At 44.1% G+C, this 144179-nt stretch overlaps 3 protein-coding genes across 3 annotated transcripts; 2 read left to right on the top strand and 1 right to left on the bottom strand.

Annotated features, from left to right (window-relative positions):
- The first annotated feature begins 13578 nt into the window (after positions 1 to 13578).
- Positions 13579 to 14523, top strand: LOC115081391 (olfactory receptor 1468-like). Its single transcript, XM_029585846.1, has one exon. It carries the CDS (start codon positions 13579 to 13581, stop codon positions 14521 to 14523), a length of 945 nt encoding a protein of 314 aa, XP_029441706.1.
- A 44991-nt stretch (positions 14524 to 59514) lies between these two features.
- LOC115098830 (olfactory receptor-like protein DTMT) lies at positions 59515 to 110234 on the top strand. The gene is made up of 3 exons (XM_029615825.1): positions 59515 to 59953; positions 65420 to 65446; positions 109264 to 110234. Exons 1-3 carry the CDS (start codon positions 59515 to 59517, stop codon positions 110232 to 110234), a joined length of 1437 nt encoding a protein of 478 aa, XP_029471685.1.
- A 17547-nt stretch (positions 110235 to 127781) lies between these two features.
- On the bottom strand, positions 127782 to 129553 carry LOC115098824 (olfactory receptor 1-like). Its single transcript, XM_029615812.1, has 2 exons — positions 129530 to 129553; positions 127782 to 128699 (listed from the first exon to the last, which is right to left on the bottom strand). The coding sequence occupies exon 2, from the start codon at positions 128607 to 128609 to the stop codon at positions 127782 to 127784; it is 828 nt and encodes a 275-aa protein (XP_029471672.1). The 5' UTR covers positions 128610 to 128699; positions 129530 to 129553.
- Between the last annotated feature and the right edge of the window lie 14626 nt (positions 129554 to 144179).

Below are 144179 nucleotides of genomic sequence, written 5' to 3'. Positions count from 1 at the left end.
TTTATTCTCTATAAAAGGTGAATTTTTAAAGAGATTATTCATGCAAAAATGGCCACATACTTGTGCATGTCCCCATGCACGTACACTATGAGGTACATTTTAAAAAAGTACGCCGGATTTTATAAGATACAAGCGTAGCCGCGTGTATCTTATAAAATCAGAGGTCGGCACACGCAAGGGGGTGCACATTTGTGCAACTTGCGGGCTTCCCGTTCCCTCCACCCCCCCACCCCCCGCACCTTCCCCTCCCTTCCCCTCCCTTCCACTACCTAACCCACCCTCCCGGCCCTATCTACACCCCCCCTACCTTTATTCCAAAAGTTACTACTGCTTCCAGGCAGTAGTAACTTATGCGCGCTGGCGGTCTTCTGGCATGGCAGGCCCTGACACAGGCCGCTGTGTCGGGGCACTCGGCCACGCTCCCGGATCGCCCACACGCCCCCAAACTGATGCCACGCCCCCTAGCCATGCCCCCAACTGCCCCTTTTTGCAAGCCCCGGGACTTACGTGTGTCCCGGGGCTTGTGTGCGCCGCCGAGCCTATGCAAAATAGGCTCGGCACGCGCAGGGCGGTTTTAAAAGGGTTACGTGCGTACCTTATGCGCGTAACCCTTTTAAAATCCGGCCCTATGTATTTTATTAAGGGTTCACATATGTCTCCAACATGTGTGCACAATTACAATTGTGCATGTCAAAAAGGGTTGGTCCAGGGGTGTTCCCTGGTATATGTTTTAAACATATCCCCTCTATCTTATAGGATATGGATTATTGGTTCAATATCAGGATAATTTTTAAAATGATGTAAAAAAATGGATCTTCAATGTTACCAATTCAAGGATTGTTATTATTCTGGGTATAGAGGGCATGGGGGTGAGAAGTAATAAGAGAGCAGGTTAAATGTAGAACACATGAAAGATGAATAAATATCAGTAATTCTTAAGATAAGTGAAATGATATGAGATGAAGAATGTTGGAATGGACAGTTTTTATATTGTATTATCAGGTAGATTTTCAAAAAGTTGCACTCATCTGCATACTGCTCCCAGCATCCCCTGGGAGAGGACTCCATAGGTCACAGCAAGTGATCCAAGGATTGAACGCCACAGCCCCATCTTCTAGAGACCCCGCACCCTTTGCAGTAGAAGAAGACCAGAAGCGTGCGCCTAACTCAAACCCTTCAACTCCTTGAGAGAAGATCAATTTAATGGTAATTAAAGAGGATTGCTAAGTACAGCTTTGGCAAATCTTTGGATTTAAAAAGTTTGGGGAAAGGTGAAATAGTGGGATATATTCTTTAGAGTTTGTGTGTGTCTGAGATAATAAGTAAGCCAGAGGTAGTTAATTCTAGTGTCTCTTTCCTACCCACTCAATCCTTGATTTTTTAACACGAGATACTTTCTCATTAAAAATCAATCAGGCTCTTATCTAAATCATACTATTGTACCAGCCCTTATTGAAAGTTTAATTATCCCTTTGTAGGACACTAGCTGAATAATTAGTAAATTCACCTGTAAATTTAAAGTACTCTAATTCCAACTCCCTTAGTATGCTAAACTTAACTAGGAACTCAACAAAATTAAGATGAAGGCAGCAGTCCAGCAGCAAGGGGGGGGGGGGTGGCTTTCCAGTCTTTTGCATTGAGTGTTACATGTATGATTTTGTACTCGCCGGTGACAGATTATATGTGTGCACTCAGTGCAGAGTTCCTGGTGCTCAGAGCATGAGTCCAGTCTCTGTAGGCTAAAGTGGCAGACTTGGAGTTGAGGCAGACAGAGAGATACATCGATGAGACCTTCAGGAACATAGTAGCCAAGTCCCAAAATTAGTCTGGCAGCTGCAGTACTGCCTTGGATCAAAAGGTCTCCAAGTTGGAGATCATCATACCAGTATAGCAGGAAGTGATCCTATAGCAAGGACCTGCTCTCCAGGTGAAATATTGTCCTTTTGTACTGCTCAGGAGAGAAGGGTTAGGCTGGCCATCATAGCTGGTGATTCAATTATTAGAAATGTAGATAGCAGGGTGGCTGGTGGATGTGAGGACTGCTTGGTAACTTGCCTGCCTAGTGCGAAGGTGGAAGACTTCATGCATCACCTAGAGAGGATTATAGGTAGTGCTGGGGAGGAGTCAGCTGGTACATGTGGGCACCAATGACACAGGAAAATGAGGGAGAGAGGTTCTGGAAGCCAAATTTAGGATTTTAGATAGAAATTTTAGGATTTTAGATAGAAAGCTGAAATCCAGAACCTCCAGAGTGGCAATCTCTGAAATGCTTCCTGTTCCACACGCAGGTCCCCAGAGGAAGGCAGAGCTCCAGAGTTTCAATGCATAGATGAAATGATGGTGCAGGGAAGAGGGATTCAGTTTTGAAAGGAGCTGGGAAAACATTTGGGCAAGGGAGAGACTTTTCTGAAAGGATAGGCTCCACTTTAACCAGAGGAGAATGAAGTTGCTGGCACTAACTTTTAAAAAGGAGATAGAGCAGCTTTTAAACTAGAACAAGGGGGAAAGCCGACAGTCACTCAGCAGTACATGGTTCAGAGGAATGTATCTTTGAAGGATACTAATGAAACAGGAGAGTTAGGCATCCCAACAGAGAGGTTCCAATAAAAGCAAACGTAGTCCATGTGCCTATATGTAAAAAATCACTTGAGCTAAAGGTTTTTAAACAACTTAAAAGCAGGCTGTTAATACAAACAAAATCACACTTTGAAATGTCTGTATGCCAATGCTAGAAGTCTAAGAAGTAAGATGGGAGAGTTAGAGAGTATAGCAGCAAATGATGAGATTGACATAATTGGCATCACAGAGACTTGGTGGAAGGAGGATAACCAGTGGGACAATTCTGGGTACAAATTATATCACAGTGATAGGGAGGATCAACTTGGTGGGGGAGTGGCACTTTATGTCTGGGAGGGTATAGAGTCCAACAGGATAAAGATCATACAAGAGACTAAATGCTCAGTAGAATCTTTATGGGTAGAAATCCCATGTGTGTTGGGTAAGAGTACCATGATAGTAATATACTACTATCCACCTGGATAAAATGGTCAGACAGATGATGAAATGTTAAGAGAAATCAGGGAAGCTAACCAATTTGGCAGTGCAGTAATAATGGAAGATTTCAATTACCAGAAAATTAATATCAAGGAGAGTCAATATGGTAACCCAAATAGTAAACTAAACATGAAGAAGACAGCAGAGACTTTGAGTCCATTTTGAAACGCAAAGATTCTTGTGATAACATCTTCATATGCCCCTGAGGAAGCAGTTACCACGAAACACCAGCCGTGTAGGGCTGTGTTTATTATTTTGACAAAGAGACTGCTGGCTATATTCCTCTTATGGACGAGAATTGATGGTTTATTACAATTTTAATGAAAAGATACAAATATACAAAAAAAATGTTTTTGAAGTAAATACAATTTTTGACAATGATGGTGAATGATTGAAAAGACCGGTAGGGTTTTCTTTGCTATAAACTACAACGACAGGCTTGCTGACACCGACATTTAGACTTTTGTTTACATGTATATTTTTGGTTCCCCTTTTTTTGTTTAGATTTCAATTACCCCAAAATTGACTGGGTAAATGTAGTATCAGGACATGCTATAGACATAAAGTTCCTGGGACAATAAGTAAATCTACAGCTCTAACACTAAATTTTCAAAAGGGAAACCTTGATAAAATGAGGAAAATAGAAAAAAATCTGAAAGGTGCAGCTAGAAAGGTTAAAAGTGTTCAACAGGCATGGACATTGTTTAAAAATGCAATCCTAGATGTGCAGTCCTGATGTATTTCACGTATTAAGAAAGGTGGAAGGAAGGCAAAATGATTACCGGCATGTTAAAAGTTGAGGAGAAAGAGGCTATTTTTTATTTTAGCCAAAAACACATCCTTCAAAAATTGGAAGAAGGATCCATCTGAAGAAAGCATAAGCATTGTGAAGTTAAGTGTAAAAAATTCATAAGACAGGCGAAGAGAAAATTTGAAATGAAGTTGGCCATAGAGGCAAAAACTCATAATAAAATCTTTTTTAAATATATCCAAAGCAAGAAACCTGTGAGGGAGTCGGTTGGACCATTAGATGGCTGAGGGACTAAAGGGGCTCTTAGGGAAGATAAGGCCATTGCAGAAAGACTAAATGAATTATTTGCTTCTGTGTTTACTAATGAGGATGCTGGGGAGATACCAGTTCCGGAAATGGTTTTCAAGGGTGAAGGGTCAGATGAACTGAACCAAATCACTGTGAATCTGGAAGATATAGTAGGCCAGATTGACAAACTAAAGAGTAGCAAATCACCTGGACCAATCGATATGCATCCTAGGGTTCTGAAGGAAATAAAAAATGAAATTTCAGATCTATTAGTTAAAATTTTTAACCTATCATTAAAATCATCCATTGTACTTTTTTTATTTTATTTTATTTATTATTTTTACTATACCGGCTTTCATGATAAGGATCACATCAAACCGGTTTACAATTAACAAAGTGTGCAAGATAAGAGATAACTCAAACAACTGTAACAAGATTATTGTAAGGATAGTGACAGTTACAATAAAACAGGGAAATAAATAACTGGGAATTGGTTGTGAGAAGAGGGGGGATTTAACTTGAAGACTGGAGGCTGGCCAATGTAACACCAACATTTAAAAATGGTTCCAGGGGCGATCTGGGAAACTATAGACCAGTGAGCATGACTTCAGTGCCGGGAAAAATATTAGAAAATATTCTAAAGATCAAAATCACAGAGTATATAGAAAGACATGGTTTAATGGAACACAGTCAACATGGATTTACCCAAGGGAAGTCTTGCCTCACAAATATGCTTCATTTTTTTGAAGGATTAATAAACCTGTGAATAAAGGTAAACCAGTAGATGTGGTGTATTTGGATTTTCAGAAGGCATTTGACAAAGTCCCTCATGAGAGGCTTCTAAGAAAACTAAAAAGGATAGGAGGAGATGTCCTTTCGTATTTTACAAACTGATTAAAAGTGGATGGAACAGCTCCCCTATGAGGAAAGACTAAAGAGGTTAGGACTGTTCAGCTTGGAGAAGAGAAGCCTGAGGGGGGCTATGAGGTGTTTAAAATAATGAGAGGTCTAGAACAGGTAAATGTGAATCAGTTATTTACTCTTTCGGATAATAAAAGGACTAGGGGGCACTCCATAAACTTAGCATTTAGCACATTTAGAACTAATTGGACAAAGTTCTTTTTCACTCAAAGCACAATTAAACTCTGGAATTTGTTGCCAGAGGATGTGGTTAGTGCAGTTAGTGTAGCTGGGTTTGAAAAAGGTTTGGATAAGTTCTTGGAGGAGAAGTCTATTACCTGATATTAATCAAGTTGTCTTAGAAAATAGGTTCTGCTATTACTAACATCAGTAGCATGGGATAGACTTAGCTTTGGGTACTTGCCAGGTACGTATGATGAGTGAGATTATCAAATTTGTAGATGATACAAAATTATTCAGAGTAGTTAAATCACAAGCGGATTGTAATAAATTGCAGGGGGACCTTGTGAGACTGGAAGACTGGGTATCCAAATGTTAGATAAAATTTAATGTGGACAAGTATAAGGTGTTGCATATAGGGAAAATAATCCTTGCTGTAGTTACACGATGTTAGGTTCCAAATTAGGAGCTACCACACAGGAAAAATATCTAGGCATCATAGTGGATAATACTTTGAAATTGTCGGCTCAGTGTGCTTCAGCAGTGAAAAAAGCAAACAGAATTTTAGGAATTATTAAGAAGGGAATAGTTAACAAAATGGAAAATGTCATATTGCCTCTATATCGCTCCATGGTGAGACCACACCTTGAATACTATGTACAATTCTGGTCGCCGCATCTCAAAAAAAGATATAGTTGTGATGGAGAAGGTACAGAGAAGGGTGACCAAAATGATAAAGTTGATGGAACAGCTCCCCTATGAGAAAAGGCTGAAGAGGTTAGGGCTGTTCAGCCTGGAGAAGAGACAACTGAGGGGGGATTTGATAGAGGTCTTTAAAATCATGAGAGGTCTTCAATGAGTAGATGTGAATTGGTTGTTTACACTTTCAGATAATAGAAGGACTAGAAGGCATTCCATGAAGTTAGCAAGTAGCACATTTAAGACTAATCGGAGAAAATTCTTTTTCACTCAGCGCACAGTTAAGCTCTGGAATTTGTTGCCAGAGGATGTGGTTAGTGCAGTTAGTGTAGCTGGGTTTAAAAAAGGTTTGGATAAGTTCTTGGAGGAGAAGTCCATTACCTGCGATTAATCAAGTTGACTTAGCCATTGCTATTACTAGCATTAGGAGCATAGGATAGACTTAGTTTTTGGGAACTTGCCAGGTTCTTGTGGCCTGGTTTGGCCTCTGTTGGAAACAGAATGCTGGGCTTCATGCACCCTTGATTTGACCCAGCATGGCAATTTCTTATGTTCTTATGTTCTTAAAATAAGCTTTTAGAAAATTAGTCCAGGTGGTTGTACACATAACAGTATTTGTGGAAGCAATTTCACACGTGCTTTTCCATTTCCTGAAAAGAGGCATGCCCAAGGGTAGAATTGGGGCAGGGGAATCATTTGCATATGCATTTTTGTTTTTTGAACATATGCTCATAAATATTCACAAGAACATTTATCCCTTCTCCTTAACAAATGTACGTCCAGTCCTGCTAATTTTCAAAGTGGACTTATGCGTATAAATCTATAGTGTACATTTGGCTGAAGTCCATGTATAAATGCAAATTTCACTCCTTAGCGCACAGTTATAAAATAGTGCTCATAGAAAATCAAGGATGAGAATGTGTAAGGAACAGGTTATTTATTGTTCATCAGCTTATATCTATTCTATAGCAACTTCTATTATTCTATTATTGATTACAAAATTCAAGGCAAAATAGTTTTATCAGAGATAAGTCTTGTCAGATGAACCAGATTGATTTCTTGGATTGGGTGATCACAGAGCTGAACTGGGAAGAGCAAAGAGCATGGCATATTATGTAGTTGGATTTCAATAAGGCCTTTGTCAGAGTTCTTCTCATTCAACTGCCAAAAAGCTCTTTAAGATCACTACCAGTGGTTCAAAACTCAGCAGCCAGACTGCAGACCAGCACCAGCTGAAGTGAATATATTACACCAATTCTAAGCTCATTCCGCTGGCTGCCTGTTTTACAATGAATCAAATGTACAGTCTTGATGTTGATTCATAAGGCATTAAGTCATAATGTTCCAGTATGTATTAGTAAGCTGCTAAATTGTATTGACTTTCTTGATCTGTTAGATCACTGGTCTGCAACTTACTAGATGTTTCCTTACCAAGATTATTTCATCTTTATGAAATATGTGAACAGACGTTCTCAATTGTTGGCTCAATGATGTGAAATTCTCTCACAGATGACCTGCACAATGAGCCTTGTTTTCTTTCATCCAAAAAGAAATTGAAGACTTTTTTGTATAAACATACTTATAAATAATCAATGGCCAATATGTTGCAGTTTTTTTTATTGTGGTATTTCCTACCTTAATTTGTCTCTTTCTTCTGATTTAATTTTTGTAGAACATTTCATTGTAGTATAATTTTACGTTATTCTGTGCTATTTTGATGTTATTGTGATTGGATTATGATATCTGTGCTTTTTACCTGACTATTACTTTTAGATGGAACAAGTAATAAATACTTGCAATATATAAATAAATTGAGCACCCTTGGTATGGGCCCCAAAGTATCCGAATTGTTTAAAAACTGGATGAGTGGAAGGAAACAAAGAGTAATGGTAAAATGAGTTCATCAAAGGAGAGGACTATTCCTAATGGTTTGCCACAGGGATCAGTCCTTGGACCAGTTCTTTCTACCTCGTCCTAGGCCCCACTTAAGACCCTGACTTGGGTTAGGGCCTAGGTCTCATTTGCAGATCTCCCCCAGATTAGGTAAGTAGGAGCTGGCATTTTTCCTGTTTTGAGGGATGAGTGGGGGACATGGGAGATCTTGATTCTTTTTTTTCTTTTCTGTTTTTTCTTGTTTTTTTCAATGTTTATTTTTTTTAAATTAAAGATATGAAATAAAATTAAAGAAAATGAAATGTGTGAGTAAAAAGCCTCCCAAAAAGGAAACAAAAAACATAAGAACATAAGGCTTGCCATACTGGGTCAGACCAAGGGTCCTTCAAACCCAGTATCCTATTTCCAACAGTGGCCAAGCCACGTCGCAAGTACCCAGCAGGATCCTAAGGGGTATATAAATTTCAAGCTGCTTATCCCAAGAATAAGCAGTGGATTTCTGCAACTCTCCTTTAATAATGTTAATGGACTTTTCCTCCAGGAACCTGTCCAAACCTTTTTTAAACACAGCTATACTAATAGCTTTCACCATATCCTCTGGCAATGAATTCCAGAGCTTAATTATGTGATGAGTAAAAACATATTTTCTCTTATCAGTTTTAAATGTATTACCCAGTAACTTCATTGTGTGTCCCTTTGTCTTTGTATTTTTTGAAGGGATAAACAACTGATTAACATGTACTTGTTCCATTCCACTCATGATTTTAAAGACCTCTATCATATATCCCCTCAGCCTTCTCTTCTCCAAGCTGAAGAGTCCTAACCTCTTTAGTCTTTTTTCAAAGGGGAATTGTTCCATCCCCTTTATCATCTTGGTCACCCTTCTCTGTACCTTTTCTAATTCTGCTATATCTTTCTTGAGATGTAGTTACCAGAACTGAACACAATACTCAAGATGAAGTCGCACCATGGAGCGATACAGAGGCATTATGATACTCTCTGTTTTATTCTCCATTCCTGTCCTAGTAATCCCTAGCATTCTATTTGCTTTCTTGGCTGTTGCTGCACACTGAGCAAAAGATTTCAGTGAAACACAGTTTTCCCCCTTCCCATCCCTATTAGTAGATAGTAGGGGTGTGCATTCGGATTGACCGCATTAGTAAAACGCAACTCATATTTTTTTTTTACTTAAAAAATTGATTCGACATAAACGATCGGATTTCCCACATATCGAACATAGATATGTTCGATATGTGGGAAATCGCGATTGTTGAACCAAAATAAAAATATAAACCCCCCTCACCCTCCTTAATCCCCCCCCCCGACTTACCACAACTCCCTGGTGATGGAGCGAGGAGTGAGGACGCCATTTCTGCAATCCTTGGCGAGAAGCATGTGACGTCGGCGGCATGTCGAGTGACGCCGGCGTCACGTGATTCCCGGCTCGTTCGCGCCGGACGGCTCGTTCGGCCCAAAAAGAACTTTTGGCCAGCTTGGGGGGGCCTCCTGACCCCCCCAAGCTGGCCAAAAGTTCTTTTTGGGCCGAACGAGCCGTCCGGCGCAAACGAGCCGGGAATCACGTGACGCCGACGTCATGTGATTCCCGGCAAGTTTGCGCCGGACGGCTCGTTCTGCCCAAAAAGAACTTTTGGCCAGCTTGAGGGGGTCAGGAGGCCCCCCCAAGCTGGCCAAAAGTTCTTTTTGGGCCGAACGAGCCGTCCGGCGCGAACTTGCCGGGAATCACGTGACGTCGCGTCTGAGTGACGCGGCGCCACGTGATTCCCGGCTCGTTCGCGCCGGACGGCTCGTTCGGCCCAAAAAGAACTTTTGGCCAGCTTGGGGGGGTCAGGAGGCCCCCCCAAGCTGGCCAAAAGTTCTTTTTGGGCCGAACGAGCCGTCCGGCGCGAACGAGCCGGGAATCACGTGACGCCGCGTCACTCGACGTGCCACCGACGTCACATGCTTCTCGCCAAGGATTGCAGAAATGACGTCCTCACTCCTCGCTCGATCACCAGGGAGTTGTGGTAAGTCTGGGGGGGGGGATTAAGGAGGGTGAGGGGGTTTAAATTTTTTTTTTGCACATATGTACATATACCCAACTCATTGGATTTTTTTTATGTCCATATTGGCCGCAAGTGGGACCCCCTTTCGGACATAAAAAATATGAACATAAAATTTTGCTCTGCACATCCCTAGTAGATAGGCTGTAATATGGTCTTTTTCTGCTATCACATTTCTGTGTAATAAATTATAAAAAGAAGCACAAAGATAATTCTTAATGTTAAAACATGTTTTTGCAATTCATGGTTGTATTTAGAGAAGGTAATTTTCAAAGGGGTTTTCAAGAGTAAAACAGTTTTACCTGTATAAATCAGCTCTCTGAAAATGGCCTAACTTGTATGCAGATAAAAGCATGCACATTGATCTATAAGGTCTGTACTTTTATCTGTTTTGTTGTGGAGATTTTCTCAGGGTGAGAAAGAAAGCTATGTTTGTTGTTTTTGTTGGCAAAAAGTATCTGCAGAAAAAGCAGGTGCAAATCTTTGTGGGTATATTTTCAAAGGAAATGTATGTGCATATTTTTAATTTAAGAATTGGTACAGAGAATGTTGGTATAAGGAGCCCACGGACTTTGCAGCTATTTGACTAATATGAAAACTGCCTCCTGACAGTCTAAATTTGTGTCTAAGCGTATTTGCACATAAAACTTTGGGCAGATTTTCAAACATTATTAAGTGCCTAATTCACTAACAGGTAGTTTTAAAAAATGTTCTGTGTGCAAAAACACCCACATATGCGCATAAGTGGGCTGTGTGTGAGCTACGTGCATTTTAAATAGCCGAGAGGGGCGTGTGTACATAAATGTATGCACACCCAGAAAAAGTAGGTGGGTCATTCAAGCACTGACCCTTGTAACCCCTAATTTTCCTGAGCCAGCACAGCTCTTCAGTAGGCATAGAAATCCAGGGAAGGGGAAGGGGTCTCTTCCCCTTCCCCTTCCCTGGATTTCTTAGCTGGGTGTCTCTTGAGAGAGAGAGAGAAAGAAACTCTTTTTATGAGGCTCAGCCTGAGACTCAATATGTGGACCATTATAAGGGGGCACTTTGAATCGGGGTGAGTTTTCGGGAGGTGGATTGGGGTTTGTGGGGTGGTGTTACAGAAACATGCAGAGGTATTCATTGTAAAATTGACATCATTAAAGAATTTTAGACCTCATAAGTGATGAAAAGGAGTTGATTTGTACAATGTAGCTAGCAGAGACTGCAGTGTACAAAGCAACTCCTCTTGTTAGAGTTTTCATTGTTTCTTTTCAAAAGAAAAATCAAATAAAATGGGGCCTGACTAACCGCTAACTGCTTCCACAGGATTAGGGTCCTCCATGGGCCTATCTACTCCTCCCCAGCCCCACCAATGACCTTGGGCTGGAGAAAGGGGTTCTACAGGTTGGGCTAAGCCAAGCCCAGGCAGAATCTCTCTGGGCTCCTTGGCTTCAATCCCTGAACCCCCACAAAGAAACTGGGGCCTTCCCTGGACCCAACTTACCTCTTCATGGGAGTCTTTCTTTTAGAAAGGGGCAAGTGTGATCCCCAGACACTCCTGCACCACCTGCTTCCTCTTTAAAACTGGGGCAAGTTGGCCCTAAGAATGGTGCAAAGTTTGATGTCAACAAAATGGTGGTGGTCTCAGGGCTGGTTGTTGCCATTTTTTTGTATAGCAGTACAAGTATATAAAGAGTGTGGGGGCATTTTTTTACAATTATTTAACATTTTTAAAAAATTTATAATGAATTAAAATATCCAAAAAATTTTGGCCAAGTCTATTTTTCATTCATTCCCTCCAGAACAAACCAACAAGAGATTTTTTTTATTCTGAAAATCCATTTTTTGAAAAATGAACGCACATCCCTATTATTAGATTGGATAAATAGTTAAATGTAAAATATAGGCTACTTTGAAGTCTCACAGAAAGAACATTAGCTCTATTGTGTCTAACTTGAAAATGTGCTCCCAACACAATTTCTTAGCTGGGTGTCTAAACAGAAGCACATAGAAAATGGCTTTTGAAGATGCTTTAGATTCCTAAGAATATAAGAACATAAGAAATTGCCATGCTGGGTCAGACCAAGGGTCCATCAAGCCCAGCATCCTGTTTCCAACAGAGGCCAAACCAGGCCACAACAACCTGGCAATTACCCAAACACTAAGAAGATCCCATGCTATTGATGTAATTAATAGCAGTGGCTATTCCCTAAGTAAACTTGATTAATTGTCATTAATGGACTTCTCCTCCAAGAACTTATTCAAACCTTTTTTGAACGCAGCTACACTAACTGCACTAAGCACATCCTATGGCAACAAATTCCAGAGCTTTATTGTGCGTTGAGTGAAAAAGAATTTTCTCCGATTAGTCTTAAATGTGCTACTTGCTAACTTAATGGAGTGCCCCCTAGTCCTTCTATTATTCGAAAGTGTAAATAACCGAGTCACATCTACTCATTCAAGACCTCTCAGTACCTTAAAGACCTCTATCACATCCCCCCTCAGTTGTCTCTTTTCCAAGTTGAACAGTCCTAACCTCTTCAGCCTTTCCTCATAGGGGAACTGTTCCATCCCCTTTATCATTTTGGTTGCCCTTCTCTGTACCTTCTCCATCACAACTATATCTTTTTTGAGATGCAGCGACCAGAATTGTAAACAGTATTCAAGGTGCGGTCTCACCATGGAGTGATATAGAGGCATTATGACATTTTCCATTTTATTAACCATTCCCTTCTTAATAATTCCTATCATTCTGTTTTCTTTTTTTGACTGCTGCAGCACACTGAGCTGACAATTTTAAAGTATTATCCACTATGATGCCTAGATCTTTTTCCTGGGTGGTAGCTCCTAATATGGAACCTAACATCGTGTAACTACAGCAAGGGTTATTTTTCCCTATATGCAACACCTTGTACTTGTCCACATTAAATTTCATCTGCCATTTGGATGCCCAATCTTCCAGTCTTGCAAGGTCCTCCTGTAATGTATCACAGTCCGCTTGTGATTTAACTACACTGAATAATTTTGTTTCATCCTCAAATTTGATAACCTCACTCGTCGTATTCCTTTCCAGATCATTTATATATATATTGAAAAGCACCGGTCCAAGTACAGATCCTTGAGGCACTCCACTGTTTACCCTTTTCCACTGAGAAAATTGACCATTTAATCCTACTCTCTGTTTCCTGTCTTTTAACCAGCTTGTAATCCACAAAAGGACATCGCCTCCTATCCCATGACTTTTTAGTTTTCGTAGAAGCCTCTCATGATGGACTTTGTCAAACACTTTCTGAAAATCCAAATACACTACATCTACCGGTTCACCTTTATCCACTTGTTTATTAACCCCTTCAAAAAAATGAAGCAGATATGTTAGGCAAGACTTCTCTTGGGTAAATCCATGTTGATTGTGTTCCATTAAACCATGTCTTTCTATATGCTCTTCGATTTTGATCTTGAGAATAGTTTCCACTATTTTTCCCGGAACTGAAGTCAGGCTCACTGGTCTATAGTTACCCGGATCCTAGCTTTAAAATGTATGTATTTAAGCCTGCAAGTTTGGTGCTTCATTTCCAATGAAGCTTTTAAAAATGTAGCCAAATGAGCTTAATAAGAGGTTTCACAAATTGAAAACATGTATATTGACTTCCTGGGAAAACTCTAGATGTTGTGGTGAATAGGACAGAATAAAATTAAAAAATATAGAATGCACTCTCTGACAAAGTTGTTCATTATGAATCTCTCTTCCTGTTTTTATAGATTATGCTTCATGAAATGGCAAATAGAAATGAAACCTCTGTGACCAGCTTTATTCTGCTTGGCTTGGTGCCTGTTCGGGAGCAACGCATTGTCCTCTTCGTGACATTTCTGATCATGTACCTCATCACCTTATTGGGAAATGGAGCTATCATCTCTGTGATCCGTATTGATGCTCGTCTCCATACCCCCATGTACTTTTTCCTCAGCATCCTGTCCTCAGTGGACATCTGTTTTATATCAGTCACTGTTCCAAACTTGCTGCGAAACCTGCTCTCTGAGAACAAAAGTATCTCCTTCGCTGGCTGCCTAACTCAGGTGTACTTCTTAATTTTTATTGTCGGAGCAGAGTGTTTCCTTCTAGCGGCGATGGCCTATGACCGCTATGTGGCTATCTGTTATCCTTTGCGGTATACACTGGTGATGAATTCGAGGCTGTGTCACTGGTTAGTGACTGGGTCCTTTGTTGGGGGTGGTCTTAAGGCTCTTTTACACACTCTTATGCTACTTAGGTTATCTTTCTGTGGCTTCAACATTATTAACCATTTCTTTTGTGATCTTACTGGACTCTATAAGCTTTCATGCACTGATACCTCCCTTAATGAACTTATGATCTTTATTGAGGGACCTTTCTCTCTAATGCTGCCCTTTGTAATAATAGTGTTATCTTACTGTCGCATTATCACAGCTATTCTGAAGATGTCATCTGCGGAGGGGAGGCACAAAGCCTTCTCCACCTGCTCCTCCCATCTCACCGTTGTAACTTTATTGTATGGGTCTATTATTGTTATGTATGTGCGGCCATCTTCAGCATATTCCCCAGAGAAGGACAGGGTTGTTGCAGTGGTGTACACTGTACTGACTCCCATGTTAAACCCATTTATTTATAGCCTGAGGAACAATGAAATGAAGGATGCACTGAGGAGAACAATGTTGAGAAAACGTGGTCCTCAGAGCATGTAGAAACAATTATGATGTAAGAAGTTGGACAGTCTTCTCTTTCACTGTTAATGCTGTTTGTTGCAAAACTGTTCAAGCAAGGCAGTGAAAGCAAACTAATAGTGAGATTTATGAAAATGCAATAGTGCTATAATATGTGTTAAACAGCAAATATCATGTGCTAAAGGTCATATATCATGAGGTATAGCCCTATCAGAACATGCCATACTGGGTCAGACCAACGGTCCATCAAGCCCAACGTCCTGTTTCCAACAGTGGCCAAACCAGGCTACAAGTACCTGGAAAGTACCCACTGCGAAGATCCCATGCTACTGATGCCAGTAATAGCAGAGGCTATTTACTAAGTCAGCTTCATTAAAAGCAGTTAATGGACTTCTCCTCCAAGAACTTATCCAAACCTTTTATTTTTAATTTAAATTTTATTAAAGTTTTCATATGCAGTACAAATCCAGACTGTTGTACATTATACCATAAGAATGAATAAACATGTATTAAACAGTATCCAAACATTAGCAATATTGTCCATTCTATTTTGCCAAGAGCATAGTGCTGCTGGATGGAACCTCATCCACTTATTCCCAATCCCCCCCCCCTCCCTTTTCCCGCTTGTATGTCTTGCTGTCTTCCATCTTGCGGTACTGGTGCCAATAACAGTCATTCCATTCCATCGATGCCGTAGGCATTCACAGGCATTCGCTAGTGTCAGTTGGTTGGTTGTCACTCAATATACTAAAGGTTGACTTACAAACGGCGCTACCATATGATACATCATAAAAGACAATTAAAATCATATCTCCTTCTCCTAGTAATGTGAAAATCCTGAGCCCCATGGTACCCCATTAAGCTAAGGGAAGGTACATCTCATAGATTACTGGGGCTAGCATTTCCAAGCCTGTAATTACTCATTCACTAAGCGGACTCCATACCCGCATATGTGAGGCTACTCTGTCGTGTTGCACCGCTGTCAAAAAATCTAAACATCGAAAGGTTTGTAATTTGGCTTCCACCTCCTGCAATGTAGGTATCTTTGCAGATTTCCAGTACTGGGCTATCGTTGTACGTGAGGCTAGCAATATATACATACATAGCTTCTGTTGGTGTTTATCTAATTCTCCTATTGGAGTGTTCAGTAATGCTGATAATGGAGTCAGAATTAGGGTGACCTGAAAAAGTTGGTTCATCCACTGTGTAATAGATTTCCAAAACACTGCTATCGGTAGGCATTCCCACCATATATGAAAGAAAGAACCACTAGAGACGCACTCCCTCCAACACTTAGAAGATGTTGCGGGGTATATTCTATAATACACCTCGAAAAGTTTCACCCAATCATCTTGCCTAGCTGACACATAGACTCTGAGAAAGCTCTCTAGGATCTGATTAACTCTCTCTATCTGGCTATTCAACCAAGGGTGATAAGCAGAGGAAAATTCTAGTGTCACTTCCAACTGTTTGCAGTGGACTTGCCAAAATCTTGAAGTAAACTGAACTACGTGGTTGCTAATGATGTGTTCAGGTAGTCCATGTAGCCGGAATATATGCTGTAAAAATTGGTGGAAGAGATCCAGGGCTATGGGTAAAAGACTTCGAGAGAAATGAAATGGGACATCATGGAAAACCAGTCCATGACTACCTAGATAACAGTGTGCCTCAAAAAGGGGGATAATTCCAAAAGAAAATCCAGAGATGTTATGCTCAGGCTGTGAACCCTTGGACCGACGGGAGGATGGTATACCTTAGGAAAAGATCCGTAGGTTCTCCCGTCGGGTGGCGAGGCAGAGCAGGAGACGTGACCAGCTGACCCTTAACACTGGAGACTGAGGCGACTGTGGAGGCGGATGCAGAGACGAGAAGAGAGGAGCTTTGTCTTCGCCACTGGAAGTCTGTGGTCCCCCGTAGGGACCCAGACTGCTGGGACTTAGGTGGACCTTTGAGAGGTCAAGGAACTCGGGGCAAGGGCTGACTGGATCTTCACCCCTGGAGACCTGCGGTCCCCCCGGGAGGAGCCCGTAGGGACCTGGGCCACTGGGACTTAGGCGGGCCCTTGAAGACAACGGTCAAGAAGGAGTCCAAGGTCCAGTGCCAGAGGGAAGTCGCTTACCAGTCTGAGGTCACACACCGAGGAATCACCGCTTGCCAGTCCGAAGTCACACACCAGAGAATCTCTGCTCTGGCTGATAGGGACCACCTGCATCAGGTCCCTTTAAATCAGCCAAGAAGGCGCGGCCTCATACCTCATTCCGTGGAGGAAAACGCTGCTGGACGCCGTGAGGGGGGAGCAGGACGGCTCCCCCTGTGGTGAGCAGCACGGGGACCCGTGCCGGAGCAATGGGCCTCAAATCGTGACCTTCTCCCGGGACTCCCACGGCGGTTCGCCATCTCAGGCAAGGTAGGGGGATCGTGGTCATGACCTAGCATGGCTGCGGAACACAACAAGAGATACATGAGTCCAGGGATTCTGGTGCATCGGTAGGGGATGAAGTAAACTCTCTGGTCATTGGTGGGTGATTTTATTTTGCACATAGGTTGTTCAAGAAGAGATGTAAGTATGCACTTCTTTGACCAAGTTGGACCACCATTAGTTTCTGGAGATGTTTCTGTCTTACATATTCCCTGGTTGCCAGCCAAATTAGAGTCATGGGTGATTTCATGACTCTCTGTCGGAGATGCTTAGGCATAGCTTCTTTCCAGTGGGGATTCCAGGCAGTGCAATGGGGTGACAGTGATGATCTTGGCTAGTTTAATAAGATGCTGAGGGGTATTAAAGAAGTATTTAGGGTCAAAGGATCTGGTCATGGCATCTGCTTTAACGTTTTCTCTGCTGGGCAATCATTTAGGAAAATGTCAAACTTGGTGAAGAATAGAGACCATCTGGTCTGTTGAGAGCTGAGCCTTCTGGCGATTTGAAGATATAGTAAGTTTTTATGATCTGTGAAGATGATAAGGGGGTGTAGGGCAACTTCCAGTAGATGACATCACTCTTCCAGTGCTTATTTAATGGTAAGGAGTTCATGATCACCTATGCCATAATTTTTGCTGGAGAAAATTTTCTAGAGAAAAAAAAGCAGGGCAACAATTTGCTGCTGGGAGAAAACTGAGAAAGATGGTCCACACACCCAGTGAGCAGGCATTGACTTCCAGAAAGAAGGACTGCATGGAGTCTGGTCTTTGAAGCACTTGCGCAGAGAGGAAAGCCTCTTTTAGATGGGCAAATGCTTGGATTGTTTTGGGTGGCCAGTCCTTGGCACTCGCCCCTCTTTTAGAAAGCACAGTAATGGAGGCAATAAGAGTGAATAGTGATAAATTGTCTGTAATAGTTGGTGAATCCTGGAAATCGCTGAGTTGCTTTGATGGCCATTGGTCATGGTAAATACATAATTGAGGATCATTTAAATGGGTCCATTTGCAGGCCTTGCTTAGCTGACACATTACATAGTCCAAGAATGGGAGTTCTGACATTTCTTAAATTTGGCATAAAGAGTATGTTCTGTTAACCACAGAAGGACAATCTTGACATGGATTTGGTAAGCATGGAGATGAGTGAGTAGATCAGAATTTCATTCTACTATGATACAAATATACAGTAAGTCTCTGAATATGTCATTGGCAAAACTTTGAAAAACCACAGGGGCACTAAAGAGGCTGAAGGGCAACACTGGGTACTTGTAGTGGCCATTCTGGATGTTAAAAGCAATTTTCCATTTATCACCTTCAAACAATAGTATGAGGTTACTGTATATGCCCACCTGTAGATTCAACTTAGTGAAGATAGTAGCTCTTTGACAGCAGTTGAACGATTCTGATATTATGGTAAAGGGGTATTTATTTTTAATGGTAATGGCATTTAAACACCCATAGTAAAAAACATGGGTGTAGAGAACCAAACTTCTTGCCCACTGTGAAGAACAAAGTCTCAAAGGGAGAGGAGAGGAGGATGATCTGATCAACCCTCTTTCAAGGTTCTCCCAGATGTATTCGGACATAGCCATAGTCTCTGGAATGGACAATGGGTAATGCCCAGCATTGGGTTTATGGCACAGTCATAGGGATGATGGGCAAATAAATCCTCTGCCTTGTTTTTTTTAACTGAAAACATGTGCAAAAGTATTGCGTCCATCGGTGCTAGATGGCTTTGCCCATTTGCCTCACCTTATTCACGGCTCCTCCCACTTACCTAGGAAAGATGGCTACCGCCGCATCTACAAGCCGACCTCTCCGGCATCCCAGGAACAGCTATGGTGCTGCCTCCCGCCATGCTCCTCCCAGGTACTTACTAGGGTGTGCATGCATGCATCATCCACGTCTTTATGCAACACTTGGCGAGAACCTCGGGGGCGTTCCCCCTTACTGACGTCACTCCTTCCGGATATGTAATATCTACTATTTTGCTAGCTCATTGAGTTAGCAAGGACTTGATTCCGGATACATTCAGTTCCTGTCTACACTACTCTGCCACTTCCGTGCTGCTACTGGAAGCTCTCCCTCTGCCCTTCGGGGTAACTGCTAACCTGGGTACCCGCTCCTCGGGGGCCATCTGCTTTATTTCAGGTGCCTTACAGGGAACAGGTACTCGCTCCTCGAGGGCCTGCTCTCCCTGCCTCGGTGTCTGCATTTATTTCTAAAACTTAGTAGAATCGCCTATCTACAGCAAACACCTAGGGGTAGATTTTCAAACCGCGCGATTTGGCGTACTTTTGCTGGCGCATCAGGCGCAAGCAAAAGTACGCGGGATTTTAGTAGATACGCGCGTATCCGCGAGTATCCGCTAAAATCCTGGATCGGCGCGTGCAAGGCTATCGATTCTGTATAGCCGGCGCGCGCCAAGCCGTGCAGCCTACCCCCGTTCCTTCCGAGGCCGCTCCGAAATCGGAGCGGCCGCGGAGGGAATCCTCTAACACCCTCCCCTCACCTTCCCCTCCCTTCCTCTACCTAACCCCCCCCCCCCGGCCCGTCTAAAACCCCTCCTTACCTTTGTCGGGGGATTTACGCCTCCCTCTGGGAGGCATAAATCCCCGCGCGCCAGCGGGGCCGCTAGCGCGCCGGGACGCAACCTGGGGGCGGGTCCGGAGGGCGCGTCCACGCCCCCGGACCGCCCCGGGCCGTAACCACGCCCCGGCCCCGCCCCCAAAACGCTGCCGACATGCCCCCTAAACGCCGCGCGGCTCGGGCCCGCCCCCGACACGCCCCCCCTCGCCAAACCCCGGGACTTACGCGAGTCCCGGGGTCTGCGCGCGCCGGTAGGCCTATTGAACATAGGCCTACCGGCGCGCAGGGCCCTGCTCACCTAAATCCGCCCGGATTTGGGCGGATTTAGGCGAGCAGGGCTCTTAAAATCCACCCCCTAGTGAGTACAATAACTCTCAGTATATCTCATCCACAGTACTTCCTTGCCGGGAAACCTGCTTTTGAACCTCCCAATACCAACGGGGTGAGAAGGGCTCCCTCTGCCGAGGTCCCTGAGACTGCAACTCCAGACTGCCTCACTACTGCTACTTCTGGTGGCACTCTTCAAAGCTGTTTAATAAAGAACTAACTGTGTTTGTGCGTTCTGAGTCTAGCCTAGTGCTGTGGCTCCTCATGGGGCTCCTCCCTGTGGGCATGGTCATTTGCCACAGTACCCAAGGATCCACCCAAACACCGCTCATTCATAACAAAAAGCAGCATAAGGCATGGTTAATCCTGGGAGTGTGGAAGGTTCTGCTGAGTCAAGCTTCCTAAGAGGATGTGTGAGGAAGAAGACAAGTTTTAAAACAGTGGGCTCTCCAGGGGAGGATTCCTCTGTTCTAGCAATTCTCAACTGGTCAATGACATTATAGCCAGGGCAGGGTTTACAGACTTCCAGAGCATGAAGAATGAGCTATGTTCTTCATGTAAAAGGTCTAATCTTAGAAGAATAGGTTTCTGTCATGTAGTGAATACTGCCGGGTAATAATTCCCCATAGACAGACGCAATGCAAGCAGGGTTTTTCAGTGGCACTAGAGATATCTGGAACTCCTTCACCAGAGCTTTCTAAATTAAGTTGCTAGCAGTGTTGGAATCCAAAAAGACCTCCAAGAAGAGGATCTTATTTCCATAACTTAATTAGACAGTCAAAATAATTCTTCAAGGAGGAGTGGAATGGGTATTGCCTAGGGCAGGTTCTTCTGCTAACCCTAGGCATGGCTGATTCCTTATTTCTCTGGGCACGAAGCAGTGTAATCACCCTTGCTTACACAGTGTAGGTAGGTGTTGAAATCCGGAAGTGGATCCTTGGGCCGACCCCTGCTGGGAAGTGGTCGGGAGGCAGACACGCACAGCCGTAGATGAACCTTCGCCTGGAAACCCGTGACGCCCCCAGAGGAGCTGTGAACGCCCGGGTCGCTAGGACTTAGGTGGCTTCACCCTGGAAGTCCGAGGTCCCCCCAGGAGGAGCCCGTAGGGACCTGGACCGCTGGGTCTTAGGCGAGGACTGGCGTGGAAGACCCGGACCGGAACTGGAACAGGCGTGAAGGCAGGAGAGAGAGACGCACCGTGAACAAGGCAGGCAGCTGGAGTCTGGAGCGAGAAAACAATCCGTGGTCAAGGCAGGCAGCAGGAATCAGAAGCGAGGAAACAATCCGTGGTCAAGGCAGGCAGCAGGAATCAGAAGCGAGAAGACAATCCGGGATCAAGGCAGGCAACAGGAAACTGGAAACTGGAATGCTGAGACTGACAAGCAGAAACAGGGGCACCTGGAGCAGCAACTAATCCACCGAAGTGAACTCGTTGCAAGGCAAAGTAGGAAGGAGTGAAGGCGACTTAAATTCCCCGCCGGTGCTGACGTCAGAGAGGGGGCGGTTCAGCACATCCGGGTGCTGGACCGTCAAAAGCCGGCCCCTCGCGCGCGCGCGTTCCCCTTCGGGGGCGGAGCCATCTCCCGAGCTCGGCAGCGTCCTCCACGAGGGAGGATCACCGCCATGCGGCCAGGCCGGCCCTGGCTCCCGCGGCTTGCGGCAGACCCCCGGACCCAGCTGAGGAGGTAGGAGCCCGGTCGCTGACGCGGCGACCGCGGCGATAACAGTACCCCCCTTCTTACGCCCCCTCCGCAGAGGCCCTGGCTTTCCGGGATTGTCCATATGAAATTGGTGTAGCAGTGACTTGTCCAAGATGTTCCGAGCCGGCTCCCAAGAATTCTCCTCGGGACCACAACCCTCCCAAGCCAAGAGGTATTCCCAACAACGGCCGTGGAAGCGGGTATCCAGGACTTCCCGTACTCGGTAAGTAGGATCCTCAGAGGAAGAAGATAGTGCATCCGTAGTTGGACGATGGAACCGTGAGAGTATCACAGGCTTCAGCAGGGAAACGTGGGAACACGTTATGTATGCGGAGAGAAGAGGGAAGGCGAAGCCGGTAAGAAACTAGTCCAATACGTTCTGCTATTTGAAAGGGACCGCAGTACCTAGGTGCCAACTTACGAGTTCGGTTAGGCAACTGGAGGTTTCTGGTACTCAACCATACCTTGGTGCCAGGTAGAAACACTGGGGCTGGCCGTCGGTGGCGATTGGCACTCCGTTGGGATTTCTCCGAGGCTGTGACAAGTCTCTGTTGAATTATTCTCCATTGCTGATGGAACTGACGGGCAACAGTCTGAGCGGCTGGCGAAGGAACAGAGATAGGAACAGGTACAGGGGGTCTCGGATGGTGACCAAATACTATCTGGAAGGGGGTTTGTCCAGTAGCTGCATGAGTATGATTGTTGTAGGCGAACTCGGCCCAAGGTAGCAGGGAAACCCAGTTAGTCCCTCTCTCGGAGATGAAACTTCGAAGGAAAGTTTTTAGCGACCGGTTCATGCGTTCAGTTTGTCCATTACTCTGCGGATGGAATGCTGTGGACAAATTCAGTTGCACCCCAAACTTTTTGCAAAGAGCACGCCAGAAACGAGCAGTAAACTGTGGCCCTCTGTCCGATACAATACTCTGCGGGAGACCATGGGGCCGAAAGATGTGCTGTGTGAATAGTAGCGCTAGCTCTGGTGCTGAAGGTAATTTAGGCAGAGGAACGAGATGAATCATTTTTGAGAAGCGGTCCACGGTAACCCATATTACCGAGTTACCCTCAGATACCGGCAAATCCACAACAAAATCCGTGGCGATATGGGACCACGGCTCCGTGGGTATGGGCAGTGGTTGCAGAAGACCCCAGGGTCGGCCATTGAGAGGTTTCTGTCTTGCACAGACCGGGCAGGAATCTACATATAACCGTACATCTTGTCGTATCTTGGGCCACCAATAGTAGCGATTTAGTAGATCGAGAGTCCTCTCTCTTCCGGCGTGACCTCCGGAGAGGGAGTCGTGAGCCCAGACGAGAACTTTTTTGCGATCTCTGCGGGCCACCACTACTTGCCCAAGAGCAGATACAGTGATACTGGCTACCTGGATCCTGGCAGGATCGATGATATGCTGTGGAACCTCTTCTTTTTCTTCCTTTACTTCGCAACGGGACAAGGCATCCGCCCGAACGTTCTTTGAGGCTGGACGATATTTCAAAACGAAATCAAAGCGATTAAAGAAAAGCGACCAACGCGCTTGCCTGGGATTTAGGCGTTGGGCTTGATTCAGGAACTCTAAATTTTTGTGATCCGTGTAAATGGTCACCGGATGAAGAGACCCTTCCAGCCATTGTCTCCATTCTTCCAGCGCCAATTTAATTGCTAGTAATTCCTTGTCCCCTATCCCGTAGTTGCCCTCAGCTGGAGAGAACTTCTTGGAAAAGTAGGAGCAGGGTAGGAGATGACCGGCACTAGAGTTCTGAGACAGGACTGCCCCTACGGCCATACTAGAGGCGTCCACCTCAACGAAGAAAGGCCGAGTCGGGTCTGGATGTCGTAAACAGGTGTCCTGGAGAAATGCCTCTTTTAAATCTTCAAAGGCTCTACAAGCCTCTTGAGGCCATACTCGAAGGTCCGCGCCCTTTCTGGTTGCTTTGATGGCCATTGGTCATGGTAAATACATAATTGAGGATCATTTAAATGGGTCCATTTGCAGGCCTTGCTTAGCTGACACATTACATAGTCCAAGAATGGGAGTTCTGACATTTCTTAAATTTGGCATAAAGAGTATGTTCTGTTAACCACAGAAGGACAATCTTGACATGGATTTGGTAAGCATGGAGATGAGTGAGTAGATCAGAATTTCATTCTACTATGATACAAATATACAGTAAGTCTCTGAATATGTCATTGGCAAAACTTTGAAAAACCACAGGGGCACTAAAGAGGCTGAAGGGCAACACTGGGTACTTGTAGTGGCCATTCTGGATGTTAAAAGCAATTTTCCATTTATCACCTTCAAACAATAGTATGAGGTTACTGTATATGCCCACCTGTAGATTCAACTTAGTGAAGATAGTAGCTCTTTGACAGCAGTTGAACGATTCTGATATTATGGTAAAGGGGTATTTATTTTTAATGGTAATGGCATTTAAACACCCATAGTAAAAAACATGGGTGTAGAGAACCAAACTTCTTGCCCACTGTGAAGAACAAAGTCTCAAAGGGAGAGGAGAGGAGGATGATCTGATCAACCCTCTTTCAAGGTTCTCCCAGATGTATTCGGACATAGCCATAGTCTCTGGAATGGACAATGGGTAATGCCCAGCATTGGGTTTATGGCACAGTCATAGGGATGATGGGCAAATAAATCCTCTGCCTTGTTTTTTTAACTGAAAACATGTGCAAAAGTATTGCGTCCATCGGTGCTAGATGGCTTTGCCCATTTGCCTCACCTTATTCACGGCTCCTCCCACTTACCTAGGAAAGATGGCTACCGCCGCATCTACAAGCCGACCTCTCCGGCATCCCAGGAACAGCTATGGTGCTGCCTCCCGCCATGCTCCTCCCAGGTACTTACTAGGGTGTGCATGCATGCATCATCCACGTCTTTATGCAACACTTGGCGAGAACCTCGGGGGCGTTCCCCCTTACTGACGTCACTCCTTCCGGATATGTAATATCTACTATTTTGCTAGCTCATTGAGTTAGCAAGGACTTGATTCCGGATACATTCAGTTCCTGTCTACACTACTCTGCCACTTCCGTGCTGCTACTGGAAGCTCTCCCTCTGCCCTTCGGGGTAACTGCTAACCTGGGTACCCGCTCCTCGGGGGCCATCTGCTTTATTTCAGGTGCCTTACAGGGAACAGGTACTCGCTCCTCGAGGGCCTGCTCTCCCTGCCTCGGTGTCTGCATTTATTTCTAAAACTTAGTAGAATCGCCTATCTACAGCAAACACCTAGGGGTAGATTTTCAAACCGCGCGATTTGGCGTACTTTTGCTGGCGCATCAGGCGCAAGCAAAAGTACGCGGGATTTTAGTAGATACGCGCGTATCCGCGAGTATCCGCTAAAATCCTGGATCGGCGCGTGCAAGGCTATCGATTCTGTATAGCCGGCGCGCGCCAAGCCGTGCAGCCTACCCCCGTTCCTTCCGAGGCCGCTCCGAAATCGGAGCGGCCGCGGAGGGAATCCTCTAACACCCTCCCCTCACCTTCCCCTCCCTTCCTCTACCTAACCCACCCGCCCGGCCCTGTCTAAAACCCCTCCTTACCTTTGTCGGGGGATTTACGCCTCCCTCTGGGAGGCATAAATCCCCGCGCGCCAGCGGGCCGCTAGCGCGCCGGGACGCAACCTGGGGGCGGGTCCGGAGGGCGCGTCCACGCCCCCGGACCGCCCCGGGCCGTAACCACGCCCCGGCCCCGCCCCCAAAACGCTGCCGACATGCCCCCTAAACGCCGCGCGGCTCGGGCCCGCCCCCGACACGCCCCCCTCGCCAAACCCCGGGACTTACGCGAGTCCCGGGGTCTGCGCGCGCCGGTAGGCCTATTGAACATAGGCCTACCGGCGCGCAGGGCCCTGCTCACCTAAATCCGCCCGGATTTGGGCGGATTTAGGCGAGCAGGGCTCTTAAAATCCACCCCCTAGTGAGTACAATAACTCTCAGTATATCTCATCCACAGTACTTCCTTGCCGGGAAACCTGCTTTTGAACCTCCCAATACCAACGGGGTGAGAAGGGCTCCCTCTGCCGAGGTCCCTGAGACTGCAACTCCAGACTGCCTCACTACTGCTACTTCTGGTGGCACTCTTCAAAGCTGTTTAATAAAGAACTAACTGTGTTTGTGCGTTCTGAGTCTAGCCTAGTGCTGTGGCTCCTCATGGGGCTCCTCCCTGTGGGCATGGTCATTTGCCACAGTACCCAAGGATCCACCCAAACACCGCTCATTCATAACAAAAAGCAGCATAAGGCATGGTTAATCCTGGGAGTGTGGAAGGTTCTGCTGAGTCAAGCTTCCTAAGAGGATGTGTGAGGAAGAAGACAAGTTTTAAAACAGTGGGCTCTCCAGGGGAGGATTCCTCTGTTCTAGCAATTCTCAACTGGTCAATGACATTATAGCCAGGGCAGGGTTTACAGACTTCCAGAGCATGAAGAATGAGCTATGTTCTTCATGTAAAAGGTCTAATCTTAGAAGAATAGGTTCTGTCATGTAGTGAATACTGCCGGGTAATAATTCCCCATAGACAGACGCAATGCAAGCAGGGTTTTTCAGTGGCACTAGAGATATCTGGAACTCCTTCACCAGAGCTTTCTAAATTAAGTTGCTAGCAGTGTTGGAATCCAAAAAGACCTCCAAGAAGAGGATCTTATTTCCATAACTTAATTAGACAGTCAAAATAATTCTTCAAGGAGGAGTGGAATGGGTATTGCCTAGGGCAGGTTCTTCTGCTAACCCTAGGCATGGCTGATTCCTTATTTCTCTGGGCACGAAGCAGTGTAATCACCCTTGCTTACACAGTGTAGGTAGGTGTTGAAATCCGGAAGTGGATCCTTGGGCCGACCCCTGCTGGGAAGTGGTCGGGAGGCAGACACGCACAGCCGTAGATGAACCTTCGCCTGGAAACCCGTGACGCCCCCAGAGGAGCTGTGAACGCCCGGGTCGCTAGGACTTAGGTGGCTTCACCCTGGAAGTCCGAGGTCCCCCCAGGAGGAGCCCGTAGGGACCTGGACCGCTGGGTCTTAGGCGAGGACTGGCGTGGAAGACCCGGACCGGAACTGGAACAGGCGTGAAGGCAGGAGAGAGAGACGCACCGTGAACAAGGCAGGCAGCTGGAGTCTGGAGCGAGAAAACAATCCGTGGTCAAGGCAGGCAGCAGGAATCAGAAGCGAGGAAACAATCCGTGGTCAAGGCAGGCAGCAGGAATCAGAAGCGAGAAGACAATCCGGGATCAAGGCAGGCAACAGGAAACTGGAAACTGGAATGCTGAGACTGACAAGCAGAAACAGGGGCACCTGGAGCAGCAACTAATCCACCGAAGTGAACTCGTTGCAAGGCAAAGTAGGAAGGAGTGAAGGCGACTTAAATTCCCCGCCGGTGCTGACGTCAGAGAGGGGGCGGTTCAGCACATCCGGGTGCTGGACCGTCAAAAGCCGGCCCCTCGCGCGCGCGCGTTCCCCTTCGGGGGCGGAGCCATCTCCCGAGCTCGGCAGCGTCCTCCACGAGGGAGGATCACCGCCATGCGGCCAGGCCTGGCCCTGGCTCCCGCGGCTTGCGGCAGACCCCCGGACCCAGCTGAGGAGGTAGGAGCCCGGTCGCTGACGCGGCGACCGCGGCGATAACAGTACCCCCCTTCTTACGCCCCCTCCGCAGAGGCCCTGGCTTTCCGGGATTGTCCATATGAAATTGGTGTAGCAGTGACTTGTCCAAGATGTTCCGAGCCTGGCTCCCAAGAATTCTCCTCGGGACCACAACCCTCCCAAGCCAAGAGGTATTCCCAACGACGGCCGTGGAAGCGGGTATCCAGGACTTCCCGTACTCGGTAAGTAGGATCCTCAGAGGAAGAAGATAGTGCATCCGTAGTTGGACGATGGAACCGTGAGAGTATCACAGGCTTCAGCAGGGAAACGTGGAACACGTTATGTATGCGGAGAGAAGAGGGAAGGCGAAGCCGGTAAGAAACTAGTCCAATACGTTCTGCTATTTGAAAGGGACCGCAGTACCTAGGTGCCAACTTACGAGTTCGGTTAGGCAGCTGGAGGTTTCTGGTACTCAACCATACCTTGGTGCCAGGTAGAAACACTGGGGCTGGCCGTCGGTGGCGATTGGCACTCCGTTGGGATTTCTCCGAGGCTGTGACAAGTCTCTGTTGAATTATTCTCCATTGCTGATGGAACTGACGGGCAACAGTCTGAGCGGCTGGCGAAGGAACAGAGATAGGAACAGGTACAGGGGGTCTCGGATGGTGACCAAATACTATCTGGAAGGGGGTTTGTCCAGTAGCTGCATGAGTATGATTGTTGTAGGCGAACTCGGCCCAAGGTAGCAGGGAAACCCAGTTAGTCCCTCTCTCGGAGATGAAACTTCGAAGGAAAGTTTTTAGCGACCGGTTCATGCGTTCAGTTTGTCCATTACTCTGCGGATGGAATGCTGTGGACAAATTCAGTTGCACCCCAAACTTTTTGCAAAGAGCACGCCAGAAACGAGCAGTAAACTGTGGCCCTCTGTCCGATACAATACTCTGCGGGAGACCATGGGGCCGAAAGATGTGCTGTGTGAATAGTAGCGCTAGCTCTGGTGCTGAAGGTAATTTAGGCAGAGGAACGAGATGAATCATTTTTGAGAAGCGGTCCACGGTAACCCATATTACCGAGTTACCCTCAGATACCGGCAAATCCACAACAAAATCCGTGGCGATATGGGACCACGGCTCCGTGGGTATGGGCAGTGGTTGCAGAAGACCCCAGGGTCGGCCATTGAGAGGTTTCTGTCTTGCACAGACCGGGCAGGAATCTACATATAACCGTACATCTTGTCGTATCTTGGGCCACCAATAGTAGCGATTTAGTAGATCGAGAGTCCTCTCTCTTCCGGCGTGACCTCCGGAGAGGGAGTCGTGAGCCCAGACGAGAACTTTTTTGCGATCTCTGCGGGCCACCACTACTTGCCCAAGAGCAGATACAGTGATACTGGCTACCTGGATCCTGGCAGGATCGATGATATGCTGTGGAACCTCTTCTTTTTCTTCCTTTACTTCGCAACGGACAAGGCATCCGCCCGAACGTTCTTTGAGGCTGGACGATATTTCAAAACGAAATCAAAGCGATTAAAGAAAAGCGACCAACGCGCTTGCCTGGGATTTAGGCGTTGGGCTTGATTCAGGAACTCTAAATTTTTGTGATCCGTGTAAATGGTCACCGGATGAAGAGACCCTTCCAGCCATTGTCTCCATTCTTCCAGCGCCAATTTAATTGCTAGTAATTCCTTGTCCCCTATCCCGTAGTTGCCCTCAGCTGGAGAGAACTTCTTGGAAAAGTAGGAGCAGGGTAGGAGATGACCGGCACTAGAGTTCTGAGACAGGACTGCCCCTACGGCCATACTAGAGGCGTCCACCTCAACGAAGAAAGGCCGAGTCGGGTCTGGATGTCGTAAACAGGTGTCCTGGAGAAATGCCTCTTTTAAATCTTCAAAGGCTCTACAAGCCTCTTGAGGCCATACTCGAAGGTCCGCGCCCTTTCTGGTTAGAGCGGTTAGGGGCGCCACCAATCGGGAATACTGAGGAATGAAGTGTCGGTAGAAGTTTGCAAATCCTAGGAAACGTTGTAGAGCCTTTAGACCCACCGGCCGGGGCCATTTCCTGATGGCGGACACTTTGCTGGGATCCATACGGAATCCAGTCGCAGAGACAATATACCCTAAAAAGGGCAAGGCCTCTTGTTCAAAGAGACATTTCTCAAACTTTGCGTATAACTGATGATCCCGCAAGATCTGGAGGACTTGCCTAACGTGTTGCCGGTGGGAGATCAGATCAGGAGAGTGAATGAGGACGTCGTCTAAATACACGATTACGCATGAGTGCAGTAAATCCCGAAGAACCTCATTCATTAAGTGTTGAAACACGGCGGGAGCATTACACAAGCCGAATGGCATCACAAGGTATTCATAATGCCCGTCCCAGGTATTGAACGCCGTCTTCCATTCATCCCCGGGACGGATACGGACCAAATTGTACGCCCCTCGGAGATCCAGCTTCGTGAAAACTCGGGCTCCTTGAAGTCTGTCTAATAACTCAGGAATTAAAGGAAGTGGGTAGCGATTCTTCCTCGTAATGGCATTGAGTCCGCGGTAATCTATACACGGCCTCAAGGTACCATCCTTCTTGGCAACAAAAAAGAAACCCGCCCCTGCGGGAGATTTTGAAGGCCGGATGAACCCCTTCGCAAGATTTTCGGCAATATAATCTGACATAGCCCGAGTCTCAGGCTGAGACAAGGGGTATACTCTTCCACGAGGAGGGTGGAGCCTGGAAGCAGGTCGATAGCGCAATCGAAAGGTCGATGCTGTGGTAACAGTTCCGCTTTCTCTTTGGAAAACACATCTGCGAAGTCTGCATATGGAGACGGTAATAAGAGTCCGGTATTTGCCAGCAGAATCTGTTGTCCCTTCGTAGGTTGAATGCAAGAGTGGAAACATTTGGAGCTCCATCGGGTGATCTGGAAATCCTTCCAGCGGATCTCAGGCGAATGTTGCTGAAGCCAGGGTAAGCCAAGAACCACCGGGTGTACCGATCTTTCCAGAATCAAGAATGAAATCTTCTCGGTATGAAACAAGCCAGTCTGAAGAATAAGTGGTGTGGTAACCGTGGAAATACGACCAGACAGGGGTGTGCCCTGAATCGAAGTAACCCTTAAGGGGGGTTCTCGAAGCTGTGTGGCGAGTTGAAGCTGTTGTACCAATTCCTTTGTAATAAAGTTCCCTCCAGCCCCGGAGTCGATGAGGGCCTGGGTCTGAAAAGAACCACCGGGATATCTCAAGGTCACTGGTACAGTACATTGAGGAGCTGCATGGAGACAGCCTAGGGAGCACTCCTCTCGAACCCCTAGGCGCGGGTGTTTTCCGCCCGTTCCTTGCATTGTGCAAGGAAATGACCTTTACCGCCACAGTACAGGCACAGCCTCAGGTCGCGACGACGCTGCCTCTCCTCGGGTGACAAAGAAGACCTCCCAAGTTGCATGGGCTCCTCCGTGGGAGTGTCAGTCGGAGCGTTGGGGCCCCGAGACCCCGAGTTCGCTGACCTGGAGGGCACAGAAGAGAATGAGGGCAATCGTCGGGAAGGACGCCCCTCCTTAGCTCTTTGTTGAAGCCGACGGTCAATGCGTCCTGCCAAGTCGATGAGGCCTTTAAGGTCCTCCGGCAGGTCGCGGGCCGCTAACTCGTCCTTGATCCGGGCTGCCAGACCCTCCAGGAACACGCCTCGGAGAGCATCATCTTGCCAGCCTACTTCTAGGGCGAGCGTGCGAAACTCCAAAGCATAATCTGCAAGAGGCCGCGAGCCCTGCCGGAGCTGGAGCAGTTCAGAGGTCGCAGAGGTCAGGCGTGCAGGTTCATCGAAGGCTGCCTTGAAATCCTCCACACATCGATTTAAATTACTCAATGCTGGATCATTCTTCTCCCACATGGGAGATGCCCAATTCAATGCCCGCCCATCCAGGAGCGAAAAGATATAGGCCACTTTGACGCCATCCGATGGGAACTGATTGGGCAGGAGAGCAAAACGCACGAAACATTGGTTTAAAAAACCGCGGCAAGCCTTGGCATCTCCGGAATATCTGGACGGAGCCGGAAGCTGCGTGGGCGAATGGAGTGTTACCACTGGAACTGGTGCGGGTACAGGTACCGAAACCGGAGCCTGAGGTTCGGCGTCCAGGCGCATAGCCAAACGTTCCACGGTGGCGGCCAGGGAGTCTAACACTTGCTGTTGCTGGACCAGACGCTGAGCCAGACCCGGGATGGCCTGTAAGCCGGCGAGGTCTGCCGGATCCATGGCCTTGCAAACTGTTGAAATCCGGAAGTGGATCCTTGGGCCGACCCCTGCTGGGAAGTGGTCGGGAGGCAGACACGCACAGCCGTAGATGAACCTTCGCCTGGAAACCCGTGACGCCCCCAGAGGAGCTGTGAACGCCCGGGTCGCTAGGACTTAGGTGGCTTCACCCTGGAAGTCCGAGGTCCCCCCAGGAGGAGCCCGTAGGGACCCGGACCGCTGGGACTTAGGCGAGGACTGGCGTGGAAGACCCGGACCGGAACTGGAACAGGCGTGAAGGCAGGAGAGAGAGACGCACCGTGAACAAGGCAGGCAGCTGGAGTCTGGAGCGAGAAAACAATCCGTGGTCAAGGCAGGCAGCAGGAATCAGAAGCGAGGAAACAATCCGTGGTCAAGGCAGGCAGCAGGAATCAGAAGCGAGAAGACAATCCGGGATCAAGGCAGGCAACAGGAAACTGGAAACTGGAATGCTGAGACTGACAAGCAGAAACAGGGGCACCTGGAGCAGCAACTAATCCACCGAAGTGAACTCGTTGCAAGGCAAAGTAGGAAGGAGTGAAGGCGACTTAAATTCCCCGCCGGTGCTGACGTCAGAGAGGGGGCGGTTCAGCACATCCGGGTGCTGGACCGTCAAAAGCCGGCCCCTCGCGCGCGCGCGTTCCCCTTCGGGGGCGGAGCCATCTCCCGAGCTCGGCAGCGTCCTCCACGAGGGAGGATCACCGCCATGCGGCCAGGCCGGCCCTGGCTCCCGCGGCTTGCGGCAGACCCCCGGACCCAGCTGAGGAGGTAGGAGCCCGGTCGCTGACGCGGCGACCGCGGCGATAACAGGTAGGTACAGGTTGAGCAATCTTCAGTGATGTTTCTCCTTTTCCAAGAACTTGGCACAAGCCAGCAACAGGTTCCATGGCCTGAGCAAACTGTTACTCACAGCAGCTGATGGTCAGGGTCAAAACACTGGAACAGAATTGAGAGACAGAAGCATGGCCAGACAGGCAGAATCGAGACGATGGAGTTCATTCAACATGAAGAGGCAGACCAAGGTCAGGGCAGGTGGAGTTCATTCAGTATCTGAAAGCAAGCAATATTCAGGGCAGGCAGCAGACAAAAGCAGAGTCAGGAATCAGGCTGGGTCTCAGTAGGTTTGAAATAAGAATATCAATGCACAGGAACACATACATCCAAACCTGTTGCTCAGGCATTTGCCCAGAGGACTGAGCTTCCTTTTAAATCTGAACAGTGGTGATGCAATCCGGGCACATCCACATGAAAGACTGGATACTGGGCCTATAAAACTGCTGAGTTTGTGAGGTCCCTTAGTCAGGACTGCTGGATACACCAGGAACTATGCTGGACTCACCTTGAGGTTCAGGATGCCGACCGAGGTGCGGCACCCTGTGGTTGGAAGCATGTTACACCCATGTAACCAAAATGGTTTGCAACCTAAGAACTACATATTCTCCTCATAAGCACATAGGGGCAGATTTTAAAAGCCTTATGAGCGTAAATCCAGCTGGATTTACGCGCACAGGGGGGTTACGCGCGCCGAGACTTTTTTGCATAGGCCCGGCGACGCACGCAAGCCCTGGAATGCGTGTATCTCCTGGGGCTTGAAAAAAGGAGTGGGGTATGGGCAGTCCGGGGTGGGGCGGGAGCGTGTCCAGAGGTCTTCATGGGGCTGCTAGGCCGGGGCATGACGCGTAGGCACTCAGCCGGCGCGCGCAACCTATGCCTGCCCAGAGGCAGGTGCAACTTGTAAAACAAAGGTGAAGGGGGGTTTTAGGTAGGGCTGAGGGGCGGGTTAGGTAGGGGAAGGTGGGGGGGCGGGGGGGCGGAAGGAAAGTTCCCTCCGAGGCCGCTCTGATTTCGTTATATTTTGGTTTTGATTTGTCTATATTATAGTTAGTTCATTAATGAGTGACGCAATGGGCCGGATTTTAAGAGGTACGCACGGGCGTACATTTGTGCACACAACCCGGTGCACACAAATGTACGCCCGGTTTTATAACATGCACGCGCAACCGCACGCATGTTATAAAATTCGGGGTCGACGTGCGCAAGGGGGTGTACACTTGTGCACCTTGCGTGCGCCGAGCCCTAGGGGAGCCCCAATGGCTTTCCCCGTTCCCTCCAAGGTATCTCCCCTAGGACTCGGTGCACGCAAGGTGCACTAGTATGCACCTCCTTGGGTGTGCCAACCCCAGATTTTATAACATGTGCGTGGCTGCACACGCATGTTATAAAATTGGGCATACCTCTTAAAATCCGGCCCATAACGTCACTCATTAATGAACAGACTAGAATATAGACAAATCAAAAACAAAATATATTGAATATACTAATAATCAGTATATCATATTAGAAAGATATAAAATTAGCAAAAACTCACAAAGAATATTCCTGTGCTGGCTTAAACCAATATCCCTGATCAACTCAGTGACATATAAAGGGGCATTTAAAGACAAATTCCCCTTTGTTGTAACTCTTTTGGCATGATGTCTCCAGCTTCTGTATAGGTCCTTTGTCCTGTTGACCTGCATAACATCACCCATGGGCAAGGCCAGAAAAAGAGTCCTGAGAAGCTGGTGAACCAGGAAGAAAAATCCCCAGAGATTCCTTTGAGAAGCTAGAGATGAGTTCCACTTGGGGTGTTGCTGGCAAGTTGGTGAGGTAGCAGTGGAGGCTGTTGGTGTCTGTTCTGGTTCTTCACCCTGCTGCCCCAGCTAATGTCACTGATGGGTGGGGCCAGAAGGAGAGTCAAGAAGGTGCTGGCCCCCTCCATTAGGAATGTTGCTGGCAGGCTGGTAAAGTAGCAGTCTGTGCCAATTCTTCACCCTGCCATCCTGGGGTGAAGAACCATCATATTTCCACCATGTTTGCACAGTAAGGTCAACTGACCATACGAGCTATAAGCAATGTACTAAATGAAATGAATTTGTATATACTTACATGTACAACAAAAGTTAGCAATAGCACTGGCCTCAGTCTGCCATTGCAATTTACATGTTTAGCATTGACGGGGCAGGTGCAAGTGAGGATTGCTCCTGCCTTGTGAAGTAAGTTTCAGCAAAGGGGTAAGGGGATTCAGGGAGGGGTGAGAGGCATGCAGTTGGGGAGGAGTACCAGAGAAAGGCCTGGAAGGTGTTTTTTTGTTTTAATTCTTCGGACAGCGGAGCCCACATTTATTTTTTAAAACATAACTAAAGAAAACAAACTACATTTTAATTGTTTTCCTTTCATTTCATTTTAAAACCAAAATGAAACAAAATGGGAAATTTATTTAAATTTACCCATTCATTTGAAATGAATGAATCCCCTTAACATTTTTCCACCCTGTATTGTGAGTAAAAGTATGAGTTTTTCCACAATGTGCAAACTTTTATCTGCATTTTCATGGAGAAGTTATCACTGCTGGGTTAGACTGGGGGAAGCATAAACTTTTGTTGGCGCTCCAGGCGCCAACAAAAGTACGCGGGATTTTAGTAGATACGCGCGTAGCCGCGCGTATCTGCTAAAATCCTGGATCGGCGCACGCAAGGCTGCCTATTCCGTGTAGCCGGCGCGCGCCGAGCCGCGCAGCCTGCCGCCATTCCCTCCAAGGCCGCTCCGAAATCGGAGCGGCCTCGGAGGGACTTCGCTAACGCCCTCCCATCACCTTCCCCTCCCTTCCTCTACCTAACCCACCCCCTGGCCCTGTCTAAACCCCCCCCCCCTACCTTTGTTGGGGGATTTACGCCTCCCAGAGGGAGAAGTAAATCCCTGCGCGCCAGCGGGCCGCTGGCGTGCCTAGACGCAACCCGGGGGCGGTTCCGGAGGGCGCGGCCACGCCCCGGACTGCCCCGGGCCGAAACCACGCCCCCGGGCCCGCCCCCGAAACGCCGCGTTCCGTCCCGAAAACGGCACGCCGCTCGGCCCCGCCCCCGACACGCCCCCGACACGCCCCCCCTCGGAAAACCCTGGGACTTACGCGAGTCCCGGGGCTCTGCGCGCGCTGGTAGGCCTATTGAACATAGGCGCACCGGCGCACAGGGCCCTGCTCGCGTAAATCCGCCCGGATTTACGCGAGCAGGGCTCTTAAAATCCGCCCCTATATGCGCACTTTCCCTGTGAAAACTTGTGCAAACTCCTTGTGTCAAAGTACTGCAGACTTTTCACCTCACTGAACGTGACCCTAACACTGATCCTATGGCTTCCGGTTGGACTGAACTCTGTTATTAGCCACTTTCTATTGCTATTTACGTAACCAGGATTTATTGCAATTACCATTTTAGGATCCTCCTCCAGCCTGCCTGGCATGTTTCTGAGTCTTTTATACAAGATAGAGTAAAAGACTTTGCTATATGTTAATGTAGAATTTGTGTAGACTGCTACTAGCATTCTCCCAAATCTAATTCCCTGGTCACCCTGTTTAATGAGTTTTTGCCTAGCATCTTGAAATCTGATGCACTTAAGGGCAGATTTTAAATGCCCCGCCCACGTAAATTCCAGCCTTTATGCGCGTGGCCGGGCCTTATGCGAGCCGGGCGAATCGTCCAAGAGGCCAGGCGACGCGCGTAAAGGCCGGTATGTACTCAAGTGCTGGGCCTCTTGGAAGGGGCAGGCCAGAGGGCGTGGCAGGGGGCAGCGCCATTGTTCACTGTCCTGGAGCCTCGCGTGCCAGCCAGCTCACGCAACTTACTTCAGCTCCCTATAACTACTAGGAACCTAACAGCACCTCCTACCTTCATGACCTCCCGGGTCCTAAGGGCAGAGTGAACACTAGTTGCTCCTATCTCAGTAGTGCCATAATCTTGCCCCCCTCCCCCCCATTGCCCCATAGTTGAAATAAGACCAAGGTCCTTGTGAAGATAGGAAACTTTGGGGGGCCTGACCATGAAGTTAAGAACCTGGAGATGGACTTTTTTTGGGATATTGAGTGGGTTTCAGGTTGTGAGCTGAAAGCAAGTCTTCCTGGGGGATGTTGATGTGTCAGGGGGAAGGATTATAGGGGCCTTCTGATTTAGATCTGAGGGGCATTATCTGCAGAGCAGGAGGGCAACTTACTAGGGGCTCGCTGCCCCTTTAATATCACAGCTTTGATGGCTGGAAACATGTATTATCATGTCATATAACACATGTACATTTCCAGCCATGGCAACGCATGTTCTGAGCACCACAGCATAATTCACTAACTGAAGTACTCACGTTCAACAGTTTAGTAAATTCCATCAGAAATAACTTGCAGTAAAGTGGCATTTTTGCATGCATATTGCCTTACCGCTGGTCACTAAATAGACACCACCCTGCTAAATTCTCTGAGATATATTCTACGGAAGCCTGTTGTCTTTTGTTTTGCCTGGATTGCATCCACATAATCCCCTACCAATGTGTTCCTAAAATATTCTTTATATTTACATAGTTTACCCTCCAACAATCTTGATCCTCCTTCATATGGCCTGTTCCTGTTACTGTTCTCATATTGAGTCGTGCCCTTGGGTAAGAATTAGATCCAGGAGATTATATATTAAGACATCAGAATCATTTTCCTTTTTCTGCATACCAATTTAATATAATACTTTCACATGTATGCTCAGTTACATTTTTCTTAAGATGTGATCTCTGCAGGGAATCCCAGATTTTTCTACTCATTGCTTTAGCTATGAGTGTGATACTCTTACAGATGTGAGGCAGATTTAAGTTTCCCTATGAGGGCTACCTTCCCTCTCGTCGCCATATAAAAGATGCCATGAACTATATCACCTTTCAGTAATACTTCCTGTATTGATGGTTTGAATATCACAGCACTGCAAATTGAAGTTTTATTTCTTACTTCTAGGTTAATTAATCCCTAGTACCAATATCCATTAGCTTAAATTCTGCATTTTTTTTTTAATCTATTTTATGTCAAATTTGTTGTTTTATAATTACAGAGGTCAATATCCCAAGGTTCTGTCTGATTAACTTTTGGAATTAGCCAGGAAAACCTTTCTGTATTAAATTGCCCTGACTAGCTAAATATTGCCTGGGCAAACTGTAGCCTACACAGAATTTAGCTGACTGAAAGAGGCAGCACTGGAATTGTGCCCAGGATACGGTTCAACCTTCCTGATCAGTGATGATATTCAGTAAGGGTATGCACATGAAAAATGTTTGTTTAGTTTTGTTTTCCTTTTGTTTCTGTTTCCGTTCTTGTTTATTCCATTTTGTTTTATTTACCAAATATGAAAGAAGCAAAAGTATTAAAAAAAAAAATCAAACAGAAGCATGAAACAAGAGCAGGATCTGGGGGTCATCTTATCTGATGAGCTTAAGGTTCATATCTGATGATTTTAAGGTGGCCAAACAAGTGAATAAAGTGATAGTAAAAGCCAGAAAGATGCTTGGCTGCAAAGGGAGAGGAATAGTCAGTAGAAAAAGGGAGATGATCTTGTCCCTGTATAAGTCCCTGGTGAGACCTCATTTGAAATACTATGCACAATTCTGGAGACTGCACCTTTAAAAAGATTTAAACAGGATGGAGAAAGTTCAGAGGGTGGCACCAAAATGGTCAGTGGTCTTCATTCTAAAGAATATGGGGATAGACTTAAAGATCTAAACATGTATACCCTAGAGCAGGGGTGGGCAATTCCAGTCCTCGAGTGCCACAAACCTGTCGAGTTTTTAGGATATCCTAATGAATATGCATGACATAGATTTGCATACAACTGAGGCAGAGTGCATGCAAATCTCTCTCATGCATATTCATTAAGGATATCCTGAAAACCAGACTGGTTTGTGGCCCTCGAGGACCGGAATTGCCCACCCCTGCCCTAGAGGAAAGGCAAGAGGGGAGATATGATAGAGACATTTAAATTCTTCCAAGGCTTCCATTCACAGGGGTTGAGCCTCTGTCAGGGGAAAGAAAGCTCTAAAAAAGGGATCATCGGATGAGGGTGAGGCTCAGGAGTAATCTATGGAAATATTTCTTTACAGAGAGGTTAGTGGATACATGGAACAGCATCACCATGAAGATGGTAGAGACAAAAGCAGTATCTGATTTCAAGAAAGCATAGGACCTCTCAGGTAGTGATTGGAATTGTAAGCTGAATTAGTTGGGTGTTTGGGCAGGCTAGATCGGCCAAAAGGAAGTCAGTATTCAAAAGCCATTTAGATGGATAACTCAAAAGTTACATAGAAACATAGAAACAAACATGGAAATGACATAAAAAAAAGACCAAATGGTCCATCAAGTCTGCCCAATCAGCTTATGGTAGTTTGTGCTGGCCATGTGGGTTACCCCATGCTTATCTGATTCCCAGACCATAAAAGTCAGGGCCCTCGTTGGTTGCTGTTTGAATCCAGTTCCACTTTACCCCCATGCTTATCAGTTTTCCACACTAGCCCTCGTTGTTTGCTGTTGAATCCAAATCTCCGTTATACCTCGCCATTGAAGCAGAGAGCAACGTTTGAGTTCCATCAAAGTATCAGTCTTATTGGTTAAGGGTAGTAACTGCCACATCAACAAGTTACCCCCATACTTGTTTCCCTAGGCTATAAAAATCTGGGCCCTCGGTTTCTGAGCAAATCCAATTCCCCTTTTCCCCTTCCGATGAAGCAGAAAGCAATGATGGAGTTGTATCAACAATATCAAGGCTTATTGGTTAAGGGTAATAACCGCCACACCATCAAGTTATTCCTTAGACTCTTTTCTTCATTGTCATCCTGTAGCCTTTAGGGTTCCACAGTATTTATCCCATGCTCTTTTGTTTTGGTTTTTACCACCTCCTCTGGAAGAGCATTCCAGGCATTCATCACCATCTCCGTGAAGAAATATTTTCTGATGTTGGTTCTGAGGTATTCTCCTTGGAATTTCATTTTGTGATCTCTAGTCCTGCTGATTTCTTTCCAATGGAAAATGTTTAAAGTTTGCACATCATTAAAACCTTTTAGGTATCGGAAGGTCTGTATCATATCATCTGTTAGATTTGTGGACCCTTGAGTCAGCTGAGAAAAATGAAGACTCACTGTGGAGAGGCCCACTGAGGATGTCGAAGCCGGGATGCAGCACAGAGCAGGAGACCGGAGGGATCTTCACCACTGGAAGCCCGAGGTCCCCCCAGGAGGAGCCCGTGAGTACCCGAGCTGCTTGGTCTTACGTATAGTCTCCTGAAGGCCGGGGTCAGAAGAGGAGTTCCTGAAGGTTGAGAAGAGAAGGGCCGAAGCCAAGAGGCCAGCTGGAACTTCACCACTGGAAACACACGGTCCCCCCGAGAGGAGCTTGTGAGGACCCAAGCAGCTTGGACTTAGGAGGGGCCTCCTGGATGAGAGCCGGAGTCATGAACCAGTGGAACAAAGCCAGAATCAGAAGCCATGGACGAGCCGAGGTCAGAAGCCAGTGGTCAGAAGCCGAAGACAGGACCCAGAAGTTGGAAGCCGGAATCAGAAGCCAGTAGTCCAAGTCGAGGTCAGAAGCCAGTAGTAAGAAGCCGAAGACAGAAGCAAGTAGTCAGAAGCCGGAATCAGAAGCCAGTAGTCCAATCCGAGGTGAAAAGCCAGTAGTCAGAAGCCGAAGACAGATGCCAGTAGTCAGAAGCCGGAATCAGAAGCCAGTAGTCAGAAGTTGGGATCGAAAACCAGAAGACGAAGACAGCAACTAGTAGCAATCAAGGAGAGTGAACCTTGTTGCAAGGCGATGTCTGGGCCAAGCTGCAGGGTTTAAATAACCCTGCAGCATCTGATGTCATCCCAGGGCTGTTCCTCGATCTTCCCGCACTGGCCCCTGTAAATCAGTAACCCTCGCTCGCGCCTAGGGGGCGGGGCCAAGCACTTTGGGTCGATGGCGTCTCCCTCGCAGATGGAGCGCCGTGACAGAGGCCTGGATCGGGCCTCAATGGAATGGGAAGGTGGTTCAGCGGCCCGGGCCAGCCCGAGGTATGTGGAGGTACTAGGTCACAGCCCGGAACCATAACTTCATCTCTACACCTCTTCTCTTCCAAGTTATACATATTCATATCCTTTAGTCTCTGATACTGACCCCACACCATTTTGGTAGCCCTTCTCTGGACCGCTTCCATCCTATCTCTATCACTTTTGAGATAAGGGCTCCGGAACTGAATCCAATAATCCTGGTGAGGTCTGTATATAGGCCTTAGGCCTGAGCTGTGTATTTCCTGACTTTGCTGGCAACATATTTCACAACCATGTGCTTTGGCAAGCTCAGTACCGGAAGAAGCCAACACCCCAGAGACGATACCTGATTGGACTATAAAGTAACGTTCATAATTGGATATTAGAAGAAGATAACACACCCAGGATGCGCATCAATGTATTTCTATTGGACAGTGCAAAAAGTTTAAAAACTCTGACTCGAGGGCTCTGCACTTTGAGAAGCAAGCTGAATGCCAATTGCCACTGACCTGCGTCTCCAGAGAAACAACGACTTCCTCTTTTTCCTTGTTCCTCTTAACTGTATTGTCTTTGTATTGCTATCAATAAATTTGCCTTTTAGATCATAAAGCTGTCTGAAGGTGCTTTCCGAATACCCGCCAAAAACATAATGGTGCCATGACTCGGATGACCTAATGCGGGCATCGCGGACCAGCACACCTTCAGGGATATCTCATTGCCAGCATCGAAGGAAGTGAGGGTGCCGTTGATCGGGAGTGGGAACCCACCCTGAAGCATCCAGAATCTACTTTGAGATTTTTGAGACCTGAGGCACTTCAGAAACCACGAAGAAAGCATTTGAGGAAGTAAGTTTTACTCTCAAAGAAAAGAAAAAAAAACTGTTTAGAAACTTTTATTCTTACAGCCCAGCGCGCACTGCTATCTGGCAGATCTAGTACAGTACCAATCAGTAAGCCCAAGCTGAATATTGCGACATACCACCTGGGGCTCCGGGCATATACGGGCATATACGTGGGATATATACTGGGATACGCGGGATGCGTACCGGGACGGAGTAGAAACTAGTCAGGTGGATCCCGAAGCGGGAATACGTGCCGCAGAAAAAAGAAGCCTTCAGATCGAGCATTCCACGGAATACGTACTTGGAGCTGTCTGGAAAGGTAAGTAAAACTTGTCTTATACGAGTGAGTCATAGGTTTATTCCGTTCGAGCACCAATAAGTTCGAAAACAGTTGGCAGATTTGACGCTGCCTTCTAGCCCTATCCCGGTTGTTTCGGCGACGCCGCCCCGGGAGCTTGTGGATTCCGGTAACCCGGGCAAACGGAAAGGAGTAGATAGGTCTTCAGTACCATTATCTGCAGGCTGTCTCTCCCTGCCCCGCTGTGAATACCTTCGCGTTTGAAGAAGTACAGCACACCGGAAGCGTGGACCCGCGATACGGTGAAAACTACAATTAAGGTAAGGTTGAACCACTCTTTCTCATAAGAGAGTGGCTACACGAAATTTATTATTAATAATTGTGTCGTAGTCTGGTCTGCAATATTGAGAGATCCCAAGATGGTAGGAGAGGTTAGTGAGTCATGTCCCCTGAACAAAGTCATTGCCCTGCTTAAACCCAATGAGAAGTTGATTCGTAAATACCATTCTAAGTGGGTAGCGTGGGCAGAGAAGGATGCTTTCCTTGCATGGCCAGCAGGAGGCTCCTTTGACACGCCCTTGCTCGTACAGCTTATGACATTTCTGGAAAACAAGTATCGTAAATCTAATGGGCAAGACGTAAAAACCCTGGCAAACCATGTCCAAATTCATAGTTGGTTTGTCATGACAAAGGCCTTTTTAGAAAAAGAGGAAGAAATTAGTAAGGAATCCACATCACCGCCTCCTTATAGGACTGCTGACACTGCTTCCAGATGTCTAGTGCAGAGTACAGGACCCTCTCCACCTTTAGAGAAGGCGATGGCTGCAGTAGGATACTTCCATTTAATTCCTACAGCATCTCCTGAGGAGACACCACACCCTGATTGGCCCACACCACAACGTCGTCTACCCAAAAATTGTTATGAGTGTGGAAAACCTGGCCATTACAGTAAAGATTGTCATTATCATCTTGGCATACAGTGCTATCAGTGTGGACAACATGGTCATTATAGTAGGGATTGCCACTATCGGCCTAACAATCACTCTTCATTCCCCAGAGGGAATATTAGAGGCAGATATGCTGCAAGGGGGGGACCAAGTAGACCTCCGCCTAATGATAGGCCTCCACCACAATTTGACCCCAATAATTGGAGGAGTAGTGGGAGTCAGAGTAAATACGCCCCTTCATTACCACGACGCCAGGCTTTAATAGCCAACATACATGTCCCCAGATAACGTGAGTTCACACATATCAGAGAAGGTATCAGCGTATATAGGACCTTACATTGCCACTCTAGTGAAGCTTGGACAGGATGCAGTGTGAACTTAATAAGAAATACAGTTTTAAACAGAACCACATTTAGGATGGCCTTTTTACTCTGAACTTTATTTTTATAGCTATTGCTTGCATTACTGCAGTATTCATTTTAGGACAAAGAAGCTAAGATAGGAATTTGCTTACATAGGACTTGTTTATATAAGACTAGTAAATCCTTGCCTGTCTTCCCGGTGTCTGTCATGTCAGCCGGAGTGATACGCATATTATACAGGAACCTCCGGTATATAGAATCCAAAAATAGATAGATATGTCTCTACAGACTTTGCCTGACTAATTATGTGGCTCCCTGCCTTCTGTAGTAGGGACAGCAGCCATGCACTGGGATCAGATGCATGTGGTCAGTTTTTATCAGCTTGAAGAACTTTTGTAATGCCATCACAGACGTTTAACGCCCTAAAAGTAACGGGCTTGTGGACAGATATAACGGGTTGCTAGACTTCGCATTTTACTGTATTTACTGGTCTTATTGTTCCAGCTATTAAGATTTAGTTGTGTTATCATTTGCCAGTATATTTTTATTATAAGGATTTTTAGTATAAGTTCATTTTCAAACGGTACCGTATAGTTTTAAGCCGGTTGTTGTATAGTTTTAAGTTTTAAGTGTAAGTTCCTCTTTTCAATGTGAATGCATTTCTATTAAGGTGATCACCAAGCGCATGCAATATTTTCCTCTTACAACATATTCTTTCCTTTCTGATCTAAACTGTACGTTTGTGGTAAAAGAGGGATCAAGGGGGGAGCGAGATACACCTCCCACCAATATAAATCCCCTTTGCTCTCAACTTTACATGCTGATCTTTTATTACGTTAATGACTTCATATTTCTTAAATACTGAACTGGAGTACTGACAAGAACATATACTAGTGTTAAAATTTAGAATCTGAGCTGCTGAATTATGATTCTGAGAGGAGAATTATGAATTTGAAAAGACATTTTAGCTAAAGAGTTAAACTGTATCTTAGAGAAAAAAAAGGGGAAGTAAGTGTTGCAAGGCATAGCACTGCTTATCTGTTCTGCCAGCACTGACTGTGCTGCGAACGGAAGAAAAAAAAAAGGGAAATAGTTGCTAGTTTAAAATGTAGCATATTTAAGTATTAATTATTTGATATTTGAGTTCTAATTATTTTAATTATTTGGTATGACACATTGACTATAAGCTCAGAACATTATTGATTGAATTTATTTAATATTATTGGTTGGAAATCTATATGTACAATATTTGCTAATTTGATATTTCAATTGTATGCTAGTATTTACTTTTCAGGTCTTCAAGGACTTCAAGGACCTTTAGTTTTATTTTCCTTCTTCTACCTTTTGGACAGAATTCCGAACTTTTATTTTTCATATACATTTTTGATTTTTGATCCACTTTTCTTTTGATACATTTTTGATATGAATTTTGAGCTCAAATTATATGTTATCTGTTGTTTGTCCTATGTGATGAAGACAAGGAATGTATATTTGAAGGATGGATGAGTGTGTGTCAGTCTAGTGTGACTTATGTTTAATGTAATGTCTGAAATATTCATTGTTTGTGGTTTAGCTTACCGCAGATGACTTTCCTTTAAATGCTTAATTTGATTTTATGCTACTTTACCATATTAGGTATCTGAAACCATTAAAGAAGCACATATCCCCATTAGGCCGTGATGAATGAAAAGTTGATACACCTCACTGAAAGCGTGAAAACAACATTTATGGGACTTACTCCATTCTTCCCATCCCTTCTACGGAAGTCTCGGCCTTAACACAGAATTCATCTTTCACTCATCATTGAACTTTACTACTCTTGCGCGCTTATATTTTGCCTTCATGTTGTTGTACTTTACTTTAATGCAGTTCTCATGATTGTATGAATCTTTTTGCCCTGATCAGATTAGATCCATTCCCAATTATTGTCATCTCTTTACACAAAGACTAACTGTTATGCATTACACCACACTATGCTTTGTCGAATGCCAGTAATAATTGATTGCCATATACTCCAAGCCCATATGCCATTCTGCAAATGCCATGATTTGGATATCTACATACATCTACATACACCTACACGCTACACATTACATTACCCTAAAAACACTAACGTTTTGCTGCTATTCCCAGTTCTCTCATATCCATTATATGATTAATTGAGATGATCATTCATCTCTAGGTCCCATAGATAACTATAGATAACTGGTTTGAATTGCCATCTATTATTGCTTTCCACGTTATATTCATCTCCAGTTATTATAACCTGCCTTTCTTGGTCCAGACTTGTTTGGACATCTGCGAGCCAGTGACAGACCGGCGCAATGTGCTGCAGCGTGGTTTGTCAGTCCAGCCTTCACACCGTTCTTAGGCAGCTCATGTGAATAGGCTGCACAGACCAGCTATGCCCAAATTGTGGAGAACATGCATAGCTAGTAATTCTATGTTTATATAGTTAGTTATTCTTGGTTACAAGTTAAAGACAGAATTATGACATTCATTTGATTCCCCAATTCTTAAACATCACACAGTTAGAGTTTGTAGATACCATCCCATTGGTTACAGAGATCTCTTATCCCTTTGGATTGGATGTCTCTTTCAGAAATCCTACTCTTAATTTAGACTTAAAGCATTTGTTTATATTCTCATAACGCTCAAATGCATGGTAGGCTAAGACATAAGCAATAGTACTCCCAAGCGTGGTTTTGCTTGTATTAATTAATTCTAACTATTGCTTCTGCTATGCCTAAAATGCCAGAACTCAATATTATGGTTAATTCTTCATCTGAGGTACACTCTCAAGCTGCTGCAGTTAGACAACATCTAACGATGAGCATGATTGAATCCCCTTCTGGGTCAGATGTGTAGGTTCACTTAAGGATAAGGTTGTATTTTCACAGAATTTGGTTTAATTGACGGGAAACACAGTTTAAAGTGGCTTACATTTCTAAGTGAGTTTGCAATGGTTAATTGTGGGAATGAATGAAGTTTGTTATTTTAATGGCCTATGACATCATCGGTGAAGATGACATCAATAACAGCAGCAATGTTACCTCCTCAGGCTGTTATGCTTAACGATGACGGGTAAGCACCAGGTAGCCAATCATTAGGATTGCATACCGTGGGCAACCTAAGACAGTGGCATTAACCCTGAGTAGAATGATGGATTATTGCTTCAACTATTCTAACCATTCATTGACAATCAATAATCAATCATTAAGAGGTTCAATTGATTTATATGCTGCCAATAGGACCACACTACAGAATCTTGGATCAACTGGAAGAAGGCCAGAACAATACCTGAATGAAGGATGAATGTGAGATTGGATGACAATAAAGCACAGTACAAAATGAGAATGCGTGAACGATTGTGATTGTGAATGTGAGTTGTATAAAAAGAATGATTCAACACCATAAAGAATATGGAAGCCATTTTTAACAGTCCAAAAGGTGGGTCATACTAAATTGATGCTATGACCATTCCAATCCAGGAAATACAATCTCAGCCTTTCATTGGTGAATCGTTCCCGAACGATTCAAGGGGGGGAATGTATATAGGCCTTAGGCCTGAGCTGTGTATTTCCTGACTTTGCTGGCAACATATTTCACAACCATGTGCTTTGGCAAGCTCAGTACCGGAAGAAGCCAACACCCCAGAGACGATACCTGATTGGACTATAAAGTAACGTTCGTAATTGGATATTAGAAGAAGATAACACACCCAGGATGCGCATCAATGTATTTCTATTGGACAGTGCAAAAAGTTTAAAAACTCTGACCCGAGGGCTCTGCACTTTGAGAAGCAAGCTGAATGCCAATTGCCACTGACCTGCGTCTCCAGAGAAACAACGACTTCCTCTTTTTCCTTGTTCCTCTTAACTGTATTGTCTTTGTATTGCTATCAATAAATTTGCCTTTTAGATCATAAAGCTGTCTGAAGGTGCTTTCCGAATACCCGCCAAAAACAGGTCTCAGCAAGTCGCTGTACAAGGGCATCACTACTTCCATTTTCTTACTGGTTATTCCTAACTCTATGCAGCCCAGCATTCTTCTGGTTTTAGCTATCACCTTGTCACATTGCATCACCGTCTTCAGATTGCCAGAAACTATCACCCCAAGATCTCACTCTCATCAGGCTTTCCCCCCCCCCCCCCCCATCTCATAATGATCTTTTGGATTACTGCATCCCAGATGCATGACTCTGCACTTCTTGGCATTGAATCCCAGCTGCCAAATCTTTGACCACTCTTCAAGCCTTCGTAAATCCCTTTTCATTCTCTCTACTCCTTCAGGTGTGTCCAGTCTGTTGCAGATCTTGGTATCATCTGCAAATAGACAAGCTTTACCTTCTATCCCTTCCGCAATGTCACTCACAAAGATATTGAACAGAACAGGTCCCAATACCGATCCCTGTGGCACTCCACTTAACACCATTCTTTCTTCAGTGTAAGTTTTATTTACCATTACATGCTATCTCCACCAGTTTGAAATCCACTCCTCTACCATAGCGTTCACTCCGTAGCATCTCATTTTGTTCACAAGCCTCCTAAGTGGAATAGAATTAAAATCTTTGCTGAAATCCAAATAGATGACATCGAGCACTTTCTCCATCCAACTCTTCGCCTACATGGTACAAATGGCATATTCAGCCACTTATCCAACTGTAAAGGGGGTATTACTGAGGCATTCCAGGGAGGAATTAAGCTATCAGGTAATTTAGCTGAATATCACATTTATCTGGCTATGTTACTGGGGTAACTTTAGACCTGCTTGGAAGCAAGTCTAAAGTTATCCGGCCTTGTATGGCTGGATAACTTACTACATACTTGGATTTCTTCAAAAGATATGGGGCAGATTTTTAAAGAGTTACGCTGGATAATTTTAAGCAATTATATTCAGTGGAACATTTATATGGGACAAGTTATCTGGCTAAGTTTAGCCGGTTATCTTGTCCACTAAAATGCTTACAGAATATTGGCCTCAAGGTCTTTTTCTATCATCATGTTTCTTGGTTTATAAATAACCCCTCCCACCACCCTTTAAAACATACAACATAATGATGGTGGCCACAGTTTAACTGGTGGCCATTTTGAAAAGCAAGAACAGTGGAGAAGAAGTGACTATTTGCAATCTCTCTTGCCCTCAGAGGTCCGTGGACCCACAATGGAGTAAGGGCTGCCATGGGGGGGGGGGGGGGGGGAAGAGGAATTGTCAGTAGGTTTTAGCCATGTTATGTACGCTTTACACTGGTAAATGGGCTGCTGAGAATCTTTGCAACAGCGCAATTTAGATTTTCCTTGAAAATTACCTTGCATGTTTTTAATACATTTTTTTGTTTCCTCCTTAAACATAAGCTAAATGGCATTTAAAATAGGTCCTGCTTGATTTTTCTCTCCCAGAGCTTATTCTTTTGTGACTGATAACCACAAAGCATTTTTCCCCTGATACGTCTAGTAATTTCCTCCCCATTTTTCTATCACTGGGTGATTGGAGATTCTCTGGAGATGATATCCCTGAAGTCATCATCACTTATATAAACATAGTTACCAAGCCATGGCACTTCCATTGCTATTAGGCAGTAAAGCTCGTGGATGAGAATATGAATAATAATTCTCAACTACAGGTAATCACCTATGATTTTCTGAAAGCTTTGTAAGTTTATCATTAATATTATAATGAAATCATTAGCAGCAGTATGTTATAACCAGAATATTTATATTCTTATATAATTATCCTAATTATTCACAGCAGGTTTTCTCTCTATGGCACTCATAGTTGAAGTTCTTTAGGTTGAAAATTGAATTTGCATTTGTTTTTTAGACTTCTGATATAATCTGTTATAATAAACTATTTGTTGTGATGCTCACCCACCTCCTTTTTCCTCACTCTTTAAATGATCCCCCTTTTTAGGTCAATTATGATGTAAGGAATAGAGAAGCAAGATTTTGGACAGCCTAAAGATGACAGGTATTTGAAGAGGCCAGAGAAATGAGAATCTGATAATAAAGAAGGAAGGAACAGAATGGGAAATGAGAATAGCAACACAAGCAGTGTTAGAGAATTAGCAATCATGGACAATTCAGTTCAGTCGATGGAAATCAGACTGAAAGCAGACATTAAAGAAGTGAGGTACAAAACAGAGCTCTGTATCAGGAGTATCACCAAGGTTATGAATGTTGGAAGCAAGGGGGAAGTCAGAATCAAAAAAGGAAATAATTAATGCAGGATTCAGACCGATGACAGACACCAATCAAATGAAAAGAATAATTGCAAAATATTGGAAACCATGCAAGCTAAAAATGTCATATATCTTCAGATTCTGAAAGGAGTCAAAGAGTTATGGGCTGGAATTCTTACTTTCTTATGGATAGAAACAATCATTTAGGTAAAAATATATACATTTCACATTACTTTATTAATTTAACTCTTCCACAGATATCTGGACTTCTGATCTGTTTTAACCTACTTACTTTTTGTACTGCCCTTTCTTTCTCCTTGTAAGCCTTTCACTCTCCTCAGCGATTGGTGCATCTCTCTTTACAGGCCATGCATCTCCCCTAGGGATGTGCAGAGCAAAATTTTATGTTCATATTTTTTATGTCCGAAAGGGGGTCCCACTTGCGGCCAATATGGACATAAAAAAAATCCAATGAGTTGGGTATATGTACATATGTGCAAAAAAAAAAATTAAACCCCCTCACCCTCCTTAATCCCCCCCCCAGACTTACCACAACTCCCTGGTGATCGAGCGAGGAGTGAGGACGTCATTTCTGCAATCCTTGGCGAGAAGCATGTGACGTCGGTGGCACGTCGAGTGACGCGGCGTCACGTGATTCCCGGCTCGTTCGCGCCGGACGGCTCGTTCGGCCCAAAAAGAACTTTTGGCCAGCTTGGGGGGGCCTCCTGACCCCCCCAAGCTGGCCAAAAGTTCTTTTTGGGCCGAACGAGCCGTCCGGCGCGAACGAGCCGGGAATCACGTGGCGCCGCGTCACTCAGACGCGACGTCACGTGATTCCCGGCAAGTTCGCGCCGGACGGCTCGTTCGGCCCAAAAAGAACTTTTGGCCAGCTTGGGGGGGCCTCCTGACCCCCTCAAGCTGGCCAAAAGTTCTTTTTGGGCCGAACGAGCCGTCCGGCGCGAACTTGCCGGGAATCACGTGACGTCGGCGTCACGTGATTCCCGGCTTGTTCGCGCCGAACGAGCCGTCCGGCGCGAACTTGCCGGGAATCACGTGACGTCGCGTCTGAGTGACGCGGCGCCACGTGATTCCCGGCTCGTTCGCACCGGATGGCTCGTTCGGCCCAAAAAGAACTTTTGGCCAGCTTGGGGGGGTCAGGAGGCCCCCCCAAGCTGGCCAAAAGTTCTTTTTGGGCCGAACGAGCCGTCCGGCGCGAACGAGCCGGGAATCACGTGACGCCGGCGTCACTCGACGTGCCGCCGACGTCACATGCTTCTCGCCAAGGATTGCAGAAATGGCGTCCTCACTCCTCGCTCCATCACCAGGGAGTTGTGGTAAGTCGGGGGGGGGGGATTAAGGAGGGTGAGGGGGTTTATATTTTTATTTTGGCTCAACAATCGCGATTTCCCACATATCGAACATATCTATGTTCGATATGTGGGAAATCCGATCGTTTATGTCGAATCAATTTTTTAAGTAAAAAAAAAATATGAGTTGCGTTTTACTAATGCGGTCAATCCGAATGCACACCCCTAATCTCCCCCTCCTGCCCCTTTCCTCACCAGTTGTAATATTTCTGTATTACTTCCCCTGCTTGTCCATTTTCTTTTTGGAAATGAAATTAAGTTAAGATCTGTTTATTTTCTGTACATTCCTCTCTCTCCTCAGGAGTAACAGTAAATACTTTCTTCCTGTCTGCACCTTGTTCTCCGCAATTTCTACATCTATGTTTATTGCTTCTGCTTTTTACCTGCTTGTTCTCTCATCTCATTAGTGGCTTGGGTGAACAAAATATTCATATCTAAGCCAAATTGTTTTATAGTATGTAACTCAATTAGAAAAGGTACAGAGAAGAGCGACCGAAATGGTAGAGGGAATAGTACAAGTCCCCTATGAAGAAAGGCTAAAGAGGTTAGGACTCTTCAGCTTGGAGAAGAGGTGGCTGAGGGGAGTTATGATAGAGGTCTATAAAATAATGAGTGGAATGGAATGAGTAAACATTAATCAGTTGTATTTTCTTTCTAAAAGTACAAAGACCAGGAGTCACACAATTAAATTACTAGGTAATATATTTAAAACTAATAAAATAAAATATTTTTATACTCAATGCATAATTAAACTCTGGACTTTTTTGCCAGAGGATGTGGTAAAAGCGAACAGTGTAGCTGCATTTAAAAATTGTTTGGACAAGTTCCTGGAGGAAAAGTCCATAAACCATTATTAAGGTAGAGTATCAGAAATCCACTGCTTATCCTTCAGATAAGCAGCATGAAATCAATCTACCCCTTGAGTTCCTGCCAGGTACTTGAGACCTGGATTGTCCACTGTTGGAAACAGAATACTGAGATTGATGAACCTTTGCTATGACCCAGTATGGCAAAAGTCTAATTTTCTTATGTAACTAAAACACTTAGTAGCAATCCTACAGTAATTATTGGGAAGTAAGTGTGTTTTTTGATTACCTTTGCCTAGATAGGTCAAAATTGGAAATTGTTATTATGTGACTCAATTAATGATGATGGATTGGCTTAGAGGGAGGGAATATAAAGTACGATACCAAATGTAATACATTTACATGTGTAACTCTTTTGAAAGTTCACCTGAGAATGTAGAACATGTTTGAAATATGTCACTTTACTCACAGATTTAACAGATTTCATAAAGGGGTCATTGCTCTTTTGGACAAGAATGATTTTTGCACTCAGCAGGGTTTCCAAATAAACCATAATCAAGGGAAATCTAAGTAGAAAAACACCTATATTACATGAGTTGGTTTCGATCTTAGATCTGAAGAGAGATTAATGATATACGAGAAAGTGGAGGGGTAAGCTATATTGAATAGTTTATGGATAATGCCAAGAATAAAGAATAAAGACAAGTGCAAATGCAGTACAAGAGAGACATAAATATCTCCAAGTGATTAATTTCTTGCTGGATAAAAATAATTGGGATTTTTTTTTAAATCCCTTATAAGGTTTAGGGAAATGTATTTCTACATAAAAAATTTAAAAATGCTAAACTCCAAAGTAAAAAAAAAAAAAAGGTATTAAAAGTAAATCATAAAAGTACTGGTTTACCAGCACTTGTGGTCTCTATGATCCCTGGGTTAGACCCAGTCAGGGCTCAAACATCTGTGGCTATTTGTCCTGAGGCTCACAGATCTGGAACTCTCTGGCTGTGGTTGTTAGTTCTAGAATTCCCAGGGCTGATAATCCTGGAAACAAGAGCCCTGTGTTTAATGAGTTAGTTCCAGGGCTTCCAGGGCTGAATATTCTTGTTACAGGGTTTCCAGAGCAGCCAGACATGAAAACACCAGAACAAATGTTAATGGAAATCAAGACCTGGTGCAAAGTGTGGGCATCCCCTCAAAGCCAAGAGCCCCAGATCTGTGAGACCTTGACCTGGGACCCTTCAACCCAAGATTCCTGACTCAAGCCTGAGAGCCCCTGACCTTGGGTCTTTGGACCCCAAAGCCCCTGACCCAGGCCTCTCAGAACCGAACGCCCCTGATCAAGATTTGTATTATACAAATAGCTTTATCTCTGAGGTCTAAGATAAGCCTCTGTGTTAAAAAACACTCAATGTTAAGACTCTCTTGTGGATTGGAAACACTAACTTTGGTTTTAGTTCTTTATTTGCATAGAAAGTGTGTTAAAAGTACATTCACTTTTATGTTTCACATAATGAAATGCAGCACATGCTTTTTTGTATGCTGAAACTGAGATTATCTTGGTAGTTATTTTAGCACACACAAAAAAAATCTATTTAGGATACTGAATTATATTAAATCAGCTCCATGGTGAGGAATGAAAGAAAGGACAGGTTGATGATAGTTATTAGTCCTGGTATAAGGAGTTTGGGGTTGAGGAATAATAGATAAAAATTATTCTTTGCTCGAATAGAATAAACAGTTTGTGATTCTTACCATGATCTTAAATTCATAATCCCAGTAAATCTTATAGGATCTGGTTTATTGTATTCCTATCAGGATTATGTTGGAAATTATGATGAAAAATGTATCTTCAATGCTATCAGTGCCAGGATTGATATTATTCTGGGTATCGAGGGCATAGGGTGAGGAGTAATAGAGGGCGATTAGAGCACATGGATGCAGAATAAAAGAGAAGGTTGGCAATTCTTAAGGTGAGTGAAATGATATGAGGGAATAGACAGTTTTTATATAATATTACTTGCCCTTCCATATGGCGCTCTTTTACCAATCACCTTCAATAATATAATTCCAATATTATTTTCCACCAGTACATGAAACTAAATATTTGAGCAAGAATTCAGTGAATTAAAAAGACTTGTTTGCTTGTATGGGTGTCTGGAGGGAGCTTAAGCTATGTAATTTATTGAAGAGAATGCAGGGCCTCCTAAATATCTAGTTGGACTATTTTCCAGTGGAACGTGGCCAAGAGAGAGAGACACACAGAGTGAGGAAATGAGAGGTTGAAAGAAAAATCAGGGGACAGATGGATATATTTGAACTTGGAAATGGAAGAGACAGACAGGGGAATAAATAGAAATTAAAGAGGAAAGGTAATAGAGTCAGGTCATGAATCACTTTGTACATCAGAGTAAGAAGTTGAAGCAAACCATGCTACTAAATAGAAAGTTAATGAAGGGAGGCTAAAAGAGGGGAGGGATGAGTTGCAGTAAAGATCATGATACAAGATCCTATTTGCACAATTCTGAAGAATTTTATTTCTGTGCGTTTGTGTACTGAGCACATGACATTCTATAGGCATTGGAAGTGATTCTGAAGAGAATTTACATCTGTAAAATGGGCTTTTTGAAAATTACTCCAGGTGGTTGTACACATAAAGGTATTCATGGAAGCAATTTTGTGGGTACTTGTCCACATGATGAAAAGAGGCATGCCCAAGAAAGATCATTTACATGTGTACTTTTGTTTTTTGAAAGTGTGCACATAAATGTTCACATATACATTAACCCCTGCTCCCTAGAAAATGTAAATGTGCATGATTAGGCTGTGCAAAAGTAATTCCAGTCCTGCTATCTTTCAAAGCGGACTTGTGTGCATAAGTTTGCTTTGACTATTTGGGCTGAAGTCTTCATGTACACGGAGACTTCAGCCCTAAGTGCACTGATATAAAATGGGGTTCATAGAGAGTCAAGGGTAGGAAAGTGTGAGGAACGGATTATTTATTGTTCATCAGCTATCTATTTTACAGTGAATTCTACTAACAATTACAAGATTCAAGGCAAACTGGCTTTACTAGAGGTAGGTCTTGTCAGATGAATCGGATTGATTTATTTGATTGGGTGATCACAGAGCTGGATCGGGGAGAGCACTAGATATAGTTTACTGGGATTTCAGTGAAATCTTCAACATAGTTCTTCTCATTAGACTGCCAAAAACCCTCTTTAAGATCACTAAAGGTGGTTAAAAATTCAGCAGCTAGACTGCTGAGCGACATCAACAACATGAACATATTACTCTAATTCCATTTTCTCTCCACTGCCTGCTTTTTTTTTTTTTTTTTTACAACAAATCATATTTAGAACTAGCTGTACCCGGCCACGCGTTGCTGTGGCTCAGTCTGGTTAAATGGAAAAGAAAGAAAAGAGAAGGCGCACATTTCTAATATGTTTAATTTCACAATGCTTGTGGGTATACAATATTTTTTGTTGTTCCATTGTCTATGCAGATATAGAGATTGTCTGGTTTGCCGACTCTAGAACACACAACATATAATTGTCCATGTGAGAAGCAATCTGTGTCTAGATGTAAACCGCATAATTCTAGAAATGAAAAAGAATGGAAAAAGAAAAAAAATAAACTATACTCACTAAATGAACGGTATGGTAAACGACACCGCTCAATTCCAATGCAATGTCACATGAAATAATTACATCAAAATGAAAATAAATCGAAATGTATGAAAATTCAAGTTAACAATGCAATCAGAAACATTGAAATGGAATCGTAAAATATTTAGTCGAAGGCATTAAGCCCGTTAAAACAGGCAGGATTTTTGTCCCCTCTCCTCCTAGGTCTTTGTTCTGCTCTGCTCCTCCCCTCCCCCAGCACCACGAAGGGCCAGAGGCGGCGGTGGTGGTAGGAGCTGCAGCGGTGGCCGAGGGGGATCTCACGAGGCGTAATGGTCCTGCCATCCGAACTCCCTCCCCCCTTCCCCGGTGGTGGAGGGACAGGCTCAGACCCCTGTCACTCTATCCTTACAGGCCCCAACTCCTTTGCTCTCCCATTCCCCTCTACACTTAACCCCTTCCACTCTAACCTATAAGTGGAGAGCTGGGGGGGGGGGGGGTGTAGAGAATCTCTCTCTCATACAGCCCCCTACATAGGCTTCCTCTCTCTCTCTCTTGCACATACACTCTCCCTCTGTCCCTCACACATGCACGCCCAATCCCTCTCACACACATACACAATACCTCACGTAGTCTCCTTCTCTCTCTGGCACTCACACTCGCCTTCAGCGCACATTAACACACTTCTCTCTCACACAGTTAAAATGGGCAATATTTTTGTCCCCTCTCCACCTAAGTCTTTGCTCTGCACTCGCAAGAGCTTGCAAAGTTCCCACGCCTGTTGTGTCTGGGAGAGTGAGGAAAACACTCCATTCCCCACCCCTCGCAAAGGGCAGGCGGCACCTTAAGAATTGCCTAGCTAATTTGCTCTTTTTGAGAGACCCATACATTTAAGAAATCCAATCGGGGGCTTGAGAGGGAGGAGGGAGCAGGGCTCTGTCTTTCACTTTTGTCACGGTGCTTTGCTGGGAGTGGGGGTGGAGCGATGCCCATGTAAACTGTTCCTGTGGTGGCTGAGACCCACGGGCGGCTTGACAGCACTGCCTCCCCCCCCCCCCCCCGCAGTTGTGGGATATTTACTTGGCTTCTCCTTATCTGCAGGACTCAGGGGGCGGGGGAGAAGGGCGAGCTGTTCTCTGTTCAGCTCTTTGCGCTTTGGCTGCTGCAGGCTGCAGCTCTTTGTGATCTCTTCACAGTCGCTTTCTACTGCATTTGCTCTGCTCCGGCCGTCCCATTTCCCTCCCCCCCTTCCCTGGTGGTGGACGGACTGGCTCGGCAACTCTTCTACCCTTTCCTCCTCCTGTGTGTAACTGTCCGGCAGTCCCTCCTCCCTCCCCCCTTCCCCAGCGGCGGAGGAACAGTCTGAGCCATTTCTCGGAGCGGCGACTCGTCTGCCCTTCCCTCCTCCCCCATGTGACACCCAGCATGTAGTGCAGAGCTCTATGGTCCGCACATTCCTGGTAGAGCTGCTCTCTACTGCGCATTTGCGGTCCGTCGGTCAGAGCCCATTTATATTGTAGATAGCGAGTGTTGCTTTTATGTCCAACAGATGGTGCTGTTTTTCCAAAAAAACATGTTTTTACCTGTCACAGGTGTGACATCTATATAATATAGGTATATAAAAACATGCACGTATTCGAATGAAACGTTGTGTCAAAATTTCAAAGCAATCGGTGAAGAAATTTCGGAGATTTAAGATTTTGAACAAACGAACATTTACATTTTTATTTATATAGATAAGAACATAAGAACATAAGACTTTCCATACTGGGACAAACCAAAGATCCATCAAGCTCAGTATACTCAGTCCAATAGTGGCCAATGCAGGTCACAAATATTTGGCAGAATGCCAAGGACAAATAGATTTCAAGCTGATTTTCTAAGGAATAAGCAGTGGATTTCTGCAACTCTAATAATGGTTTATGGACTTTTCATCCAGTAACTTGTCTAAACCTTTTTGAAATGCAGCTACACTAAGGGGCAGATTTTAAAAAAGTACGCCCGCCCATACTTTTGTTCGCGCGACCGGCTGTAGCCGCGCGTATCTTTTAAAATACAGAGTTGGTGCTAAGGAGATAACTGCTTGGTTTAGCAAGAGGGGGATACCCTAACAAGATATTGAAAAAAGCATTTAAACAAGCACTGTATGTTAATAGAGATTTATTATTTCTACCGCAAGATCGGTCTCCGGATGCCATGGATAATTGTATATTACCTTTTTCTACTCTTAGTAAGTCTGTTACTAGCATTATTCATAAGCATTGGATTTTACTTTCCCTTAACAATGTCTTTCAAAGCTCATTATTGTTTATGTACCGACGGGGCAAAAACCTTTGAGACATGCTAACACATTCAGATTTCTGTACTATGAATGCACAACATTTGGGGTAGATTTTTCAAATTTGCGTACACGTGTACTTTTGTTCGCGCACCAGGCGCACATAAGAGAACGCGGGATTTGAATAGATACACACACAGCCGCGTGTATCTGTTAAAATCCGGGATCGGTGCGCACAAGGCTGTGCAAAATCGGCAGCCGGCGCACGCCGAACCACGCAGCATGCCTCCGTTCCCTCCGAGGCCACTCCAAAATCGGAGCGGCCTTGGAGGGAACTTTCCTTCCACCCCCTGCACCTTCCTCTCCCTTCCCCTACCTAACTCACCCCCCAGCCCTACCTAAACCCCCCTACCTTTGTTGCACAAGTTACGCCTGCCTCCGGCAGGCGTAACTTGTGCAACAAAGGTAAAGGCGTAAACTTGTGCAACTGGCCGGCCGCCGGTGCGTGATTCCCAGGCCCAGGAGCCATTTTGGAAGCCTCGGCCACTCCTCCGAAATGCCCCCAGGCCGGAACCATGCCCACGGCCCCGCCCCCAAATGACGCGCCGCTGCGACATGCCCCCCCGACACGCCCCCCCCCCCCCCCAGGAAAGCCCTGGGACTTATGCGCGTCCCGGGGCTTGCGCGCGCCACTGAGCCTACTCAACACAGGCTCGGCGCACGCAGGGGGAACTTCGGGCAGGTTTTTGGGGGGTATGCACGTATCTTACGCACGTACCCCTTCGAAAATCTGGCCCTTTGAGTAGAGGTGAGCATAAGCCTTGTGGACACTGCTCGGTGTGTCCCTTTAGAGACACTATGTCTTCTTTCATACATCCGACGTCAAAGAAAACATTTGTGCTATATGGGGTCTCAGATTGTAACTCCTCAGGGGTGGTCTATTTGGTTAGATGCTTGTGTCCAAAACTTTATGTGGGTAAGACAACTAGAATGATCAAAACAAGGATCATAGAGCACCGATCCAACATTAGGAACATCTGTGAAAATGCTCCATTGGTTGAGCATTGGATTCAGTCCTTGCATTCTCTCTCTGATTTAAATGTCTTTGTACTTGAGGTAGTAAACCCCCACCCCATGCTGTGTCTCTCATTTTTATTGGCATTATCATTCCAGAAGCTTTTTACTCATGCACAATTAAGCTCTGGAATTCATTGACAGAGAATGAAAGGCAAGCAATTGGGGCAGATTTTCAAAGAGGTACGCGTGTAAGAAGACCTATGGCAAACTGGGGATGAAGTGAACGCTATCAAACCAGTGGGGTTGGAGGACCTATCTCTTAAATGGGGAATTGGGGATGAACTGGTAAAAATGGGAACGGTGTCAGTACATGTCTCATTTAAAGTCCCAGTTTGCAAGGTAGAAGCAGACTTTGTGTGCCCATGCGTACTCACACTTAAAATTTGCTACAATGTGTGTACAGCCAGGCTATTTTATAACATGTGCACGTACACATGCACAAGTTCTAAAACAGTTGTGTCCCTGGACGCAGGCTGATGAACACGTGCACATGTGTTCCTGCATGTCATTTTGAAATTTACCATTTAACAAGTGAATTTTCAAAAGGATTTATACATGTAAATGTAATTACTTTCAAAGCAATTTTCAAAAGTCATTTATTTACACATAAAGGGGTAGATTTTCCAATGTGCACCTGCGCACGCATGTTAGAAAATCCAAAGGCCGCGTGCATATGCATACCAGATTTTATAATCCACAAGTTTATGGGCGGGCGGCACATGCAAGGCAGGAGAATTAATGCAACCTCCATGCGGTGATACATTCCGGCCATCCCCAGTTTCCTCTCAGTCTGCTCCAATTAAGGTGCAGGCTGGGAGAGAACTTCCCTAACCCCCTACCTATCCTTCCTTCCCCTTCCCTTCTCCTCCCTACCCCCTAAAACTCACCTACATGGCCTTAATATTTTGTTTTATTACTTGCTGTTCTTTGGGAGCAGACGTAATTTAGACATGCTGGTTCCATTTTGATGTACAGCAGTACAAGTATATATTTTTAATAAACTGAAAAAAAATTGTATTGCCATTTGGAAGAAACCAACAATAACATTTTTCATTCTGAAAATCCATTTATTGAAAAATGAATGCACATTCCTGTATTAGATTGGGTGCCTAAATGAAATATGGGTTATTTAGAAATTTTATAAACTGAATATTAGCTCTATTGTGTCTACATTGAAAACATGCCTCAACCCACCTTCTTTGCTGGTTGTCTAAACTTAAGTGTACAGAAAATCGCTTTTGAGAATTCCTTATATTCATAACTTTAAAATGTTTGCTCCTAAGTCTGAAAGTTAGGTGCCTAATTTTCCACTAAACTATGAAAATTTAGCCAAATGAGCTTAATAAAATGTTTCAATGTTCTACAAGTTTCACAAATTGAAAACATGTATATTCGCTTTCTCCTAAAACTGGATTTTTTTTGGGGGGATAGGATGGAATAAAATGTAAAAATGCAGAATGTGCACCTCGATAAAGTTGCTCGTTATGACTCTCTCTCCCAGTTTTTATAGATATTAAGCATCAAGAGATGGCAAATAGAAATGAAACCTCTGTGACCAGCTTTATTCTGCTTGGCTTGGTACCTGTTCGGGAGCAGCGCATTGTCCTCTTCGTGACATTTCTGATCATGTACCTCATCACCTTACTGGGAAATGGAGCTATCATTGCTGTGATCCGTCTTAATTCTCGTCTCCACATCCCCATGTACTTCTTTCTCAGTGTCCTGTCCTCAGTGGACATCTGTTTTATATCAGTCACTGTTCCAAACTTGCTGCAAAACCTTCTCTCTGAAAGTAAAACCATCTCCTTTGCTGGCTGCTTAACTCAAGTGTACTTCTTAACATTTATAGGAGGAGCAGAGTGTTTCCTTCTAGCGGCGATGGCCTATGACCGCTATGTGGCTATTTGTTATCCTTTGCAGTATTCACTGGTGATGAATTCGAGGCTGTGTCACTGGTTAGTGACTGGTTGCTTTGTTGGGGGTGGTCTTAAGGCTCTTTTACACACTCTTATGCTACTTAGATTATCTTTCTGCGGCTTCAATATAATTAACCATTTCTTTTGTGATTTTACTGGACTGTATAAGCTTTCATGCACTGATACCTCCCTTAATGAACTTATGATCTTTATTGAGGGACCTTTCTCTCTAATGCTGCCCTTTGTAATAATAGTGTTATCTTACTGTCGCATTATCACAGCTATTCTGAAGATGTCATCTGCAGCGGGGATGCGCAAGGCCTTCTCCACCTGCTCCTCCCATCTCACCGTGGTATCTTTATTTTATGTGTCTGTTATTGTTATGTCTGTGCGGCCATCTTCAGCATATTCCCCAGAGAAGGACAAAGTGGTTGCAGTGGTATATGTTGTAGTAACTCCCATGTTAAACCCATTTATTTATAGCCTGAGGAACAATGAAATGAAGGATGCACTGAGGAGAACCATGCTGATAAACCTTGGTCCTCAGAACATGTAGAAACCATTGTTGATGTGAAAAGCTGGAGAGTCTCTTTTCTTTTGCTGTTAATGCTGTTTTGTTGCAAAACCATTCAAGCCACACAGTGATAGGATTAGCAAACAGGGACGGTAACTTTCAAATCGATGCCCTAGAGCACCTGTGCATTGGCCCACTCCCAGGGATGCAGGTATTTTGTAGCTTGCATGTGTATATGCACATATGTTATAAAATATCCTGCCGTACGCACGTGTGCCAAATTTAAGTGCGTGCACGCATGTGCAAACAAATGCCACTTCTACCACATAAACCAGAGAATTTTAAAAGGGATGCATGTCGATGCTGTTCCAGTTTTCACAATTCATTCCCAGCTCACCCAATTAAGAGAGAGTTCCTCCAAATCCCCCTAGTGATATGAGAAGGCTAATATGAAGACTTTGGCTCAGACTTTGGCTCAGCTTATCCAGAATCCTTTGCTGTCTTTGACTTATCTGAGACTTCTGGCATACAAGGAACTCAGACTTTAATGGCTTCTGGGAGACATCTGGAATGAATTCAGACTTAGCCAGATATGATGGAAGGTCATGAGGTCACAATGAACATATGGACTAAGCTATGTTCTCACAGACAACTGTCTCGTTTCGAGGGGCCCAGTGTAACTGAAGACCCCCATGAGATTAGGAGTCTGATCAAAGGACTGGCACAGGAGTGCACAGGAGTGACAGAACAAAGAACTACTAAGACCTACTAGGATGATTGACAGTCATCAGCAGACATGTGGGTCTTCGCTATGCCTTTGCCTAATTGGATCTTAAGGTGGGAAGTGGGACCAGGGAAGTTTAGACACAGTTTGTCTGATTTGGACACAGGACACGTGGAACCAGATACTCTACGCAGTCCTAATAGGAATCATTGTATGTTTTATCTATAAAAAGTCAGCACTCACTGACAAAAGCTGAGGCACGCAGGGAGAGCTTTCTCACTCTGTGTCTTTCAGAGGTCTCATATGATTGGCTTTTAATATTAAATAAACTTAAATTGGTTTGTATTAAAGTTGGACCTCTGTGTATTATTGAAGCAGCACAGTTAAGCTATTTCTAATGGCACTACCAATTAACACTAGTTTAATAGCCTTCACTCCCCCAGTTAGCTCTGACCCTTAAAACCCCACATATCTGCATATTTTCTTTATTATTTAACTTACATATCATCCATAGCTGAAGTAATGTTATGTGGCAGGGGGACTCGGCACAGTCCTGATCGCTTAAGTATTTATGCGCTCATCTCAGGTTCTCACCCCAAAACGCCCATTCTCCACCCATGCCCCACCCCTTTAGAAAACTTCCAAGATGTGCGTGCTCCGGGACATATGCGTGTATCTCGCCAATTTTTGAAATACCTTCAGCACATGCGAGCCCAACATATATGTGTGTCCTCTAATTAATGTGCATGTCGGGCTTTTAAAATTTACCTTTAAGGGTTTTTCCCATTTTGTGTCTATGTGAAAAATGCTTAGTAAATAGGGCCCTAGGAGCTTCATTTACTTTACAGTGACTTTTCATAATGATATGTATGTGTATAAGGACATATACGTGTGAACATGGTATTTTGAAAACCCAAACATACGTGTGTAAATAGGCTTTCATGCACACATTAGTCTGGTACTTGCGTATATTTACTTCTGCTAATTATCCAGGGTAAGTGAAAATAAAAATCTTTATTGCCAAATACTGACTACATGAGGGGTGAATAAACTGGGGAGAGTTCAAGCTGAAGAATCAGGAGGGTACTGATGATTTATAGGTGGACTGGGCAATCTGGTGTCCTAATTGGTAAAACTGGTTATTTACTTCACGTGAGCATGTTCTAAAATTTGCAGACTTGCATGTGTAAAAGCCGACAAGTGGTAGGAAAAATATGCTAGTGAAATGTCCACATGTAACTTTGCAAAATTTGAAGTACAAATACACTTGTATAGCAGAATTGCTTTACTTTACTGTCTAAATATTCACTTATCTGGCTAAGTGGTGCATTTTATGACTTCTCCAGCTATCTTAGGGCCTGAATTACTAAGGCTCTTCTCCCATTCTGTGTCTATGTGAAAAATGCTTAGTAAATGAGGCCCTTACTTTGCTGGACGTTTACCTATCCAAAACTTTTCTGTACATATTTCACACTTTTTTTTTATGTACACATGTACCTTGCAGAGTAGACTTATATTTTACAATGTGAATGCATATTTGCATGCACAATTTAAAATACATGAGCATATGCACACGCATCAGAATACACGTGTATATGGATGTGCACGCACATGTTTGAAAGTTACCCTCCTTGGCTTTTTTCCCATTGTCTATGGGAAAAAGGCTTAGTAAATGAGGCTCTAAGCGCCCATAAAGGTAAATTTTAAAAGTCTGATGCACACATCAATTAGGGAATGTGCAAATATGTTTAGCAGGTGAATGCCAAGAAGATTTTAAAAGCTGCTGGGATTCGTAGGTACATGCTGCTGCATGCACAAATGAAAAGTTCCCAAAAAGGGGAGGGGGGATGGGCGTGGTCTGGGTGGGGCGGGGCATGGGCGATCCTGGATTTAAACTTGAAATTTGTGTGGAAATACATACATGCACTGGTGTGTGCTACGGTCCCCTGCCACGTAACTTTACTTCTGCTATGGATGATGTGTAACTTATTAAACAAAAACATCTACTACGATCAGCAGGTTTTTAAAGGGTTAGGTCTAACAGGAGAGAAGGAAGGGTATTAAACTTGTTATAAAATGTCCGCATCCCTGGGTGCAGGCTGACAAACGCACTCACATTTGTGCCCGCACAATACTATGAAAGTTACCTTCACAGTGCACAGTGAACATGAATATTGCAAAACACAATAAATCAATGCACCGAAAGATTTTATATCATGGCAGTTCTGAAAGGTAAAAAAAAATAATGTAGGAGAAAGCTTGTGTGAAATGTTTTGTAGAGCATTCATCCGATTATTTAATTTAGTCCTTTTGTGTAGAAATGTTTCCTAGTCTTTTTTTCTATTCTCAAAATTTCAGAAAATTAAATCCCTGGCAAAAGATTAATAGTGTAAGCAAAGTGTAACATAGAAACATAGAAATGACGGCAGAAGAAGACCAAACGGCCCATCCAGTCTGCCCAGCAAGCTTCACACATTTTTTCTCATACTTATCTGTTTCTCTTAGCTCTTTGGTTCTATTTCCCTTGCACCCCCACCATTAATGTAGAGAGCAGTGATGGAGCTGCATCCAAGTGAAATATCTAGCTTGATTAGTTAGGGGTAGTAACCGCCGCAATAAGCAAGCTACACCCATGCTTATTTGTTTTACCCAGAATATGTTATTTAGCCCTTATTGGTTGTTTTTCTTCTCCCCTGCCGTTGAAGCAGGGAGCTATGCTGGATATGCGTGTAGTATCAGTTTTTCTTCTCCCCTGCCGTTGAAGCAGAGAGCTATGCTGGATATGCGTGAAGTATCAGTTTTTCTTCTCCCCTGCAGTTGAAGCAGAGAGCTATGCTGGATATGCGTGAAGTATCAGTTTTTATTCTCCCCTGCCGTTAAAGCAGAGAGCTATGCTGGAAATGCATTGAAAGTGAAGTATCAGGCTTATTTGGTTTGGGGTAGTAACCACCGTAACAAGCCAACTACTCCCCGCTTTGTGAGTGTGAATCCTTTTTTCCACATTTCCTCTTGCTGTTGTAGCTTAGAGCGATGTTGGAGTCACAGTAACCTTGTGTATGTTTATTGAATAAGGGTATTATCTCCAGGCAGTAGCCGTCATTCTGGCGAGCCACCCACTCTTTATTGACAGCCTCTTGATTTTATGGATCCACAGTGTTTATCCCACACCCCTTTGAAGTCCTTCACAGTTCTGGTCTTCACCACTTCCTCCGGAAGGGCATTCCAGGCATCCACCACCCTCTCCGTGAAGAAATACTTCCTGACATTGGTTCTGAATCTTCCTCCCTGGAGCTTCAAATCGTGACCCCTGGTTCTGCTGATTTTTTTCCTACGGAAAAGGTTTGTCGTTGTCTTTGGATCATTAAAACCTTTCAAGTATCTGAAAGTCTGTATCATATTACCTCTGCTCCTCCTTTCCTCCAGGGTGTACATATTTAGATTCTTAAATCTCTCCTCATAAGTCATTTGATGAAGACCTTCCACCTTTTTGGTCGCCCTTCTCTGGACCGCCTCCATCTTGTCTCTGTCTCTTCGGAGATACGGTCTCCAGAACTGAACACAATACTCCAGGTGAGGTCTCACCAAGGACCTGTACAAGGGGATAATCACTTCCCTTTTCTTACTCGATATTCCTCTCTCTATGCAGCCCAGCATTCTTCTGGCTTTAGCTATCGCCTTGTCACATTGTTTTGCCGACTTCAGATCATTAGACACCATCACCCCAAGGTCTCTCTCCTGCTCCGTGCACATCAGCCTTTCTCCCCCCCATCGAATACAGTACATTCGGATTTCCACTCCCCATATGCATGACTCTGCACTTCTTGGCATTGAATGTCAGCTGCCATATCTTCGACCACTCTTCCAAGTTCCTTAAATCCCATCTCATTCTCTCCACTCCTTCCGTCGTGTCCACTCTGTTGCAGATCTTAGTGTCATCCGCAAAAAGACATACCTTACCTTCTATCCCTTCTGCAACTTGTACTTGTTGCGGTCTCCGCCGCTTCCCCTCCACTAGGACTGAACGGTGCCTACCTTCGCCGCTGGAAACACCGTGTTCCGCGTGGCTGGGACCCCGGCGGCGCTGCCTGCTTCATGTGGCGGCCGCCATTGCTTGCCCGTCTCTCCGCTGCCTCGCGCGCACGCGAGGACACCCACTTTGTGCGCACAGCTCCCGGAAGTCTGGCCCCGCCTGCGCTGATGACGTCACGCCCCAAGGCCGATATAACCGGCACCCGGACTCCTTCTCCTTGCCTTGCAACGAGGTTCACTACTGCCTAGTAGTTCTGAGTTGCGCATCGTCTGTTCGTTGTTCCTGCCTTTGACCCTTGGACTGCTTTTGACTCGCTTCAGCCTGCCGCCTGCCTCTGACCTTGGTTCGTTCCCGACTTCGCTTCTGTCTGCTGCCTGCCTCCGACTCCGGCTTGTTCTCGACCTTGTTCCAGCCTACAGCCTGCTTCAGTTCCAACCTGCTACAGACTTTGTTCCAGTCCACAGCCTGCTTCAGTTCCAGCCGACTACAGACTCCGTTCCAGTCTACAGCCTGCTTCAGTTCCAACCTGCTACAGACTTTGTTCCAGTCCACAGCCTGCTTCAGTTCCAGCCGGCTACAGACTCCGTTCCAGTCTATAGCCTGCTTCAGTTCCAGCTTACTACAGACCCTGCCTCAGTATCCGGTTAGCTACAGTCCCCACTGCCGCCCGCTGTCCTGTCATCAGCTGGCCCTCGGCCTGTACAGCCTGTTCACGGACTACCAAATACCTTTGGACTTCCTTCATTACAGCTCCAGCCTAAGGCCATCCCTGCCACTGGACCTTCAGCCTATTTCCCAAGTCCCAAGGTTCCAGGTCCCTACAGGCTCCTCCTGGGGGGTTCCTGGTTCCCGGGTGAACACCGCCAGCCTGTGGCTCTGCCTCCCGGCCTACCCTGTCATCCTAGGTGGGCCGGCTCAAGGGTCCACTACCTCGCCTGCAGTGTCAGACTGTAACAGTTTGCAAGGCCATGGACTCGGCGGAGGCCCCATGCCTGCAGGCCATTCCAGGGATGGCTCAACGCCTCCAGCAGCAACAGCACTGCATTGATACCCTCGCTGCCACTGTGGAACAGTTGGTCTCTCGTCTAGACGTTTCCACTCGGGAGTTGCCTCCGGCACCCGCTTCCACTTCAGCTTCAGTAACGCAGCTACCCACGCCTACCCGGTACGCCGGGGACAGCAAGACATGCCGTGGTTTCCTAAATCAGTGCCAAGTGCGTTTCAGTCTCCTGCCTGCGTAGTTTCCCTCGGACACAGCCAAGGTAGCGTTTATTTTCTCCCTGCTGGATGGCAAGGCCCTTGACTGGGCTTCACCCTTGTGGGAACGTCAGGATCCCTTGCTGCAGAACCTACAAGAATTCCTCCTTAACTTCCGCCTTGCCTTCGATGATCCTGCACGCCGATCCACCGCGGCCTCGGAGCTCTTGCACCTCAGGCAAGTGACACGCCCGGTGGCTGAGTACATCATAGACTTCTGAACCCTGGCCATGGAGGTCGGTTGGCAAGACGATTGCCTTAAAGGAATCTTCCTCGAGGGCTTGGCAGGCCGCATCAAGGATGAGCTAGCAGGTCGGGATCTTCCAGAGGACTTAAATGATCTAATGGACATTGCTGGTAGGGTGGATCGCCACCTTCAACAACGGGATAAGGAAACCCACTCGAGTCGCCGAGCCCCACCACAGCTGTCTACCTCCTCCAGAACACCTGCTCCCAAGGCTCCTCCTCCCACTGTGCCTAGTGGGGAACCCATGCAATTGGGCAGATCTCCACTAACCCCTGAAGAAAGGAGGAGACGTCGCTCCCTAGGCCTCTGCCTCTATTGTGGAGGCAAGGGGCACTTTCTTGCTACTTGCCCGGAGCGTCCGGGAAACGGCCATGCCTAGGTTACACTGAGGAGCTACACCTAGGCGCTACTGGATCAGCTCCTCTTTGCACGCTACCAGTAATTCTGAAATACCCACGTGGGGAACTCCAGATCCGTGCCTTCATTGGTGACTCAGCTTTCCCTTCCGACTCTACAGAAGGTCCCCCCGCTGCGGATCTCCTCGATCCGAGGCACCCTGCTTCCTGGGGTCATTACCTGCTCCACGGCCCCCTTGACACTGCAAACAGGCCTGTTTCACTCGGAGGAGATCTCCCTGCTCGTCTTGGAGCGAGCAGTGCACCCGTTGGTTTTGGGACTACCCTGGTTACGTCAGCATTCTCCCGTAATACAATGGGATAACTTCCAACTGGTCTGTTGGAGTCCTGCCTGCTTTGCTGATTCCAATTCACATATCTTAACGATCAGATTTCCCCTCCCCCCCAGCCGAATCGGACCGTTAAGACGATCTGGCACACGATTCACATCTCTAAGCCTTTCTACCTTGTCATTGGGTTCACCAATTCATTGAATTGTAACAGGTTCCCACTGAGGTGGTGCTTATTGGGGGATGGGGTGGCATGACCTGCCAGTGCCTGGTAACAAGAGTGAACACAAACAAACAAGTTCTAGTCACGTGACTATTTATATTTATTCTTGTTGCTAGAAGCAATGAATTGATTTGAATATAAAATGGATGTGTGCTTCTGCTGATAAAGATTCAAAAAAAAGCCCTAAATGGCATCAGGAACACTAATGAGCATGCTCTAGTTAGTGCGCACTAAATTCAAGGTAGTGTGCATTAACACTGAAATTGAAAAACAAGGAAATAAGACCTTCCCGACCCATTTTAACCACAAAATGGCCCTAAAAATGAAACAACTCAAAAACAAAGCAAAACAAAAATACCCCTGCACATCCCTAGAAATTCCTTCACTTGCACAGGAGAGAGCTAAATAGTACTTCCAGTACTTCCATTTCTGTGCACAAAACTTCTTGCTGCATTGGCAGTAAGTCTTTCCACAGAAAATGTGCACACAGGAAGGTGCAGTTGAAGTGCACACAGGAAGGTGCAAGGCAGGAGACACACCTTTATGCATCGACTCCTAAATTAGCATATCTTCCCCATTTTCTGTTAAAATAAATATATATAACATATGGCCAATCTGATGGGTAGACCTTTGAATTTCTTAAACAAAGCCCAAGGCAGTGGTATCATTAATAAAGAAAAATAGGCAGACTGGTGAAATAAAAGTGCAAACAAAAGAAAAAACACTTTGCAATTTACAATTTTTAAGTGTCAGAAAAAGGAAAAAAAGAACTCTGAATAACAATGCTTAGGCTCCAAAAAGTTCAAAGTGAAACCGAAGCCATCAGTGGCCACCATTTCGCAATAGCTGCTGTATAAGCAAAAAAAGCATTTATTTAGCATCACAATGTCTTACAAAAATACTCGTTGGGTTTTCTCACCTCATTTTCTCCTACAAAAGATTTCAAGCCAAAACGTCAATGCAGAGACTCTGTTCACTGAATTCTTTCATATAGACATGAACACATGCACAGTGTCTAATGGTTTTTAAGAAATAAATCAGGCAATCATAAACAAGTATAATCAACTAATGACTCTGGATCTTTATAGGTTAATAAAAATGAATGCAGTCAAAGTTGACAGAGAAACATAAGAACATAAGATTTGCCATACTGGGTCAGACCAAGGGTCCATCAAGCCCAACATCCTGTTTCCAACAGTGGCCAATCCAGGCCATAAGAACCTGGCAAGTACCCAAAAACTAAGTCTATTCCATATTACCTTTGCTAGTAATAGCAGTGGCTATTTTCTAAGTCAGGTAATGGACTTCTCCTCCAAGAACTTCTCCTCCAATCCTTTTTTAAACACAGCTATACTAACTGCACTAACCACATCCTCTGGCAACAAATTCCAGAGTTCAATTGTGCGTTGAGTAAAAAAGAACTTTCTCCAATTAGTTTTAAATGTGCCACATGCTAACTTCATGGAGTGCCCCCTAGTCTTTCTATTATCCGAAAGAGTAAATAACCGATTCACATCTACCCATTCTAGACCTCTCATGATTTTAAACACCTCTATCATATCCCCCTCATCCGTCTCTTCTCCAAGCTGAAAAGTCGTAACCTCTTTAGTTTTTTCTCATAGGGGAGCTGTTCCATTCCCCTTATCATTTTGGTAGCCCTTCTCTGTACCTTTTCCATCACAATTATATCTTTTTTGAGATGTGATGACCAGAATTGTACACAGTATTCAAGGTGTGGTCTCACCATGGAGCGATACAGAGGCATTATGACATTTTCCGTTTTATTCACCATTCCCTTTCTAATAATTCCCAACATTTTGTTTGCTTTTTTGACTGCCGCAGCACACTGAACCGACGATTTAAATGTGTTATCCACTAGAGATGTGAATCGTGTCCTCGATCGTCTTAACGATCGATTTCAGCTGGGAGGGGGAGGGAATCGTATTGTTGCCGTTTGGGGGGGTAAAATATCGTGAAAAATCGTGAAAAATCGAAAAAACGTAAAATCGCAAAACCGGCACATTAAAACCCCCTAAAACCCACCCCCGACCCTTTAAATTAAATCCCCCACCCTCCCGAACCCCCCCCCAAATGACTTAAATAACCTGCGGGTCCAGCGGCGGTCCGGAACGGCAGCGGTCCGGAACGGGCTCCTGCTACTGAATCTTGTTGTCTTCAGCCGGCGCCATTTTCCAAAATGGCGCCGAAAAATGGCGGCGGCCATAGACGAACACGATTGGACGGCAGGAGGTCCTTCCGGACCCACGCTGGACTTTTGGCAAGTCTTGTGGGGGTCAGGAGGCCCCCCCCAAGCTGGCCAAAAGTTCCTGGAGGTCCAGCGGGGGTCAGGGAGCGATTTCCCGCCGCAAATCGTTTTCGTACGGAAAATGGCGCTGGCAGGAGATCGACTGCAGGAGGTCATTCAGCGAGGGTTCCGGCGCCTCGCTGAATGACCTCCTGCAGTCGATCTCCTGCCGGCACCATTTTCCGTACGAAAACGATTCGCGGCGGGAAATCGCTCCCTGACCCCCGCTGGACCTCCAGGAACTTTTGGCCAGCTTGGGGGGGGCCTCCTGACCCCCACAAGACTTGCCAAAAGTCCAGCGGGGGTCCGGAAGGACCTCCTGCCGTCCAATCGTGTTCGTCTATGGCCGCCACCATTTTTCGGCGCCATTTTGGAAAATGGCGCCGGCTGAAGACAACAAGATTCAGTAGCAGGAGCCCGTTCCGGACCGCTGCCGTTCCGGACCGCCGCTGGACCCGCAGGTTATTTAAGTCATTCGGGAGGGTGGGGGATTTAATTTAAAGGGTCGGGGGTGGGTTTTAGGGGGTTTTAGTGTGCCGGCTCACGATTCTAACGATTTATAACGATAAATCGTTAGAATCTCTATTGTATTGTGTTCCATAACGGTTTAAGACGATATTAAAATTATCGGACGATAATTTTAATCGTCCTAAAACGATTCACATCCCTATTATCCACTATGATGCCTAGATCTCTTTCTTGGGTTGTAGCACCTAATATGGAAGCTAACATTGTGTAACTATAGCATGGGTTATTTTTCCCTATATGCATCACCTTGCACTTATCCACATTAAATTTCATCTGCCATTTTGATGCCCAATTTTCTAGTCTCATATGGTCTTCCTGCAATTTATCACAATCTGCTTTAGTAAAAAAAACATTGTCTCCTATTTGTGTTAAATCTATCACTTAATAACTTCATTGAAGGTCCCCCAGTCTTTGTACTTTTTGAAAGACTAAACTGATTCATGTTTACCCATTCCACTCCACTCTACTCATTAATTTATAGACATCATACCTTCTCCTCAGCCATTTCATCTCCAAATGTAAGAGCCCTAACCTCTTTAGCTTTTTGTTGCAGGAGTGGACCAAGGTAGAGTTGGTACAACCTGCAGGGAGGAGCCCTGAAGGTCACCATTGTCAGCTGGCAGATTAATTGGAGGCAGAGGCCCAACTGTAGATTCTCCTATACCAGCCCACTTTCCCCTTAAGTTGAGCCCTCAGGTGCCGGGGCCAGCAGCTCTTAGGTAGGAGCCTCTGCCAAAGGGCTGAAGATCCGTGGATGAGGTTGAGGTATGTAGGAGCATTCGGAGGCAGACTAGGGTCAGGGCAAGCAGCATTCAAAAATTTCCAGTGGCTACAGAAACTGATGAAGAGACAAAGACCACAAGATCTGAAGACCAGGACAATGACCAGGAACTGAAGACAATGTAGACCAGGAACTGAAAACAACAAATATCAGGAAATGGGCATGCAGGAGGAGCACTGAAACAACTGACACTACACAGGGGTAGGAGAATTATTGCTGAGGCCAGGAACAATGTCAGGAGAGGCCTCTTATAGGCCCCAGCATCAGACATCATCTTCAGGGGCTGTGGGGATTTTCACAGTGTAGCCCCTTCAGGGCCCAAGAAGAGCTTCGTACGTGCATCTAAGAAGGACACACCATGGAAGAGACATCAGCAGTATCTTGGATCTTGCCACTTTAGAAAAGGGACTGTCCCGGAGGAAATCAGTGGCGGCATCCGCTGCATGCGCTAGCAGCACCCCATCGCTACTTGAGCAGGGCTGGAGGTGAGAACGGCAGTCCACAGGGCAGTCCGCAGACCTCCAATTGCAACACCTTTCGTCATAGGGAATTATTCCATCCCTTCATCATCTTGGTCAGCCATCTCTGTACCTTTTCTAATTCTGTTATTTTTTTTGAGATGCGATAACCAGAACTGCACACAATTCGAATCATGGGGCATTACAGAGGCATTATGAAATCCTCTGTTTACTTTCCCATTCCTTTCCTAATAATTCCTAGCTTTCTATTTGCTTTCTTGGCTACAGCTGCACACTGAGCAGAGGATTTCAACATATTAACCATGATGATACCTAAATTATATTCTTGGGTGGTGACTCCCAAAGTGAAACCTTGCATTGTGTAGCTATAATTTGGATTTTTCTTCCCTACATGCATTACTTTGCACTTGTCCACATTAAATGTCATCTGCCAATTGGATGCCCAGTTTCCCAACCTTGCAAGGTCCTCTTGCAATTTCTCACAATCCTCTTGTAATTTAACAAATTTAAATAAATTTGTATCATTAGCAAATTTGATCAACCCACTCATCATTCCCATATTTTGATCATTTATGAATATGTTAAAAAGCAGCAGTCCTAGTACAGATCCCTGGGCACTCCACTATTCAGGTTTCTCAATTGAAAAAATTGACCATGTAGTCCTATTTTCTGTTTTCTGTCTTTTAACCAATTCTTAAACCATAATAGAACATTGCCACCTATTTCATGACTTTTTAATTTCCTCTCTCTATCATGAGGTACTTTGTCAAATGATTTCTGAAAATCCAGATATACTATAACAACTGGGTCACCTTTATTCAGATGTTTATTCATGCCTTCAAATTAATGTATCAAATTAATGAGGCAAGACTTCCTTTGGCTAAATCCATGTTGACTTTGTCCCATTAAAATATGTCTATCTATATGTTCTGTAATTTTGTTCTTTATAATATTTTATAACCAGTTTTCCTGGCACTGATGTCAGGCTCATTGATCTGTAATTTCCTGGATCACTTCTGGAACCCTTTGTAAAAACCAATTTTACATTGGCCACCCTCCAATCTTCAGGTACTGTAACTGATTTTAATGATAGTTTTCAGATTACCAACAGTAGGTCTGCAATTCTTATTCTCTTATTCATAAATAATTGATGTAATTTCAAAATAGGGTGATGTTTCTTAATCACTTTGGCTATTTTATGACAATGACTTGAATATCTTAAAATACAATTCAACACTTCATCAGTAGATGGTGCACTAGTTGTGTCTGACAGCAGATATTCCACTTTGGAATACAATGCTCTTTTAAAAGATGTTTTAATACTTTTAAGAGGATAGCCAAATTGTAACAGATTTTCAGATATTTTAGAATTTATTTTATAGTTTTTAACTTCCATACAATTGCATCATATTCTTAAAAATTGAGAAAACAGGTATTCTTATAAATGAAAGGGATGGTGACTAGAAAAATGTAAAAAATTATAAACTGTAGATTTTCTAAAAAGTATAGTATAGAAAGATCCATCAATATTTCCTTAATCTGTTCAACAAGAAAGGAAATAATGCCACAATAATACTGCAGTGAAAATTGTATATGAAAATCATACAAATTTAACCATTAACAAAATGATTCCAGTTCTTTAACAAATCCTTCTCAAAGAAGAAGTATATCTATATATCTCTTCCTTAGATAAATGCAAGTGGAAAATAAAGATTGGAATAATCACTTATCTTCAAATTCGACTTATACAGATTAGCCAATGATGGTGTAAAAGTACACCCCCCCCCCCCCTCCCCACATGCACACACACACACAATTACTGTATCAGAAATCTGCTGGTAATAAAATCCCTCAAAGAAGAAATAATTTCTGGATAAAGCTATAAATTAATTGAATCAAAAAGCAAGTTGGTACAGTGTGAGGACATGTTTGTTGAGATAGTACCTTCCTAAGTAGTTCAATAGCTTCTAATTGAGGTATACAAGTGTACAATGATTGAATGTGAAAAGTAACTAATATCCAATGTGAACCATCTTCAGAAATTTGTGCTAGGAGTTTAAAAAAATTTGTGGTATGTTTAATAAATAAGAAAATGAGGCCTAAAAAATTAATCCACATATATGGATAATCATCCCAAACTAGTTGAAATAATGGGCCTTCCAGGGCTTTTAATCAGACTTTCATGAATTTTTGATAGTGCATAGATTAAATAGTGGGAATACATGCATTTTTCAAATTCAAAAAATGATGTTCCTGAATAGTCGTGAAACAGCTTCTAAAGCTCTTTTTGAAACATTTTTAATAAGCTTCTATAGAAACTTCATTGAATCTGATTGTAGTCTTTTATAACATTGAGAATCTTGAAGTTATGAACTTATTCCTTCAACATAATCTAATTTATTTATTTATTTATTTATTTATTTAAAAGTATTTATATACCGTTTTTCAAAACAAGGTTTTTTTGTCAAAACGGTTTACATTGTAAAATGAAAATAAAATAAATAGAGTTAAAAATTAAAGATGAAAATAAAATAAAATTAAAATACAATAACTGGTATATACCTCATGGTAACAAAAAAATCTAATTAAATAAAAGTAAAAGTGGAGCTGGGCCGTAAAAGATGTTTTATGGAAGGGAAAAGGTAGGAAAAAATGAATGGGGAGGAGGGAAGGCGTAAGGTGGAAACATGAGTGATGTTGAGGATGTGGAAGAGATTGTTAGGTTACTGAGTGTTGATTATTTGAAGTAGTGTGTTGTGGATGGATATTAAATGCTAATTGAAATAAATATGTTTTTAGTGTCTTCTTAAATTGTTGGGTATTGGATATTGATCTGGACACCATACTACCACCATACTACCACCTTTATCAGCTCAATTAGTAACTAATAATTAAGACACTTGCCATAGTGTCTTCAAAATATTACATTCCATGCTAGAAAAATTATCTGGAGTCTTTCTTAAAGTAGTCTCTAGTTTTGACATATCTTTTAAAACCAAATCCTTTAGAGTCTGAAGAACCGGATCTATCTGACATGGAGGTGTCCATATTGAGGAATTTTTAACCCATTTTTAACCAATGGTGATGCATCACTCTGTTAAAAAAAGCAACTTCAAGGATAACGAATGAATGAAAATGCCTGTCACAATCCACTTTAAATTGGAAAGGATCATGAATTGTTTTTGGAACAAAAGTGAATCCTTTAGATAATACTTACATTTCTGTGAAATACCCCTTTGACTGACCTGGCGGGAACCCCCCTAGAACACACACTGTTGGTTCTTGTGTTCTTGATGCCTGGGGACTCCACTTGTGTAAGAAGTCAATGGGATTTCCCTCCCTTCACCCCAATAAAATAAATAGGACTGTGAACAAGGCTGGCAATATGTACAAATATATACAGGTTTATCAGACTATATGATTACATGCAGTTCTACATGATTATGTACATCACTAACAGGATATCAAAGAGCACACTTATCTATTCATAATTATTAGTCTCAAGACATACAACTATATACATTTCTACAATATTTCAAGAACATTTAATATTTGGCCATTTGGAGTTGTTGATCCACACAGTATACCACCATATAGAATAGGAGGGACCACTTGCATTCCTGCTTAAACAAGTATTATTATTACCCTCCTTCTTTTATACCTAGTCTCATGCATGTGAAAGATGCAACTGGACCGGTGGACACTGCTGGTCAGTAGAAAGGTCCATGATGTCTAAACTGCTGCCATCTACTCTGCACCACTTCCACTCCGTTAATAGGTGCCCTCTATAGAATACTTGACCCCACCTCCCAGTCCGGGGCTAGGGTCTATAGCCTCCTCAGCGGACCCAACTCCTCTTCCTGGTTCATTCCTTCCTGGGGGACCTGACTCCACCTTCTGGTCCATCTTCTCCTTGGGGAACTGACTCCACCTTCTTCACAGATTTCAGGGTGGACTCACAGCAGCTGATAGTCAGGGGCTAAAACATCGGAAAAGAATCGAGAGGCAGAAGCATAGTCAGATAGGCAGGGTCAAGGCAGGCTGGGTTCATTCAACATCATGAGGTAGGCCAAGGTCATGGCAGGCTGAGTTCTTTCCATATCAGAAAGCAAGCAATGGTCAGGGCAGACAGCAGATGAAGGCAGAGTCAGGAGTTAGGCCTAGTCTCAGGAAAAGGTCAGAAACAAGAATAGCAATGCATAGGAACACACAGATTGTCTAATTTTGAGACTCATAGCTTAGGGCACAAGAACACTGCAATTCAGCAAGAGGTTTTAAAATTTAGTTTATTTTGGCTTTTTCAAAAGACATGCAGAGACAAGTGTTCTTGTGAGATGCAATCTGCCCTCTTTCTGTAATAAGTAGCATCTCAATGAATTTCTGCCCTGCTCTGACTTATATAATTAAAATCCAACATTCTCGAAGCTTCCAGAAAAGTGTAACCGCCCACAAACACATGATACTGTTTGTCATGACAATCTATCCTGTATAGGAAATGCTTGTGAGGACCTCCCTCAACTAAGAATTCTTCTAACCCTGTTACTCCTCCCAATGTAAACAAGTTCCTGTATCATACTGGCTTTGATGCAAGTATTCTCTTCTTGTCTTCTGTTGTTCTTCTTTGTTTATTGTAAACACCTCCCAGTCTGGGTCTTGAATAGAGCTTGGCACCAGGATTCATTCAAATTGGTTTCAGGTCATTGAAACCAATATCTGCAAGATAAAGGCTTGCATCCTATTTTCCTGCAGAACGAGTATCCCTGCATTGTGAAGTAAATGTGGCCATTAAAATAGGCCTCTCTCCTTTTGTTGCCAGCAAATCTGTCTCAGAGATTCTCTGCAAGTCATTGATGCCTTCCTGGCCTGTAATTATAAGCTTTGCAGGATTTACCAGTTTCCCAACTCTTCTGCATCCTTTGAATCTGTGATAGTCAGAAAGTCTCTCAAAGTTCATTCACCTCTGACAGGCCACGATACAGCAAAGGCATCTGGGAATTCTTGGTTATCTTAATCAGACATATTCTTCATTTCCCTCTATGGGACACCTTAAAATGGATAGGTGTCACATCAATCAGTCTTCGATGCTAAGCCATGACAGAGGAACTTAAAAGTGTAGCCTAACCCCTAACCTTGGTATTTATCAGGTGTAGTGCATAGGTGTGTGTCCCTCTAGATTCCTAATTAATATGAAGGATGCTCCCACAAGCATTCACTAGTTAATCAAAAAATAACATCAAAACTAATTTTCACTAGGTAGCTATTAGCTCTATAATGGAGCTATACAGATACCTGCATTATAAAAAGGACCTACTTCATAATAACATGATCACATATGTTATCTTTCAGAATCAAGTAAGTACATAATAGTGGTATAACATGTAAAGATAAGTACACAGAGAGACTAGTATGAAAGTACTGTGTTTCTCATATAATACTAGGTATACTGGGCAAATCTTTTCAATGAATACTGTTGTTGTGAACAACTACCCAGGATAATATTCATTAAAAATGGCAAACAGGGATATAATCAATGCACCTTACCAGAAAAGTAAAGAAACCAATAACATAGAAGAAAACCAAGAATCTATAGAAAAACTCATACTGTGTTGTGCATACATGATGTAAAAGTGTTGCAAAGCATAAGACATATTCTAGTCATATGCTGTAGTGATGGAAGATCAAATACAAAGGCGTATGCATGATAGGCAAAGGCATAGCAAAAGTCTGAAACATCATACTAATTCTGTAGGGTATTTATAGTGCTATCCAGTATTAGGACAACAACCTGTAGCAGTGAAAGCACTCACTGTATGGACAGTCCTCATTCACTTGTGACAGTCATATGTCTAAGAGATAATACAACTGTGTAGGGCAAGTATTAATTTTTTTAAGGTAGATGATGGCTAGTAATACTGCTTCGTCTTCAGATACTTCTAGGGGAAATGGGGCTCATACCCTTCTCAAATGATGGTAAGTCTAAATATATTGGGGATAATCATAACAATAAATGAAAGCTAACTCTGTGAGAAAGTCTTTAACATATTATGTGAACTACTTTACAGAATTGATAAACCATCAGTGTAAGATTATACACAGGAAAGGAAAGAATGTCATATAAATAAAAGACAGAAATAAGGAAAATTATATCTTCCCCTTTGGAATCCTAAATAGAAACCCACTAGCTTATAAGTCACAGATAGAGTTTATAATGAAAGGACCAAAATAAAAAGAAAAGAACCATGAGCAATTAATAAACCCAAAAATATAGTAATAGAATATTACAAATCCCTATAGCAGAGCTCCTCAAGTGTAAGGTATGTATTTGTTTCAAGGAGAACAGTAATCTTTGTGAAAGAGAGTGAAACAGTCATTAGGTAAAATCTAGTAAATAGTGTCATAAGAAAAGATATTCAAAGAAGGGTTCAGCAAAAACATTAGAATAAGAGATAGAATATTGAGATATTAAAGATCAACAAAGTGATTATCCTAAGTGCAAGCTGCAAAACCAAAGAATAGAAATAGCTTATAACTTAGGCTGGTGTGAAAGAGAAATATAAAGAGATCTCCCTCTTGAACCCTGAATTATCATATTTGAATCACAATGAAACACATCACCCTCTATGTGATCAAAGCAGCTTCCATAGATAAAGATAGGAAAACCTAGTACATATGCATTTAACTGATTCAACATATAAGTATTATAAAGTCTAAGACTGGAAAATACTACTTAACTAGGAACATACAAACTAATAAAAACAGCATCACTTCAAATAATATTATTAACTTGAACACCTAAGTGCTGACAGAGAATGAAAGAACCCAAATTCTGCATAAAGTCATTCCCACAAAACATAGAAAAAGCAAATATCAGGTATAAATTGTAAGCCTTGCAGTCCATATAATATGTAAGAAAGTCTGTGACCATAATTTCTGCATTCAGGGCGTATATAGTTCGTTTAGTAGGATTCAGTGATGATGTCAAGGCAGAATCTCTTAGCTCCTTAGGTTAGATGCATGTGTATGAAGTCAAATCTGAATAAAAGTGCAACAAATCCGATTAAGTAGTAAGAAAATACTTTTATGTCACGTACTCCCTATATTTAAGTTGCCAAATAATCCCCACATTATTTCAAAACATCATGCAATGGTCCAAACCACAAACATAAATACGCAAACTGTACATTAAAACATATATGTCACAGCACTGACCACATAATACATTCATTCATTCATTCCTCCTTGTACACATGTAACATAGAACAGACCACATGACAAACGTTTGAGCTCAAAAAAGAAAAAAGTATTTTAAAAAATATAAAAGAATTGGATCGATCCACAAAAGAAAACAAAAACTCAGAATGAAAATTAAAATAGATCTATTCAAAAAATTGAAAAGGAATCAAACTGGAAAAAACTGATCTTCATCTCCCATAGAACAGAGACAGATGCGCTTTGTGCTTTGGTACCCTGGAAAGAAATCTAATATATGACAGTTAATATAATGTTTAAAATGAAAATTAAAAATGACATTACAGGTTCTTTAAAAGTCAAACTACTGTTATACCTTAATTCAGCAAAAAACAGTCATAAAACTACTTTCCTTTCTCTGATAATCCACCCCTAGGAGGCGCTGTCCCCTGTGATAAGAGCTACTTCCTTTTACAAATCTAAAATCTCTTTTTGTTTTCACTTAATTAGAAGTCATTCTATTTCCATCCAATATGCATATGTTCCACAAAGTTCTTACTACCAAATCCTGCAAATACCCTAAATAGAAATACGAATCATTTCCAAAAGCACAGACATATCAGCTAAAAGTCTGGAAGTATGCAAAATAAAAGGATGGCACATACTAATATACATTAACCAAAAGTTTTTCTTACTGGCACATAAATAGATAATATGCATTGCTGCTTATTTCTCTGTTGTTCACCGTCTCACAATCTTACTCCTTTACATATCATCTAACCAGTCCACAATACAAACATGTACTACCTGAACTCCCATCAAAATAAACAACCTAATTCATTTCCTTTCTTCTAAAAGGTAGCAGCTACTGAAGTATAATCAAAACTGAGAAATATTTATCATCCTTACTGCTGCATGCCGTCCGTTTATTTCTAACCTGTGTTTAAGTTAAAATAAATCCTATCTGCACATATATTGCTCAGCACACAGCCTTCTACATATTCCTAAATCTCTTCCCTCTTCAACATTACTTCATCTCTCATCCCTAATATTCACTTTCCCCATACTTTCAACACAAATTTCTGTTTTCACATTAAACAGATCAATTCATTAGTCCCTCTTCTATCACCTTTGCACTTTGTCCTATAACATACTTAAACCTCAAACCTCTCAGCAGAACTGTAAAATCCATTTTAAAAGTGACTCACTCCCAGGTGTTTTTTTTTTTTTTCCTTTCTTCTCAACCACATTCCTAAGGGGGGGGTTCAACTCCTTTCCCGCTAAACAACTGTTACCCTCAATGTATAGGTTTGTTAAGTGATAAAACCCTTAAACAAATCATTTCATTAAAATAAAGTTGCTCTCTTGTAGTATATCTATAGATTGTTTTCCTTTCTATCTCTCTGCCTATACCCCTGACCAAAGAACAAAACCATACATCCCTCTCCAATGATAAATCAAATCTAATTATGAATGACTTTAAATAAACACAAGTTCATGCTTTTCGTTCTTACCAAATGAAATGAAACACAATGCACAATAAACTCTCGGTAATCACACAATTCTAAAAACTTAGATGCAAATATGAGCATCTCTGCATTAATGGTAGGAAATAAAACCAAAAACTAAAAAGCTTACTGGGCTGGTTATTCTTTTTCTACGTTTACAGTGAACATAAGAGTCCTTGTGGCCAGCCATGGCTACATTAGTCAGCTCTGTACCTTGAGGGGGAGAGGGGAGAAGCAAAACACCAAAAAACTGAAAAACTTCATTTCTCTGGTTAATGATACCCTAACAGCAATCACGCATTAACTCCAAAGCAAACTTAAATATGAACTGATAACAATAAATCTCATAGACTAAAATAAACTGGAGACATTTATGTACCTCTAATCACAGACAGCTATAAACTATAATATCCAGCCATGCAGTTTCTAGTTTTAAAAGCACCGCATTTGTTTTTGTTTAACAACTAAACTTTGGTAAAAATCCACTAACGAAAAACACCTTATCATACTAATTATAAAACTTTCAACTTACCAATTGTATCTTATTCCCTCTTTCTCCTTCTGAATCTACACACTTACAACAGCCGCTCTACTCAGCCGTTCACCAGGTGTAAAGTGAAAGTGAAACTGCTTGAGCGCATGCCATGCGGTCTAAGAACAAAAGACCCCAGACTGACTAGTGCTGGCTATCCCTCTGTTTGTTCAATTGTTCAATCTGATTTTAATCAAATCATCAACTCATGTCCTGTCTCCCTAACATATATTAAAGAACATTTTGCAAAAAATATTCTAAACCTGATATAACACACAAGCTATATACACTGTACAACAAATAAAATAAAAACATTGCTACTTACAGATTTTTCCTTTTTTTTTTTTTTTTTTCTTGTTACATACTCACAAAATAGATCCAACTTCATTCCACATCTGCTCTGAACTCATAATTCTCCGGGATAAACCTCCAGGCTACCTGGGTAACTCAATCTTTGAACGGCAAGCCAAATTTTTTTACCCTTCAAGAACCTAGTATTAGGTTGTCCACCAACCATAACACTACAGCTTATTAATAATTAATAATTAACAATAACAACAGTTATTAGAGTCCCATCTGGGGTGCCAAAATGTCTAATTTTGAGACTCATAGCTTAGGGCACAAGAACACTGCAATTCAGCAAGAGGTTTTAAAATTTAGTTTATTTTGGCTTTTTCAAAAGACATGCAGAGACAAGTGTTCTTGTGAGATGCAATCTGCCCTCTTTCTGTAATAAGTAGCATCTCAATGAATTTCTGCCCTGCTCTGACTTATATAATTAAAATCCAACATTCTCGAAGCTTCCAGAAAAGTGTAACCGCCCACAAACACATGATACTGTTTGTCATGACAATCTATCCTGTATAGGAAATGCTTGTGAGGACCTCCCTCAACTAAGAATTCTTCTAACCCTGTTACTCCTCCCAATGTAAACAAGTTCCTGTATCATACTGGCTTTGATGCAAGTATTCTCTTCTTGTCTTCTGTTGTTCTTCTTTGTTTATTGTAAACACCTCCCAGTCTGGGTCTTGAATAGAGCTTGGCACCAGGATTCATTCAAATTGGTTTCAGGTCATTGAAACCAATATCTGCAAGATAAAGGCTTGCATCCTATTTTCCTGCAGAACGAGTATCCCTGCATTGTGAAGTAAATGTGGCCATTAAAATAGGCCTCTCTCCTTTTGTTGCCAGCAAATCTGTCTCAGAGATTCTCTGCAAGTCATTGATGCCTTCCTGGCCTGTAATTATAAGCTTTGCAGGATTTACCAGTTTCCCAACTCTTCTGCATCCTTTGAATCTGTGATAGTCAGAAAGTCTCTCAAAGTTCATTCACCTCTGACAGGCCACGATACAGCAAAGGCATCTGGGAATTCTTGGTTATCTTAATCAGACATATTCTTCAAGATCCAAACCTGTGCTCAGGCATTTGCCCAGAGGACTGAACTTCCTTTTAAATCTGAGCAGTGATGATGTCATCAGGATGTACCCACAAGAAATACTGGGCACTAGGCCTATAAAATTGCTGAGTTTGTGAGGGCTCTTAGAGCTGCCAGATGCATCAGATAATCAGGATGCCGGGAACCATGCTGGACTCATGACTATAAGGTACAGGATGCCAACCATGGTTCAGCACCATGTGGTTGGCAACATGTTACTGTACTCCCCCCCATTAAGGTTCCCCATAGGTGCCCCTCGGGTTGTCTGTTCTTGAGTTTGTGGGGAAAGTGGTAATGAAATATTTGGAGCAGAACGGGGTCATTGAGGCCCTTAAGCCAGTGCCCAGGATCTTTCCTTGGGATTGTAACCCTTTCAGTCCACTAAATAAAAAAGTTTATTTCTCACTACTTTGAAGTTGATGATGTCATTGATTTCAAACTCCATTTCCAATTCTGCAGAGATAGGGGTAGAGAAAGGGGTTTTCTTAGAGAATCTTTGAGAATCAATGGTTTGAGTATATTGATGTGGAAACAGTTGTGAATACTGGGGGGGGGGGGGGGGGGGGGGAATTAATCTTGAGCTGATAGGTCACTGAGTTATTTGCTTTTTGACCTGATAAGGTCTAATGAATATAGAGGCAAATTTAAATGATGATTCCCCTAGTCAGATAATCTTTGTGCTAAGCCAGACCTTGTCCCCAGGAATGAATTGCGGAGCAGTCTATGCTTCCTGTCAGCACTTCTGAGCTTTCCTGGGAAGGGTCTGAATATTTTTCCACATCTCCTGCATTGGCAGAAAGACAGTCTGCTGCAGGGATGTCTGTTGACAAGTGGAGAGGTAGAACGCTGAGTATATGTAGGATTAACTGACATGGTTGTAATAGCAGAATTTGGTCAATGGAAATAGTTTCACCCAATCATCCTGCCTAACTGACACATAGACTCTGAGGAAGCTTTCTAGTATCTGATTAACTCTCTTTATCTTGCTATTCAACCAAGGGTGATAAGCAGAGGAAAGTTCTAGTGTCACTTCCAACTGTTTGCAGTGGGCTTGCCAAAATCTTGAAGTAAACTGAACTCCATGGTTGCTAACGATGTGTTCATGGAATCCATGTAGCCGGAATATATGCTGCAAATATTGGTGGAAGAGAGCCAGGGCTATGGGTAAAAGACTTTGAGAAAAATGAAATGGGCCATCTTGGAAAACCAGTCAATGACTATCCAGATAACAGTGTACCTCAAAGAGGGGGATAATTCCATAAGAAAATCCAGAGATACAGGAGTCCAGGGATTCTGTTGCGTCGGTAAGGGATGAAGTAAGCTCTCTGGTCATTGGTGGGTGATTTTATTTTGCATACAGTTTGTTCAAGAAGAGATGTAAGTATGCACTTCTTTGACCAGGTTGAGATCCACTGTCTTACATATTCCCTGGTTGCCAGCCAAATTAGAGTCATGGGCCTATTTCATGACTCTCTGTCGGAGACGCTTAGGCATAGCTTCTTTCCAGTGGGCATTCCAGGCAGTGCAATGGGGTGACAGTGATGATCTTGGCTGGTTTAATAAGATGCTGAGGGGTATCAAAGAAGTATTGAGGGTCAAAGGATCTGGTCATGGCATCTGCTTTAACGTTTTCTCTGCTGGGCAATCATTTAGGAAAATGTCAAACCTGGTGAAGAATAGAGACCATCTGGTCTGTTGAGAGCTGAACCTTCTGGCGATTTGAAGATATAGTAAGTTTTTATAATCTGTGAAGATAAGGGGGTGTAGGCAACTTCCAGTAGATGACATCACTCTTCCAGTGCTTATTTAATGGTAAGGAGTTCATGATCACATCTGCCATAATTTTTGCTGGAGAAAAGTTTCTAGAGAAAAAGCAGCAGGGCAACAATTTGCTGCTGGGAGAAAACTGAGAAAGATGGTCCCTACACCCAGTGAGGAGGCATTGACTTCCAGAAAGAAGGGCTGCGTGAAGTCTGGTCTTTGAAGCACTTGCGCAGAGAGGAAAGCCTCTTTTAGATGGACAAATACTCGGATTGTGTTGGGTGGCCAGTCCTTGGCACTCGTCCCTCTTTTGGAAAGCACAGTAATGGAGGCAATAAGAGTGAATAGTGATAAATTGTCTGTAATGGTTGGTGAATCCTGGAAATCGCTGAGTTGCTTTGATATCCCAAAAAGGTAAAAAAAAATAAAATATTTAGGGGTTGGGGAGGAGAGGGGAAGGGGAAGGGGAAGGGGAAGGGACGTTAGGGTACAGGGTAGAGAAGTTCCCTCCCAATCTGCTCCTTAATTGGAACGGCCTGGGAGGGAACTCAGGAAAGCAGCGATGCGTTGCCATGCAAAAGTAGCTAAAATTTACTCCCCCCCCCCTTGTGCCCCCCTTGTGTGCACAGATTACAAAATCCGGTGCGCATGTGCATGCGGCCTGCTGATTTTATAACATGTGTGTGTCGGCCCGCATATGTTATAAAATCATGTGTCCATGTGCTCGCGCCAGGTAGTGTGCATACATGGAGGCGCGCACATATTTTTTAAAAATCTACCCTTTAATGTATTTCTTAAACCCTTGCTTTAATTGCATTTTTGACTTTAGTGAGTCTATATTGTCTATGGAACGCTTAACACTTCCCTATTATTTATCAAACAGTGATAATACAGAAACATTAGTTAGTTGCTGAATTTTGCATTAAATGCATGTTAAAATTGCTTTAAAATATGATATTGGCAACACTTGTACAAGTGACGAGCATTGCTAATGTTGTAAATAAAAAAGGTTCAAAACAAGGAAAATATTAGGGGACTATTTAATTATCCATGGTAAAACAGTATGTTAATGAAATGTTTGCTGCAAGTTATTTGCCATAGTATTTACTAAACTGTAGGACATGAGTACTGAGTTAAATTTAGTGAATTCCTCAGTGGTGCCAGGAACATGCGTTGATGTGGCTGGAAAAGAATGCATGTCACTCGCTATGGGAACATGTATTACTGGCTGCCCAGGCCATGATCTAAATGGGGCAGCAAACTCGGAGTGACTTTTCCTCCCTCCTGTTCTGATACCCCCAGATCTATATGTGCCCCAATCCAAAAGTCCCCCTTGATCTTCTCTTCCTTGGCACATCACCATCACGCCTACCTCCTCCACATTACAATCTCTCTTCCTCCACCCCTCCAGTAAATGCCATCTCCAGTTCACAAACCCATCCTTCATTCACTATCCCAAAATTGTCCTCCCTATAACCACTAGGACCCTAACAACACCTCCAACCTTCATGACCTCCCGGGTCCTAATGGGCAGGAGTGAACACTAGTCGCTCATATCTCAGTAGTGCCATAAACTTGCCCCCCCCCTCCCATTGCCCCATAGTTGAAATAAGACCAAGGTTCTTGTGAAGATAGGAAACTTTGGGGGGACTAACCATGAAGTTAAGAACCTGGAGATGAGCTTTTATTTGGGATATTGAGTGGGTCTCGGGTTGTGAGCTGGAACCAAGTCTTCCTGGGGGATGTTGATGTGTCAGGGGGAAGGATTATAGGGGCCTTCTGATTTAGATCTGAGGAGCATTATCTGCAGAGCAGGAGGGCAACTTACTAGGGGCTCGCTGCCCCTTTAATATCACAGCCTTGATGGCTTGAAACGTATTATCATGTCATGTAACACATGTACATTTCCAGCCATGGCAACACATGCTATGAGCAGCACAGCAGGATTCACTAACTGCAGTACTTATGTTCAACAGTTTAGTAAATTCTATGAGAAATAACTTGCAGTAAAGTGGCATGTTAGTATGCATATTGCCTTACCGCTGGTCCCTAAATAGACACCACACTGCTAAATTCTCTGAGATATATAATCTACGGAAGCTTGTTGTCCTTTGTTTTGCCTGGATTGCACCCACATAATCCCCTACCAATGTGTTCCTGAAATATTCCTTTATATATACATGGTTGACCTTCCAACGATCTTGATCCTCCTTCATATGGCCTGTTCCTGTTACTGTTCTCATATTGAGTCATTCCCTTGGGTAAGAATTAGATCCAGGAGATTATACATTATGACATCAGAATCATTTTCTTTTTTCTGCATACCAATCTAATATAATACTTTCACATGTATGCTCAGTTACTTTTTTCTTAAGATGTGATCTCTGCTTTAGATATGAATGTGATACTCTGACAGATGTGAGGCAGATTTAAATTTCCCTATGAGGGCTCCTTCCCTCTCGTTGCCATATAAAAGATGCCATGAACTAGCTTACCTTTCAGCAATACTTCCTGTATTGATGGTTTGAATATCACAATACTGCAAATTGAAGTTTTATTTCTTACTTCTAGGTTAATTAATCCCTAGTAATAATATCCATTAGCTTAAATTCTGCATTTCTTTTTAAATCTATTTTATGTCATATTTGTTGTTTTATAATTACAGAGGTCAATATCCCAAGGTTCTGTCTAATTAACTTTTGGAATTAGCCAGAAAAACCTTTCTGTATTAAATTGCCCTGACTAGCTAAATATTGCCTGGGCAAACTGTAGCCTACACAGAATTTAGCTGACTGAAAGAGGCAGCACTGGAGGTGTGCCCAGGAAATGGTTCAACCTTGCTGATCAGTGATGATATTCAAGGGTATGCGCAGTGCATGAAAAATGTTCGTTTAGTTTTGTTTTCCTTTTGTTTCTGTTTCCATTCTTGTTTATTCCATTTTGTTTTGTTTACCCAAAATGAAACAAGCAAAAGTATTTAAAACAATATATCAAACAGAAGCATGAAACAAGAGCGGGATCCGGAGGTCATCTTATCTGATGAGCTTAAGGTTCATATCTGATTATTTTAAGGTGGCCAAACAGGTGGATAAAGTGATAGTAAAAGCCAGAAAGATGATTGGCTGCAAAGGGAGAGGAATAGTCAGTAGAAAAAGGGAGGTGATATTGTCCTTGTATAAGTCCCTGGTGAGACCTCATTTGAAATACTATGCACAATTCTGGAGACCACACCTTTAAAAAGATTTAAACAGGATGGAGAGAGTTCAGAGGGTGGCACCAAAATGGTCAGTGGTCTTCATTCTAAAGAATATGGGGATAGACTTAAAGATCTAAACATGTATACCCTAGAGGAAAGGCAAGAGGGGAGATATGATAGAGACATTTAAATTCTTCCAAGGCTTCCATTCACAGGGGGTGAGCCTTTTTCAGGGGAAAGAAAGCTCTAAAAAAGGGCTCATCGGATGAGGGTGAGGCTCAGGAGTAATCTAAGGAAATATTTCTTTACAGAGAGGCTAGTGGATACATGGAACAGCATCACCAGGAAGATGGTAGAGACAAAAGCAGTATCTGATTTCAAGAAAGCTTAGGACCTCTGAAGCAGTGATTGGAATTGTAAGCTGAATTAGTTGGGTGTTTGGGCAGGCTAGATTGGCCATAAGGAGGTCAGTATTCAAAAGCCATTTAGATGGATAACTCAAAAGTTACATAGAAACATAGAAACAAACATGGAAATGACATAAAAAAAAGATCAAATGGTCCATCCAGTCTGCCCAATCAGCTTATGGTAGTTTGTGCTGGCCATGTAGGTTACCCCATGCTTATCTGTTTCCCAGACCATAAAAGTCAGGGCCCTCGTTGGTTGCTGTTTGAATCCAGTTCCACTTTACCCCCATGCTTATCAGTTTCCCACACTAGCCCTCGTTGTTTGCTGTTGAATCCAATTCCCCGTTATACGTCACCATTGAAGTAGAGAGCAACGTTTGAGTTCCATCAAAGTATCAGTCTTATTGGTTAAGGGTAGTAACTGCCACATCAACAAGTTACCCCCATACTTGTTTCTCTAGACTGTAAAAATTGCGGCCCTCGGTTTCTGAGCAAATCCAATTCCCCTTTTCCCCTTCCATTGAAGCAGAAAGCAATGATGGAGTTGCATCAACAATATCAAGGCTTATTGGTTAAGGATAATAACCGCTAAACCATCAAGTTATTCCTTAGACTCTTTTCTTTATTGTCATCCTGTAGCCTTTAGGGTTCCACAGTATTTATCCCATGCTCTTTTGTTTTGGTTTTTATCACCTCCTCTGGAAGAGCATTCCAGGCATCCATCACCATCCTCATGAAGAAATATTTTCTGATGTTGGTTCTGAGGTATCCTCCTTGGAATTTCATTTTGTGATCTCTAGTCCTGCTGATTTCTTTCCAATGGAAAAGGTTTGATGTTTGCACATCATTAAAACCTTTTAGATATCTGAAGTTCTGTATCATATCATCTGTTAGATTCATGGACCCTTGAGCCGGCTGAGACAGATGAAGACTCACTGTGGGGAGGCACACTGAGGATGTTGAAGCTGGGAGGCGGCACAGAGCAGGAGACCGGAGGGATCTTCACCACTGGAAGCCCAAGGTCCCCTCAGGAGGAGCCCGTGAGGACCCGAGCTGCTTGGACTTATGTGCGGTCTCCTGAAGGCTGGGATCAGAAGAGGAGTTCCTGAAGGTTGAGAAGACAAGGTCTGAAGCCAGGAGGCCAGCTGGAACTTCACCACTGGAAGCCCACGGTCCCCCCGAGAGGAGCTTGTGAGGACCTGAGCTGCTTGGACTTAGGAGGGGCCTCCTGGACGAGAGCCGGAGTCAGAAACCAGTGGAACAAAGCCAGAATCAGAATCAGAAGCCGTGGATGAGCCAAGGTCAGAAGCCAATGATCAGAAGCCAAAGACAGGATCCAGAAGTCAGAAGCCGGAATCAGAAGTCAGTAGTCCAAGCCAAGCTCAGAAGCCAGTAGTCAGAAGCCGAAGACAGAAGCCATTAGTCAGAAGCCGGAATCAGAAGCCAGTTGTCCAAGCCGAGGTCAAAAGCCAGTAGAAGCCGAAGACAGAAGCCAGTAGTCAGAAGCCAGAATCAGAAGCCAGTAGTCAGAAGCCGGGGTCAAAAACCAGAACATGAAGACAGCAACTAGTAGCACTCAAGGAGAGTGAACTTTGTTGCAAGGCGACATCTGGGCCAAGCTGCAGGGTTTAAATATCCCTGCAGTGTCTGACATCATCTCACGGCTGTTCCTCGATCTTCCCACGCTGGCCCCTTTAAATCAGGAACCCTTGCGTGCATGCATGCCTAGGGGGCGGGGCCAAGCACTTCGGGTTGATGGGTCTCCCTCGGGCCGGGAAGGTGTTTCAGTGGCCCGGGCTGGCCCGAGGTAAGTGGAGGTACCGGGTCATGGCCCGGGACCATAACAGTACCCCCCCTCTTACGCCCCGTTCCCGGGGGCCTGGGCTTTGCAGGATGATCCAAATGCAACTGGCGAAGAATGTTCTTGTCCAGTATGTGTGAGGACGGTTTCCACGAATTCTCCTCAGGGCCGTAACCATCCCAGTAGAGAAGGTACTTCCATCTGCAACGGTGGAACCATATGTCTAGTATGTCCTTCACCTCATAGATGACATCCTGGTCAGCAGACGTGTTGGTGGATGCAGGAGATTTATCGTGGAATTTAGATAGACCCACAGGCTTGAGGAGAGACACATGGAAGACATCGTGAATCCTCTAGAGATGAGCTTCGCTTTTTACTACTTGGTTGTTTTTTGAGTCGAACACTTCGGGTTAAAGTTTGTTTTTCCTCGGTTAGATTTTTGGAAAAACGAACAAAAACTAAACGGGGAAAAATGAAACCGGCCCAAAAAAACAGCACAGGAAACTGAAGCTAAAAAAACCCACCCCAAGCATTAAAATTCACCTTAATACATTAAATACAAACACACACCCCCCCACACACACCATCCCGATCCCTCTCCAAGACTTACTAACATCCCTGGTGATCCAGTGGGGTCCCGCAAGGGATTTCTCTCTCCCTGCTGTCGGGCTGTCTGGCCTGCCTCGCTCAAAATGGTGCCGATAGCTTCTGACCTACTATGTCACAGGGGCTACCGATGCCATTGGTCAGCCCCTGTCACATGGCCATCGGCACCATCTTGTGCTCCTACCATGTGACAGGGGCTGACCAATGGCACCGGTAGCCCCTGTGACATAGTATGGGCAAAGGCTATCGGTGCCATTTTGATTACTGGCAGCCGACAGATAGATTGCTCCCGGACCCCCGCTAGAACCCCAGAGACTTTTGTTCTGGTGCTGTGGGTAACTTAGAAAGGGGCACAAAATGGGCCATCTTCGAGTATCTATCAACCGTGACCCATATCATGGTCTTCCCATCCGAGGTAGGTAGATCCACAGAGAAATCTGTGGACAGATCGTTCCAGGGTTCGGTGGGAATCGGCAGCGGCTGGAGAAGGCCCCAGGGGCGGCCAGACAATGGCTTCTGTAAGGCGCAGGTAGGGAAGGAACTAACAAAGAGATGGGCATCCCTCTTGACCTGGGGCCACTAGTAGAAATCGGTCAATAACTTCAAGGTCTGGGTTACTCCTGGATGACCTGCGGTCAGTGAGTCATGGGCCCACGATAAGACCTTCCTACGTTGGCAAGTGGGCACCACCATCTTGCCTGCAGAAACCAGCTCAGAAACCGCAAGAAGAAATTTGGCTGGGTCGAGGATATATTGAGGTGGATTAGGGGTATCGTCCGTCTCCGCCTGTAGCGGAGGAGAAAGTTGAAGCGGCTGAAAAAGAGGGACCACCGAACTTGTTGAGGGTTGAGGTGCTGGGCACGACACAAGCATTCTAGATTCTTGTGGTCCGTGTAGATGATCATGGGATATTGGGCGCCCTCCAACCATTGGCACCATTCTTCAAAGGCTAGTTTGATGGCCAGAAGTTCTTTGTCTCCTATCCCGTAATTATTTTCTGCGGGCAAGAATTTCCGGGAAAAGTAAGAACACGGTAAGGACTTGCCTTTGCTGGATACTTAGCTCAGGACGGCCCCGACTGCCACATCGGAGGCATCCATCTCCATGATGAATTGACGCTGGGGGTCCGGATGGTGTAGACATGTGTCTTGAAGGAAGGCAGACTTCAGTTCCTGGAAGGCTTGTAGGGCAGCCACGGACCAGTTCCTAGCTTCGGCCCCCTTTTTGGTGAGGGCCATCAGTAGAGCCACCATCCGGGAGTAGTGGGGTATGAACTGGCGGTAAAAATTTGCAAAACCAAGGAAACGCTGAAGTGCTTTAACTCCCACGGGTTGGGGCCAATCTTTGATCGCTGTTACTTTCTCAGGGTCCATGTGGAAACTCGTGGAAGATACAATATACCCGAGAAAGGGTAGAGACTCCTGCTCAAATTGACACTTCTCCAACTTGGCAAAGAGTCGGTTATCCCGGAGTTTCTGTAGTACACTCCGAACGTCTCTGCGGTGTGTGGCCAGGTCCTTTGAGTATATAAGCATGTCGTCCAGATATACTATGACCGAGGTGTGTAGCATATCCCTCAGCACCTCATTCATTATGTTCTTAAAAACCGCGGGGGCATTGCAGAGGCCAAAGGGCATGACCAGGTATTCGTAATGCTTGTCCCTTGTGTTAAATGCGGTGTTCCACTCATCGCCTGTCGTATTCGTACTAGGTTGTATGCCCCACGGAGGTCCAACTTGGTGAAAACCTTGGCTCCTTGTAGTTAATCCAGTAGCTCCGGAATCAGTGGTAGTGGGTATCTGTCATGTCGCGTAATATTATTCAGGCCACGATAGTCTATGCAGGGCTGGAGAGAGCCATCCTCCTTCGCAACAAAGAAGAATCCGGCCCCGGCCAGGGAGTTGGATGGCCTAATGAAGCCTCTGTCCAAATTCTCCCAGATATAGGAAGACATGGCCCGGGTCTTTGGGAGCGACAAGGGATAGACCCGCCCTCTAGGTAGCATGGTGACCGGGATCAGGTTGATGGCACAGTCAAAGGGTCGGTGTTCTGGGAGGAGCTTGGCTTTTTCTTTTGAGAAGACGTCCATATAATCCTGATACTGCAGTGACAGCGCCAAGTGTGTGGTCAGGAGTGGTACCAAGGGTCAAGGAATAGGTGCCAGGCAGGTGCAGACTCCAGGACGCAATTTGGAGGGTATCCCAGTGGATAACCAGGGAGTGCTTCTGAAGCCAGGGTAAGCCCAAGATGACTGGGTGCATGGACCTCTCCAAGACGAGGAAGGAGATCTCTTCTATGTACAGAAGAGCCATGCGTAAGGTTAGGGGCTTGGTACAGGTAGAAATGGTCCCCGGGAGGGGGGTCCCGTGAATGGAAGACACTCGGATGGGGGGCTCGGGGTCGAACCCCAATTTGTATTTGTTGGACTAGATCCCAAAGGATGAAATTCCTCCCGGCTCCGATGTCAATCAGGGCCAGCATTTCGAAGTCTCCTCCAGGAAGGGCTAGGGTAACTGGAAGGGCTAGGGTAACTGGATCGGTACACGGGGAGGCAGAAGTGGTGCTACCTAGGGTCATCTCCCCGATGAACCCTAGGTTCGGTCGTTTCCCGGCCACTCACCACACCAGGCTAGGAAGTGCCCCTTGCCACCACAATATAAGCACAGACCTTGGATACAGCATCTCCTTATCTCTTCCTGTGAGATTGGGCCCGGGCCCAACTGCATAGGTTCTACATCTTGATTCCTTGGAGAGGCAGAAGAGGAGGGTACTGGTTGGGAAAACGTAGTTCCAGGGTTATCATGCTTACGGCCGGGCCTCCCTTCCCGGAACCGGCATTGGATACGGCGGTCTACCCGACCAGCCAAATCGATGAGGCTGTTCAGGTCATCTGGGAGATCTCTCGCTACCAGCTCATCTTGGAGTTTTGGGGAGAGACCCTCCAGGAATATGCCTGGAAGCTGTCATTCCCCCAGTTCAGTTCGGCTGCTAGGGTCTGGAATTCCACTGCATACTCGGACAGAGGCCGGTTGTTCTGGCGTAGCTTAAGTAACTCACAGGCGGCAGTGGGCCTGTGAGAGGGCTCATCGAAATATGTCAGAAGGCTGTGACAAACTGTTCCAGGTTTGCCAGGCGGAGGTCCTGATGCTCCCACAGTGGGGAGGCCATCGCTAGGGGTTTCCTGTCCAACAATGAAACGATATAGCTGGTTTTAATCCGATCCGTAGAAAACTGGGTTGGCAGTAGGTTGAATCAGATGTAACACTGATTAAGGAATCCTCAGCATAGCTTTGCATACCCAGAGTACCGTGAGGATGCTGGCAGTTGTGTGGGCGTGGCCAGTCCGATATCGGCCAAGGCTACGTGTACCAGAGGGCTGAATGCGGCAGCTCCATCTATCTGATCGGCTAATCTCTGCATGATCGTCATCAGGGAGTCAATACATATTTGCTGTTGTTGCAACCGTTGTGTAATACAGGGAATGGCTTTCAGGCCCGTGGTATCCGCCGGGTCCATGGCCTTGCAAACTGTTAGATTCGTGTACCCTTGAGCCGGCTGAGACAGATGAAGACTCACTGTGGGGAGGCTCACTGTGGATGTCGAAGCCGGGAGGCAGCACAGAGCAGGAGACCGGAGGGATCTTCACCACTGGAAGCCTGAGGTCCCCCCAGGAGGAGCCCATGAGGACCCAAGCCGCTTGGAATTACATGTGGTCTCCTGAAGGCTGGGGTCAGAAGAGGAGTTCCTGAATGTTGAGAAGAGTAGGGCTGAAGCCAGGAGGCCAGCTGGAACTTCACCACTGGAAACGCGTGGTCCCCCCGAGAGGAGCTTGTGAGGACCCAAGCCACTTGGACTTAGGAGGGGCCTCCTGGAGAAGAGCCAGAGTCAGTGTCATAATCCGCTATATTGGTGGGAGGAGCAATCAGATAGGAGTAGCAATCTGATGTATTCCATAGGTGGAGTTAGCAATCTGTCATAATCCGCTATGTTGGTGGGAAGAGCAATCAGATAGGAGTAGCAATCTGATGTATTCCGTAAAGAAAAAGAACGAGGCCCCAGAGAAGCGGGTACCTCTGGTAAGTCCGAAGAGGCAGAGTAGCTTGGGAGACGTAGCCAAAGCAATCCCCTTGCTAACTCAGATAGATAGTGAAATAGAGACCTTTAAATATTGGAAGTGGATGATGTCATCTCAGGGGGACGCCCCTGAGGTTCGCGTTCTTGCTGGTACTTCAATCAGAGCACGCACGCGCGTGTGCCCTAGTTATTCAGGCAACATGGCAGATCTGCAACGTCGAGCCGGTCTGGGGACGACGGAGGGAGATGGCATGGAGACATGGCAGCAGCTAGCCGTCCATCAGATCCGGAGGGAGTCGCCACAGAGGTAAAGAGGGCGGAGTGAGGACGTCGAGCAGCAACAGTCGCAACAGTCAGGAACCAGTGGAACAAAGCCAGAATCAGAAGCCGTGGATGAGTCGAGGTCAGAAGCCAATGGTCAGAAGCCGAAGACAGGAGCCAGAAGTCGGAAGCCGGAATCAGAAGCCAGTAGTCCAAGCCGAGGTCAGAAGCCAGTAGTCAGAAGCCAGTAGTCAGAAGCCGGGGTCGAAAACCAGAAGGTGAAGACAGAAACTAGTAGCTCTCAAGGAGAGTGAGTCTTGTTGCAAGGCGACGTTTGGGCCAAGCTGCAGGGTTTAAATATCCTTGCAGCATCTGATGTCATCCCAGGGCTGTTCCTTGATCTTCCCGTGCTGGCCCCTTTAAATCAGGAACCCGCGCGCATGCCTAGGGGCCAGGGCCAAGCGCGTCGGGTCGACGGCATCTCCCTCGCAGAGGGAGCGCCGCGGCAGAGTCCGGGATTAGGCCTCAAACGGCCGGGAAGGCGGTTCAGTGGCCTGGGCCGGCCCGAAGTATGTGGAGGTACCGGGTCACGACCTGGGACTGTAACATCATCCCTATGCCTCTTCTCTTCCAGGTTATACATATTCATATCCTTTAGTCTCTGATACTGACCCCATACCATTTTGGTAGCCCTTCTCTGGACCACCTCCATCCTATCTCTATCACTTTTGAGATAAGCGCTCCGGAATTGAACCCAATACTCCTGGTGAGCTCTCACCAAATCGCTGTACAAGGGCATCACCACCTCCATTTTCTTACTGGTTATTCCTCACTCTATGCAGCCCAGCATTCTTCTGGTTTTAGCTATCACCTTGTCACATTGCATCACCGTCTTCAGATTGCCAGAAACTATCACCCCAAGATCTCGCTCTCAGCAGGCTTCCCCCCCCCCCCCCCCATCTCATAATGCTCTTTTGGATTACTGCATCCCAGATGCATGACTCTGCACTTCTTGGCATTGAATCCTAGCTGCCAAATCTTTGACCACTCTTCAAGCCTTTGTAAATCCCTTTTCATTCTCTCTACTCCTTCAGGTGTGTCCACTCTGTTGCAGATCTTGGTATCATCTAGGGATGTGAATCATTTTTTGACGATTTAAAATATCGTCCGATATATTTTAAATTGTCAAAAATCGTTAGAGCCGCGATACAATCACAATTCCCCCGATTTATCGTCAAAAAATCGTAAATCGGGGGAAGGGAGAAGGGAAGGGGGAGGGCGGGAAAACCGGCACACTAAAACAACCCTAAAACCCACCCCGACCCTTTAAAATAAATACCCTACCCTCCCGAACACCCCCAAAATGCCTTAAATTACCTGGGGTCCAGAGGAAGGGTCCCGGTGTGATCTTTTACTCTCGGACCTCCGTGCGTTGTAGAAATGGCGCCGGCACTACCTTTGACCTGTCATATGACAGGGCAAAGGTAGCGCCGGCGCCATTTTGTTTTTTTGTCCCCCGACGGCAGGAGCGTAGGAGATCGCTCACGGACCCCCGCTGGACCCCCAGGGACTTTTTCCCAGCTTGGGGGGGCCTCCTGACCCCCACAAGACTTGCCAAAAGTCCAGCGGGGGTCCGGAACGATCTCCTACCGCGAATCGTTTTCCGTACGGAAAATGGCGCCGGCCGTATGGCAACACGATTCGACTGCAGGAGGTTGTTCCGGACCCCCGCTGGACTTTTGGCAAGTCTTGTGTGGGGTCAGGAGGCCCCCCCAAGCTGGCCAAAAGTCCCTGGGGGTCCAGCGGGGGTCCGGAACGACCTCCTGCAGTCGAATCGTTTTTCCGTACGGAAAATGGCGCCGGCCATATGGCGTATGGCCGGCACCATTTTCCGTACGGAAAATGATTCGCGGTAGGAGATCGTTCCGGACCCTCACTGGACTTTTGGCAAGTCTTGTGGGGGTCAGGAGGCCCCCCCAAGCTGGCCAAAAGTCCCTGGGGGTCCAGCGGGGGTCCGGGAGCGATCTCCTACGCTCCTGACGTCGGGGGACAAAAAAACAAAATGGCGCCGGCGCTACCTTTGACCTGTTGACTGGTCAAAGGTAGCGCCGGCGCCATTTCTACAACGCACGGAGGTCCGAGAGTAAAAGATCACACCGGGACCCTTCCTCTGGACCCCAGGTAATTTAAGGCATTTTGGGGGGGTTCGGGAGGGTGGGGGATTTATTTTAAAGGGTCGGGGTGGGTTTTAGGGTTGTTTTAGTGTGCCGGTTTTCCCGCCCTCCCCCCCCCCCACTGGACCCCAGGTAATTTGAGGCATTTTGGGGGGGTTCGGGAGGGTGGGGGATTTATTTTAAAGGGTCGGGGTGGGTTTTAGGGATATTTTTGGTTGCCGGTTTTCGATTTACACGATTTACACGATTTACACGATATTTAAAAAACCCAAACTGCAACGATCCGATTCCCTCCCCCTCCCAGCCAAAATCGATCGTTAAGACGATCGATCACACGATTCACATCTCTAGTATCATCTGCAAATAGACAAGCTTTACCTTCTATCCCTTCCACAATGTCGCTCACAAAGATATTGAACAGAACAGGTCCCAATACCAATCCCTGTGGCACTCCACTTAACACCATTCTTTCTTCAGAGTAAGTTCTATTTATCATTACACGCTATCTCCACCAGTTTGAAATCTACCATGGTGCTCACTCTGAAGCATCTCATTTTGTTCACAAGCCTCCTAAGTGGAACAGAATTAAAAGCTTTGCTGAAATCCAAATAGATGACATCGAGCACTTTCTCAATCCAATTCTTCACCTATATGGTACAAATGGCATATTCAGCCACTTATCCAACTGTAAAGGGGGCATTACTGAGGCATTCCAGGGAGGAATTAAGTTATCTGGCTAATTTAACTGAATATCACTTTTATCCGGCTATGTTACTGGGTTAACCTTAGATCTGCTTGGAAGCAAGTCTAAAGTTATCCGGCCTTGCATGGCTGGATAACTTACTATATACTTGGATATCTTCAAAAGATATGGGGCAGATTTTCAAAGGGTTACGCTGGATAATTTTAAGCAAGTATATTCAGTGGACCATTTATATAGGACAAGTAATTTGGCTAAGTTTAGCCGGATATCTTGTCCACTAAAATGCTTACAGAATAGCCATGTTATGTACGCTTAACACTGGTAAATGGGCTGCTGAGAATCGTTGCAACAGCACAATTTAGATTTTCCATGGAAATAACCTTGTTAAATTTTTTTGTTTCCTCCTTAAACATAAGCTAAATGGCATTTAAAATAGGTCCTGCTTGATTTTTCTCTCCCAGAGCTTATTCTTTTGTGACTGATAACCACAAAGCATTTTTCCCCTGATACGTCTAGTAATTTCCTCCCCATTTTTCTATCACTGGGTGATTGGAGATTCTCTGGAGATGATATCCCTGAAGTCATCATCACTTATATAAACATAGTTACCAAGCCATGGCAATTCCATTGCTATTAGGCAGTAAAGGTCATGGATGAGAATATGAATAATAATTCTCAACTACAGGTAATCACCTATGATTTTCTAAAAGGTTTGTAAGTTTATCATTAATATTATAATGAAATCATTAGCAGCAGTATGTTATAACCAGAATATTTATATAATTATTCTAATTATTCATTGCAGGTTTTCTCTCTATGGCACTCATAGTTGAAGTTCTTTAGGTTGAAAATTGAATTTGCATTTATGTTTTAGACTTCTGATATAATCTGTTATAATAAACTATTTGTTGTGATGCTCACCCACCTCCTTTTTCCTCACTCTTTAAATGATCCCCCTTTTTAGGTCAATTATGATTAAAGGAAAGGAATAGAGTAGCAAGATTTTGGGCAGACTAAAGATGACAGGTGTTTGAAGAGGCCAGAGAAATGAGAATCTGATAATAAAGAAGGAAGGAACAGAATGGGAAATGAGACCAACAACACAAGCAGTGTTAGAGAATTAGCAAACATGGGCAATTCCGTTCAGCCGATGGAAATCAGACTGAAAGCAGAAATTAAACAAGTGAGGTACAAAACAGAACTCTCTATCAGGAGTATCACCAAGGTTATGAATATTGGAAGCAAGGGGGAAGTCAGAATCAAAAAAGGAAATAATTAATGCAGCATTCAGACTGATGACAGACACCAATCAAATGAAAAGAATAATTGCAAAATATCGGAAACCATGCGAGCTAAAAATGTCATATATCTTCAGATTCTGAAAGGAGTCAAAGAGTTTTTATTGGGAAGTAAGAGTGTTTTTTGATTACCTTTGCCTAAATAGGGTCAAAATTGGAAATTGTTATTATGTGACTCAACTAATGATGATGGATTGGCTTAGAGAGAGGGAATATAAAGTACGATACCAAATGTAATACATTTACATGTGTAACTCTTTTGAAAGTTCCCCTGAGAATGTAGAACATGTTTGAAATATGTCACTTTACTCACAGATTTAACGGATTTCATAAAAGGGTCATTGCTCTTTTGGACAAGAGTGATTTTTGCACTCAGCAGAGTTTCCAAATAAACCATAATCAAGGGAAATCTTAGTAGAAAAACACCTATATTACATGAGTTGGATTCAATCTTAGATCTGAAGAGAGATTAATGATATACGAGAAAGTGGAGGGGTAAGCTATATTGAATAGTTTATGGATAATGCCAAGAACAAAGCATACAGACAAGTACAAATGCAGTACAAGAAAGATATAAATATCTCCAAGTGATTCATTTCTTGCTGGATAAAAATAATTGGGATTTTTTTTTTAAATCCCTTATAAGGTTTAGGGAAATGTATTTCTAGATAAAAAATTAAAAAATGCTAAACTCCAAAGTAAAAAAAAAAAGGTATTAAAAGTAAATCATAAAAGTACTGGTTTACCAGCACTTGTGGTCTCTATGATCCCTGGGTTAGACCCAGTCAGGGCTCAAACATCTGTGGCTATTTGTCCTGAGGCTCACAGATCTGGAACTCTCTGGCTGTGGTTGTTAGTTCTAGAATTCCCAGGGCTGATAATCCTGGAAACAAGAGCCCTGTGTTTAATGAGTTAGTTCCAGGGCTTCCAGGGCTGAATATTCTTGTTACAGGGTTTCCAGAGCAGCCAGACATGAAAACACCAGAACAAATGTTAATGGAAATCAAGACCTGGTGCAAAGTGTGGGCATCCCCTCAAAGCCAAGAGCCCCAGATCTGTGAGACCTTGACCTGGGACCCTTCAACCCAAGATTCCTGACTCAAACCTGAGAGCCCCTGACCTTGGGTCTTTGGACTCCAAAGCCCCTGACCCAGGCCTCTCAGAACTGAACGCCCCTGATCAAGATTTGTATTATACAAATAGCTTTATCTCTGAGGTCTAAGATAAGCCTCTGTGCTAAAAAACACTCAATGTTAAGACTCTCTTGTGGATTGGAAACACTAACTTTGGTTTTAGTTCTTTATTTGCATAGAAAGTGTGTTAAAAGTACATTCACTTTTAGGGATGTGAATCATTTTCCATATCGTCTTAACGATAGAAATCGTGTGGCAGGGCAAGAAAATCGTCTTAGGCACGATTTTTTAGTTAAAAAATCGTTAAAAATCGTTTTTTCCGATTAGTGCGCACTAACTCGAGTTAGTGCGCACTAACGGGAGTTAGTGCGCACTAACTGGGAGTTAGTGCGCACTAACTGAAAATGATACAATTTGACACTTTTCAGGTCAGTTAAGGTCAGTTTAGGAATGAATATGTATTCCTATTGGCTGCCCTCTTATTTATTCATGTTACCAAGTTTCCTACTGACAGTATATGGGGGATGGGAAATGGAAACAGTTGGTAGCTTGACAAAACAAGTAATGTGATCAGTCAATGTGACTAGAACTTGTGCCCTAACCCTGATACCAGGGGTATTGTGATCTTCCTGCACACAGTGCCCTATCCCTATTAATGCCAGGAGTGTTGTGATCTTCCTGCACACAGTGCCCTATCCCTAATACCAGGGGTGTTGTGATCTTCCTGCACACAGTGCCCTATTCCTGATACTGGGGGTGTTGTGATCTTCCTGCACACAGTGCCCTATTCCTGATACCGGGGGTGTTGTGATCTTCTTGCACACATCCCGGTATCAGGGATAGGGCACTGCATGCAGGAAGATCACAACACTCCTGGTATTAATAGGGATAGGGCACTGCATGCAGGAAGATCACAACACTCCTGGTATTAATAGGGATAGGGCACTGCATGCAGGAAGATCACAACACCCCTGGTATCAGGGATAGGGCACTGTGTGCAGGAAGATCACAATACCCCGGAGGAGTGAGGTTCAGGCAGCTCCCCCCTGTCTGTGAAGCCAGCCTCTCACTAGTAATGCAGGGAGGGAGCTGTCTCAGACTTCACCATCCTCCCCCCCCCCCCCCCCCTTACCCACACACCATTCACTAGCTGGGACATGGGGGAAGTCAGGAGTGAGGGTCAGGCAGCTCCCCCCTGTCTGTGAAGCCAGCCTCTCACTAGTAATGCAGGGAGGGAGCTGTCTCAGACTTCACCATCCACCCCCCCCCTCACCCACACACCATTCACTAGCTGGGACATGGGGGAAGTCAGGAGTGAGGGACAGGCAGCTCCCCCCTGTCTGTGAAGCCAGCCTCTCACTAGTAATGCAGGGAGGGAGCTGTCTCAGACTTCACCACCCTCCCCCCCCCCCCTCACCCACACACCATTCACTAGCTGGGACATGGGGGAAGTCAGGAGTGAGGGACAGGCAGCTCCCCCCTGTCTGTGAAGCCAGCCTCTCACTAGTAATGCAGGGAGGGAGCTGTCTCAGACTTCACCATCCTCCCCCCCCCCCCTCACCCACACACCATTCACTAGCTGGGACATGGGGGAAGTCAGGAGTGAGGGTCAGGCAGCTTTCCCCTGTCTGTGAAGTCAGCCTCTCACTAGTAATGCAGGGAGGGAGCTGTCTCAGACTTCACCATCCTCCCCCCCCCCCTCACCCACACACCATTCACTAGCTGGGACATGGGGGAAGTCAGGAGTGAGGGTCAGGCAGCTCCCCCCTGTCTGCGAAGCCAGCCTCTCACTAGTAATGCAGGGAGGGAGCTGTCTCAGACTTCACCATCCTCCCCCCCCCCCCTCACCCACACACCATTCACTAGCTGGGACATGGGGGAAGTCAGGAGTGAGGGTCAGGCAGCTCCCCCCTGTCTGTGAAGCCAGCCTCTCACTAGTAATGCAGGGAGGGAGCTGTCTCAGACTTCACCATCCTCCCCCCCCCCCTCACCCACACACCATTCACTAGCTGGGACATGGGGGAAGTCAGGAGTGAGGGTCAGGCAGCTCCCCCCTGTCTGTGAAGCCAGCCTCTCACTAGTAATGCAGGGAGGGAGCTGTCTCAGACTTCACCATCCTCCCCCCCCCTCACCCACACACCATTCACTAGCTGGGACATGGGGGAAGTCAGGAGTGAGGGTCAGGCAGCTCCCCCCTGTCTGTGAAGCCAGCCTCTCACTAGTAATGCAGGGAGGGAGCTGTCTCAGACTTCACCATCCTCCCCCCCCCCCCTCACCCACACACCATTCACTAGCTGGGACATGGGGGAAGTCAGGAGTGAGGGTCAGGCAGCTCCCCCCTGTCTGTGAAGCCAGCCTCTCACTAGTAATGCAGGGAGGGAGCTGTCTCAGACTTCACCATCCTCCCCCCCCCCCCCCCCCCACCCACACACCATTCACTAGCTGGGACATGGGGGAAGTCAGGAGTGAGGGTCAGGCAGCTCCCCCCTGTCTGTGAAGCCAGCCTCTCACTAGTAATGCAGGGAGGGAGCTGTCTCAGACTTCACCATCCTCCCCCCCCCCCCCTCACCCACACACCATTCACTAGCTGGGACATGGGGGAAGTCAGGAGTGAGGGTCAGGCAGCTCCCCCCTGTCTGTGAAGCCAGCCGCTCACTAGTAATGCAGGGAGGGAGCTGTCTCAGACTTCACCATCCTCCCCCCCCCCCCCCCTCACCCACACACCATTCACTAGCTGGGACATGGGGGAAGTCAGGAGTGAGGGTCAGGCAGCTCCCCCCTGTCTGTGAAGCCAGCCTCTCACTAGTAATGCAGGGAGGGAGCTGTCTCAGACTGGTATCAGGGTTAGGGCACTGTGTGCAGGAAGATCACAACACTCCTGGTATTAATAGGGATAGGGCACTGTAAGAGATGACTGTAGTAGATTGAATAAAGATCTGATGTTTCTGCTCTCCTCACACCAAACAAAAACAACACACAAGCAGAGAAGCCCTTCTTACAAAGCTGAGCTAGTGAGTTAAGTAGGAGGAAAAGTAAACATACTGGTGCCAGTGTGGCTACTTAAAAAATACACTTACCAACAATCAATTACATATATTTGAACTGTGTACAGTTCCAGCCAGGACCACCTTTCTAAAATGCACAGTGATTGGCAAATTCAACATGCACTAGCATTTCAGGTGCCTGCTAACAAAAATAATAAACAAACACGTTCTAGTCAGGTGAGTGCTGATCATTACATTACTTTTTTTGTCAAGCTTCCAACTGTTTCCATTTCACATCCCCCCAACCATATTGGTAACATCAATAGATAAGAGCACAGCCAGCCAATAGGAATACATACATACATATTCATTCCTAAGTGACCTTTACTGACCTGGGAAGTGTGAACACTTTGTTTCATTTTCTGTTGGTGTTCGTTAGTTTCCAGTTCCATTTCCCATCCCCCCAACCATCACCTCAGTGGTAACATCAATAGATAAGAGGGCAGCCAGCCAATAGGAACACATATTCATTCCTAACTGACCTTCAGTGACCTGGAAAGTGTTTATTTGTATCATTTTCAGTTAGTGCGCACTAACTCGAGTTAGTGCGCACTAACACGATTTAACGATTTTTAACGATAAATCGTTAGAATTTCTATTGTATCGTGTTCTATAACGATTTAAGACGATATAAACATTATCGGACGATAATTTTAATCGTTGAAAAACGATTCACATCCCTATTCACTTTTATGTTTCACATAATGAAATGCAGCACATGCTTTTTTGTATGCTGAAACTGAGATTATCTTGGTAGTTATTTTAGCACACACAAAAAAATCTATTTAGGATACTGAATTATATTAAATCAGCTCCATGGTGAGGAATGAAAGAAAGGATAGGTTGATGATAGTTATTAGTCCTGGTATAAGGAGTTTGGGGTTGAGGAATAATAGATAAAAATTATTGTTTGTTCAAAAAGAATAAACAGTTTGAGCAAAACAGTTTGAACAAAATAGTTAGAAAAAAACTGAAAGGTGCAGCTGCAAAGGTTAAAAGTATTCAACATGCTTGGACATTGTTTAAAAATACAATCCTAGAGGCACAGTCCATATGTATTCCACGCATTAAGAAAGGTGGAAGGAAGGCAAAACGATACCGTCATGGTTAAAAGGTGAGGTGAAAGAGGCTATTTTAGCCAAAAAATCATCCTTCAAAAATTGGAAGAAGGATCCATCTGAAGAAAATAGGATAAAACATAAGCATTCTCAAGTTAAGTGTAAAACATTGATAAAACAGGCAAAGAGAGAATTTGAAATGAAGTTGGCAATAGAGGCAAAAACTCATAATAAAAACTTTTTAAAATATATCCAAAGCAAGAAACCTGTGAGGGAGTCGGTTGGACCATTAGATGTCCGAGGGGTTAAAGGGGCTCTTAGGGAAGATACGGCCATTGCAGAAAGACTAAATGAATTATTTGCTTCCGTGTTTACTAATGAGGATGTTGGGGAGATACCAGTTCCGGAGATGGTTTTCAGGGGTGATGAGTCAGACGAACTGAACAAAATCACTGTCAACCTGGAAGATGTAGTAGGCCAGATTTACAAACTAAAGAGTAGCAAGTCACCTAGACCGGATAGTATGCATCCTAGGGTACTAAAGGAACTAAAAAATGACATTTCTGACCTATTAGTTAAAATTTGTAACCTATCATTAAAATCATCCATTGTACCTGAAGACTGGAGGGTGGCCAATGTAATCCCAATATTTAAAAAAGGCTCCAGGGGCGATCCGGGTAACTATAGACCAGTGAGCCTAACTTCAGTGCCGGGTAAAATAGTGGAAACTATCCTCAAGATCAAAATTGTAGAGCATATAGAAAGACATGATTTAATGGAACACAGTCTACACGGATTTACCCAAGGGAAGTCTTGCCTAACCAACCTGCTTCATTTTTTTGAAGGGGTTAATAAACATGTGGATAAAGGTGAACTGGTAGATGTAGTGTATTTGGATTTTCAGAAGGCATTTGACAAAGTCCCTCAGGAGAGGCTTCTACGAAAACTAAAAAGTCATGGGGTAGGAGGCGATGTCCTTTCGTGGATTACAAACTGGTTAAAAGACAGGAAACAGAGAGTAAGACTAAATGGTCAATTTTCTCAGTGGAAAAGGGTAAACAGTGGAATGCCTCAGGGATCTGTACCTGGACCGGTGCTTTTCAATATATATATAAATGATCTGGAAAGGAATACGACGAGTGACGTTATCAAATTTGCGGATGATACAAAATTATTCAGAGTAGTTAAATCACAAGCAGACTGTGATACATTACAGGAGGACCTTGCAAGACTGGAAGATAGGGCATCCAAATGGCAGATGAAATTTAATGTGGACAGGTGCAAGGTGTTGCATATAGGGAAAAATAACCCTTGCTGTAGTTACACGATGTTAGGTTCAATATTAGGAGCTACCACCCAAGAGAGAGATCTAGGCTTCATAGTAGATAATATTTTGAAATCGTCAGCTCAGTGTGCTGCAGCAGTCAAAAAAGCAAATAGAATGTTAGGAATTATTAGGAAGGGAATGGTTAATAAAACGGAAAATGTCATAATGCCTCTATATCGCTCCATGGTGAGACCACACCTTGAATACTGTGTACAATTCTGTTCACCGTATCTCAAAAAAGATATAGTTGCAATGGAGAAGGTACAGAGAAGGGCAACTAAAATGATAAAGGGGATGGAACAACTCCCCTATGAGGAAAGGCTGAAGAGGTTAGGGCTTTTCAGCTTGGAGAAGAGACGGCTGAGGGGGGATATAATAGAGGTCTTTAAGATCATGAGAGGTCTTGAACGAGTAGATGTGACTCGGTTATTTACACTTTCGAATAATAGAAGAACTAGGGGGCATTCCATGAAGTTAGTAAGTAGCACATTTAAGACTAATCGGAGAAAATTCTTTTTCACTCAACGCACAATAAAGCTCTGGAATTTGTTGCCAGAGGATGTGGTTAGTGCAGTTAGTGTAGCTGGGTTCAAAAAAGGTTTAGATAAGTTCTTGGAAGAGAAGTCCATTAACTGCAATTAATCAAGTTTGCTTAGGGAATAGACACTGCTATTAATTGCATCAGTAGCATGGGATCTTCTTGGTGTTTGGGTAATTGCCAGGTTCTTGTGGCCTGGTTTGGCCTCTGTTGGAAACAGGATGCTGGGCTTGATGGACCCTTGGTCTGACCTAGCATGGCAATTTCTTATGTTCTTATGTTCTTTGCCATGATCTTAAATTCATAATCCCAGTAAATTTTATAGGATCTGGTTTATAGTATTCCTATCAGGATTATGTTGGAAATTATGATGAAAAATGTATCTTCAATGCTATCAGTGCCAGGACTGATATTATTCTGGGTATCGAGGGCATAGGGTGAGGAGTAATAGAGGGCGATTAGAACACATGGATGTGGAATAAAAGAGAAGGTTGGCAATTCTTAAGGTGAGTGAAATGATATGTGGGAATGGACAGTTTTTATATAATATTACTTGCCCTTCTTTATGGCGCTTTTTTCCAAATCACTTTCAATAATAAAAATTCCAATAATCTTTTCCACCAGAACATGAAACTAAATATTTGAGGAAAGAATAAGTGAATTAAAAAGACTTGTTTGCTTGTATGGGTGTCTGGAAGGAGCTTAAGCTATGTCATTTATTGAAGAGAATACAGGGCCTCCTAAATATCTGGTTGGACTATTTTCCAATGGAAAGGGGCCAAGAGAGAAAGAAACAGAGTGAGGAAATGAGAGGATGAAAGAAAAATCAGGGGACAGATGGATATATTTGAACTTGGAAATGGAAAAGACAAACAGGGGAATAAATAGAAATTAAAGAGGAAAGGTAATAGAGTCAGGTCATGAATCACTTTGTATATCAGAGTAAGAAGTTGAAGCAAACCATGCTACTAAATAGAAAGTTAATGAAGGGAGGCTAAAAGAGGGGAGGGGTGAGTTGCAGTAAAGATCATGATACAAGATCCTATTTGCACAATTCTGAAGAATTTTATTTCTGTGTGTTTGTGTACTGAGCACATGACATTCTATAGGCATTGGAAGTGATTCTGAAGAGACTATTTACATCTGTAAAATGGGCTTTTTGAAAATTACTCCAGGTGGTTGGTACACATAAAAGTACTTGTGGAAACAATTTTGTGGGTACTTTTCCACATGATGAAAAGAGGCATGCCCAAGAAAGATCATTTACATGTGTACTTTTTTTTTTGAAAGTGTGCACGTAAATGTTCACATATATATTAACACTTACTCCCTAGAAAATGTAAATGTGCATGACTAGGCTGCGCAAAAGTAAGTCCAGTCCTGTTAACTTTCAAAGCGGACTTATGTGCATAAGTTTCCTTCGACTGGGCTGAAGTCTTCATGTACACGGAGACTTCTGCCCTAAGTGCACTGATATAAAATGAGGCTCATAGAGAGTCAAGGGTAGGAAAGTGTGAGGAACAGATTATTTATTGTTCATCAGCTTATATCTATTTTACAGTGAATTCTACTAACGATTACAAGATTCAAGGCAAACTGGCTTTACTAGAGGTAGGTCTTGTCAGATGAATTGGATTGATTTATTTGATTGGGTGATCACAGAGTTGGATCGGGGAGAGCACTAGATATAGTTTACTGGGATTTCAGTGAAATCTTCAACACAGTTCTTCTCAATGGATTGCCAAAAACCCTCTTTAAGATCACTACAGGTGGCTAAAAATTCAGCAGCTAGACTGCTGAGCGACATCAACAACATGGACATATTACTCTAATTCTATTTTCTCTCCACTACCTGCTTTTTTTTTTTTTTTTTACAACAAATCATATTTAGAATAAGAACATAAGACTTGCCATATTGGGACAAACCAAAGGTCCATCAAGCTTAGTATACTCTCCTCATTCCAAAAGTGGCCAATACAGGTCACAAATATCTGGCAGAATGCCAAGGACAAATAGATTTCAAGCTGATTTTCCTAGGGATAAGCAGTGGATTTCTGCAACTCTACATTAATAATGGTTTATGAACTTTTCATCCAGTAACTTGCCCAAACCTTTTTGAAATGCAGCTACACTAATAGCTTTCATCACACCCTCTGTCAATGAATTCCAGAGCTTAATTGTGCATGAGTAAAAAGCTTCTGGGATGTTAATGCCAATAAAAAGGAGAGATACAGCATGGGGGGGTGGGGGGGTTACTACCTCAAGTACAAAAACATTTAAATCAGAGAGAATGCAAGGACTGAATCCAATGCTCAACCAATGGAGCATTTTCACAGATGTTCCTAATGTTGGATCGGTGCTCTATGATCCTTGTTTTGATCATTCTAGTTGTCTTACCCACATAAAGTTTTGGACATGGGCATCTAATCACATAGACCACCCCTGAGGAGTTACAATCTGAGACCCCATATAGCACAAATGTTTTCTTTGATGTATGAAAGAAGACATAGCGTCTCTAAAGGGACACACCGAACAGTGTCCACAAGGCTTATGCTCACCTCTACTCAAAGGTTGTGCATTTATAGTACAGAAATCTGAATGTGTTAGCATGTCTTGAAGGTTTTTGCCCTGTCAGTACGTAAACCGTAATGAGCTTTGAAAGACATTGTTAAGGGAAAGTGAAATCCAATGTTTATAAATAATGTTAGTAACAGACTTACTAAGAGTAGAAAAAGGTAATATACAATTAACCGTGGCATCCGGAGACCGATCTTGTGGTAGAAATAATAAATCTCTATTAACATACAGTGCTTGTTAAGGATGTGAATCGTTTTTCTGAGGATTGAAAATATCATACGATATTTTCAAAGTCGTCAGAAATCGGGGGTTCCCCGAAACCGATAGGAAAACCCCAAGAAATTGTTCGTGGGGTTCTCTTATCATTTTGCGGGAGGGCAGGAAAAACGGCACACAAAAACAACCCCTAAACCCACCCTGACCCTTTAAACAGATCCCTTAGCTTCTCCCACCCTACCAAACCCCCAAAAAACTTTTTAAAATTACCTGGTGGTCTGGGGGGTCCCAGGATCGATCTCCCGCTCTCAGGCTGTCGGCTGCCACTAATCAAAATGGCACCGATGGCCGTTTGCCCTTACCATGTGACAGGGTATCCGTGCCATTGGCCAGCCGCTGTCATATGGTAGAGTAATGGACGGCCGGCGCCATCTTTAAAAATGATGCGGGCCATCCAGTGCTCCTACCATGTGATAGAAAATTGCTTTTGAGAATTTCTTATATTCATAACTTTAACAGTTTTGCTCCTAAGACTGAAAGTTAGGTGCCTCATTTTCCACTAAGCTTTTGAAAATTTAGCCAAATGAGCTTAATAAAATGTTTCAATGTTCTTCAAGTTTCATAAATTGAAAACATGTATATTCGCTTCCTCCTAAAACTGGATTTTTTGGGGGGATAGGATGGAATAAAATGTAAAAATGCAGAATGTGCACCTTGATAAATTTGCTAGTTATGATTCTCTTTCCCAGTTTTTATAGATATTAAGTGTCAAGAGATGGAGAATAGAAATGAAACCTCTGTGACCAGCTTTATTCTGCTTGGCTTGGTGCCTGTTCGGGAGCAGCGCATTGTCCTCTTTGTGATGTTTCTGATCATGTACCTCATCACCTTACTGGGAAACAGTGCTATCATCGCTGTGATCCGTCTTAATTCTCATCTCCACATCCCCATGTACTTCTTTCTCAGTGTCCTGTCCTCAGTGGACATTTGTTTTATATCAGTCACTGTTCCAAACTTGTTGCAAAACCTTCTCTCTGAAAGTAAAACCATCTCCTTTGCTGGCTGCCTAACTCAAGTGTACTTCTTAATATTTATAGGAGGAGCAGAGTGTTTCCTTCTAGCGGCGATGGCCTATGACCGCTATGTGGCTATTTGTTATCCTTTGCAGTATTCACTGGTGATGAATTCGAGGCTGTGTCACTGGTTAGTGACTGGTTGCTTTGTTGGGGGTGGTCTTAAGGCTCTTTTACACACTCTTATGCTACTTAGGTTATCTTTCTGCAGCTTCAATATTATTAACCATGTCTTTTGCGATCTTACTGGACTGTATAAGCTTTCATGCACTGATACCTCCCTTAATGAACTTATGATCTTTATTGAGGGACCTTTCTCTCTAATGCTGCCCTTTGTAATAATAGTGTTATCTTACTGTCGCATTATCACAGCTATTCTGAAGATGTCATCTGCAGCGGGGATGCGCAAAGCCTTCTCCACCTGCTCCTCCCATCTCACCGTGGTATCTTTATTTTATGTGTCTGTTATTGTTATGTATGTGCGGCCATCTTCAGCATATTCCCCAGAGAAGGACAAGGTGGTTGCAGTGGTATATGTTGTAGTAACTCCCATGTTAAACCCATTTATTTATAGCCTGAGGAACAATGAAATGAAGGATGCACTGAGGAGAACCATGCTGATAAACCTTGGTCCTCAGAACATGTAGAAAGTAAACCATTGTTGATGTGAAAAGTTGGAGAGTCTCTTTTCTTGTGCTGTTAATGCTGTTTTGTTGCAAAACCTTCCAAGCCACACAGTGATAGGATTAGCAAACAGGGACGGTAACTTTCAAATCAATGCCCTGGCGCACCTGTGCACGTGTGCATTGGCCCACTCCCAGGGATGCAGGTATTTTGTAGCTTGCATGTGTATATGCACGTATATTATAAAATATCCTGCCGTACGCACGTGTGCCAAATTTTAAGTGCGCGCATATGCCACTTCTACCACATAAACCAGGGAATTTTAAAAGAGATGCGCGCCGATGCTGTTCCAGTTTTCACAGTTAATTCCCAGTTCACCCAATTAAGAGATAGCTCCTCCAAACCCCCCTATTTTAATAGCCTTTACTCCCCCAGTTAGCTCTGACCCTTAAAACCCCACATATCTGCATATTTTCTTTATTTTTTAACTTACATATCATCCATAGCTGAAGTAATGTTATATGGTGGGGGACTCTGCACAGTCCTGATCGCTTAAGTATTTATGCGCTCATCTCAGGTTCTCACCCCAAAACGCCCATGCTCCACCCATGCCCCACCCCTTTAGAAAACTTCCAAGATGTGCGTGCTCCGGGACATATGCGTGTATCTCGCCAATTTTTTAAATCTGTTCGGCACAAGCGAGCCCGACATATATGTGTGTCCCCTAATTAATGTGCATGTCAGGCTTTTAAAATTCACCTTTAAGGGTTTTTCCCATTTTGTGTCTATGTGAAAAATGAGTAGTAAATAGGGCCCTGAGAGCTTCATTTACTTTACAGTGACTTTTCATAATGATACGCATGTGTATATGGACATATTCGTGTGAACATGGTATTTTGAAAACCCAAATATATGTGTGTAAATAGGCTTTCATGTACAAAATTGCATGTTAAAAAGGGATGTTGCCAGGTGGGGGTTATCATTTACGCGTATAAATCACTTTTTTTATAACTTTCTAATGTGACACACATTAGTCTGGTACTTGCGTATATTTACTTCTGTTAATTATCCAGGGTAAGTGAAAATAAAAATCTTTATTGCTAAATACTGACTGCATGAGGGGTGGATAAACTGGGGGGGGGGGTTCAGGCTGAAGAATCAGGAAGATACTGATGATTTATAGGTGGACTGGGCAATCTGGTGTCCTAATTGGTAAAACTGGATATTAACTTAATGCGAGCATATTCTAAAATTTGCAGACTTGCATGTGTAAAAGCCAACAAGTGGTAGGAAAAATATGCTAGTGAAATGTCCATGTGTAACTTTGCACAATTTGAAGTACAAATACACTTGTATAGTAGAATTGCTCTATTTGTCTGTCTAAATTTTCACTTATCTGGCTAAGTGGTGCTTTTTATGACTTCTCCAGCTATCTTTCGTTGCTGGAACTGTTACCTAGCCAAAACTTTTCTGTACATATTTCACACTTTTTTTTTATGTACACATGTACCTTGCAGAGTAGACGTATGTGTATTTTACAATGTGTATGCATATTTGCATGCACTAACATTTTAGTGTTAGCCCGCGCTAATGGGAGTTAGCGCACACTAACTCTCGTTAGTGCGCACTAACACGAAAAATGATTTTTCCCCCCAAAAAAGGCCCGGACAGCGGGAAAAGGAAATTTCCTGCAGTGGCCAAAAAATAAATCACGATATGAAAATGAAAAACGATTCACATCTCTAGCCCTAAATGCCCATAAAGGTAAATTTTAAAAGCCTGATGCCCGCATCAATTAGGGAATTGCCAAATATGTTCGGCCAATGAATGCCAAGCATATTTTAAAAACTGCCGGGATTTGTAGGTACATGCTGCTGCACACACAAATGAAAAGTTTCCAAATAGGGGAGGAGAATGGGCACGGTCTGTGTGGGGAGGGGCATGGGCAATCCTGGATTTAAACTTGAAATTTGTGTGGAAATTCTTACATGCACTGGTGTGTGCTACGGTCCCCAGCCACATAACTTTACTTCTGCTATGGATGATGTGTAACTTATAAAACAAAAACATCTACAATGATCAGCAGGTTTATAAGGGTTGGGTCTAACAGGGCCAAAGGAAGGGTATTAAACTAGGAAGGATTTGGAAGCCCTATCCCTTACCTGGGTGAACTTGGACCAAACTGGTAAAACTGGTAATGGCATCAGCACACCATTTTTAAAATTCCCTCTCGTACGTGATAGCAGTGGATTTTGTGCGCACAGGTGCACGCACACTAAAAATGTGCATGGATATCTGTGTATGGTCAAGCCATTTTATAGCATGTGAATATACATGCGTATGTTATAAAATGTCTGCATCCCTAGGTTCAGGCTGACAAACACACGCACATGTGTGAACGTTACCTTCATAGTGCACAGTGAACATGAATATTGCAAAACACCATAAATCAGTGCACCAAAGGATTTTATGTCTTTGAAGATTTGAAAGGGAGAAAAGATAATATAGGAAAAAGCTTGAGTGAAATGTTTTGTAGAGTGTTCAACCGATTATTTAATTTAGTCCTTTTGTGTAGAAATGTTTTCTAATCTTTTTTTCTATTCTCACAACTTCAGAAAATTAAATCCCTGGCAAAAGATAAATAGTGTAAGCAAAGTGTACTTGCATGCTATGTTCTACTCTTTTTCCACTGTTTTTGCCACAAATTAAATCTGGTCAAGATTTTCCTCTCTTTTCTTATTTTTCCTGGTTAGGAGTCTACAGCATTAAAGCATTCAGCATACAAAAGTTATCTAGCTGCTGAAGCATACATCCCCAGTAGATGAAATACAGAAAATGAGAGCAGTTGAGCATTTCACAAAACAGATAAAACTTTTCTTCTACTGGCATCTTGCAGACTCATTTTGCTTCATTTCTAAGTTGACCTTGCCTGAAAGTGGAGCTCTATTAAAGATACAAGGAAAGACATTTCATTATCATCCCATATAACATAGCAGAAAAAAAGCTGCATAAACAAAACTTTTCCAAAAGGAGTCATAATAAAAGTGTGCAGAATTTAAAATGAAAAAAAAAAGGTAAAGAAAACCTCTTGCCAGAGAAACATGCTGTATTGCAGAGGTCAAGCAGCTATGTCAATTCTGATAAAACCTGGAATCTTTGCAGGGATTTGCTTTTATTTAAATTTAAATTGACATGTCTTTTCCCTTTGATTTGTTGTGGAAATAAACAAAAGAAAGTGAAACATAATTTAATTAATTTTCTTGTGTTTCGTTTGGTAAATAGAGATGTGCTTCATTTTTTTCTACCGGGTCGTTTTTTGACTCGGATACTTCATGGTAAAGTTCGGGTTTTATCGTTTAGTTTTTTTGAAAACTGAAAAAAAACAAAAGGGGGAAAACCGAAACCGGCCCAAAAAACGAAGCGGGAAAATGAAGCTAAAAAAAACCCCACCCCAAGCATTTAAATTCATTTTAATACATTACATACAACCCCCCCCCCCCCCCCCACCACCATCCCAATCCCTCCCCAAGACTTACCAACATCCCTGGTGGTCCAGCGGGGTCCCGGGTGCCATTTATCCCTCCGTGCCCGGTGTGACACTACCAGCCATGCTCAAAATGGTCCCGAATAGCCTCTGAACTACTATGTCACAGGGGCTACTGGCGCCATTGGTCAGCCCCTGTCACATGGCCATCAGCGCCATCTTGTGCTCATACCATGTGACAGGGGCTGACCAATGGCGCCAGTAACCCCTGTGACATAGTATGGGCAAAGGCTATCGGCGCCATTTTGATTACTGGCAGCCGACAATGAAATCGCTCCCGGACCCCCGCTGGACCCCCAGGGATTATTGGCAAGCCTTGGGGGGGGGTCAGGAGGCCCCACCCCAAGCTGGCCAAAAGTCCCTGGGGGTCCAGCGGGGGTCCGGGAGCGATCTTATGCACTCATGCCGTCGGATGCCAGGAATCAAAATGGTGCCGATAGCCTTTGCCCATACTATGTCACAGGGGCTACCGGCGCCATTGGTCAGCCCCTGTCACATGGTATGAGCACAAGATGGCACCGATGGCCATGTGACAGGGGCTGACCAATGGCGCCGGTAGCCCCTGTGACATAGTAGTTCAGAGGCTATTCAGCACCATTTTGAGCACGGCTGGCAGTGGCACACCGGGCACGAGGGACAAATGGAACCCGGGACCCCGCTGGACCCCCAGGGATGTTAGTAAGTCTTGGGGAGGGATCGGGATGGGGGGAGGGTGGTTGTATTATAGTTAATCTTAATGTTTGGAGTGGTTTTTAATTTTTAAAAAAAATGTGAACCTCTCCCCATACAAACCCGAAAAACGAATTTTCCCCAAAGTTCAGTGAAAATCCTTTTCGGGTTTCGGGGCCCCCGAACCACGATGAATTAGGCAATTTTGTTGCAATTGCCTAATTCGTGATAAACAATTGTACATCTCTATTGGTAAATGAAAAAAAAAAAGACAAATGAACACAAATTTATTTTACTTTTGTTCAATTTACATACAGCCCAACCATTTCCCTTCCAGCTGGATAAACAATCTTTTAAAACTTTACTACCCCTCACCAATTTTCCCTGAATGTCCTCTCATTCCACTCCCAGGCCTTCCCTCTGATCTTGCTCCCATCATGGAGAGAAGAGATCCCTCAGTTGCTCCAGCTTCGTTAGTGTTGATCCTCAAAATGGCATCGGCTGATCCAGTTTTGAAAAACTGCTGCAACAGGGCAGGAGCAACTGGCGATCTTTCCTGTTTACTGTCTGAATATTTTTAGCATAGTTTTTACAAGAAAATGTGGGGCCTGATATTCACAGCCACTTAGCCAGATAAGTTTTGACTTATTCTGCAGCTGAATATCCGGCCACGCTCAGTGGACAGCCTGATAAGTAATTAGATAGCTAAGTGGTGGGTAGGATAAATTACAATGGAGAGAAGCTACTTATCCGGCTAACAGTGATATTTACACTTGCTCAGCTGGCTAGGTTCTGAATATCTATCTCATGCATTATAAAAATATTGTTTGTGTGTGTGTATGTGTGTGTCCACTCCTGAAAAGTATCTCTCCTTATAACAGAGAATAAAGCACCACATAAGTCCTATCTCATGTTTTTCAAGAATACCTTTTTCTTTTCTTTATGGAAACTGTTGCGCTCAGGGGTGGACCCTTGTCCTGGGGCAGAGGTGAAATGCCTCCTGAAAGGGAACAGGAGGTAACTGCCCCCAGGGGGCGGAGCACTGGAGGAGATGGAGGCTGGGAAGAACTTCACCACTGGAAGCCCGAGGTACCCCTGGGAGGAGCCGTAGGGACCCGGGCCACTTGGATTTAGGTGGACCTCGCAGGGTCTCCTAGGAGAGTGAAAGTCTGGTGTGCCCATGGAGACAGGGGGAGTGCGATCAGGTTCAGAGATGGTTGCTGGTTGGAACAGGGAGAACTAGAACAGAGTTGGTGATGACAAGTCAAGGAACAGAACCAGAATCTGAAGACAAGGTCAGGCAGGCAAAGGTCAATGTCCAGAGGTCAGTCTGAGGAATGATCAGCAAAGCAGAGGTCAGGTACCGGAGGTCAGATGAGGTCAAAGCGTTGCATTCATGCCTGCTTTCGCCCTTGCTCCACCCTCTCTACCTGTGTGGCGACTCCCTCCGGACCTGATGGACAGCTTGCTGCCGCAGCGTCTCCATGCCGCTTCTCCCCAGCGTCCCCAGGCCAGCTCGACGCTGTGGATCCGCCATGTTCCTGATGACGTAGGGTGCGCGTGCGCTCCAAAGTATGTACCAGCAAGGGGCGTCCCCCTGTATTGACGTCATCCGCTTCCGACATAAAAGGTCTTTACTTTTGCTAACAGTTTGAGTTATCAAAGACTTGCTTTGGCTGTCCAAGCTACTCTGCAACCAATGGATTGATTGTGGGGATTCAACTGGACCCGCTTCTCTCAACGCTGCCTCCTCGGGGGCCCCGCTCTTGGGGGCCCTGTTCTCTTTTCTCTATTTCAGATTGCAGATAGCAACCGGTACTCTCTTCTCGAGGGCCCATGTTCCTAAACCCTCTGAAGATTCTCTATTTGCCTGGAAACGATCGCAGAGACGGACATTGTGAGTTACTATTTCAGATTACAGATAGGAACCAGTACTCGCTCCTCGAGGGCCCATGTTCCTGAACACTCTGAAGATTCTCCACTGTCTAGAAGCTATCGCAGGTACAGACATTTGTAAGTTACTATTTTCAGAAGGCATATAGGAATCGGTACTCGCTCCTCGAGGGTCAATGTTCCTGAACACTTTGAAGAATCTCCACTGCCTAGAAGCTATCGCAGGTACAGACATTTGTGAATTACTATTTCAGATGGACAGCTTGCTGCCACGGCGTCTCCATGCCGCTTCTCCCCAGCGTCCCCAGGCCAGCTCGACGCTGTGGATCCGCCATGTTCCTGATGACGTAGGGTGCGCGTGCGCTCCAAAGTATGTACCAGCAAGGGGCGTCCCCCTGTATTGACGTCATCCGCTTCCGACATAAAAGGTCTTTACTTTTGCTAACAGTTTGAGTTATCAAAGACTTGCTTCGGCTGTCCAAGCTACTCTGCAACCAATGGATTGATTGTGGGGATTCAACTGGACCCGCTTCTCTCAACGCTGCCTCCTCGGGGGCCCCGCTCTCGGGGGCCCTGTTCTCTTTTCTCTATTTCAGATTGCAGATAGCAACCGGTACTCTCTTCTCGAGGGCCCAACTACTTCATGAATGTGAGAAGCTAGGGCTGGAGCCCGAGACTCCCTTTCACCTGTGGATTGCAAAGCGTGGCAAGCATGTATTTATTGTGTTCTGTCAGAGGTTTCAGTCTCACATGTTCCTGCTGCTGCAAAGAGTCCAGAAACTGCAATACCTGTGCTTCAATTCCCTCTTGCTCACAGAATCTTCTAATCCAGAATATTTACTATAGGGGATGACCCCATTCAGGATAGGGACACTCATATCCTCCTTGGCATCCTTGAAGGGTTTTAGGATTTCTGTCAGCTGCCTCATCACTATCCAATCATGATGCTACAAGGGGTGATCCACCCCAATCTCTCTTTCCAGAGACATTCTCATCAGAAACAGAAGCAGTAATAGTTGAAGAAGGTTTAGGCGGATGAGTTAGTCCTGTCTTAGCCTCCACTTCAGTTCAGCAGGGGAGAGATGAAACTGATCATGATGAGGAGGAGAAAGAGCAGTCAGCGCAGGCACAGAGTGTGACTGATGCCCCTGGCATTGCTTCAGAGGGTGCACCCAATACTTCAGCTCCAGTGCCAGCATCCACCCCGAAGGCTATACAGAAGAGAGGATCATGAAAGACATCTGCAATCTGGAGCCACTTTAAACTGACGGAGGACCCACGTTTTGCTTGGTGTAATTACTGTGGCAGGGCTATTAGCAGAGGCAAGCAAATGGGACATCTATCTAATTTTGGCATGACACATCATATGAAGAGGCAGCACCCAATAACAGTACTGCCATCTGGGGATGGTGGCAATACCAGTCAGGGGACCCCTTCCAAGCAGCATAAAGTGGTTGAAAAGGAGCAGAGTCACCCCACGCCCTCAGCCCCTTCTAGCAGTCAGGTGGCAGGCCAGCAGCCCCCTGACATGTGGCAGAAGTGACAACCCACCATGGAGGAAATGGGGTGGAGTGTGATAACACTATCGCGGGGTAGGAGGCAGGCAGCCTCAAAAGTTGTAACCAGGAGCATTGGGAAAATGATTGCCCTTGATGACCAGCCCTTGCAGATAGTGGAGAATGTGGGTTTCAAGCATTTTCTGAAGGTCATAGTTCCAAATTACAAAGTTCCCTCCAGAACCACATTTAGCAGAAAGGTCATCCTCAGCCTGTACAAGCAGTGTCGCAGTCACATGCAAGAGCTGCTAGCTAAGGCAGAGGGAAGAGTGCATTTCAACTGTGATATCTGGACTGCCATGAATGCTGCAGATTCTTACCTCTCCCTGACAGCACACTGGTGGCACCTGGCTGAGGCAGGGGCAGGCAGCAGCTCTATTAGTGAACAAGTATCAGGGTGGAGGTGGGCTTTACTGCACACCCACCTGACGGACCAGGCCCATACTGCAGCCAATATTCTAGCATGTATCAGACAGATGCTGGAGGGCTGGGAACTACACCAGTGAGACAGAAATCCTCAGGCAGGGTTCTTTGTCACAGACAATGGTGCAAACATGGTTAAGGCAATAAACGAGGGGTGCTTTAAGAACATCCAATGTTTTTCACACACTCTGCACCTGGTAGTGAAGTCAACCCTGGGGTTGGAGTCCAAGCACCGAGAGAATGGATACCTGCAGGACTTAATACAAAAGTGCAGGAACATAGCAGCACACAAGTGTGAAGGCTGGGCAGGTTCTCCAACAAAAACAGACTGATTTGGAGATGCCTCACAAGCATCTCATTCAAGATATTGCCACCCGGTGGAATTCCACCTATATGATGCTGCAGAGGTTAGTGGAGCTGCAGACACACCTTCATGAACTTTCTGGTTCAATGGACATAGATGTGCAGAGTCCCCTAGGGCATCATGATTGTTAGTCATGAGTCAGCTGGTAAAAATCCTGCAGCCCTTCAAGGATGCCATGGAGGAGCTGAGTTCCAGAAGTGCCACCTTGGCTGACATCATCCCTATTGTTAATTTCCTGGATGAAAATGTGGAGGCCTTTATACAGGAAGAGAGAATGACAGCTGAGGTGCTGCATTGTCTGGACGTTTTGCAGCAGCAGGTGCAAGAGAGATTAAGGACTTTAACAGAAGAGCACACATATAAGCTTTCCACAGTCTGTGATCCCCGTGTGAAAGGGAAACTTGCCCTACAGTACGATTGTCTCCTATTGGTGAAGGACCCGCTGTTAGCAAAAGTCCGTGAACAGGAGCACCATGGTAGAGACAGATTAGGCGTGAAGCAGAGGAGGAAACAGCGTGCACTTCAGAGAGTTGTGCAAGCCCAAGCATGAGCAGTACTCTGTCAGAGACAGCTAGTACCTCTTCCTCCTCCACTTCAGTATGCCAAAGGCATGTTGCCCATAAAGATTCATCTTTTGTGCTACGGGCTAGAGAGAAAGCAGCTGGCATGAGTGACTCTGAGGCCACCCAAACAAAGGAGACACCAGCACAACTATCAATGACATGGTATCTCTCAGAACCTACAGAGGACATGTAGACAGATCCGCTGGCATATTGAGCACACAAGTCCACTGTCTGGCCACATCTAGCCAAAGTGGCTCAGCAATATCTGTCATGTCCACCAACCAGTGTGCCCAGTGAATGTGTATTTTCAATGACAGGGGATATTATGAGCCCTCACCGCTCAAGGCTGGCACCAGAGTTGATGGAAATGCTAGTGTTCTTGAAAATAAACCTGCCTTTGCTTGGTTTTCCAAATTTTCCCTGTGAATGGCAAGATGAATAAAACACTGTGCCTGTCCATCCACTGTCCAGGCCGTATGTCCCTACAAGGGCCTGACCTGAAATGCTGTGCCTGTTCATCCACTGTCCAGGCCGTACGTCTCTACAAGTGCCTGACCTGAAACGCTGTGTCTGTCCATCCACTGTCCAGGCCAAACGTCCCTAAAAGGGCCTGACCTGAAATGCTGTGCCTGGCCATCCACTGTCTAGGCCGTATGTCCCTACAAGGTATGACCTCAAACGCTGTGCTTGTCTATCCACTGTCTAGGCTGTACGTTCCTCCAAGGGCCTGACCTCAAACGATGTGCCTATCCTTCCACTGTACATGCTGTACGTCCCTATAAGGGTCTGACCTCAAACGCTGTGCCAGTCTGAGTTTTGTTCTGGTATTTCTAATTTCAGTGCCGAAGTGCATAAGTACAGTTAATAGCTTCTGGGTATTCACAAATAATCTCCAGCTCAGTTCTTGGTTCACAAATGGCAGTCTCTATTGCTCTAAAAGCATCCTCTGTTGAATTATCTTTCAGAAATGACAAAGATGCCATTTTATTCTGGCAGTGAACCAGTTCAAGAAGAAGTGACAGATCAAACCACAACATACCTGCACAAAGGAAATCCTCTAATGCTGTGCCTGTCTGTTCAGGCTTTGTCTCTATGAGGGTTTGACCTCGAATGTTGTGCCTGCCTGTCCAGGCCTTATGTCCCTAAAGAATCTTGACCTCTAATGATGTGCCTGTCCGTCCAGGCCTTATGTCCCTACAAGGGCTGACCTCTATCCTCGAATGCTGTGCCTGTTCGTCCAGGATTTATGCCCCTACGAAGGCCTGACCTCTATCCATGAATGCTGTGCCTGTCCATCCAGGCCTTATGTCCCTTCGAGGGCTGGATATATATCCTCTAATGATGTGCCTGTTTACGTTCTTACAAGGGCTTGACGTGTATCCTCTAATAATGTGCCTGTTCATCCAGGCTTTATGCCCCTACAAGGGCCTGACCTCTATACTTGAATGCTGTGCCTGTCCGTCCAGGCCTTATGTCTCTACAAGGGCTTGACCTCTATCCTCAAATGCTGTGCCTGTTTGACCAGGCTTTACAACCCTTCAAGGGCTTGACCTCTATCCTTGAATGCTGTGCCTGTTCGTCCAGACTTTACATTCCTACGAGGGCTTGACCTGTATCCTTGAATGATGTGCCTGTTCATCCAGGCTTTATGTTCCTATGAGGGCTTGATGTGATATACGAATGCACACCTCTAGTACTTATGAGTATAACATTTTGGACAGTTTCAAACAATCTCTAAGCTTTCCTTATTTAATCCTATCTGTTTATTATTTTAGCTGAGTGTACCTTTTATGGGTAAATGGTCAAAATACAAGAAGCATTATTGTGAAGCTTACTGAGAAGCACTGCCACAATGCAGCACCGTTTTCTAGCATACTAAATCTTTTGGTATGTGTTGTCAACAGAAAGTAATTGAAATTAAAATTTCTGAGCTTACATTAGCTGTGCACGTTGCATGCCATTCAAGTATATCAACAGTAGATCACATGTGGGAATTAGTTAGGAATATATCCGGAAAAGACCTGGCAGTCCATCATACAAAATGCATCTCTTTGATTAAGCATGTTCTCAGGAAGATTTAATGCAGGATTTAAAAGATGTACTATACTCACTTATCATTAATGAAAGTACTGATATAACAACTGAGAAACAACTATGCTTCATGGTTCGTTTCTATAGTTCGAGGATGTGCAAAGTCATTACTACTTTTCTTGGCATAATTTGGTTGAGACCAAAACTGCAGAAACAATTTTTAATGCATTAATGGAAGTTCCCGAATGGTAAGAAACTATCAAGTGATAAGTGCCTAGGGCTTGCAACAGATGGGTATAATACAATATCCAGCAATATAAGTTCAATCATAACAAGGTTCAGGGAGATAAATCCTACAGTTGTTCACATCATGTGTATTGCCATTCCATACAGTTAGGTTCCTCATATGCTCTTGAAATAATGCCTCGCAATGTCAAATTTATGGTATCTGAAACATAAAACTGGTTCTCACATAGTACTGTTCGCTAAAAGAAGTATAGAAGAAGTATCTATTTGTGCATAAATGTTGGAGAAGAACCCCTGAAGATTTTGAAGTTGTCCGATACAAGATGGCTTTTATTTGCACTGAATAGATTGATAGAAGAACTAACGGGCTTGTATCGTGCCACTATGGCACACGTGATGGGGCCAGTTGCTTTTAATACCTGGACAGCAGTACTAGCTTATGATATATAAAAAATGAAGCCAATCATCTACCAATTAGTGCAGTTAATTTGGGGATTGAATTTCATGTTATGTTAACGGACATGAATATGGAACGGTCTCAAGTAGCAGATGATATTAAGACACGATGCTGAGCCTATCTGAAATATTGAGGCAGATGCAGAAAAGACTTCCATCAAACGTCCAGCTGTTGGAGTCGTTAGCTGGCTTGAGCCCATCCATCATTCTCAGTCCGAAAAGGCCAGCTCTGTCTAAATTCTCATTTTTGTTTCTGTGTACTAGAAAAGAAAACCTTGGGTTTCTTGAACAACAGTGGAATAAATCAGTTAATATCATGGTCAAACAGATGATTTGAATTAGAAAACTTCTGGGCCGATGTCATCAACCATACGAATGCAGCAAGGAACTTGACTTGTACGAAATAGGTTATTTTGCATTATAATTCTTGCCATTACCTTTCAGCAATGCCACCGTTGAAAGAACTTTCTCTTAGATGAACCTTATCAAAACAAACTGAGAAATAGAATGCAACAAGTACTGCTGGAGGCAATATTACACATTCGTGCATATATGTCACAAAACTTTGTGCTGTAACAGTTTTGAGCCAACACCATCTATTAGGGATGTGCAGACAAAAAGTTTATGTTCATAAGTCCATAAGTCGAAGGTGAGGGTAAATTTCGGTCAATATGGACATATGTAGAATTCCATAAGTTGAGGCTATGTCCATACGTGCACCGGTTCCCTAAATAAAAATTTAAACCCCTCACCCTCCTTAATCCCCCCCCCAAGACTTACCAAAACTCCCTGGTGGTCCAGCGGGGAGTCAGGAAGCCATTCCTGTATTCCTTTGCGAGGAGCACGTGACGTCAGCGTCACATCGGAGTGACGCGGACGTCACGTGGTCCACCGTGCCTCCGCTCCCGGACCCCCGTTGGACCCAACCGGAACTTTTGGCCAGCTTGGGGGGGTCAGGAGGCCCCCCCAAGCTGGCCAAAAGTTCCGGTTGGGTCCGAGGGCTCCGGGAGGCGCGGTGGACCACGTGATGTCCGCGTCACTCCGGCGTGACGCCGACGTCACGTGATTCACCGCGCCTCCGCTCCCGGACCCCCTGTTGGACCACCAGGGAGTTTTGGTAAGTCTTGGGGGGGGTCAGGAGGGTGGGGGGTTTAAGTGTTTATTTAGGATCAACGATCGTTATTTCCAACTTATTCAACATAGCTATGTTGAATAAGTTGGAAATCGCGATCGTTGCGCTTCATCACTTTTTTAAGTTAAAAAAAAAAAAAGTTGCGTTTTACATATGCGTTCAAAATGAATGCACACTCCTACCATCTATGCTGATTCATTTTACATCCAATATGTACAGATGTGGTGCTTCTATTCCTCCACTAATGAGTCTCAACCAATTATTGTGCACGCCACATAGTTGCAGCATAATTTTCAAACCCAAACTGTGTGTGAGAATTCAATATCTGTGCAACTCATACATTTTTTTTTTATTTTCACTTGCTTTTACAATATTGCACTGAATGTGCAGGGGTCAGCATGGCCGGGGGAAAAATATATAGTGCCCTGGGGGGTCATGCCAAGTCTCCAACCTGGTCTTTCTTCTGAATTAGAAGTTCTAACACATCTTGAATGGTGCAGCTCTGCACAGCTTTCAAATGGACCTTAAGTTAAGTATGGCAATACTGAACATGACAATCTTGATTTTATATTTTTCTTTCAATCTTTTTTTACTTTTATATATACATTGTTAATTTTGTACACTTATATGCAGACAATGCAGGAATTTGTATACTATCGTGCAGAATAAAAATTATTTTCAAAACTTTTGAGTTTGGGGCTACTTTTGGGCTAGATTGGGTGACCAGTTGGGCTAAAACAAATTTTGGCATCTGGCAACACTGTACAGGGTGTGAAAGCCTGCACATGCTTGCAGCTGAGGAAAAGAGAGCAATTTTCACACAGACCAATTTACCAAAGCATATCACTATTTACCCACAAAAATGGTTTTGAAAATTGCCTCCTAAATATATTCTCTGCAGTTAGGCTTACAACCAAACCAACCATCAGGGGTGTGCAGCTGAAACATTTCATTTCATTTCTCTCTTTTGTTTGCCATTTTTCTATTTGTTTTACATATTTTTTTCTTGGTTTAGTTTTTTAGTGTGTTCTAAATAAAAAAAGGGCTCACTAAATTGAATTAGCGTGCACTATTTTGGTTAAGTGCACAATAAAACAATTGGGGCACTCTAAGAAACCAAAAACAAATCAAATTCACATCCCTACCAAACACCAGCATTTCCTTAGCATGCCATGTTCTGCTTCTGCTTTTCTTTTACAGGTTCAAGGAGTAATCCTTCCTTCTTGTTGTTGCTCTCATGGGTTTTTTTTTGAGAAGCCTAAAGAAAAGGTTTTTTTTATTGCCTTTATTTCCACTAAGCATCAGTGTTTCTTTCTACATTACATTTCTATAGTGGTATGTTTGCCTCCTGTTCACTAATATTTATCTAGAAAGCAAATGGTCTAGTATTAAACAGTAGAACACATGGGGGTCATTTTGCAACATCAAATCCATGCATAAGTTAAACCAACTTTCAAAGCATACACTTATAATTGTTATTTAGTGTGTGGAGATTTTTTGGAAAAATGTATGTGTATGTATGGATTTTTAATTGTATGCAGGCAAGTTCAAGCCCCTCCCCAATTTTGTTCCCAGGAATGTTCCACTCAGTCCAGGTATACTTACATGCAACTAGATCATATGTATTGTACAAAAGTATGCTTGTATACAGAACAGGCAACCAAGAAAAAAATTCTGCAGGTAAAACAGTTTTACACTAGGAAATCTTTTAAAAATTATCCTCATAGTACTTCTAAATTACTTTTCTTAGACTTGCTGACTTTCTAACAATCAGGACTTGCTGATGTCCATAATGATGCCAGACTTAACTAGACAAATGATGGGATTTGAAAATTCCTGCTGGTTGACTTCCTCCAAGTTATCTGAGACGGTAACTTTTAAACAGCCGCACAGGTGTACATGTATGCACGTATGTGGGCTTGCACCAATGGACGCATTTATTTTATAACATAGCTGTGTATATGTGCACGTGTTATAAAATCAGCTGTATGCATGTACATGTGCGCACAATTTTATATGGATGCGCATATATGCGTGCAAATGCCACCTCTACCACATAAGTAGAGGGATTTAAAAAACAATGGGCATGATTTTAAAAGGGTTATGTGCGCCGGGACTATTAAAAAAAGGCCCGGCGACGTGCGTAAAGCCCCGGGATTCGTGTATGCCCCAGGGCTTGCATAAAGGGGCGGGGTGAGGCGTGGGGGGAATTGGCGGGGTGGGGTCAGGCTCCCGGCACATCAGCCATATTTGCCGCTGTGCCGGGGATCGCATGCCGCCAGTTGGTCAGCGTGCACAACTTACTTCAGCCCCAGAGCTAAAGTAAGTTTAGAGGTAAAACACAAAAGCAAAGGAAAAGGTAGAGGGGAAAGGGCAGGAGAGGTAGGGGAAGGGAAGGGAAGGTGGCGTGGGTCGGCGCACGCAAGGTGCACAATTGTGCACCCCCTTGCGTGCACTGACTCCCAATTTTAAAACATGCACGCGCCTGCACGTGCATGTTATAAAATCGGGCATACATGTGCTTGTGCCGGGTAACGCACGCACATGTATGCCGTGTGCGCTTCTTTTAAAATCTATCCCAATACGAGCCAACGCAATAGCCCTTTTTCCCAGTTCACCCAGTTAATTGATCGGCCTTTCTAACTCCCCTGTTAATTAGCTTCCCATTTAGCTTTTTCACCCCAACCCTTAAAACCCCGCCCACTTGCTTATTTTTCTTTTTTTATACTTACATGCCATCCATAGCAGAAGTAAAGTTACGTGATAGGGGACCTAGCATGCATTAGTGCGTGTAAATACTTATGTGCACATTTCAAGTTTACTTCCTGTAATTCCCATGTCCCACCCATGCTCTGCCCAGATCACGCCCACACCATGACCCCTTTTTTTATCTTTTTGATTTATGAGCGTATCAGGAAATACGTACATAATTGCATGGTTTTTAAAATCCGTGCGGTGAGTGCAGGCCTGAGAGACGTGCGTATCTCCCGGCTTTGGTGCGCGGTAAGCTTTTAAAATTTATCTATAAGTGTTTAGCCAGATAAAACTTAGCCAGCTAACTTGGAGGCATTCCAGGATCATTTCTGGGCAGAGTTACGTTAGTCAGATAAATTATCCAGCTATCTCTGATACTCAGAGTTAGCTAGATATTAACTTATCCAGCTAATTCTGGTCTTGCCATACAGCAGTCTTAAAGTTAGCCGGATAAACTTATTTGGCTAACTTTAAGATAGCTGAGTATATTCACTGGCACAGCCATACTGCTGAATAAGTTCATCCAGCTTACTTTGCCAGACACTTAGTGACTAAAAACGAACTCCAAAGGTTTCTCCAGCTATCTGATGGAGTTTTCATAGACAATTTTTAGTAAGCTGTTTAGTGCAAGGTACTAGGGTACTTTTGTACCTGTGTGAATTTCAGGGAATTTTCAAAGACAAATTAGTAGGGATGTGAATCGTTTTTTGACGATTTAAAATATCGTCCGATATATTTTAAATCGTCAAAAAATCATTAGGGCCACGATACAATACCAATTCCCCCGATTTATCGTTAAAAAATTGTAAATCGGGGGAAGGGGGAGGGCAGGAAAACCGGCACACTAAAACCCCGTAAAACCCACCTCCGACCCTTTAAATTAAATCCCCCACCCTCCCGAACCCCCCCCCCAATGCTTTAAATTACCTGGGGATCTGGCGGTGGTCCAGAACGGCGGCGGTCCGGAACGGCCCCCTCAATAGAATCGTGTTGTCTTCAGCCGGCGCCATTTTTCAAAATGGCCGCCGCAAAATGGCGGCGGCCATAGACAAAAACGATTCGACGCAGGAGGTCGTTCCGGACCCCCGCTGGACTTTGGCAAGTCTTGTGGGGGTCAGGAGGCCCCCCCAAGCTGGCCAAAATTTTCCTGGGAGTCCAGCGGGGTTCCGGGAGCGATTTCTTGCCGCGAATCGTTTTCGTACGGAAAATGGCGCCGGCAGGAGATCGACTGCAGGAGGTCGTTCAGCGGCGATCCGGAACCCCCCGCTGAACGACCTCCTGCAGTCGATCTCCTGCCGGCGCCATTTTCCGTACGAAAACGATTCGCGGCAAGAAATTGCTCCCGGAACCCCGCTGGACTCCCAGGAAAATTTTGGCCAGCTTGGGGGGGCCTCATGACCCCCACAAGACTTGCCAAAAGTCCAGCGGGGGTCCGGAATGACCTCCTGCGTTGAATCATTTTTGTCTATGGCCGCCGCCATTTTGCGGCGGCCATTTTGAAAAATGGCGCCGGCTGAAGACAACACGATTCTATTGAGGGGGCCATTCCGGACCGCCGCCGTTCTGGACCACCGCCGGATCCCCAGGTAATTTAAAGCATTGGGGGGGGGGGTGTTCGGGAGGGTGGGGGATTTAATTTAAAGGGTCGGGGTGGGTTTTAGGGGGGTTTAGTGTGCTGGCTCACAATTTTAACGATTTTTCACGATAGTTTACACACCCAAACGGCAACAATACGATTCCCTCCCCCTCCCAGCCGAAATCGATCGTTAAGACGATCGAGGACACGATTCACATCTCTACAAATTAGCCATATGTAGGAAGAAGAAAGATATATTGTTAAGTTTGACAGCCATATAGAGCAGAGATAAAGGAAATTAATGGAAAGAGGAGAGAGATGAAATATTTTCTGAACATGTATATCATCCATGTACCTTCTTCCTCATTCCTTCCGTAAATTATATATTCTGAAGGTTCTTTTCAAAGCCCCTTTCATTTCATTGTTTCTAAGGCTGTAAATGAAAGGATTAAAGAGAGGAGTCAGCACAGTGTACATCACTGTCACCACACTCTCCTTCTCCAGAGCATTGACTGAGGTAGGACGGAAGTAGGTGAAGAAAATTGTCCCAAAGAACAAAGCCACAACAGTAAGGTGGGAGGAGCAGGTGGAGAAAGCTTTATATCTTCCCTCTGACGAATGAATTTGTAGGATTGTGGAGATGATACGCACATAGGAAGCAACAATGAACACAAAAGGACTCATTGTCACCAGTGAGCCTTCAGTGAAGATTAATATCTCATTAATTGAGGTGTCAGAACAAGACAATTTTAGAAGTGGTGGGAGATCACAGAAGAAATGGTGGATAGTGTTGGGCCCACAAAAGGACAATCTCATGACCATAATAATATGTAAGAGAGAGTGCAACAAGGTGAATACCCAGCAACCAGCCACCAGCAGTAGGCAGGAGGTCTTATTCATCAACAAGGTATAATGCAAGGGTTTACAGATTGCCACATACCGATCATATGCCATCACGGCCAGCAAGAAACACTCCATGCTTCCTGTACAAAATAGAGAGTATAACTGAACAATACACCCATGAAAGGAGATGGATTTGCTTTTTGACATCATGTTCTGCAGCATCTTGGGAACTGTGACAGAAGTGAAGCAGATGTCCACCAAGGAGAGATTGTTGAGAAAGAAATACATAGGGGTGTGAAGTTGAGAGTCCATGATGATCAGAGCCATGATGGTGGCATTTCCCAGCATGATGATTATATATATGGCAAGGAACAATATAAAGAGGATAAGCTGCTGATCAGGAAGATCTAAGAGACCTAATAGAATAAATTCTTCCACCTCTGTATCATTTTTGATTTTCATGATAGAAAAATATCTTCAGATATTTCTAGAAAGTTAAAATAAGTTGTTTACCTATTGATACAATGATTCAATCATCAAACATTGGATGTACAGAGCCCATTTTTAACATGAATTCATGCTTGCTTAATCCCCGTGTAGTTCTTGAAGAAAAGCCTGGTAGAGAAAATAAGTTTCCAAAGTGAGTCATGTTCACATCAAAAGTAAAAGCAACATTAATGAGACAGAACATATGAGGGAAATCATGCCAACCATCGCTAATACAATCCTGAGTTCAACTACTTATGAACTTTAAGGTCATTATTAGTGTGGGCTTTTGGATGGACTATCTACATGAATGCACACCTGCAACATATTTTCTATGGAAATATCTTAAGGGAAAGAAAATTTGCTTGGTGAAAAGGAAATTCCAAATCAGGGGAGGATGATATGAGGTTAAGGGGAAAAGAATAAGGAGAAAATAAAGAAGCAATTATTAATTGAAATGATGATGGATGCTTTGAAAAGCTCTCCGGAGGAAGTGGTAGGATCCTCAGCATTGGGGAAGGGAAGGTAAACCTAGAAATCAAGTAGACACTGCAGTAATTAAGTAGATAGGAAGAGCTAAAGGGGTCAAGAGATCAATAACTTCCACCATGCCCTACATTTCTATATATCAAAGACAGAACAAATTGTAAGGATCCATTGAAGGATGACTGTATCACATTAAGGCCTGGATTCATCATTCATCGCTGAATGATGAATCCAGCGAAAACGGGGGGCAGGGGGACGAAGGGGGCAGTGGGCCTGCGAAAGCTCGCAGCCTTCACACTACTGAGGTGTCTTCTCTGCCGGCTTTCGCACTGAATAGTGCCACCATGAAAGGTGGTGCTATTCGGCGTGCTACTGGCAACGATAACGTTACTAACCTTATCGCCACCAGCAAAGACACCGCCGAGTCACCCCCTTGCTGCCCCAGCTCCTCCCCTCACCACCCCGACTCGGCCCTGACTCGGCCCCGATTCAAATTTGCATGCTATCGCACGCAATATGGCTGTATCGCATGCGATAAGCCTTTAGAAAATAACCCCATTAGTTATTAACACAAGTAGAAAAAAAGAGTTTGCCTTGAACTTTCAGTGATCAAACCTAACACGAAAAAATATATTTTGAAAATTATCCCTCCTCTGTCATATGTATTACTTTTAGCTGCATACAAAAATGAGTGGAATTAGGTCAGGTGAGTGAAAGTACGTGCAGAGATTTCATTTTCTAAATCTCTACACATAGTTTCATGCATGTACTTTGAACCTGCTTCCTTGAGTTTCACAGCAAGATGTTAGAAGGAACCTTGATCGTCTAATAGTAAGGCTCATAAAAGGCATGTTTGCCTATACCCTTTAAGCACTAACTTTTCGAATAGCCAGTGTTGATTTCTAAGAAGCTCCCTGAGGAAGCCATTTATAGATGGTGAAAAAAGGTTCTTCAGTTGGGTACTTTTAATGATTGGTCCACACTGAGCTACAATATCGGATATGTTCGTGCATAAATGCAACAGTGCGCAAGTGTAACAAATTAGTGGTGCTCTTTATTTGAATTTGCCACAGGACAAGATCAAACGTAGTTTTTATATATAAAAATTATTAAAAATCACAAAAAATTTTTGTTACATCACATGGGGTTTTTTTAGTATATGAGGGAACATTTTGAAACTTTTGCTTGTTTAAATTGAAGGTTTTTTTTATGCCAGTTGTGATTACAAGTGCTTGAAGCCCATTGGCACATGGTGTAATGGTTTTACAACTTGGCTTGCTACTTCTGTAGTAAATTATGATCTGCCTTTTTCCCAATTTTTTATTTTTATTTTTCCTTGATCTTTTTCTTTGTAGTTAAGTATTAAATATTTCAGTAAGCCCTTTTTTTCAATAACTGAACATTTTTGGAGTTGGTAGCGATATGAGTAGTTTTGATTTAGCGCTACTCACCTTATATTTTCAATGTAGCTGTTGTGCTGCGGAGGGGGCCTTGAGCATCAGAATACTCGGAGGCCTTGGCAAATCTGTTGTGCTGTGATGGAAGGGAGCACTAGGGGGTGCTCCCCATAGTGGGACAAGGGATGTGTGCCCTTGCGGCGAGATGAAGCCTTGACTGGGAGTGGAGCTTGGAACTCTGGAGACAAGACATGAAGCTTGGGACTCTGAAGACAAGATGTGGAGCTTGGAACACAGGGAACAAGGACCCTCAGGTGCCCTACACAGCCCATAGGCTGGTCACAGACCACACTGTCCTCTGTGCACCCTACACAGCAGTGGTCATAGACCACGAGAGGAGTGGGCAAGCTCTGGACGTAGACACAGGTCAGGACAAGTTACCCCTTGGAACAGGATACAGTTTTAAAAACACAGAACTTAGAACCGGAAGCTCGGATCATGTAAAAACAAGGAACCTCCGGAGGCACGGGTACTCAGGACCTGGGACATCAAGATGTGGACATCAGGATGAGGACAACAGGAACTCGGACATCAGGAACTCATACATCAGGCAGGAGCAAGATGCAGCGAAGTCCATGGAGGAGAAGCTCCCAGGAGGACTGGCTCCTTGCCAAGGCAAGGATGAAATGACTGAGAAGCCCTTTTATAGGGCAGATGAAGGAGGCTCCCTGGTGATGTCATCAGGTGAGGTCAGGAGGGCCACACCTATGCTGTCCCTTTAAGAAGGGGACAGAGGTGCGGCCCCTTTAGGAAGCCGGAAGAGAAAGTCTGCAGGACCCTGGATAGCGGTCCTGGAGAAGCAGCATGAGGAGGAGCCAGAGCAGGGCTCAACCAGGCCCAACAAGCCGTGAGAGAGGAGGTCAAGGGCGGCTCCAGCCGAAGAAGAGGAGAGAGAGGGGGGCCTCTCCCCCTAGAGGGAGCAATGAATGTCTGTGGCCTCCTGCCGCGTTGGGGAATCCCGGCACAGCTCCTGCTGCGCCGGCAAGATGGTGGCCGGGCTGCGGGAACCACCGCATCAGGGAAGCAAGCAGGCAGATAAGAGACCTTCCATGGCTCCGACCATGGGAGGAATTACAACAGTAGCCACTTATTTCTCATACATATATACGCACATAGAAAATATTAGAGCACCATGGTCTTCTCCACCATCATAATTCTTATTTTTCAGAAATCCTGTAATCTGATCCAGATTGAATTTATGTATCCAGATTACTGGATTTCTGAATAATAACTACAATGGTGGCGCAGTCCATGGATCTGATATCTTCTGAGGATTAGATATATTGCTAAATTTAACTTTGATGGTTGTAAATTAGTACATTTCCTGCCACTCTGATATGGCATAATTTTTATGTATTTGTGAGAGTTAAGAGTACTTATTGCTTGCCTGACTGATGAAATTGTTGTAGAATGTCAATTCCTGATTGAGGATCACAAATATATTAATATTTGTTAAATTTTTTGTCCTATCCTTTCTTCTTGTGAATTTAATGATTTCCATTTTTGTGGATATAAACATTATGAAATGACAGGATATGCTGTACTATGTGAAATCCCTTTGTGTGTTGGTTTAATATACATTTTTTCCCCCTACTGTTTGCTGTATGCAAAGTGTATGTTTGTGAATGTAAATCATTATGAAAATGTAAAAATAAGAGGTATGATAAAACGTGTTTGACCTCTTTATTTCATGTTCTGTTCTTGGAAGATATTTATGGTGACAATTTTCATGCTTCCCGCACAGCTGCAAAGCTGCAGGTATTCTTTTACCCGAGGTCTTTGCTCCGGTTTTTAAAGTAAATGCACACTTGTACTATTGCTTTGAAAATTGCCCAAGGAGAGCGGCACCCGCTTTTTCCGTGGATACTTTCTCTGACCAAACTTACATACTTGGGGCCTGACTCATCAAGGTAATTTCCATTGGAGACAAAATTGGAGAAAAGTCTTAATGAAACAGGCAGATAGTTTGGAAATCTGAAATGACATGCCTAGTTTTCTCTCTCTCCTTAACCCCCACCTTCGGAATGCCTTGATTAGTGCTGGTGAAAGTGCGCAGGTTGTGGAACTATTGCACATATTTTACCCACATGCAGATTACAGACTAGGCAATTTTCAGACAGCCAAATTACAAGGCTAAAGCACTTTTTCCCTGTAGTTACCCTTTTGAAAAGTGTCCTCTCTACCACATTGCTTTTCCTTTCTAGCTTGATTCCCTCAAAACACTGTACTGAACTAAGGGGTTAATGTACTAAACTGCACTAAAATTGGACATGATAATGTTCATTATTAGTCAAATTTAGTGTGCATTGCATTTTTCTGAAACTGTGTGCATTATATTTTAAAGACTAGGTACTATTTACTAAAATGTTCTAAAGGAGTATGCTGGTAGGTGGTAGCACAGTTTAAGAAGAAACAGACATCTGAATTCACTGTTTGACCCCATAGGGTGGAATGAAGAAAATAGGAAGTTGGCTTGGAGAAGAGCCAATATTTAGTTAGTCCTTCTCAGGCCAATTCGTAAAGTGGAGAGCTAAGTGGGCCATGTGGTGGTTTGCAGTAGTGTATGCACTTCTATGGCCCTATATAAGGAAGTGCTTTAGTATAAAAAAAGGGGTCTGGTCGTGTGGGAAGTAAGCAGAAGGGCCAGACTTTGCGATGCTACAGATCAGGCGAGAAGTCAGACTCCTATATAGAGATGCAAGCCCTGGCTGGAAGAAAGCTTCAAAGTTGTGAATACCGACTGACCACTAGGGATAGCCAATAGCTGCTCAGAAGTCAGCCATGCCCATGTTTCAGGATGAAAGAATATTTCTCTTTCTCCAGGATCCTCTGAACCAATCTGCTTGTTCAGGGTCAGAACCAGGTATATAAACTGGGGACCCCCATGTCTCCAGGAGAAACACAGGGAGGATAATTTTCATAGACCTTTGTAAGGACCCATATAAAAGTGCATATAGGGCTGCATAGAAGTACTCCTGTATTTTATTTTCTGCATGTATGCATGTCTGCAGATTATGAAGTATGCATATATATATTATAGAAAAGATAAAAGTATATGTTTATTTGCATTATATGTTTCTACGTATGTGCATGTTTCTCCGCAAGTGTACAAACTTCCAGTTCTTCTGGAGTAGGCTTATTCCAAGATGGTCTCTCCATCAAGGCAGCCTAAATTCACCACCAGGGACATGTCATGGCTGGTGTTCTTGATGGTGTGGAATGAAGCGCTATAATTTCCCATAAGGGGGTCCAGATGAATAATAGAGTTCTGAGGGAAACCTGGAGGAGCCTGCAGGTGGAGTTCAATAGAAGTGCTTTTAATCTCGTGGGTTAAATACATTGTAGGAGGGGTGGGGATGAATTGGGGGCATTTGGGAGAAAATAGGAGTGTTGGTGTGGGGGCATTAGAGATGGATTGAGGTATTTGGGTATAATTGGGGAGTGGGGATGGGTTTGGGGACATTTTAGGGATTGGGGAGGGGGAGAGTGCTAGGGGTGGGTTGGGGCATTTGGGGAACAATTGGAGCATGGGTGTGGGTAAGAGGGTATGAGAGGTGAGTTGGGGCATTTGGGGAACTTTATAGATGGTGGATAGGGGGCATTTAGGGATGAGGAGGTTTATGGGGGCTAAAGGGCTCATTGTGGGCTTGTGGTAGAGCAAAAGGTAATAGGTATATGTCAGTCATGAAACTGATTAATAACACAATAATGACATGACCTATGTACATGTATTGCTAAAATAATACACAGAAAGAGGTAAATAAAAGGGCAGGACTAAAAGGGACAACTTGATACAAAGATCATAAGAATAGTAAAGCGTAAAGTAAGGGAAAGGACATCTGGAAGGACATGTTTCTGTTTATGCTGCTGGCCCCTATTGCACAGAAGACCAGCGTCTCTCTTCCACAAGGGAGACAATTGAGCCTGTCTTTGGCTCAATTGTCTACTTATATTCCAAAAGTATGTGGTTTCTCTAGTCCCTGATTCAGCCCTTTAAAATCTGTGCTACTGGGCACATAATACATCAGAATGGAGTTGTCCACAAGTCTGCACTGGCCTGCTGTCTCTCTTCTGGAATTGGGTGCCTTAGCATTACTGGGATTATACCCAACTCAGGACTAATATCTGCCCAGGTGGCAGGACACCACATATAGCTGCACAAAGGGAGAATAAAGAGAAATGAAACAGACTTTACTGCTTCAGTGGAAAAAAATGGAAACATTCCATTCTGGAGATCACAGAACCAGCAACAAAGAATTAACAGCTTTCCATTTCTATTTCTCTGTATAGCATGAGGACCTGAAGAAGAAGGTCCCAAGAGTTGTGACAGAAAGCCTGGGAGTTGTGACAGAAGAAAGGGCTTGACCAGCTGCATTCCTGTAGGGAGCAGCACGGAGGTAAGTTCATTAAATGTCCATCAGTGAGATGTCAACAAGGGCTGTCTATTTCCAGCTTCCATTGCATGGCCCACAAATTTCCTTTTAATCTACAAGACCAAGTCTCTGCCTAGAACTTCAAGAAACCTGTTATTAGTTGATTATTTTTTAATCTTGTTATTACTTGGATTTTGCTCTTCTTTGATCTTTGCAAGTTTGTTGCTTGTGAAATATACTTGAAATTTATAAATAAAGATTAAAAAAAGAAACCCTCAAGCACATTTACTACATCTTTGCCTATTTCCTTGGTCACAGTTAGAATTTTCATGAAGCACTATTTGTAATGGATTCACAGTCCTATTTTTGAAGTCTAGATGGTGTTAGACTCTACTCCAAATCTATTACAAGTGGAAGTCTTTGACTCACATCCTATGAGAGCCCATAGAGTTGGTACTGCATCCTGGCTCTTCATGACTTGTTATCTAGACCACAGCCATACACTAACCATCCAGACTCTGTGCCTACCTCTGAGCTCCTATCACTAGCTAGGAACCACGTAGTAAAAGACTGCTGTACATAAACTTCCATATTTGGGAGATGCTATCTATGGCTTAGACAGCCCATATTGGAGATGGATGTCCCACCACTAGGAACATTTCCTATAGCCTCCACCTCACACAGAAAAGCAATGCCTTCTATCTGTATGATGCTGTAATTCATACATTGGTGCATACCAGCTGATGGCTTCACACAAAGATTTTGCTCTGTTCACAGATAAAACCAACTCTTCATCAGATGAGGAGGGTGAAGAAGATGATTAAGAGCTCCCAGCCCCTCCTGCTGCTGCAGAAGTTGTGCTCGCTGCAGGGGAGTAACAGCCATCGCCATCACCACTACCACAGCCATGAGCAGTGGACCTTGCAGCTGCAAAGCAGTTACTCTTCCCCCACCCCTCCATGGGAAGCTCTGGGCCTACAGCAACACTTGTCCCTCTCCCCTTCCCAGTAGGACCTCTTCTCTTTCTGACCTGGGACCTCATGACATTGATCCAGAGACTGCTCAGCCATTGCTGGGTGAGGGAGGCAATGAACTTGCAGTTTCCTTCCCACATGATTCTGCACTGCATCACTTGGGCTGCAGAGGCCGCTTCAGTGGCTAGAGAGCTTGTTCCTGGCAAGGAGGCATGGTTCTAGGCAGCTATGGGCCTGGCAATGCAGAGGTTGGCAGAGGAGATGAGTGGGGTCAGAAGTGAGCTCAGGAGACAGGTGTAGGTGATGGAGCGACCTGCTCAGACTTAAGAGGGCTTCACAGCAGCTTTTGAGCTGATGTGCATGAGATGAATGCAACAGACCCCAGCCCACCTAGGTCATTTTGGATTGGGCCTCCTGAAGTTCCTGGTCCCTTTTTTATGTAAATAGTTTTTCCCATATCTTTCCCAATTTTTAAAAAAATTGCAAATTGTTTTTAAAGGTTTCTATATTTTGGCATGTAATATATATATATATAATTTTAATTCTGGTGTTTGTTTCTTTTATTTGATGTATGCTTTGTTCCATTTCCACCCGCAGTAAAGCCCCTTTTAGGACAGCCTATTGCCATTATTCTCTCATCCACACATTGCCATTAGGGATGTGCAGCCAGAAAGCATACGTTAGATTCAGGATACGTATTCGTCGGGGCCCAGATACGTTGCATTCGGTCAAGGGGGGGAAACTTGAATTCGGCATTCATTGCCTTTAAATTTAATTAATTACAACCCCCACCCTCCTGACCCCCCCCCCCCCCAAGACTTGCCTAAAGTCCCTGGTGGTCCAGCGAGGGTCCTGGATCGATCTCCTGCACTCGCGCCGTTGGCTGCCGGTATTCCAAATGGTGCCGATAGCCTTTGACCTTACTATGTCACAGGGGCTACCAGTGCCATTGGTTGACGCCTGTCACATGGACCACCAGGGAATTTAGGCAAGTCTTAAGGGGTCAGGAGGGTGGAGGGTTTATTCATTCAGGATTTGTTGCATTCGTGGGGTTTCGCCATACAACAAATAGGGACCTATACATTGCGGACTGCACATTTCTTCACAACGATTAGGGATGTGAATCGTGTGCCCGATCGTTTTAACGATTGGGTTCGGCTGGGAGGGGGGTGAAATCTGATCGTTAGAGATGTGAATTGGGATCGGTTCCGATTCCAATTCACATCACAAATTTTTTTTAGTGAGGCCCACACCGATAAAAAGAAAAACCCCACCCGACCCTTTAAAATTACCCCCTTAGCCTCCCCCACTCTCCCGACCCCCCCCCCCCCCCAAAAAAACATTTTACACATACCTGGTGGTCCAGGGGGGCCGCGGGCAGCGATCTCCCATTCCCAGGCCATCAGCTGCGCTAAAAAAAATGGCGTCTATGGCCCTTTCCCCTTACCATGTGACAGGGCAAAGGTAGCGCATGCGCCATTTTCAATATTGGCAATACGGCCCGAGTGCAGGAGATCGCTCCTGGACCCCCGCTGGACCCCCAGGGACTTTTGGCCAGCTTGGGGGGGCCTCCTGACCCCCACAAGACTTGCCAAAAGTCCACTGGGGGTCCGGGAGCGACCTCCTGCACCGGGCCATATTGCCAGTATTCAAAATGGCGCCGGCGCTACCTTTGCCCTCACTATGTCATAGAGGCCGACGGTCGGCCCCTGTGACATTGTGAGTGCAAAGGTAGCGCCGGCACCATTTTGAATATTGGCAATACGGCCCGAGTGCAGGAGATTGCTCCCGGACACCCGCTGGACTCCCAGGGACTTTTGGCCAGCTTGGTACCCCCAGTGGATTTTGGCAAGTCTTGTGGGGGTCAGGAGGCCCCCCCAAGCTGGCCAAAAGTCCCTGGGGTCCAGCGGGGGTCCGGGAGCGATCTCCTGCACTCGGGCCATATTGCCAATATTCAAAATGGCGCCGGCGCTACCTTTGCCTTGTCACATGGTAAGGGCAAAGGGCCATCAGTGCCATTTATTTTAGCGCAGCTGATGGCCTGGGAATGGGAGATCGCTGCCCGCAGCCCCCCTGGACCACCAGGTATGTGTAAAATGTTTTGGTGGGGGGGGGTGTCGGGAGAGTGGGGGAGGCTAAGGGGGTAATTTTAAAGGGTCAGGTGAGGTTTTTTTTTATTGGGCCATCGGTGCCATTTATATTAGTGGCAGCCAAAATGGTGCCGATGGCCCGAGAGCGGGAGATCACGCCGGGACCCCCCCACTGGACCACCAGGTAATTTAAAACATTTTGGGGGGGTTCGGGAGGGTGGAGGATTTGTTTTAAAGGGTCAGGGTGGGTTTAGGGGTTGTTTTGGTGTGCCGGTTTTCCCGCCCTCCCCCCAATTTACGATTTTTCACGATAAATCGGGGGAATTTCTATTGTATCGCGACTCTAACGATTTTTGACGATTTAAAAATTATCTGACGATTTTTTTAAATCGTCAAAAAATGATTCACATCCCTAATAACGAATACACATCCCTAATTGCCATTCATGCAGCTTGTTATGCAGGTTTGTCTAGTAATCTCTATCGTCCTCTCATCTACCCTCACAGCTGCCTAAGTGTAACTTATGGTTATTTGGGTGTGCAGTCTATTTATAGCACCCCTGAATGACCAACCTGTAAAGGACACAACATTTCAGAGTTTAAAGTCTACATTTAAATTTTACCTCCCCAAAAAGTAAGAGATGAAGGCCTACCTGGAGCAATACAGGTTTCTGATGTATATATAGCACCAAGCCTAACTTTCTCCATGTTACACTGGCTATCCTCCATGGTAGAACCCAGTTTATCTCAAGGCCTCCTGATTCCAATTTTAAATCCCTTCATCAACTTTCCCAAAATTATATTTTAGGAAGACCCATCTTTAAATTGAGATCTATCTGCAAGAAGACTGACTTGCCCTGTGTTCTGTAAGACATGTAGGATAATGTCCTATTTGAGGGCTTTCACATAAAAGCTTCCAGTTGTGAGCTATCAGGGACTTCCTCCTATTTATATTACCCCACCCCCCTCTCACCTCCATTACATTTAATCCATAAGGACCCTCACACTATACTATTTGCAGCCAGTCTTTAGATTTTGGATATCACCTGAAGCTGAGTCAGAATTGTAATTTTCCTTAGCTGCTTCTCATCCAGACATTTATTACAGGACAATACATTTATAGGGTAGATGAAACTACCATCATCCAGTAGAGAATATTTGCCTGATATATTGTAATATACATTTCTAAAGACATACCCTAAATTCATCAAAATGCTATAAATTTCACATGAATACCACCTGTGATATGAAAAGGGGTGTGGTTAGGGTAATTTTTGAGGAGAGGGAGAGAAAGACTCAATAAGGTGCTCATATAAGTTAACTATTTATATCACTATAAGAGGGTCATCTACCTGGGTGCTATCAAGCTAGGGTGAGAGTACATTGTTTAAATCTCATCTTTGTGTAGCTTTCCTCATTCCAAATCACATCAAATCTTCACGGATGTGTATTGTGCTGTTCGTATGTCTGAATGTGCATGTAAAACAGGCACCCAAACCCTAGACCACAACCAAAACCTCACCTTGAGTTACTAGTTGACCCTTTATAGCTGACATACCAAATATTCATGTTGTAAAATGGTTGATATCTCCAGATATTTGGTCATTTATATGGCTCAGGAATTTTGCAGAAGTGAGGCCTTTGAGATGTATGTTTCCAGCAAAATGAGGGCTATAAAGCAGGTTAGAGTGCTTGCACAGTTTGAAACAGCACATATTTTGTCTAAATATATAATTTTCTTTAAGGTCAGGAAGGAATATATTTCACAGAAAATATTGTGCAACTCAGACTTCAGCAAAAAGAATTGAGGATCTGTTGGCCAAAGGTGCTAAACTAAACTGAAGAATTGGTTTAGGGATGAAAAAATGTTTTCTGTGACTTTTTTTTCTTTTAGAAGTTACAAAAAAGTAAGGATGCTAACCATCCAAAACCTTTTTGTCCTCTGAAAAATGGAAAGAGCCAAAAAAACAAATAGTAACTGTGGTAAAAGCTGTTTTTCAGAAGACAAATAATAATTATGATCTGATTAAAGATACTTTGGAGAAGAAATACAGAGAAAAGGTTTAAAAACTAGTTTGATCTCAGAATCTAGAAATTTTGTTACCCTGATTATAAGAGATACTGCTTCTCACAAATTCTTTTACCTACCCACTTATCCTCCTTGTCCTTTACAAGTGGTTTTGACAGATTTTCACCCTCATTTTTCAGTTGACAATCCTTCAAAATGTTTACGTCCCAACCCAATTTTTTAAACACACATTTTAAACAAAGGCAATATTGCAAAGAAGTCTTAAGGGACCTTTGTCATTTCAGATAGCTCATAGTGATTCTGCAATAATGCATTTCTATAAAAGCCTTGCAAGACAACATGGATAATAGGTATGATTTGTCCTCCTGACCATTTGCATTGGATATACAATGGGTGATGAGCATTTTCTGATGAAGTTCATTAAGCAGAAAATTGCTTGTCGTCATGTACATGTGTAAGAGCTCACTTGCAAACAGCAGTGTCCAGTTGGCCCCCATGAAAGTGTGAAACAAGTGAAAACTGGCACAACTGTTCTGAAAGAGTAAACATGTTCCTTTCTTTATTCATTTTCCCTATTGTTTCCTATGAGTAGGGACTCGGAGTGTTTAGGTGCTTTTGAGCATGAGGCTGGGTGGTGAGTGAAGGGTGTGCTGGCATTTTTATGCTCATTGCTTAGTCTAATGTGACATCGTGGTTAGAGCATGCTCAGTGTGTTTTTTCCAGCCTATTCCAGATGTGGTGATGTCATAAAAGTAATTCTGCATATCCACTAAGGGATAATGAAGCTTATACATTTTATAATGAAGCTGATAATATTTCACATAATTACCAGTGGAGAGACTTAAGAATGTAAGTTTTATTGATTTTCTTCAGAACTGCAAAGCCTCGGAGATGCAGGGGGTTTTAAAACATTAAATGTGATTATTTTTTTTCACAAAAGTTGATGAATTTAAATTGCAAAAAAAAACAAACCTTTAATGATTTTCATCTTAATAACATAATTAAGCCTCTTTATCATTTCTTAACTATCTGAAATATATGTTCAATATATTTAAAATAAGATGTTTCTTAATGTGAATGAAGATACCATGTTACACTGGCTGGGCCCTCAGTGCTTCTTTGAACTTATGGTATCTGCTTGTCTTTAGAGAACTTTGAACCACATGTCTATAGATGGAAAAGAGAAAAAAACAGGACAGGATCAGCCTCTCCTTTGACACGGAGCTATATGCTCCACTTAATTTATCTTGCTATTTTTTTTCCTCAGTCCATAATGGGATTTTCCTTATTTTAGATAAAAATATGAAGTTTCTATATTCTTCTCCAGAAGCAAATTTCAACTAAATTATAAAAGACAAGACAATATAGCTGAAATTTGCTTCAGGAGAAGAATCTAAATATAAAAATATTTGCTCTCCCTTTTTGGTTATTGACAGATTAGATTACATTGTAGGCTGTTTTGCCCATTATTGGATCAGCAGAAGAATTATCCAAAGACGTTGATAAAAGTGAGCTTTTAAAATTTGCATAGCTCCTGTTTTCAAATGTCAGCTGGCCTAGGTGTTTTCAAAAACTCATGCACAAAACATTTATATTTTAGTTCTTATGTAGACCTAATAAAGGATATCACAAAGAGCAAACTATTTTTGTCCAGGAATAATTTGGTTGCTGAAGGTTGGCATGATCTTATTATGGGACCAATGCAATATAGTGCGCCCAGCCTAATACACAGGTTTACATGCTAGACTAGCACCTGATGCAATAAGCCAAAATGCATAGCCAATAGTGTCCAACACGTGTAAATTCCATGTAGATGAGGCTATTAGCAGAAAATTGCTTGGCACCCAACACATGCTTTTTAATGCATAAAATTTAACTACAGCATCAGAGATGGCATAAAGTCAATCTGTGAGTCAAGGGCTCATGAGAAATTAATATGTTCAGTCTTCTGTGGTTCTTCCTACTTAGTATCATTGTGACACTTACATTTATTGCTTGCAGTGTTGAAAATTCAATGTATATTGGCTTGATTTAAAAAAACAAAAAACTTCTTGATGAACAATTTAGATGCTCATTACAAGGGTTGCTTACTAGCTATGGGCGTCTTCAACAAGCTCAGCAAACTCGGGCAAAAGAATCGGGATTAAAAACAGATGTTCGTATTGAGTGCCTGTTGCAGTTGTGGATGCCTCATGCATTTGAGCTCTAGGGACACACAATTCTGTCCTAGCACATCCTTTTTTAAGCAGTCCATCATTTAAATACTGCATCGCGTGCCCAGGGGATATGGCTGCATGTGCAATAGAAAAACGTGTCTCAATACGAGCGCCCATTTTCAACACACGGCTTATTGCATTGGCCCCTATGTGTGATAATGGGATTCAACACATCTGTTCTCAACAGCAAAAATCTGCAAGTATATCAGAAAGGAAGCAACTGAAAGGACAGTGAAAGAACAGTCAGATTATTGAAAAAAAAGGTTTCTGTTTATTACCTTTTCCTAGTAAGCAATGGATTCCAGATTTGCTTGAACCATGATGTTACTACAATTGTGTTCTTCCTGGAAAGGATCAGTGCAAACAGAGATTTCCTAGAATATATATATCTAAACGTAGTTGTGCTGTGGGATCTCAAGATATTGGGCTCAGCTATTATCCCTCATTAAAGATTATTATCAAAAGAGGACACCAGGGAACACACTCAGTGTGCTACATTTGTAGGTGTATGAAATTTGAATTCTACTCCCTGCTGATTTCTTTGAAGAAAAAGACGGCCTCTCAGGTATTTTCTGTCAGGCAATATCTGTCTGCTTACCCCTAAAATTTTGTAAAATTTCATTTCATTTCACATACCAGTAATAAAATTTCACCGATAGCTGGCACAACATTACTGATTGTATGACATAACCAACACATTAAAGCAAATAAACATGTCATGAACATAGCGATAATGATTTACCTTAAAATAGTGCAATGACATGGCTTTTAAGCTGTAAATGATAATGAATTTTTTTTTCATTTAGGAGCAGAATGATATGGGTGACAGAATGGGAGATGAAGGAAAGTAATAAAGTTGGTGAAAGAAATCAAGAACTTTGCATATCCAGGGGAAAATAGGATTATTTGAGATATTCTGTTCTAGTTGTGATAAATAGTACTGAATCAAAATTTGAATTATTCAAAGAGGTTGTTGTATATGAGCTATAATGGCTCCATCCTCAGGTGTGCAATTGTCAGTGCCTGTGTGGTTTTTATGTTCATCCAAAGTAATGATACAATATATCATGCATTGCAACTTGTAGATGATTTGGCTCTCATCAGGAATGATACAATTAGAATTCTGCCTTTGTAAGAAAGAATGATAAGGAGTAAAAAATTGTATATGAGCATCATCCATGAGTTAAAAATGATCAAAGTTAAATTACTTTAATATCAAGTGAACCATTTTTTGGCAATTATGGTAATAAAGCTCTGGAATATTGAAATACAAGATCTAAGTGAGACACCTTCAACTAATATGCTTCAAAATAACTCTGACAGGCTCTTATGTGCTGGTAATAACAATAGAAAAAACCAAACCACCAGACAGCTCAAGGAGAAAAAGTCAGTCTCAGAGTACTTATAAATATATGGGCAGATTTTAGGGCTGTGTGTGTACCCATAAACATGTCCAAATATATGCAGTATTTTATAAACTATACACATAGGACTGGATTTTAAGAGGTACGCGTGGGCATACATTTGTGCACGCAACCTGGCACGCACAAATGTATGCCCGATTTTATAACATGCGCTTGCAGTCGCGCGCATGTTATAAAATACAGGGTCGGCGCACGCAAGAGGGTGCACAATTGTGCAACTTGTGTATGCTGAGCCACGCAGCCTTCCTTCGTTCCCTCCAAGGCTGCTCCAAAATCGGAGTGGCCTCGGAAGGAACTTTCCTTCCGCCCCCCCCCAACCTTCCCATCCCTTCCACGACCTAACCTGCCCCCCAGCCCTATCTAAAACCCCTCCTGACCTTTGTA

The sequence above is a fragment of the Rhinatrema bivittatum genome, chromosome 1 (assembly GCF_901001135.1).
Source record: "Rhinatrema bivittatum chromosome 1, aRhiBiv1.1, whole genome shotgun sequence".
Classification (NCBI taxonomy): domain Eukaryota; kingdom Metazoa; phylum Chordata; class Amphibia; order Gymnophiona; family Rhinatrematidae; genus Rhinatrema; species Rhinatrema bivittatum.
Note: the sequence above shows the minus strand (reverse complement) of the source record. Positions and strands in the feature narration are given on the sequence as shown.

What these genes read in the sequence shown, in the direction of transcription:
- LOC115081391 (XM_029585846.1), top strand. Translation starts at nt 13,579, where the DNA reads ATGGCAAATAGAAATGAAACCTCTGTGACCAGCTTTATTCTGCTTGGC.
- LOC115098830 (XM_029615825.1), top strand. Translation starts at nt 59,515, where the DNA reads ATGGCAAATAGAAATGAAACCTCTGTGACCAGCTTTATTCTGCTTGGC. An exon ending in GTGTCACTGGTTAGTGACTG is followed by an intron (nt 59,954 to 65,419) that starts GTTGCTTTGTTG and finishes ACTACTGCCTAG; the next exon opens with TAGTTCTGAGTTGCGCATCG. An exon ending in GAGTTGCGCATCGTCTGTTC is followed by an intron (nt 65,447 to 109,263) that starts GTTGTTCCTGCC and finishes TCTCTTTCCCAG; the next exon opens with TTTTTATAGATATTAAGTGT.
- LOC115098824 (XM_029615812.1), bottom strand. Translation starts at nt 128,609, where the DNA reads ATGCTGGGAAATGCCACCATCATGGCTCTGATCATCATGGACTCTCAA.